This window comes from Oratosquilla oratoria, chromosome 41, assembly GCF_046742065.1.
Source record: "Oratosquilla oratoria isolate Oo_2021 chromosome 41, ASM4674206v1, whole genome shotgun sequence".
Taxonomy (NCBI): domain Eukaryota; kingdom Metazoa; phylum Arthropoda; class Malacostraca; order Stomatopoda; family Squillidae; genus Oratosquilla; species Oratosquilla oratoria.
This window is the reverse complement of record NC_134817.1, coordinates 33,641,581-33,783,690: the sequence shown is the minus strand read 5'-3', so window position 1 is coordinate 33,783,690 and position 142,110 is coordinate 33,641,581. Positions and strand designations below refer to the sequence as shown.

At 40.3% G+C, this 142,110-nt stretch overlaps 2 protein-coding genes across 4 annotated transcripts; both read left to right on the top strand.

Annotated features, from left to right (window-relative positions):
• Positions 1–20,531: 20,531 nt before the first annotated feature.
• On the top strand, positions 20,532–74,161 carry barr (non-SMC condensin I complex subunit H). The gene is made up of 14 exons (XM_076178563.1): positions 20,532–20,842; positions 23,712–23,843; positions 33,341–33,523; positions 36,410–36,502; positions 38,375–38,554; positions 47,201–47,359; positions 49,706–49,811; positions 50,206–50,400; positions 50,918–51,136; positions 58,328–58,538; positions 58,676–58,799; positions 59,854–59,988; positions 60,423–60,541; positions 69,160–74,161. Exons 2-14 carry the CDS (start codon positions 23,727–23,729, stop codon positions 69,404–69,406), a joined length of 2,088 nt encoding a protein of 695 aa, XP_076034678.1. The 5' UTR covers positions 20,532–20,842; positions 23,712–23,726; the 3' UTR covers positions 69,407–74,161.
• Positions 74,162–93,949: 19,788 nt separating this feature from the next.
• LOC143021209 (mitochondrial enolase superfamily member 1-like) lies at positions 93,950–108,388 on the top strand. Of its 3 annotated transcripts, none has more exons than XM_076178561.1 (11): positions 93,950–94,321; positions 97,621–97,812; positions 98,675–98,777; positions 99,523–99,638; positions 101,053–101,207; positions 101,928–102,046; positions 102,993–103,150; positions 103,551–103,685; positions 105,944–106,115; positions 107,060–107,241; positions 108,100–108,388. In XM_076178561.1, exons 2-11 carry the CDS (start codon positions 97,717–97,719, stop codon positions 108,265–108,267), a joined length of 1,404 nt encoding a protein of 467 aa, XP_076034676.1. In that variant the 5' UTR covers positions 93,950–94,321; positions 97,621–97,716; the 3' UTR covers positions 108,268–108,388. The 3 variants fall into 3 exon arrangements, with proteins under 3 accessions (XP_076034676.1, XP_076034675.1, XP_076034677.1); XM_076178560.1 differs by having other exon boundaries at positions 97,617–97,812; XM_076178562.1 differs by having other exon boundaries at positions 97,592–97,812.
• Positions 108,389–142,110: the final 33,722 nt, after the last annotated feature.

The following is a 142,110-nucleotide window of genomic DNA, read 5'->3' as shown; positions in this document are numbered from 1 at the left end:
TTTTCCTTTTTCTTCTTCTTCTTTATCTCCTTATTATTATCATTATTATTACTCTTCCACCTCCTCTTATTATAATTATTGTTTTTAGTATTATCATCATCATCTCTCTTCCTCTTCCTTTCATTTTTTTTCTTCGTCTTCGCCCTTTTCTTCGTTTTCTTTTTCTTCGTATTCTGGTGAGCATAATTTCATGGCCATTTTGAAAAACTTTTTTTTTTTTTTTTTTTTTTTTTTTTTTTTTTGAAAGGAGTTACATTAAGTGATGTCATTCACTTAATGAAACGATTCATTGACGTCAGTTTCCTTTACTGAATAAAATCGGCTGACGTCATTCAAAAACAAAAGATGTAGAATCTGACCCTCCCCCCACTCTCCCTCCACCTCCCAACCCTCAAAAAATAAAATAAAATAAAATAAACTGACCAGATAATCAAAGGGAATTTTACGCTCCTGTCTAATCGTGTTGTTGTTTAATTTAAAGTCTATTTAGATAAGTTTTTTTTCTTCTTCTTTTGTGTTTATCGTGTCCCCATGGTAATTGACAACTCCCCCTCATTTATGTAGATTTTGTTGTACAAAACTCACTCCCCATCTACTCCTATTCCTCCACACACTCCCATACTTTCCTCCTCTTCGACTCCCTCCTTTACTCCACTTTGATGTTATATCCTCTCCTTCTCCTTCTCTTTGTTGTCTTCCTCTCTTACTCCTCCTCCCCTCCTCCTCCTCCTCCTCCTCCTCCTCCTCCTCCTCCTCCTCTCCCTCTTTCTCCTCGTTCTTCTCGTCCTCGTCGTCTTTCTTTTCCTTCTCCTCCTCCTCCTCCTCTCCCTCTTTCTCCTCGTTCTTCTCGTCTTCGTCGTCTTTCTTTTCCTCCTCCTCCTCCTCCTCCTCTTCCTCTTTCTCCTCGTCCTCGTCGTCTTTCTCTTCCTTCTCCTCCTCCTCCCCCTCCTCTTCCTCCTCGTTCTCCTCGTCCTCGTCGTACTCCTTTTCTTCCTCCTCGTCTTCCTCCTCCTTCTCCTCATTCACGTCATCCTCTTCCTCTTCCTCCTTCTCTTCCTCCTCCTCTTCCTTCTCCTCGTTCTCGTCGTCCACTTTCTCCTTCTCTTTTTCTCTTCTTCTTCCTCCTCCTCTTCTTCGTCCTCGTCCTCCTCCTTCTCCTCACCCTCGTCCTTTTCCAAGTCCTCCTCCTCTTCCTCCTCCTCCTCCTCCTCCTCTTCTGTCCCTCCTCACGTTCATTCTCCTCCGCACGTTCTATCATCATTTCCATCCTGTCCATTTCCTCCCTGTCCTCCACCCCTCCCTCCCCTCCCCATCCTCTCCCCCACCCCCTCCCCTTTCCCCCTCCCCTCCACCCCTTTCCCCCTTCCCTCCACCCCTTCCCCCCTCTCTCCAGCTCCTTCACCCCCTCTCCTCCTCCTTCTCTCCCTCCCCTCTTCCTTCTCTTCCACCACCTCCATCCGCTCCACCACCACCACCACTGAAGCACGGGGAAGAGGCAGTACATGCCGCTACCCTATGACACGGATAGTATACTAAAAAGGGATTAGCTGTGTGCATCTGGTCCCTAGGGATGTAACTAAAACCCCTTAAATATTGACTGTATGGCACATGTAGTCAATACGTCTGTATACACACGTGTATGTATTATTTTGTATACATGTGTATATTAATGCGTAATACTCGTATGTACTCTTTGTATAGATCCATGGTCTTGGATCACGTGTTGGACTCGTGATCGACAGCTATTTCCCTCCCGGAAGAGAGCTCAGAGCTCATATATGACCGATCTATGGGTAATACTGTGACCTTACACGCACACACATACCCAACTCCCCGTCCACGGGAGTTGGAGTAACGACCTGCAGCGCAGCGATACTCAAATTATTTACACCTTGGACGGGATTCGAACCCGGACCGCCGTAGTGGCAGTCCGGGTTCGAATCATGTATGTATGTGATACACCTTGGTCTTTGGATCACGTGTTGGACTCGTGATCGACAGCTATTTCCATCCCGGAAGAGAGCTCAGAGCTCGTATGACCGATCTATGGGTAATGCTTTGACCTTACACCCACACACACACACCCGACTCCCCGCCCACGAGAGTTGGAGTAGCGACTCGAAGCGCAGCGATACTGAAATTATTTTCAGGCCTGGGCAGGATTCGAACCCGGACCGCCGTAGTGACAGTTTGGGACTCTACCAACCACGCCACCGAGTCGTGTATGTATGTATGTATGTACTCGTATGTATATATGTATGTATGTATGTGTGTATGTATCTATGATGTGTGCATGACAACACTATGTATGCTAAATCCGAGGCCAGGAATCGAACCTTAGACCATTGGAATGTCAGCTGCAGGTCAGCGAGAGGAAATGGTGAGTCTGAGAGATCAGAAACGACACGTGGGTAGCGGACGTGACATGTCAGTGACAGACATGATGTTGGAGGGGGAGGAAGCCACGTGTAGACCCCTCCCCCCTCTCCCCCCGCCCACCCTCGGGGGAGGGGGAAGGGGGGGATAAGAACACCTGTATCCGGGTCCCTGCAGATGCCCTCAACAGAAGCGTCCAAGCAACAGCGTTGTCTGGGGTATGATAATTAATTAATCGATGGGGATAATTGTTTTATGATTACGATAATGGTGATGGTGGTATTATTGTTGTTGTTGCTATTTTATTATTATTATCATTATTATTATTATTATTATTAATAATATTATTATTATTATCATTATTATAATTATTATTGTTATTATTATCAGGGAAGAATATCGAGACTATAAGAGAAATGGAGAGAGAGGAAAAGAAAGGGAGGAAGAGGAATGAATATGTTAATAAATAAAATTAAAAAGAAAGAAATAATAGCGTGAAAAGCCGAGAGAAATAAGGGCAATAATGAAAGATTAAAGAGAAATCGAAATAGACGGATAATTAATATTTTAAATGGAGGAAGTGATGAAATCAACAAAAACTTGACGTCATGTCGTTTTTGCGTTTTGTGTTCTACCTGTCATAATATCACACATTAAGTCGTTTTTTCTTACATATTTTATTGAATGTATATTTCTTAAACCATCAATACAATGGGGGATTTTTGTGACACCTTTACGGACCAGAGTCACAAATATTCTTTTGTAATTGGAGAGGAATCTACTCAAAGGATAATTTCGTTCGAACTTCTACCTTTCCTCCACCTCTTCGCTGCGATATTATCCCAAAAGACAATAATAATGATAATATATATATATATATATATATATATATATATATATATATGTATATATATATATATACATATATATATATATATATATATATATATATATATATTAGAATAAAGAATAAAAACATAGAAATAGAAATTGATAAGATATAGTGAACCCGTTGAGTAAGCTGCCCCAAGATAGCGCATGCGTATTTGACTTGATGTCACAGCCAATCAGGAAGCTCGATACAAGATACTTTCCTCCCCCACTCCCCCCCCAAGCCAATTAGCTAAGCCTGTTATCTTCTCAATAGCTAACGCGACTCATAAATACTTTTACAGCTTTCTTAATGTTGATTGGGTCGTAACATTACATTTATTTTATTGCTAAACACTTCTTTACAGGTTACATTTGCTCTCCAACTTGTGGCTGGCGATTTTGGAAAAAAAAAAAAAAGGAGAAAATATCTACTTGGGAAAAATATCTTCGGATTTTTTTTTAATAAAGTCAAAACTGACAACAACGCGCACTCTACATCACTACAATATCAAAGTTTATTTGAAAAATTATTGTGTTAGCATTAACATTGTCCTTCTAGAGGATTAAAATATTATCACTAACATATCTAACCAAGTATATAAGAAGCCAGGACAGAAATAACACGACAGAGGGGGTAATTATATCATACCTGAAGTTGAGCATTAATTTCTTAATCGTAATGTTAAACGATTATAGTAATTATACAATATATTTTTTCTTGTTGAGAATATATTTATTTAATTATTTATTTATTTATTTATTTATTCATTTATCTCTATTTTTACCTACAGTGTAGCTTTAGCAATATCACATCTACTATTCAACTTTTAATATTCAATTACACAAAGAACAGCAAAGTTCCTATGGATATAGGATGTCTTTTCGTTTCAAGAATAGGCGTCTTGGAACACGTGCTAGACTCGTGATCAACAGTTCTTACTCTTCCGGGTGAGAGCTTCATAGCTTGTGTGACCCAATCTATGTATAATAATGTGGCCTCACACACACACACACACGCACACATACGCGCACACACACACACACACACACACACACACACAAGCACGCACAGAGGCACACACATGCACGCATGCTATCTTCTTGCCCAAGGGAGACAGTAACGGCCTATAGTATTGTGATATATGAGATTGGATTCACAATGAAAAAGTCAGTTCTGAAATTCTAAATGACAAATAGTCGAGAAATAAATATGTTTAACTGGGATAATCTAAGGATTTTTTTTCACATTCGCGAAAATTGTGTGAAAGTCGGGCAGAAAGGAATAACCGGCGTAAAATTAGTCTATAAATAGATTATTACTTGGGTCCTTTGTACGAAGTAACGTCCTGTGAACTCTGTCATCGACGCGAGACAGTTATGCCGCCCGCGTCGACGACGGCAGATGCCAACAACCTCCATTTGGAAAAACGTCAGGACCAACAAAAACAAATAAACAAATTATAAATAAATAATAATAGGTAAATAGAGTAGATTATAAAATTAGATTGGATCTCATCTTCTAACTTTGCAATGTGAGTATATGAAGGATATCTTTCTGTCAGTAAATTTAATTAATTTTATGTCATTTCTGTTTTGTCGTTTTTGTTTACGCTGTCTACTCTGCGTAGTACCGAATTAGCTGAAAATTGTACATATTTCTAAAATTACTTGCCTCGCTTTCAAAAAAATATATTTATACAGAAAATGTAGTTGTTTTATGACACGAATGGAATATACTGTAGAATTTCTTACATTATAGTTATCTTCTCAAGGATCACATTCATCCTTCACTATACAGAGGTCAAGTCAGAGTGTGAATTTTCCCTCGAAATCCGGTATGCACAGTTCGGCTGAAATTAATCAAGTTTATTCTAAGCACCTAGGCAGTTAACAAAACATATAATAAAAAGCTAGGTCTGTTTACAATTGGGAAATGACTCTACCTAAGATCAATTAGCAAAATCTTTGAAATCACCATACGGTGAAAATAAATTATTTCTAAAATCACCGCACTGTGAAATAACAGACTATTCTATACTGTGAAAAAAATTACTTTCAATAAATGCCAGCACATCCAACTTTCTTCTCACAAACATAGTGCCTATCTATTTCCTTTTACTCTCATCTGTACCACATCCACGCACATTAAAAGATCCAAACCTTATATTAGGGTACTGGATGGAAAACTCTTAGACCCTCTTATGCCTTTACTTTTTTTTTCAGTAATATTTTCCTCCACCACAGGGTTAGGCGGAAAAAAGGAAATTAATAATCATGAAAATTGTACAGGGCAGTAACAAGGGGTGGGAGACAGCACAACGGAGGAGCAGTTAGCAGAAACGGAGAAAAGTGGGAGATAAGCTAGTTGTTGTTTGCTGAGGACACTGGGGAGGGATTGGGGAAGTTAGTGACAGAGTTTGGGAAGGTGTGCGAAAGAAGGAAGTTGAAGATAAATGTGGGTAAAAGTAAGGTGATGAGATGTACAAGGGGTGAAAGTGGCAGCAGACTGGAAGTGAGTATTAAGGGAGAGAGACTGGAGGAAGTGGATAGTTTTAGATACTTGGGTGCGAATATGGCAGGAAAAGGAGGAGTGGAGGTGGAGGTAGAATGTAAATTGAGAGAAGCAAGTAAATGCCTTGGGGGATTAAAAAGTGTAATGAGAAATAGACATTTGGGAATGGATGCTAAGAGGAAATTGTATGACAGCACTGTACGGGGCAGAAACATGGAACATAAGAGAGGAAGAGAGAAGGGGTTTGAATATGTTTGAGATGAGGTACCTGAGAAGTATGATGGGGGTTACTAGGCTGGATAGAGTGAGAAATGAGGAGATGAGGAGGAGAACGGGGATGGAAAGGGAGTTGGAAGATGGGGTTGATGAAAGAATATTGGGATGGTTTGGACACATGGAAAGAATGAGTGAAGAAAGACTAATAAAAGAGGTGTGGAAGGCAGAGGTGGAAGGAGTGAACGTGAGGGGTCGACCTAGGATGAGATGGATGGATGGGGTAAAAAGAGCATTGGGAAAAAAGGGAATGTCTGTTGAGGAAGGACGGGAGAGGACAGAAGATAGGGGTGAATGGAGAATGGTTGTGTATGGATAATGCTGTGATGCATGAGGGAAAGTGGGTGGGGGATTGGGGGTGAAGGAGTATGTGTGAGAAATAAATTGACTCAGCCGGAAGGGAATTCTCCCCGTCTTCTCCTTTTCTGCATGAGGGGACAGAGAAGGGGGGGGGTCACCGATTCGCTGAAGCGGCCTTGCTGTGGATGCGCAATGTCTTGCGACACTGCTTCTGACCCAGGGCAGAGGACAAAATGCAGGGATAACCCGTCATCCAGGAGGAGCCAAGGTAAGAGGGAGAGAAGAGGGTGGAGGCGAGTGGAGTATGTTAAGCGATGGAATGGGTGGGAGTGGTGTTTATGTCCTTTTTTTTCTACCTCCTTTGCAAGGGGGAAAACATTTGGTATATGTATGTACTGTGTAAATAATTTATTGTTCTAAAATCACCGAACAGGAGAAATAACTAATTTAATATTTGTAGTTATTGCTTGTTTTTTCTTCAGCTAAATAAAATCGTTTGGCCGCAGCCAGTAAAACCACACGAATCTGAGTGGAATAAAAGTGGGGGGGGTTAGGAAGTGACGTCATTCCTTCATATTGATTACGTCATTTGCTTGGCCGTGTCGTTGACTTCTGTCGTTATCTTACATCTTAATTAGCTCTTGTGCCGCATTCTTGCGTCTCCTGGCGTCGTCCTTTGTTCTCGTTATCGATCACAAGAGCTGGACGTTATTTTCACGATCGATCACAAGAGTTGGACTTTTTCATGATCGATCACAAGAGTTGGATTTTTCATGATCGATCACAAAAGCTGGATGTTGTTTTCGTGGTCGATCACAAGAGATGGACGCTGTGTTCATGATCGATCACAATAGTTGGACTTTGTTTTCATTATCGATCACAAGAGTTGGAGGCTGTGTTCATGATCGATCACAAGAATTGGATACTGTTTTCATGATCGATTACAGGTGTTGGACGTTGTTTTCATGATCACAAGCGTTGGACGCTGTGTTGATCACAAGAGTTGGATATTGTTTTCATGGTCAATCACAATAGTTAGAAGTTGTTTTCATGATCGATCAAAATAGACTTTTTCATTATCAATCTCAGGATTTGGTAGCTGTGTTCATGATTAATCACAGTATTTGGATGTTGTGTTCATGATTGATCACAATGATTGGATAATGTTTTCATGATCGATCGTATGAGTTGGACGTTGTTTTCATGATCAATCACAAGTGTTGGACGGTGTGTTCATGATCGATCACAAGAGTTGGGTGTTGTTATCAAGATCGATCACAAGAGTTGGATGTTGTTTTCATGGTCGATCACAGGAGTTGGATATTGTTTTAATAATCAATCACAAGAATTGGACGTTGTGTTCATGATCGATCACAAGAGTCGGACGTTGTGTTCATGATCAATCACAAGAATTGGATAATATTTTCATGATCAATCGCAAGAGTTGGACGTTGTTTTCATGATCGATCTCAAGAGTTGGATGCTATTTTCATGATCGATCACAAGAATTGGATAATGTTTTCATGATCAATCGCAAGAGTTGGACGTTGTTTTCATGATCGATCTCAAGAGTTGGATGCTGTTTTGATGATCGATCACAATAGTTAAACGTTGTTTTAATGGCCAATCACTAGAGCTGGATAGTGTTTTGATGATCGATCACACGAGTTGGACGTTGCTTTCATAATCGATCACAATAGTTGGATGTTGCTTTCATGACCGATCGCAGGAGTATGAACACAATGTTCAGTATATTTATATATTTTTCAGTCTTTGTGTGTCTGAAAATGTTTGCCATCGACTCAGAACACAAACAGAAGGGGAGGGGGTGCTTAGACATATTTACTTGTCTTCTAGAAAATAAAATAGATAAAAAAAAAACAGAATTTTGAATATTCACCAACGTCGATCCTCGTGGAACTCCGCGTTTTTGTCAATTTTGTTTGTTGCAACGTAACTGGAAAACGGTTGAACCGATTGGTTTGAAACCTTCAGGGCAGGTAAAGAAGGGTTCCTCTGTGGGTCAGATCAAATTTAGGAGTAATTGGGCCATGGTCAGGGTCAAGGCCACGGAGAATGTGAAAGTATTTCCCACGACTTTCTAGAAAAAAAAAATCCCATATCAGACCAGGACCAAGATGGTCTCTGCCCTCGGTGTCAGACATAACCAACTCACAAAAATGCAAATGTACATTTTGATTTTGAAAGATCAGCTTCAGGTCACATATTTAAGGGGGGTATTAAGTCCAGGAGGGAGATGGTTCCCCCCAACCTCCGTCATTATATATTACATTTTATTTTACTGCTCTTCCCGCCCACTCCCACCCTCCTCAAACAATAAGTCCATTATATTTCATCACACAACTCACACGTACTGTATGTGTAGTTAAGCCTTAATGGTCCACTGCAGGAACGGTCTATCCCCTGACGGGACGATACGGCCTCTGTACCTCTTCACAGTGGCTTAGTCCGGCTTGGTAAGGTTGTATGTGTGTATGGTGAGAAGTGCTGCTGCATGTGAAGTGTTTTTGGTGTGTTAGAATGAAGTCTGAAATCAATATAATCAGCTCGACCATATTGATATATCTACCATAATAAAGTAGTAGCTTCTGTCTGTTTGTTTGTTTGTTTGTTTGTTCACGAACTCCTCCTAGGGTTTTAGAGATAGACCCCATAACCATATATATTCTGATACCCTATCACTCCAGGTACTTGGATAACTATATTTAATTAAAAAATGTATATTATTTTGGCTAGGGTTAAGGGTTAAAGGAGTATGGTGGGGTAATACGCCACAACTGTAGTGTCCCCTCAACACGATTGGCATTTTGTGACAAAAATTACTATGATTAAACAAACCATTGTATGTGTTCATAAATATTATTTATATTTGTGAAATTAATGTTGCCACAAACGATGATAGCCTTCATAAGGAGAAAACATGTAAATGTAAAATGATTGTATAATTTTACCAAATGTTTAAATATTGGTTATTTTCGTGTTACTTTTTCGCGGGCGGTAATTTGCTTGAGTTCAAAGATAATGAAAAGTTGGTTCAGTTCTTCTCTTACGGCCGAATATATTTTATTTCCAAAGGGCGTCTCCCTCCTCAAATTGATTTTTTTTCTTACTTTTTTAACATTTTATTTGTATTACTTTTCCATTGAGTTATATTGATACGTGTAACTTTTCCACAAAATCTATAAAAATTAAAATGATCATCATTTGCCCGCAGCAACGCGGGGGTAATTTGGCTAGTATATGTATATGTGTATATATATATATATAAATATATATATATATATATATATACATACATATATCAAAGGCCTTTTCCCCCTTACACGGGGGGTAGCCAAAATGAAAAAGGCATAGAAACCACTCCCACCCATTCCATTTCCTATATGTTCCACTCCCCTCCACCCTCCTTCTTCCCTCACATCTTGGCACCTCCTGGATGACGGGTCATCCCTGCATCCTGTCCACTGCCCTGGGTCAGGAGCAGTGCCGCAAGACACAGCACATTCACAGCAAGGCCGCTTCATTAGTTCGGCAACCCCCCCCCTCTCCGTCCCCTCATGCAGAAAAGAAGACGGGGAGAAATACCTTTGGGCTACGTCAAATTATTTTTCATACATACTTCCTCACCCCCAATTCCCCACCCACTCCTCATGCATCACAGCATCATCCATACACAACCCTTCTCCATTCATCCCTATCTTCTGTCCTCTCCCGTCCTTCCTCAACAGACATTCCTCTCTTTCGTAATGCCCCTTTTACACCATCCATCCGCCCCCTCATATTCACTCCTTCCACCTCTGTCTTCCACACCTCTTTCACTAGTCTTTCTTCACTCATTCTTTCCATGTGCCCAAACCATCCTAATACTCTTTCATCAACCCTATCTCCCAACTCCCTTTCCACTCCTGTTCTCCTCCTCACTTCCTCATTTCTCACTCAGTATCTACCCCTATCATACTTCTCAGACATTTCATCTCAAACACATTCATACTCCTCTCTTCCTCTCTTATGTTCCATGTTTCTGACCCATACAGTGCGGTTGGCACAATCACTCCTTCATATAATATCTTAGCATTCATTCCCAGATATCTATTTCTCATTACACATTTTAATCCACCTAGGCATTTACTCGCTTCTCTCAATCTACATTCTACCTCCACCCCTACTCCTCCCTTTCCTGCCACATTCGCATCCAAGAATCTAAAACTATCCACTTCCTCCAGTCTCTCTCCCTTAATGCTCACTTCCAGTCTGCTGTCACTCTCTCCTCTTGTACATCTCATTACCTTACTTTTGCCCAAATTTATCTTCAGCTTCCTTCTTTCACACACCTTTTCACACTCTGTCACTAATTTCCTCAATTCCTCCTCTGATCGTGCTACAAGCGCAGTGTCGTCAGCAAACAACAACTGGCTTATTTCCCATTTTTCTCCATTTTCTTTAACCATCTTCAACCCCCTGACCACTGCCCTTACATTCACCTCTCGCACCACCCCATCCATGTATAGATTGAACAGCCAGGGCGACATAACACATCCCTGACGAAGTCCCACCTTTACCTCAGACCATTCACTCTCTCCATTTTTAATCCTAACTACTCTCGTAAAAACTCTTGACTGCTCTTAACAGCTTTCCTCCTATCCCATATATCTGCAATACCTTCCACAGTGCCTTCCTGTCTACCCTGTCATAAGCCTTTTCCAAATCCATAAAAGCCCAAAAAACATCCTTACCTTTTCCTATAGCTTTCTCACATATCTGCCTTACCACAAAGATCTGATCTACACATCCCCTACCTGTCCTAAAACCATACTGTTCCTCACCAATTACTCCCTCTGTTCCTCTCCTAATCCTCTCAATCAAGTCTCTCCCATAAGCCTTCCCAACTACACTCAACAAGCTGATCCCTCTGAAACTACTACACTCACACTTGCCCCCCTTTCCCTTGTAAAGCAGAACTATACAGGCACTCCTCCAGTTCTCCGGCACTCTACCCTCTCTTAAACAAACATTAAATAACCTCACCAGCCAATCCACCTTAACTGTACCTCCTTTCTTCAGACATTCTGCATGGCATCCATCCAACCCAGGTGCCTTACCTGCTCTCATCATCTTAACAGCTGCTTTTCCTTCATCTTTCCCTATTTCTCCTCCATTTTCCTCACTCATCACGGTCATTTTCTTAGCGCTTCCCACTGCAACTACCTTTTCCTCCGTATCCTCCATCACATTTAGCAACTCCCTAAAATACTATGCCCACCTTCCTCTCACTGCCTTCTCTTCCATTATCATCTCTCCATCTGCACCTTTTACCTTTTCTTCTCTACTTGATTTGCCTCCTCTTCCTCTCTTAATTTCTTTCCAAAACATCTTTTTATTACTTTCAAAATGTTCTGTCATACTCTTACCCCATTTCACATCTGCTCTCCTCTTTGCTTCCTTTATCTTATGCTTAACTTCCCTTCTCTTTACTTTGTACCTCTCATACGATTCCCTCATCCTAATTTGTAGTCAATCTATGAATGCTTCTTCTCTTCTACACCCTTCTTTGCTTCTTCATCCCACCATTCACTACCCTTCCTTCTATTTCCTCCCACCCTCCTTGTTCCACACACCATCTTTGCACACCTTATGACTCCCTCTTTGAACCACCCCCATTCCTCCTCCACTCCTAGTTCTACTCTATCTTTCACTCCCTTCCACTCCTCTCTCAGCTTCTTCTTATACTCCTTCTCCTTTTCTTTCTCGTTTAAGCAGTTCACTCTAAGTACTCGTTTAAGCAGTTCACTCTAAGTACCTCCCTACCTTCTCCCCTTTTCCTCTTTCTCTACCTATTCTCCACTCTCAATTTACTTTCCACTCTCTCCCCTTAGAGCATGTACATACTTAACTCTTCCTACCATACTCCTGGTCACCACTATATAGTCTATTAACGCTCTACCACCCTTCCATCCACCACCCTCTCCCATGTGTACTTATGCTTGCCTTTTTCCTAAACACTGTATTTGTTATCATCAACTTTCTTTCAAGACACATCTCCACTATCAATTCTCCAGTACAATTTCTACCTGGAACTCCATGCTTCCCAATCAATCCGTCTATTGGTTTGTTTCCTACTCTAGTATTAAGGTCTCCCAATACAGCCACACTGAACATTTCTCCCTAATCCCTCTATGCACTCATTTAAATCTACCCAAAAATCCTCCCTTTCCTCTACGCTCTTCTCACTACCAGGCCCATGTGTACTTACAAAAAAAAAACCACATCTCCCTTCCCAGCTCCACCTTCATCCACATCAACCTTGAAGAAACCTCCTTCCACTCCACTACACGCTTACCTATCTCTTCACATACTAGTATAGCCACCCCTTCTCTTCCTCATCCCCTCTTCACTCCTGAGAACCTCTCAGCCTCTTATGCCTTTACTTTTTTTTAGGAATGTCCCCTTTTGGGCTACAGGTAACAAGCCTCCTAATCCTATCCCCCGTCCCGTTTTTGTCGCCTCTTACGACTCAAATGGGAAGACTTGGTGGTAGCATTCTTTTCCCCCACCACAGGTGTGTGTGTGTGTGTGCGTGTGTATGTGTGTGTGTGTGTGTGTGTGTGTGTGTGTGTGTGTGTGTGTGTGTGTGTGTGTGTGTGTGTGTGTGTGTGTGTGAGTCTGGCAATTGCAAAGGTCACCTAGAGGAGAGGAGCGCGGGGCCGAGGGCTAGTAACGAGTGAGTGAGTGTGGGTGAGTGATAGACATGATGTGTTAAAGAATGGAAGATAGAACCTAGTTAGGATTAGAAATAGTAGTTAGGTGTAAATAGCAAGAGAGAAACAGTAGAACACTGTTTCCCAACCCTGGGGTCGCGAAGACATCTTGTATGCTAAAATTTTTGTTGCTTCCAAATTCATATTGCTATAGTAAAATTCAGTTATGTTAATTTTGTCTTTCATAACCTTGCATTACCTTTCTTACACATATATTTATTATACTTGTCCCTTGCTTTTTACACTCAACAACTAGTCATATATATGAACACAAATAGATTATCGCGGTCATATCACGAGGATCATGTTAGGGTCGCCTGGAATAAAAAAAAAAAGTTGGGAAACACTGCAATAGAATCTTCAATATGCGACACTGACCTAATGCACCTCTTATGCCCGCCATTGCTGAGAGGGGTTGGAAAGCCATGAAAGTGGTCGTGCTCTTACCGGGACTCGAACCCGGACCTTCAGCGTTCCGAGGCAGGGACGTTACCCACTGCTCCATGCGGGCTCTCCATATCACAATTGATATTGACCTGACATCATCCCCCAAGGATAGAAACGCTGGTGAATTTCGCCAAAGAAGTTCCATTTCATGAACATTCTTGAAAATTTTCAAACTCGCGTCACTTGACAGTAGGATATAGAAATAAGAATGCACACAAAAATAAAAGAACCTGAGCCAGATACTAACTACAAACTGTGACCTGAAATCGGGATATAAGGTAACAGGTTGTGGATGTGCTGTGTCTTGCTGCAGTGCTTATGACCCAGGGCAGTGGGCGAGATGCAGGGACGACCCGTCATCCAGGAAGAGCCACGAAAACAGAGAAGGAGGTGTGAATGTTGTGTATATGTTGGGATGTGTATATGTTGGGATGTGTATATGTTGGGATGTGTATATGTATATGTGTATATGTTGAGATGAAACGAGTGGAAGTAGATTTTTGCCATTGACTTTGGCTACCTCCCTTTTAAGGGGGAAAAGTATATGAATGTATGTATTATTTATTACAAAGGATTACAAAGGCGGAGCATGCCTACAGGAGACCCTTTGGTCCATATCTAGGTCGGATGCAAAAAAAAATCATAATAATAAATTAATAAATAAAAACTATAATAATGTAAATAACAAATAAATACATAAATAAATGCATAGGTATAGTTAGATAATAAACAAACAGGTAAATAGTAAATAATTAATGAAAATCAAAACAGACAAATGTTAACAAAACAAAAACAAATAATATGAAATAAATTATAATCATTACAGCATCTTACAAAGGATTACAAAGGCGGAGCATGCCGACAGGTGACCTTTTGGTCCATATCTAGGTCGGATGCGAAAAAAATCATAATAATAATAAAATAATAAATAAAAACTATAATAATGTAAATAACAAATAAAATACATAAATAAATGCATAGGTATAGTTGAATAATAAACAAACAGGTAAATAGTAAATAATAATAAATTGACATATAACTAATGATAAATGAAAATCAGACAGACAAATGATAACAAAACAAAAACAAATAATATAAGATAAATTACAATCATTACAGCATCTTGCTTAGGTGTTTATCTAACTGATTCTTAAAGCTTCGAACTGAACTACATTGCACTACCTGTGCAGGAAGTTTATTCCATTCATTAACTACACGGTTGGCAAAGTTGTTTCTACCCCTACTTCCAAATTGAATCTATTTCCGGACAGTTTGAGACCATTGTTTCTTGTCTGATTCTCATTCAATGTGAAAATTTTGTCACTTTTGATGTTGTCAATTCCCTTTAAAATCTTAAAGACCTGTATCAAGTCACCTCTGAGTCTACGCTTTTTTAGGGAAAACAGATTCATATGTTTTAGTCGATTTTCGTATGATTTATTTTTGTTATTTGGAATCAGTTTTGTGGCTCGCCGTTGTACTTTTTCCAGTCTGTCAATGTCTTTAATGAGATTCGGTGACCATACGGAAACAGCATATTCCAAATGTGGACGAACTAATGATTTATATAGCTTGTTAATGAGTGATGGACTTTTGAAATCAAAAGATCGCGCAATCAGTCCTAGAGCCTTATTTGCTTTCTCAGAGGCTGAAATACACTGCTTGGATGATTTGAGGTCGTTACTGATAATTACGCCGAGATCTTTTTCACTATCCACTTTTGTTAACGAATTTCCAAATAACTTGTAATCGTACTTACTGTTATTTTTATCTATGTGCATTACCTTGCATTTACTTGTGTTAAATTTCATTAGCCACTTTTCAGACCATTGCTGTAATTTATCTAAATCTTCTTGAATATCTAATTGGTTTGTGTGATCATTTGCCACTCCGCACAGTTTTGTATCATCAGCAAATTTGGAAACAGTAGATTTTAGTCCATGGTCTATATCATTTATATATACTATGAATAGAAGTGGTCCAAGAACGGAACCCTGAGGAACTCCACTTGTAACATTTTTCCATCTAGAAGTTTTTCCATTTAAAACAACTCTCTGTTTTCGACCATTCAACCAATTACTAGTCCAACTTAATAGGTTACCACTTATTCCGTGTAAAGCTAATTTAGTAAGTAGTCTTTCGTGTGGGACGGTATCAAAAGCTTTTGCAAAGTCTAGATATATTAAATCTATATTGTTTCTTTTGTCATAATTCGAGATAACTGTGTTGTAGAATTCAAGTAAGTTAGTCACGCAAGAACGTTTCCGTCTGAAACCATGCTGGCTATCATTTATCAAAAAGTTACTTTCTAAATGATGTTCGATAGCATCTCTGATGATAGTTTCCATTATTTTTCCTACGATTGAAGTCAAACTTATAGGCCTATAGTTATTTGGTTTCTTTTTGTCACCTTTTTTGAATATGGGAGTAACGTTAGCTAGCTTCCATTCTCTTGGGACATCTCCGGATATGATGGATTTCTTGAAAATAATTTCTAATGGAACAGCAATCTCATTTTTCATTTCCTCTAAGATTCTTGGATGCCAACCGTCAGGCCCTGGTGTTTTATTAACTTTGAGTTTCTCTATACACCTCTCATTTTTTTATTTTGTTATATATACCGTGGTGAGTAAGTTTACCCTAGACTTTTCACAGGTTTCAGTTTGGAGTTCACTTTGAGGTGTTTCGTTTACGAATACTGAGCTAAAATAATTGTTTAAAATATTACACATTCCTTCATTTGAATATTCAAGTTGACCGTCAGCAGATAATAGTGGACCAATGTGATTCCGAACAACCTTTTTATCTCTAATGTAACTATAGAATTCTTTGGGATTCTCTTTGGATTTATCAGCGATGTTCATTTCGTATTGTCGTTTTCTTTTTCTTTTTTTTTCTTTTTTAAATCTCTTTGTATTGATACATAACTTTCATAGTCATTAGATGCACCCGAGCACTTATATTTCTTATAAGCCTGTCTCTTTTTAGCAATACTTTTTTTCAGTTTCTTTGTCGAGCCACTTTGGGCGAGCCTGATTTGGGGGACGTCTATCCTTAAAAGGAATGTAAGTATGAATCATGTTAGTGAGCGTATTTTGAAATATTTCCCACATCTGATCTACAGGTCTTTCGCTTAATTTTGCCTCCCAATCTGTAAGCTGAAGCTCCTGACGTAGTCCTATGAACTGAGCTTTACTGAAATCGGGTATTTTAGAAACACAAGTATCTATTCTAATTTTTTTAGGAGTTTGAATCTAAGTTGTGATCGCTATTTGCAACAGTTTCACCGACTTCTACATCAGTTAGCATACTTTCGCGGCTAGTGATCAATAGATCAAGTAAGTTCCCATATCTTGTAGGCTCTTTTACATGCTGAATTAAGTAATTGTCACCAAGAAAATCAATCAAGCGACTACCTATATGGCCATGTTCAAGGGTCATCCAATCAATGTCAGTAAAATTGAAATCACCCATTATCAATAAATCCCGGTTGCAGAAACTAGACAGTTCTTGAAATAACAGTTTGTCGTCTGCTAATGATAATGTCTTTGGCCTATATATTACACCTACATTCATTTTTTTGTCCATTTGTTTGGGTTAACTCAACCCACAAACTATTATATGCATCCTGTTTCACTTTCTCTAAAACACAAGCATGAACATTGTTTTTAACGTACAACAGAACACCCCCACCTTTCTTGTGGTTTCTATCCTGATGAAAGTGTTTAAATCCCGCAATATTAAATTCAGCTTCGAACTCTGTACCACTTAACCATGTCTCGGTTATTCCTATCATATCGAGATTTTCGCTTTTGACATACGCCTATATTTCCTGAAATTTGTTCCTAATTCTACGAGCATTAAAGTACATGGTTTTAAGAAACTCGTAATTATTTCTTTTTTGATACATTTTGAGTTTCAATATCATGTCTTACATTATCATTTTGTTTTTATTTATACCAGTCATCATATTTTATCGTTTGTTTTTTGTTTTGTCTTGTTTATATGTTTCGTTTTCCTATTTGGGTTTGTCGCTGTCTGGTTGTGAAGGGAGAGGGGAGGGGCAGCTGGGAGTAAAGTGACTCAGACGTACCGGAGCTGCTATCAAGGCAACGTGTTCACCCCCCTCCCCATGCACTGTACGTTCGCTCAAACGTATAAGGCCTTAATCCCCCTTACAAGATAAGAATGTGATATATATATATATATATATATATATATATATATATATATATATATATATATGTGTGTGTGTGTGTGTGTGTGTGTGTGTGTGTGTGTGTATTCACCTCGGATCTGCTGCAGCCTCTTTTCGAGACAGCCAGACACCACCCTACGGCAGTGAGCTCAGAGCTCATTATTAGCAGATCTCTGGGTAGGTCTGAGACCACTCACACTCCACACACCGGGAATGCAAGGTCACAACTCCTTGACTAACGTCCCGTACCTACTCGCTGCTAGGTGAACAGGGGCTACACGTGAAAGGAGACAAACCCAACTTGTCTCCGCCCGGCCGGGGAATCGAACCCCAGTTCTCCGGCTTGTGAGGCCAGTGCCTTACCAATCCGCCACCGGGCCGTGTGTGTGTGTGTGTGTGTGTGTGTGTGTGTGTGTGTGTGTGTGTGTGTGTGTGTGTGTGTGTGTGTGTGTGTGTGTATTTACCTAGTTGTATTAGTTGTATCTTGCGGGAGGAGAGCTATGCTTGTAGTGACCCGCTGTTGTATCTTTCCGCATCCTTTTTTTTTTTTAAGTCATGTATAGTTTTAGCACTCACTGTTTCCTCTTTCAGTTTGCTCCAGATATCTATTACTCTGTGTGGAAAGCTATTCTTTTTCAGATCTTTATGTGTGTGTGTGTGTATGTGTGTGTGCGCGCGTGTGTGTCTATCCTTGTTATAGTTTTGTGGACCTAGAAACTGTATCTGTATTCCACTCGTCGACATGTTCTGCTCGACTGGGCTCCCTACCGCTTTGTCATGTTCCACAGTCAAACCAGTACTGTTAGTCATTCGCCGAAAGACTGCAGATATTGTTGTTTTCTGTTTTGGCATATAGACCAGTGGAAATAGGATAAAGGTGGATGAGATACAGTTGTTTGGGATGTGTAATATAAATAATTTTATTCTGAAATGCAGTTAGAATTCAAGAACGTGATATATTATAATGTCGACATTACAATAACCGCATTTAAAGCAATTTGCCAAAATTACACTTAGTGAATGCTTGCCTTAGTCTCAAACTGGTCATATCTGTTTCTAAATATATTTACACTTGTGCTAGTAATCACATTTTCAATGGGGCTGTTCCACTTATATTGACTACACTTGAATTAAAAAAACTATTCCTCTTTACTGTTCGGTGGCGCGGTTTCATAACTAGGCTATGACCTCTCGTTTCTCGGTGGCAGCATCTGATAACCGAGTGTGAATATTCTTCAAGTATTGACCGAGTATTTTATCCAGACCTTTCAAAAATTTGAAAGTTTCTATCGTATCTCTTCGAGTCCTTCGTTCTTCAAATGTGGTGCAGGGCCCTCACATGTGTGTGTGTGGGGGGGGGGGCATATTATGCCCCCCTGGGGTGGCACATTTAGGGGGGCGGCAATTCTAGTCTGGACGTGCCTGCCGCCCACAGGGCTGACAAAATAATTATAATAAAAACAAAGGTCAAAGGAGCCCTGAGTATTTTACCGTAATATACGAATTTTGCGTTAGAAGTAACAGAATATGAAATATTTTTCCATTGCCCTTTCTGCAATAAGGACATTAAATACAATTTTTAAAATCTCTTTAATTATTTCGCAAGCCAATAGCTGAAACAGGCAGTAAGGAATGGTGGAGGTGGTTATGGGGGAAGGAGGGGGGATGCGTCACTGAGATCTAGTCTAGCTTATCTCTCCTCATGTGAAATTATTTTCATGTCCGAGAATAGTTTAGTCGCCCCTCTACCTATTCCAGCTTCTTTATTTCACCTCTCATATATCAATACCATGCTTGTACATAATTCTCAAGAGACGGTCTTACCATTGCCTTGTATAGGGAAATCATCATATCCACATCAAGACATGTCATAGTCGTTTTTGTTAGCCCCAGCACTGAATTAGCCTTTACTGCAGCCTTAGCTACCTGTCTAGCAATGATGATTCCAAGGTCTTTTTCTTCTAGTAATTTCTGTCCTAAATAGTATTCACATCCTAGGTTCTTTCTTCCAATAAGCATAACTTTACATTGTTCTTTAAACTGGAGCAGCCACTTTTGGCTCCATTCCTTCAGTACATTCAAATCTTGAAGGGTAATGCAATCTTCTGCAGGTCTTATCCGATAATAAATTTTTGCATCATCAGACATTATCTAACATGTATGGCCAACTTTTTTGTTTTCAGACATACCAAAAATATTATTAACTAAAAGTTGGAGTAAAGACGAAATATCTTTTATGACAAATTCTCAGCAGTAAAATACAATGAAATTAGATATATACTGTAGGAACAGACGATTTTTATTGACTTGATACCTTCGTAGCGTTATTAGAACTTTTAGATGCCATGTGTGCTCTAAATCGCACAGCCATACGTAAAACGAAAATATTATTTAACCAAACGATGCGCTGTTTCAAGTTGTACTAATGTTCAAAGAAGTAGTTTGAAATAAGTATACTGAATTGAGCCTTACCGGCCATTTTAGATTTTCCGCCTTGTGACGTCACTATTCTCCCATCATGCTCACGATTGCTGAGAGCGCAAGATGATCTCTGTTAAAAAGCGGATATATTCAGTATTATTACAATGTGTATCTCCAAATAACCTCATATAGTTCTCTATTTATCTAAATTATAATTTTTGAGGCCATATTATAAGTTTCTTTGCCTTGAAACTGAATTCATGGTGGTTAATTTGTAGGATGTCCCTAGCTCGATTTAAATTCTTACGCTTCTAAGAAAACAAATGAGTGCTATGTTTATATTTATTCTCCCGCGTAAAACGGACATCGGTGCTGTAGTAAGAGAACAAAATAGAAAATATATAAAGTTGTAGTGAATTTTAATGTTTTATAGTTAAGAGGCAATACCCTTAAAGGGTTTTGTCTCGTTGTGAGAAAGAAAATTTCCACAAATCGTTGCTGCCAAACAAAGGGTTCAAAGTTTTGAAAGTGCATTGACAAAGTCTCGGAACTATGGACTTCATACATCCTAAAGTTATGTTTGACATTTTGAAAGTAACTTTGTTTATGTATTGAAAGCCAAAGATTTACTGTGAGTGGCTAGAAACTACATAACAACAGTTCGAGGTAAGATTTAATTGTGCACTAAATCGATTTTGTTTCTAAGCTTAGAAATTCATTGGTGTGAAAATGTAAAGGATAGACCCGGCATCTGTTGACGAAAGGCATTTTTATTTCAGATTGATAATTAAGCAGAGATTGCGTCCCACATGTGAATATAGTGATATTGTTAGAATATAGATATCCTCTTTAAACTATTGAATAACAACTGTAAAAGTGGGAGGAGCCCTTTCAATTTTATGGGGTTGCCTGTTAATTAAAATTTATATTTTATGGAACTAGATCAGTATTATAAGTAATAATGATAATCAATGCTATCATAATATTGAATTTTATTTATAGTTTTTGCCTGGTATAATAATTTATAAACGTCATGACATACAGTAGATTTATTTTTCTGTGTACAGTATGAGTATCATACTGTACACTGTATCATACTGAGTATGTATGATATTAGACTGAATTATGTGGCAAAAATTGTGCTCTGTTACTATAATGTTACTATAAAATAATAAATTTAATGCTTGACAGGGGCTAGAACATAATACTGTTCATTGCATTGTAATTGTTTATTCTAATTTCTTAGATGAAGACCTGGGATTTTGATTGGTGACCAGATATCATTTTTGCATTTTATTCCAAGAAATTGAATCTGTCACAGAACAGAATAGACATGCATTATTGATACGGGCACCATTATGATTATATACACATGTAATAAAGGCAATAATAAATAATTCATTTTGCAGAAATAAATAATCATAATATAGTAGAATATTATTTTGAACACCATTTTATTTCTACTTAATTCAGAAATGTGTTAATCATACAATGGAAATGTAATGTTCAATTATTTCTATTCTTCCAGTAATATCTGTGATATCTATATGTAATCAAGATAGTCCTACTTACTTACTTGGTTTACTTGGTGTTGTTCTGAGGTTGATCCCTCACAGTCACGGTGATCCGCCGCTGAATCCGGTTCTGGCGTCCCTAGCTAGTAGGTCTACTTGATCCGGGATGGAATTTGAGGCTGCCCGACAGTTCACTGTATAGCCTGGTACCGGTGGTTCATCAGGTAAGGACGATAAGTATCTGTCCAGTCCAGCCTTGAATGTGTCCACCGTGCAGCCTGTTATGTCTCTTATTTGTTTGGGGAGTGCATTGAAGATCCTCGGCCCTTCGTGCCCCAGGCTGGCAGCAAGTAAAGTCTTGATTCGCTCTGGGGCTTTGGTTGGAAGGGTTCTTCTTTTGCACTTTCGCCCTGTTCGTTTGTTGTGTAGTGAGTGCAGTGTGGAAGAGTTTGTGGGGTCTGGTGTATGTTTTTCTAGGATCTTCCACAGGTAGATTGCTCTGTACCGGTCTCTCCTTCTTTGTTGGGAGAATAGATTGAGTTCTTTGAGACGGTCCCAGTAATTCAGTTCCCTCATCCCCTGTATCTGACGGGTGAAGCTTCTTTGAACTGCTTCTAGTCTCTGGATTTCCCCTTTTTTATGGGGCGACCACAATTGACTGCAGTAGTCTAGTGTGGGTTGGACCAGGGCCTTCCATAGGGTTAGCATAACCTGTGGTTCCCTTGATGAGAAGGTACGGAGAACCCAGCTTGCCATTCCCTTGGCTTTCTTTATTGTTACATCAATATGATGATGAAAGCTGGCATCCTCGCTGAGGTGGACTCCCAGGCATTTTACATGCATCTTTGGGGGGATGACTAAGTTCCCCTCGGTGTGCAGATCAGTTTCCTGTTTGATGTCTTGGTATGGGCCACACCTCAGCATTTCAAATTTTCCTTCATTGAACTGCATATTGTTTTCTGCAGCCCAAGTGTACACCTTGTTGAGGTCCTATTCGACAAAATTTATTAGTTATAGTAATAATTATAATAATGAGGACTATTTTTGTTTTTCGAACACCAAGGCAATTTTTGCTGTCAGTCGGCATGTTGAATGGCTGTGCGGGAGGCATACCCAAAGTGGTGACAAGGTTAGTTCAGGTTAGCCTAACTAAACTTAACCATGAGTATTGGTGTCGGGAAAACAGAAATGACCCTTAAAATTATAATTATAATGATTTTGATAATAATGATAATAATAATTATAGCCATAATGAAAATTAGGAAATTATATGAATAACCTTTATTAACTGATAGGAAGAAGATATGGACATGTTGAATGATCTTTCAGAATTTTCTACTTGCTAATTAGCATTGTCAAAATAATTAATGTTCTCTATTTTGGGAATAAGGAGGGAGAGTTGCCATGTAATGCAGTTGCTGGTCCTGCTATGAATGTGCTATGTCTTGCTGCATTGCTTTGGAATGGGCAGGAGACAGGAATGACCCTTCATCCATAAGGATCAAAGATGAAAGGGAAATGTGGGAGTGGGTGCATACCTTGGCTTAAGACCAGTACCACAGTACATACAAACAAAAACACATTCACACTCAGATCACTAAAGAAGCTCTCCAAGACATATCATAACTAGACACTTCTCCAACACCTCCAGACATCAGCCCCACAGAAAAATTCCTCTCAAGAGAGGTAGGCCGAAGAACCAAACTGGCTTGCTTGTGCTCAAGACACCATCCAACATGAAAATACTATTAATCCAGAATCAAACTCCCCAGGATGCAACCACCATGCAGAAGAAACAGAGTTCTTCTTTCTACAGTGCTTCACGTGAACTGTACCTTGGCAACAATACATTATTTCTTCCTTGAGTAACTTGTGGGCTCAAGAGAGACCTGGAGCATTGAATTGACTGATTGACAGATATCCTAAGATGCAGTTGAAATATTTTAAATGTACATTAATTCAGAGTTGCTTAGAGACATAGTTTTCAGAATGTAGATTACTTATGTTAATTCCTCTTCCAGATCTATCAATCCAAAATGGCTGGCCGGAAAAGTTCAATGGGCTTTAACTTGTCGCCCAAGAAACGGCGTAGTGTAGCTCAAGTGGCACAGCTTGACCAGTCTATGGATAATGTATTTATCGATGTACCTGAGGTCAGTTTATTCATATTTTTTTCTATTGTATTTTTCTCAAAGCAATCCAAAACATTGTTGTCGAATCTTCACATATTTCTCAAAAGTAAATTATTTTTTCAGTGTAGTATAGGCCTTGCATTGAGGTTTGTGCTTGTTTCATAACTACACAGACATCAATTCTGTACCTAATTGTTACTTGTGAACTACAGTTTCTGTTGGGCAAAAGTAATCAAGTAATCACATAGCTGCACCTGAAACCTAAATCATTTCCTTCACCTGTGTATTAATATGTATAGTTAAAGATGTGTTGACATGTTATATCTTCCATCCAACAGCAGCACCGTATCCAAGTACTTACCATTCCTTCCTTCAGATCTGTGTATGATAAACATTGTTTCTTACCTATATACATTTTGTTTATTTGTCAAAGTGTAAAGGCTTGACATTCAAACTCCTCTCTTCCTCTCTTATGCTCCATGTTTCTGACCCATACAGTGTTGTTGGCACAATCACTCCTTCATAAATCTCCTCTTAGCATCCATTCCCAAATGTCTATTTCTCATTACACTTTTTAATCCACCAAGGCATTTACTCGCTTCTCTCAATCTACATTCTACCTCCACCTCCACTCCTCCCTTTCCTGGCACATTCCCGCCCAAGTACCTAAAACTATCCACTTCCTCCAGTCTCTCTCCCTTAATACTCACTTCCAGTCTGCTGCCACTTTCACCCTTTATACATCTCATCACCTTACTCTTACTCACATTTATCTTCAACTTCCTTTCACACACCTTCCCAAACTCCTTCACTAACTTCATCAATCCCTCCTCTGATCCTGCTACAAGCACAGTGTCGTCTGCAAACAACAGTTGGCTTATCTCCCACTTTTCTCCATTTTCTTTAACCATCTCCAATCCCTGACCCACCACCCTTGCATTTACCTCTCGCACCACCCCATCCATGTAAAGATTGAACAGCCAGGGCGACATAACACATCCCTGACGAAGTCCCACCTTTACCTCAAACCACTCACTCTTGCCATTTCTAATCCTGACACACGCTCTACTACTCTCGTAAAAACTCCTGACAGCTCCTAGAAGCTTTCCTCCCATCCCATATATCTGCAAAACCTCCCACAGTGCCTTCCTGTCTACCCTGCCATAAGCCTTTTCCAGATCCATAAAAGTCCAAAAAACATCCTTACCTTTCCCTATAGCTTTCTCACATATCTGTCTTGCCACAAAAATCTGATCTACACAACCTCTACATGTCCTAAAACCACACAGTTCCACACCAATTACTCCCTCTGTTCCTCTCCTAATCCTCTCAAGATCCTCCCATAAGCCTTCCCAACTACGCTTAAGATAATTACTCTGAAACTACTACACTCACACTTGTCCCCTTTTCCCTTGTAGAGTGGAACTATACAGGCACTCCTCCAGTCCTCCGGCACTTTACCCTCTCTTAAACAAACATTAAATAACCTCACCACCCAGTCCACCATCACTGTACCTCCTTTTTTTAGACATTCTGCATGGTATCCATCCAGACCAGGTGCCTTACCTGCTTTCATCATCTTAACAACTGCCTTCACTTCATCCTTCCTTATTTCTCCTCCATTTTCCTCACTCATCACAACCATTTTCTTATCACTTCCCACTGCAACTACCTTTCCCTCCCTATCCTCCTTCACATTTAGCAACTCCCTTAAATACTCTACCCATCTTCCTCTTACTGCCTTCTCTTCCATTATCATCTCTCCATCTGCACCTTTTACCTTTTCTTTTCTGCTTGATTTGCCTCCTCTTCCTCTCTTAATTTCTTTCCAAAACATCTTTTTATTACTTTCAAAATTTTCTGTCATACTCTTACCCACTTCACATCTGCTCTCCTCTTTGCCTCTTTTACCTTGTGCTTAAGTTCTCTTTTCTTTTTACCTCTCATATGACTCCCTCTTCCTATTTTGTAACCAATCTGTGAAAGATCGCTTCTCTTCTACAACCTTCTTTGCTTCCTCATCCCACCACTCATTACCCTTCCTTCTATTTCCTCCTGTCCTTCTTGTTCCATACACCATCTTTGCACACTCTATGACTCCCTCCTTGAACCTATTCTTCCTCCACTCCTAGTTCTGCTCTATCCTTCACTCCCTCCCACTCCTTTCTCAGCTTCTTATACTCCTCCTTTTCCTTTTCATTTAAAGAGTTCACTCTAAGCACCTCCCTACCTTTTGTCCTTTTCCTCTTTCTTCATCTATCCTCCACTTTCAACTTACCTTCCACCAAAAAATGGTCTGATATTCCCCCATTCTCTCCCCTTAGAACATGTACATCCTTAACTCTTCCTATCATACTCCTATCTACCAAAACATAGTCCATTAATGCTCTATTTACCACCCTTCCATCCACCATCCTCTCCAATGTGTACTTATGCTTGATTTTTTTTATGCTTGACTTTCTTCCAAAACACTGCATTTGCTATCATCAACTCTAGGCACATCTCCACCATCAACTCTCCACTACGATTCTTTCCTGGAACTCCACATTTCCCAACCACTACGTCATTTGGTTCATTCCCTACTCCATCATTAAGGTCTCCCAATACTACTACATTGACATTCCTCCCTAATCCCTCTATGCACTCATTTAAATCTATCCAAAAAGCCTCCCTTTCTTCTACACTCTTCTCACTACCAGGCCCATATGCACTTACAAAAACCCACATCTTCTTTCCCAGTTTCACCGTTATCCACATTAACCTTGAAGAAACTTCCTTCCACTCCACTACGTGTACCTATCTCTTCACTTACTAGTATAGCCACCCCTTCTCTCCCTCACCCTCTCTTCACTCCTGAAAACCTCCCAACTACACTCCCAAACTCACACTCACCCTTCCCTCTCAACTTAGTTTCACTCAAAGCCAACACATCAATCTTTCTTCTCACAAACCTATCTCTTCCCTTTTACTCTCATCTGTACTACATCCATGCACATTAAAAGACCCAAACCGTAGGGTGCTGGTTGGAAAACTCTTAGACCCTGTTATGCCTTTACTTTTTTTAGGAATGTCACCTGTGGGGCTATGGAGAAGGATGCCTGGTCCCAATCCCCGTCCCATTTTTCTTGCCTCTTACAATCCAAGTGGGAAGCTTGGTCGCAGCATTCTTTTCCCCCACCACAGGGTAGGCGAAACAAGGAAATGAAACAAGGGGTTGGGGGACAGCATAATGGAGGGACAGTAGCAGTAATAAAAGTTTCATCATTTCTCTGTGAGCAGAGTCATCCTCTATCACAGACAAATGATGTGTGACTCTGGTCCATAGGGGCGCCCCATATAGACCCTGAAATATCAACCCTCATGCTACTTTGCCATAACAACATGCAGCCAATACCCCAGACAGGGTAAAATGTATACATACATATACCAAGGCTTTTTCCCCCTTACAAGGGAGGTAGCCAAAGCATTTACTCACTTCTCTCAATCTACATTCAACCTCCACCTTCACTCTACCTTTTCCTGCCACATTTGCACCCAAGTATCTAAAACTATCCACTTCCTCCAGTCGCTCTCCCTTAATGCTCACTTCCAGTCTACTGCCACTTTCACGCCTTGTACATCTCATCACCTTACTTTTACTCACATTTATCTTCAGGTTTCTTCTATCACACACACTCCCAAACTCTGTCACCAACTTCCTCAATCACCTCCTCCGATCCTGCCACAAGCGCAGTGTTGTCCGCAAACAACAGCTGGCTCACCTCCCACTTTTCTCCATTTTCTTTAACCATCTCCAATCCTTGACCCACTACCCTTGCATTTACCTCTTGCACTACCCCATCCATGTATACGTTGAACAGCCGGGGCGACATAATGCATCTTTGACGAAGTCCCACCTTTACCTCGAACCACTGACTCTCTCCATTTCCAATCCTGACACAAGCTCTACTACCCTCATAAAAACTCTTGACAGCTCCTAGGAGCTTTCCTCCTATCCCGTATATCCACAAAACCTCCCACAGTGCCTTTCTGTTTACCCTGTCGTAAACCTTTTCTAGATCCATAAAAGCCCAAAACACATCTTTCCCCTTTCCTATATCTTTCTCACATATTTGTCTTGCCACAAAAATCTGATCTACACAACCTCTACCCATCCTAAATCCACACTGTTCCTCACCAATTACTCCCTCTGTTCCTCTCCTAATCCTCTCAATCAAGATCCTCCCATAAACCTTCCCAACTACGAAGCTAATTACTCTGAAACTACTACACTCACACTTGTCCCGTTTTCCCTTGTAAAGCGGAACTATACAGGCACTCCTCCAGTCCTCCGCCACTCTACTCTCACTTAGACAAACATTAAACAACCTCAGCAGCCATTCCACCATCACTGTACCTCTTTTTTAGACACTCGCATGATATCCATCTAGCCCAGGTGCCTTTCCTGCTCTCATCATCTTAACATCTGCCTTCACTTCATCCTTCCTTATTTCTCCTCCATTTTCCTCACTCATCACGGTCATTTTCTTCGCATTTCCCACTGCAACTATCTTTCCCTCCCTATCCTCCTTCACATTTAGCAACTCCCTAAAATATTCTGCCCATCTTCCCCTTAAGGCCTTCTATTCCATTATCATCTCTCCATCTGCACCTTTTACCTTTGCTTCTCTACTTGATTCGCCTCCTTTTTCTCTCTTAATTTCTTTCCAAAACATCTTTTTATTACTTTCAAAATTTTCTGTCATCACTTACCCCATTTCACATCTGCTCTCCTCTTTGCCTCCTTTACCTTTTGCTTTACTTCTCTTTTCTTTTCTTTGTACCTCTCGTATGACTCCCTCGTCCTATTTTGTAACCAATCTGTGAAAGCTCGCTTCTTCTCTTCTACAACCTTCTTTGTTTCCTCATCCCACCATTCACTACCCTTCCTTCTATTTCCTCCTGTCCTTCTTGTTCCACACACCATCCTTGCACACTTTGTGACTCCCTCCTTGAACCATCCCCATTCCTCCTCCACACCTAGCTCTACTCTATCCTTCACTCCCTCCCACTCCTCCTTCAGCTTCTTCTTGTACTCCTTCTCCTTTTCCTTTTCATTTAAAGGGTTCCCTCTAAGCACCTCCCTACCTTTTGTCCCTTTCCTCTTTCTCCATCTATCCTCCATTCTCAACTTACCTTCCACCAAAAAATTATCTGATATTCCCCCACCCTCTCCCCTTAGCACATGTACAAAATAGATTTATTCCCTTCAAGTCAGTATGGAAGAATAGTAATACTCCCAAATAGATGACGGACAGGCTCAAATATGAGATTGGAATGAAAAGAGGACTTTATTCCAGGATAAAAAAAAATGGGGAAACATACCTTAGATCCAAATATATTGATATGGCAAGACTGGTTAAAAAAAACATGCACGCATTGAAATGTAACTTTGAAATTAAGGTTGCCAGACAAGTGAGATCCAACCCAAAGGGCTTTTATCTCTACAGAACAAAAAAAATAAGGAAAGGGTAGGCCCAATTAATAATTATGAAGATGTCATGATAGAATCAGAGGGAAAAAATGGGTGAGGCATTTAATAGATATTTTCTCTTTGTGTTTACTAAGGAGAGGTTAGATATGGTACCTGACTGATCTGATTTTTCTGTGGAGATGAAGAAAATAGACTAACATAAGCATTACTAAGGTAGAAGTAGTCAAACAGGTTGAAGGACTTAAATCTACAAAATCTCTGGGTCTAGAGAACATTTTTCCAAGAATGCTTAAATAGTGTAAATTTGAAATGTGCGACCAGTTAACAGAAATTTTTATAAGTCGCTAGACACTGGTTTTGTGCCTCTTGCATGGGGGCAGGCAAATGTTCCTGTTTTCCAAAAGGAGATGAATCATCCTTATGTAACTACAGGCCAATCAGTTTGACATCACTTATAGGTAAATTGCTTGAATCAATAATAGCTGATAGAATCAGAGATCACATCAAGAGACATGATTTGATTTGTGACTCACAGCATGGTTTCTCCAAGAGTAATTCATGTGACTAATCTTACATCTTTTTATACTAAAGTATACAAGGCATCAAATAACAATAATAGTTACAATGTTTTACCTTGACTTAAGCAAAGCATTCAACAAGGTCCCCCACCAGAGACAACTAAATAAAGTCAAAGCCCATGGCATAGGAAGGAAAGTGTTTGAATAGATTAGAGCGTGGACTAGTGACAGAAAATAGTAGATCACCATAAATGGTGTAAACTCCAAATAGGGAATTGTTTTTAGTGGAGTTCCCTAGGGCTCTGTTTTGGATACCTTATTATTCATTATGTACATAAACGATTTGGATTGATAGTGATGTTAGTAAGCTTGCTGATGGCACAAAAATAGGATGCCTAATTAGGTCAGAAGACACTGAGACCCTGCAGGAAGATCTAAACAAATTGTTCACGTGGTCAGTGAAATGGCAAATGGACTTCAATATTTCAAAGTGCAGCATGTTAAATGTAGGGCTACACAATCCCAAAAGCAGATATAGCTTAGATAACGCACTTCTAGGGAAAACCGAGTGTGAGAGAGACTTGGCAGTTCTAATAAATCCTGACCTTAAGTCCAGGAAACAGTGTATTAATGCCAGGAATAAAGCTAACAGAGCATTAGGTTTCATTGCTAGAATGGCTACAAATAGAAGTGCAGAGGTAGTTATCAAACTCTACCTAGCATCAGTTAGACACCATCCTAGACTATGCAGTTCAGTTTTGGTCTCTGTCCTATAGAATGGACATCAATTCACTAGAATCAGTACAGAGGAATATGACTAAAATAATACATGGGCTCAGAAATTTACTTTACGAAGAGACGCTCAGGCACCTTAACTTACAATCTCTGGGAAAATGCAGTGTGGGGTGATCTAATAGAGGTGTTTCAATTGGATCAAAGGCTTTAAGAAGGGTGATGCAAACAAGGTCATCATATTAAGACAACAAGGGAGGACTTGCAGTAATGGATTTAAATTAGACAAATTTAGATTCAAGAAGGAAATAGGCAAGAACTGGTTTACTAATAGGGTGGTCAATTAATGGAATAGACTTAGTAAACTTGTAGTGAGCCCTGAAAAACGGTTAGATAACTTTATGGATGGGGATGACAGGTGGTAATGGACATGGGAGCTGCCTAGTGTAGGCCTTATGGTCTCTTGCAGTTTCCTTCATTCTTATGTTCTTATTGCTTTTTTTCCCCCCCAGTTTTTGTCATGATACTTGTTTCTGTTTTTTAATATTTTGATTTTTAAACACGCACACACACACTCTCTCTCTCTCTCTCACTCTCTCTCTCTCTCTCTCTCTCTCTCTCTCTCTCTCTCTCTTTCTCTCTCTCTCTCTCTCTCTCTCTCTCTCTCTCTCTCTCTCTCCTTTTTTCTTCTTCTTCTTTTTCTTCCCTAAAGGCTGTAAGCAAGAGAGACTAGGGGGTACCAGATTGATTGATTCATATCTTTATCTTATTTTCTTATTTGATTTCATAACCTAAGGGAAGAAGGCCTTTGGTATATGTGTACATGTATTATTTCATAACAGTGTTCTTACCTTGCCATCATTACTTTCATTTATGGCCTCATTATTTTTACAGCTTTATTTTATATCCTTATTGTTTCCATTCTTAGCAAGCCTTAATTTTGCCACAGATAGTGCATTCATTTGATACATAAAAACATTAGAATGGGGAAGACTACAAGAGACCATAAGGCCTACACTAGGCAGTTCTTTGTCCCATACCACCTGACATCCCAGTCCATAAAATTATCTACACTTAATGGGTATGGATACTATACCTACCAGAGTATTAATGTCCAGTTTACACCTTTTTTTATTGTGTGTGGATAATGAAAAACAAATCTATTTTCCAATTATTTATTCATACATACATACATATACCAAGGCTTTTTCCCCCTTACAAGGGAGGTAGCCAAAAAGGAAAAGGCATAAAATCATTTCCACCCATTCCATCCCTGAATACACTCCACACCCCTCCACCCTCCCTCATATCTTAGCACCTCCTGGATGACGGGTCATCCCTGCACCTTGTCCACTGCCCTGGGTCAGAAGCAGTGTCGCAAGACACAGCACATCCACAGCAAGGCCGCTTCATTAAATCGGCGATCCCCCCTCTCCGTCCCCCCATTGCATAAAAGGAGAAGACGGGGAGAAATCCCTTAGGGCTGCATCAAATTTTGCTCACACATATTACCTCACCCCATCGCCCATTCCACCTCATGCAATCATAACATCATCCATATACAGCCATTCTCCATTCACTCCTGTCTTCTATCCTCTCCCATCCTTCCTCAACAGACATTCCCCTCTTCCCCAAAGCCCCCTTCACCCCATCCATCCACCTCATCCTAGGAAGTCCCCTCATGTTCACTCCCTCCACATCTACCTTCCATACCTCTTTTACTAGTCTTTCTTCACTCATTCTTTCCATGTGTCCAAACCATCCTAATATTCTTTCATCTACCCTATCTCCCAACTCCCTTTCCACCCCTGTTCTCCTCCTCACCTCCTCATTTCTCACTCTATCCAGCCTAGTAACCCCCATCATACTTCTCAGACACCTCATCTCAAACACATTCATACTCCTTCTCTCTTCTTCTCTTATGTTCCATGTTTCTGCCCCATACAGTGCTGTTGGCACAATCACTCCTTCATACAGTCTCCTCTTCGCATCCATTCCCAAATGTCTATTCCTCATTACACTCTTTAATCCACCAAGGCATTTACTCGCTTCTCTCAATCTACATTCTACCTCCACCTTCACTCCACCTTTTCCTGCCACATTTGCACCCAAGTATCTAAAACTATCCACTTCCTCCAGTCGCTCTCCATTTTATGTGTATAATCATTCCTTTGATAATTTTTTCATGTGAGTTTTTTGTAGTCATTGGAGTGTAAAGAGGTAGTTTAGTATGCTTGTCTTAGATTAGTGGATTAAGTTGTCATAGCCATTTCATAGGATTACTTTTTAGTGTAATTTATGACCCCAAGGTTGCTGGCAGTGGTTCCAAGGTTCTCCCATAGATTTTTCAGATATGTTGCTGTCTTTAATGTATGCAGGTATAGGATGATATATCTTTAGTTGGATGTGAACATGTAGTGCAGCGTTTCTCAACTAGGGTTCCGCAAATGGTTATTGTAATAATGTAATATAGACATCATCCTATCTAACCTATTATTACAATGAAAGATATGGTGTATGTTTTTTTTTTTTTTTTTTTTTTTTTTTCAGAGGTTCCTTGAGACATGCAATTTATTTGAAAGGTTATGCAAGGGTAAAAGGTTGAGAAAAACTGATGTATTGAGCAAGTCAACTGTTACATTGTCCTTGTCAAAGTGTGGCTTCCCTCTCTCTTTCTCTCTCTCTCTCTCTCTCTCTCTCTCTCTCTCTCTCTCAACCAGAATAAAAGGTGATGTTATTATTCATAGGTTCTCTTATTTGTGAATGACATTAAAGTAATAATTTTTCTTATGCAGAACAACGATGAGGCAGAGCGGAGGGAGCGTCAGTTGAATCGTTTGCAGCAGTTGCAGCAGCGCAACTTGTCATCACCCTCCACAGTGAATGACAAGCAAAAGAACATCAGTGGAGTATCGGGCCTGACTAACCAACAGCTCTCAGATCATTATGCAAAATGCATTCAGTTGTCTGCAGAAAATGTAAGTCCTGTCTTCTATGAAAAGTGATCACCAAGTTGTAGTTTATGTATTGATTATTCTGGATTATGGAGTGAGAGTATTAGATAAGAGGTGTGAGAAGATGGTTAAGGGTGTTTCATAGTTGATTGCTTTGGGGAAAGTACCTTGCCGCAGAAATTGTATTGAAATCCCTAAAATATTGACTGCATAAAATTTGTGTAGTCTACTCCATGGATACTGGGGGAGAGGGAAAATATTTATTTTATTTATTTACTTATTTTTATTTATTTTATTCATTTGTGGTAAGGCAGATTTGTAAGAAAGCTTTAGGAAAATGTAAGGATGTTTTTTTTGGGCCTTTATGTATTTGGAAAAGGTTTATGACAAGGTAGACAGGAAGGCAAAGTGGGATGTATTGCAGATACATAGATTGGGTGGTGCAAGATTTAAACGCAATGGTAATGAGCTGGGAATTGGAGATGGTTAAAGAAAATAGAGAAAAGTGGGAGATAAGCCAGTTGTTGTTTGCTGATGACATTTCACTTGTAGCAGGATTAAGGAAGTTAGTGACAGAGTTTTGGAAGGTGTGTGAAAGAAAAAAGTTGAAGATAAATATGAGGAAAAGTAAGATGATGAGATGTACAAGAAGAGAATGTGGCAACAAATTAAGGGAGACTGGAGAAAGTGGATAGTTTTAGATACTTGGGAGCAAATGTGGCAGGAAAGGGAGGAGTGGGGGTGGAGGTAGAATGTAGATTGAGAGAAGCGAGTAAATGCCTTGTGGGATTAAAAAATGTAATGAGAAATAGACATTTGGGAGTGGGTGCTAAGAGGAAATTATATGAAGGAGTGATTGTGCCAATAGCACTGTATGGGGCAGAAACATGGAACATAAGAGAGGAGTTTGAATATGCTTGGAATGAGGTGCATGAGATGTATGATAAGTGTTACTAGGCTGGATAGAACGAGAAACAAGGAGCTGAGGAGGAAAGCAGGGTTGGAAAAGGATTTGGAAGATAGGGTTGATGAAAGAGTATTGAGATGGTTTGGACACATAAATAATGAGTAAAGAAAGATTAGTAAAAGAGGTGTGGAAGGAGTGAACATGAGGATGAGATGGATGGATGGAGTAAAAGGGGCATTGGGAAAGAGGGGAATGTATGTTAAAGAAGGAAGGGAGAAGATAGGAGTGAATGGAGAATGGTTGTGTATGGATGATGTTGTGGTGCATGGAAGGAGTGGAGGAGATGGGGAGAGAGAGTATGAGTAAATGATATTTTGACACAGCCCAAAGGGATTTCTCTGTCTTTTCTTTTTCTGTGAGGGGACAGAGAGGAGGGTCGCCAATTAAATGAAGTGGCCTTGCTGTTGATATGCTGTCTTGCGACACTGCCTCTGACCCAGGGCAGTGGGTGAGATGCAGGGATGACTTCTTATTCAGGGGGAGCCAAGAAAAGAGGAGGGGGTTAGATAGGAGTGGAGTATGTGGGGATGGAATGGGTGGGAATGGATTGCTTGCTTGCCCGTTTTCTACTACTTCCCTTGTAAGGGGGAAATAGCCGTTGGTATATGGATGTACAAGGAATGATGATGGCAGCAGGCAGAATGTGACTGTGAAAGTCGACTATCTTAATCAATGAATGTGGAAGTTGATTATAGTGTAAAGGATGCAGTCAGATGTCTGGTTGGAATAAAAAGTTGACCAAAAATAGATATTTAGGAATGAATGCAGAGAGAATAGTATTGAGTGATTTCATCCATAGTACTATGTGGAACAGAGATTTGGAATGTGAGCAAGAGTCAGTGTTTTTAAGATTAAGTGTTTGGGAAATATGATAGGTATTGGAGGAATGGATAGTGAGAAATATGGAGGTGAAGCAGATAAAGGAGATGCAGAGAACTGTCATGATAGATCAAGAAATACCAAGATGGTTTGGACATACAGAAAGAAAGAATAAGGAAAAAAAAAATGAAAAACAGAAGTGGATGGAGTGGAGTTGAAAGGAAGTTAAAAAATGAAGTGGATTGATAGGGTGAGAGGGGGCTTTGTATGCATGTAGAATGTCTGTAAAGCAGGGGAGATTGAAATGAAGTTATAAATGGATAATAGGATGACGGAGCTCAAAGGAATATTCTCATCTATTTCATAGTTTATTTCAAGTTTATGTGAAGTGGGTTGCCATATATTGAAATGGTGGGGGGGGGTAAACCACCAGGCCTGTTCTGGAAGTGCTGGGCCTTGCTGCATTGCACTTGACGTGAGCAGTGGGACAGGGATGATACTTCATCCCAAAGATTGGAAGGGTTTTAATTGGGTTTTGGTTGTGTGTGTGGTTTAATTCAGCCAACCCCTTTACCTGGGGAAGGGGGCCATTGATATATTAATTTAATTTTCTTTTGTATTTTGTCTTGCTGCATTGCTTCTGACCTGGGCAGTTGACAGGAGACAGGGATGACACCTTCATCTATGAGGAACTAAAACAAGAGGAAACAAGGGTGGTGGATGGGAGTGGGTGCATGCCCTGACTTGGCTACCTCCCTTATAAGGGGGAAAAAAAACCTTGGTATGTAGATAGATATTTATATATATATATGCATATACCAAGGGCTATTTCCCCCTTACAAGGGAGGTAGCCAAAGTCAAAGGCATAAATCCACTCTCACCCATTTCATCCCCACATACTCCACTCCCATTCATCACCCCTCCCTCCCTCTTTTCTTGGCTCCTCCTGGATGACGGGTCATCCCTGCATCTCACCCACTGCCCTGGGTCAGAAGCAGTGTAGCAAGACACAGCACATCCACAGCAAGGCTGCCTCATTTAATCGGCAACCCACCACCTCCATCAACACATGCATAGCTTTGTAATCCAGTTTAAAGCATCACTAATATGTACATATATTTCAGAAAATCAGCATGAAAAATGCTTTCAACCTGCAGCTTATTGACTACATGGCTGAAATGCTCAGTAGAGAAAGTGATGACATGAAGAACTTTCAGGTAAGATTGTGTTTTTATGTGAAGCTAGACTGTGCATTGCATTTTCTTTGTTTATATTCCTTCTCATTTTTTATGAGTGATGTGACTTTGTTAGTCTATTAATCCTTTCAGAATTAGATATTTTTCCCAGATGAATAAGAATTTTCAAATTCAAGCAAAAATGAAATCTTGTATGCAACAGCAATTGTGCTTCTTGAACCTTTCAAGAATTTGGGGTGGCCCTTAATGTAATCATGTGATGATATTCAGAGTAAAGGTCCTTGGTGTTATGACATACCTTGATGAGTTAATCTGACTTTGATAAAACTTTATTTGATGTTTTCAGCATTCCTTACTTGAACAAATTCAGGGAAAATAGTTGGAATTGATGAGTAGTTTGAGTACAAATTTTATTACCCGTAAGAGATATTGTGCTGTTAAGCTGAGTTGTCTAGCATTACCGTATTTTCCGGCGTATAGTGCACGACTTTTTTCCGTTGGAAGGGCCTAAAAATGGGGGGTGTGCGTTATCCGGTGGTGCGCATTATCTGCGGCCTACGATAAAAATTCTGCGGCTGAATGTGTAATTTTTTTCACAACGTGACGATGTTGGCCGTCACAAAGTCGGGAGGCACACTTCTCCGTGACGTTCCGTGAGAACAAGAAGAACAGCCATGGTGACATGAAAGAATACGCCAGCATAGGCTACCGCATATAAATATTTGGTATAGGTAGGTATCTATCAAATCTTATTTTTCATGTTTAAATAGGCCTAAACACCATGAAACATGATCATTATCCATGATATTTGCCCATGTTCACAGCATCTTAGTTTGAATTTTTATGTTGGCTTTGTTGCTTCACTTTAGGTATGGTACAAATTCCGTTGCGGCCGTTCATAAACTCGTGTCAAACACCTGACTACAACACCCTCTTTCGGGAGTTATATTAACTAAATGTCACCTCGATGAGAGACTGTCCTATTTCACCACTGTCATTGCAGGTTCAAAGCTAAAACGAAACGGTCTGTAGTTTGTTTCAGTATTAAATAAAAAATGGTAAAGACGAATTATTTCCTCAAGATATAAAATGAACATTTTCTGTAAAAATCCCAAAAATTTTCTGTATATTTTACTTTCAATAAACTTTTATATATCATATTTCCTACAAACTATTTAAGCTACAAAGTAATAAGGGACCAACGCACAACATGAGTCATATGTACCGTACATGTAGTTCCGACTTTTTCTTAGTTGTGTCCTGATTGATGCCTAAACTGACACTTGATTTAGTGACAAATCAACAGATTTTCCAGCGGTGGCTCTAGCCAATGAAAAATACTTCTCCATTTGACCTCGTTCACATGATACAAATACCGAGGTAAAACTGCGTTACAGACAAATGCGATCGGGCATGCGCGTTATACGTCGGTGCGCGCTATCTGTGTACTGAGATAATGAAGTGCATGGGTGCGCATTATAAGCCGGAAAATACGGTATTCAAAATGAAATGGTGAATACTTCTCGGCAATCGCTTTGCTAACTGTGGCATAATCAGAAGTGTGCTGGTCTCGCATTTGCTTAGTTGTGGGTTCGAATCCTGCACTTCTCTGATTCCCAGCAGTGACTTTTTCCCGCCCTAACAGTCCAAGGATGCAAGGGAAAAGTGACTGCTTTGGCCATAGCTAGGTGCCTCCTTGCGTAGGTTCCTCACCTTCCGCTGGAGGGGTACAAACCAGCTTCATGAAATTGTATTGTGTTAACCTGGATAAAACACAAGTGTCCCCTGGTATAGAAGGGATTAAAGTAGTTCTGTTTTATAATGTGATAGTTTAAACTATTATACAAGGTTAATATTTTTGGGCCCCTTTTTATGATGACATGTCTGTTCCAGGTGGCCAGCTGCACTTTGGATGCCAGTACCAAAATCTACGCATATCGTGTCGACTCTGTGCACACAGACACATTAAAAGTTGCTGGTGGTTTGGGGCGAACTAAGAAGGAGATGGCTATGGAGGGAAGTGAAGGCGCAGAAGGAGAGATTGTTGTGGAAGGTGGAAAGAGGAGAAAAAGGGTGAGTTGGTTTGTTTATAGAAATGCAGTACAGTCAACGCACCATTCGACGTAAGAAAGACTTTCCCACAGACTCAGACTATACACCCTTCATAGACAGTCAGACAAAACTCATAATGCATAGTCTCAAGCACTCATCTGCCTGTGGCCCTGATAACATAAGCAACATCCACCTAAAACACATTGGACCACAAGGTATACACGCACTCACAAACATTGCAAACTACAGCTATTCACACAACACTATACCCGACATCTGGAAGCATGGTAAAATAATCACCATTCCAAAACCGAACAAAGACCCAACAATCCCAACATCGCACCGCCCAATCACACTTCTCTGCACCCCCTCTAAAGTCATTGAACGCCTAATACTTAAACTTGTCACACCATATATTCCCCTTGCTGACTCACAACACGGTTTTAGGCCACTACACTCCACAAACACTCTTCTGACAAACCTCACACAAAGAATTTTAGATGGCATCAATTCAGATAGGCCCCACCACAGAACACTTCTTATAACATTGGACATTAGTAAAGCTTTTGATGCTATCCCCCGCCACAACCTAACAAATAAAATATATAACACAGACATGCACAATAACACCAAAAGATGGCTGGCCAATTATCTGGCAGGCAGGAATGCTCATGTGTCATATAATGGCCAATCATCGCACATCAGAAACATTAAGAACGGAGTACCACAGGGCTCAGTTCTATCCCCCACATTATTTAATCTATACATGCATGACTTACCCACGCCAGACACCTCAGAAATACAAATCTCTTCCTACGCAGACGACATAACTATCACATGCACACATCGTAACACAGACAAAGCTGCAGAAATAATCCAGCCTTACCTTAACACACTCAACACATGGTTCATCACAAACAGACTCAAAATAGCTCCAACCAAATCTACAGCAACACTTCTCACCAACTGGACAAAAGAACACAAATACATACCTCATCTCTACATCAACAACACTCTAATACCACACACAAACACACCGAAAATTCTTGGTGTAACATACGATACATCCATGTCTTTCAAACAACACCTCACAAACATAAAAAACAAATGCACACCTAGACTTAACGCACTCAAGTCAATCACTGGAACAACATTTGGACAAAACAAAGAAACTAATATAACAATATACAAACAATGCATACGCTCAGTGATGAATTATGCGAGTCCTGCATGGGCTCCTAATCTCAGTGAGACACACCACAACACCCTTCAAATCATACAAAACAAAGCCCTAAAAACAATTACAGGCTGCACAAATACATCACCTACAGACCATTTACACCATGAAACAAAAGTCCTCAAAGTCAAGGACCACCTCGACATGAGAGGCACACAAACACTTGCTGCAGCCACCACAAACACATCACACCCGCTACACTACATAGCAGAACACCCACACACTCCAAGAAACATTAAAACTACACCCATAGACCTTTATTACACACAGATACTCTCTTCTCTTCCTCCACAACCACCAAATACCAGCCTCCGGAAACATATTCATAATCATATCACTCACCGCTCCATTAACACACTGAAAGACAACACACTGCTACATGCCAGACCCCCTGATATCCACCCTTCTGAATCCTCTCTCCCACGTAAGGACAGAGTCCACTTGGCCAGACTGCGATGCGGTCACCACCCAGCACTTCTAAGCTACCAGAAGAGGCTGGACGACCGTGTTGTGAACAGCTGCCCAGGATGTAACACTTCACCCCATACCATACAACACATAATGGAAGACTGCATTATACACAATCATGCACGCAAACAACACAACATACACTCTATAAAGGATTTGTGGGAAAACCCAGTTTCGGCTGTGGCCTTCCTTGGGGAGACGGGACTGCTCGGACAGACAGTCTAGGGAACGACAACAACAACAACCCTCAATTTTATTTTATTTTTTATTTATTTATTTATTTTTTCTTTCTTTCTCTCTTTTGGGGGGGGGGGGTCGATATTCTAAGGGTGAGTTGGTTTATTTATGGAAATCCAGTACAGTCAACCCTCAATTTTATTTTCTTCTTCCTCTTCCTCTTCTTCATCTTGTGGGAGCCCATATTCTAAGGGATTTTATATTCAAAAGTCAGCGACATGAAAATCAACTTATTGAATATAGAATACTGTACCTTAATACATGGAGTCTGTTAGATCCAAAATACCGTAAATCATTGTTCATCAAATTAAGGGCTATCAGCTATGGGTTAGTACATACATATACCAAGGCTTTTTTCCCCCTTCCAAGGGAGGTAGCCAAAAAGGGAAAGGCATAAAAACACTCCCACCCATTTCATCCCTAAATAAACTCCACACCCCTCCACCCTCCCTCTCATCTGAGCACCTCCTGGATGATGGGTCATCCCTGCACCCTGCCCACTGCCCTGGGTCAGAAGCAGTGTCGCAAGACACAGTACATCCACAGCAAGGCCGCTTCATTTAATCGGCGACCCCCCCTCTCCATCCCCCTTTGCATATAAGGCGAGGACGGGGAGAAATCCCTTCGGGCTGCGTCAAAATTTACTCACACATACTACCCCACCCCCCCGCCCATTCCTCCTCATGCAGTCACAACATCATCCATATACAACCATTCTCCACTCACCTCTGTCTTCCGTCCTCTCCCTTCCTTCCTCAACAGACATTCCCCTCTTCCCCAAAGCCCCCTTCACCCCATCCATCCACCTCATCCTAGGACGTCCCCTCATGTTCACTCCCTCCACATCTGCCTTCCATACCTCTTTTACTAGTCTTTCTTCACTCATTCTTTCCATGTGTCCAAACCATCCTAATATTCTTTCATCAACCCTATCTCCCAAATCCTTTTTCACCCCTGTTCTCCTCACCTCCTCATTTCTCACTCTATCCAGCCTAGTAACCCCCACCATACTTCTCAGACACCTCATCTCAAACACATTCAAACTCCTTCTCTCTTCTCTTATGTTCCACGTTTCTGCCCCATACAGTGCTGTTGGCACAATCACTCCTTCATACAGTCTCCTCTTCGCATCCATTCCCAAATGTCTATTCCTCATTACACTCTTTAAACCACCAAGGCATTTACTCGCTTCTCTCAATCTACATTCTACCTCCACCTTCACTCCACCTTTTCCTGCTACACTTGCACCCAAGTATCTAAAACTATCCACTTCCTCCAGTCGCTCTCCCTTAATGCTCACTTCCAGTCTACTGCCACTTTCACCCCTTGTACATCTCATCACCTTAATTTTACCCACATTTATCTTTAGCTTTCTTCTATCACATACTCTCCCAAACTCTGCCACCAGCTTCCTCAATCCCTCCTCTGACCCTGCCACAAGCGCAGTGTCGTCCGCAAACAACAGGTGGCTCACCTCCCACTTTTCTCCATTTTCTTTAACCATCTCCAATCCCTGACCCACTACCCTAGCATTCACCTCTCGCACCATCCCATCCATGTATAAGTTGAACAGCCAGGGCGACATAACGCATCCTTGAGGAAGTCCCACCTTTACTTCAAACCACTCACTCTCTCCATTTCTAATCCTGACACATGCTCTACTACTCTCATAAAAACTCTTGACAGCTCCCAAAAGCTTTCCTCCTATCCCATAAATCTGCATAACCTCCCACAGTGCCTTTCTGTCTACCCTATCATAAGCCTTTTCCAGATCCATAAAAGCCCATGGGTTAGTGCCTTTGATGAAAAAATTCAAGAGTGATCATAAAAATTATTACTGCTGATGATTTTATTGAGCAGAAACCTTAACCACTTTGGGTCAATGATGCCTATGTAGGTGTCATGAGGTGAGTGGGTTCACAAGGATGCTGGCATTGGTGTTTATATATATATATATACCGTCTGGGGTATTGGCTGCATGTTATTGTGGCAAAGTAGCATGCAGTTGATACTTTAGGGTCTGTATGGGGTGCCCCTACAGACCAGAGCCACACATAGTTTTGTCTGTGATAGAGAAAAACTCTGTAGAGAAATGATGACACTTTTATACTATGACTGTCCCTCCGTTATGCTTTCCCCTGTACCATTTCTGTGAATATTAATTTTTCTTTTTTTGCCTATCATATGGTGGGGGGAAAAGAATGCTACTGCCAAGTCTTTCCATTTGAGTCGTGAGAGGTGACAAAAAAACGGGACAGGGGATAGGATTAGGAGTCCAGCTACCTGTAGCCCCAAAGGGGACATTCCTAAAAAAAGTAAAGGCATAAGAGGGTCTAGGAGTTTTCCAACCAGTACCCTAAGGTTTGGGTCTTTTAATGTGCATGGATGTGGTACAGATGAGAGTAAATGGGAAGAGATAAGCAGTATGTTTGTAAGAAGAAAGATGGATGTGCTGGCTCTAAGTGAAATTAAAATGAAAGGGAGGGGTGAGTGTGAGTTTGGGAGTGTAACTGGGAGGTTCTCAGGAGTGAAGAGGGGATGAGGGAGAGAAGGGGTGGCTATACTAGTAAGTGAAGAGATAGGTAAGGTTGTAGTGGAGTGGAAGGTTTCTTCACGATTGATGTGGATGAAGGTGAAGCTGGGAAGGGAGATGTATTTACCTAGTTGTATTTACCTAGTTGTATTTTACGGGAAGGGGAGCTATGCTCGTGGGGTCCCGTCTTCATATCTCATTTTATCTAAACTATTTTTAAATTCATGTATTGTTTTTGCACACACCACTTTCTCATCTAACTTGTTCCAACTGTCTATTACTCTGTGAGGAAAGCTGTTCTTTTTCAAATCTCTTCTATAGCTGTCTTTTTTTATTTTCTTTCCGTGTCCTCTTGTATTTCTGTCATCCCATTTTATCAGATTCTCTCTATCAGTAATTTCTATGCCTTTCATGATTCTGTAAATAGCTATCAAATCTCCTCTCTCTCTTCTTTGCTCTAGTGTCTGTAGTTTAAGTTTTTGTAGTCTCTCTTCATATGATAGTTTTGAGAGTGTTGGTGCCAGTTTTGTGATTGCTCTTTGTATTCTTTCTAGTTTTTTTATAAATTTTTTTGTACTTGGTGACCATATCGTTGCTGCATATTCCAATCTTGGTCTTATCAGGGTGATTAGGATTTTCCTCACCATTTCTTCATCCAGGTATGTAAATGCCACTTTGATTGTTCTTATTAAATTATAAGTTTCTCCAAAAATCTTATTTATATGTTTCTCAGGTGATATATTATTCATAACAATGACTCCCAGGTCCTTCTCATTTTCTACTTTTTTTATTCCTTCTTCTCCCAAATTATATGATCCTGTTATTCTGTTTTTGCTTTTTCCAAATTCCATTATACTACACTTTTTTGTATTGAACTCCATCTCCCACTTCCTACTCCATTCTTGTACTTTATTTAGATCTCTCTGTAGTGATTCACAATCTTCTTCAGTTTTCACTCTTTTCAGTAGTTTTGCATCATCTGCAAAGAAGCTCATATAACTTTCAATTCCTTCATCCATATCATTAATATATATAGCAAACATTATTGGGGCCAGAACTGTTCCCTGCGGGACACCGCTTATTACTTCATTCCATTTTGAGTGCTGATCTCTTATCACTACTCTCATTTTTCTTTCTTGCAAAAAGTCTTCCATCCAATTTAGTAATTTACCTTGTATTCCTCCTTCATATTCTAATTTCTTAAGCAACTTCTTATGTGGTACTTTGTCAAAAGCTTTTTTTAGGTCTAGAAATGTAAAGATGGTGTGTGGAACAAGGAGGGTGGGAGGAAATAAAAGGAAGGGTAGTGAGTGGTGGGATGAAGAAGCAAAGAATGGTGTAGAAGAGAAGAAGCAGGCTTTTATAGATTGGCTACAAATTAGGATGAGGGAATCGTATGAGAGGTACAAAATAAAGAGAAGGTAAGTTAAGCATAAGATAAAGGAAGCAAAGAGGAGAGCAGATGTGAAATGGGGTAAGAGTATGACAGAAATTTTTTAAAGTAATAAAAAGATGTTTTGGAAAGAAATTAAGAGAGGAAGAGGAGGCGAATCAAGTAGAGAAGAAAGGTAAAAGATGCAGATGGAGAGATGATAATGGAAGAGAAGACAGTGAGAGGAAGGTGGTCAGAGTATTTTAGGGAGTTGCTAAATGTGAAGGAGGATAGGGAAAGGTAGTTGAAGTGGGAAATGCTAAGAAAATGAGAGTGATGAGTGAGGAAAATGGAGGAGAAATAGGGAAAGATAAAGTGAAAGCAGCTGTTAAGATGATGAGAGCAGTTAAGGCACCTTGGTTGGATTGATGCCATGCAGAATGTCTGAAGAAGGGAGGTACAGTTATGGTGGACTGGTTGGTGAGGTTATTTGATGTTTGTTTAAGAGAGGGTAAAGTGCCGGAGGACTGGAGGAGTGCCTGTATAGTTCTGCTTTACAAGGGAAAGGGGAACAAGTGTTAGTGTAGTAGTTTCAGAGGGATCAGCTTGTTGAGTGTAGTTGGGAAGGCTTATTGGAGGGTCTTGATTGAGAGGTTTAGGAGAGGAACAGAGGGAGTAATTGGTGAGGAACAGTGTGGTTTTAAGACAGGTAGAGGTTGTGTAGATCAGATTTTTGTGGTAAGACAGATATGTGAGTAAGCTATAGGAGAAGGTAAGGATTTTTTTTTTTTTTTTTTTTTTTTTTTTTTTTTTTTTTTAAGGGCTTCCGACAGGGTAGACAGGAAGGCACTGTGGGAGGTCTTGCAGATATATGGGATAGGAGGAAAGCTGTTAAGAGCAGTCAAGAGTTTTTATGAGAGTAGTAGAGCTTGTGCTAGGATTAGAAATGGAGAGAGTGAAAGGTTTGAGGTAAAGGTGGGACTTCGTCAAGGATGTGTTATGATGCCCTGGCTGTTGAATTTATATATGAATGGGGTGGTGCGAGAAGTGAATGCAAGGGTAGTGGGTCAGGGGTTGGAAATGGTTAAAGAAAATGGAGAAAAGTAGGAAATAAGGTGTTTGAATATTTGAGATGAAATGTCTGAGAAGTGTGATAGGGCTAGGCTAGATAGAGTGAGAAATGAGGAGGTGAGGATGAGAACGGGTGGAAAGGGAGCTGGGAGAATGGGTTGATGAAAGAGTATTAGGATGGTTGAGACACATGGAAAGAATGAGTGAAGAAAGATGTGTAAAAAAGGTGTGGACGGCAGAGGTGGAAGGAGTGAATATGATGGGGCATCCTAGGGTGAGATGGATGGATGGGGTAAAATGGGCATTATGAAAGAGAGGAATGTCTGTTGAGGAAGGATGGGAGAGGACAGAAGATAGGGGTGAATGGAGAAGAGTTGTGTATGGATGGTTATGTGATGCATGAGGGGGTGGGGGATGGGGTGTGAGGGAGTATGTATGAGAAATAAATGACGCAGCCCAAAGGGATTTCATCACGTCTTCTCCTTTTCTGCATGAGGGGATGGAGAGGGGGTCACTGAATTGATGAAGCAGCCTCCTGTGACACTGCTTCTGACCCAGGGTAGTGGACAGGATGTAGGGATGACCCATCATCCAGGAGGTGCCAAGATAAGAGGGAGGGGAGTGGAGTATGTATGGGATGGAATGGGTGGGAGTGGTTTCTATGCCTTTTTTGTTTTGGGTACCTCCCATGTAAGGTGGAAAAATTACTTTGGTATATGTATGTATGTGTGTGTGTGTATATATATATATATATATATATATATATATATTTATATATATTATTTTTAGTTGCCCCTGGGTTTAGTGAACTGGTTTGATCGTGTTTATTATTACTCAGAGTAAAAGAGGACAAGTAATATAGCAGTGAATTTATATTTTATAATGCAAGTAGTGTTATGGAAATTATATATGGCAACCAGTGCTGTGTGTGAGAATTTGAGTTGCACTGAAGTGGTTGAATGAAACCTCAAGCCGCAAAATCCTTATATTTGCTTAGAAAACTTCCCCTGAAGAAGTTTTTATCTGGTATGTAGTGTTGTATTAGTGTGAGTCTATTTCAATGGCATTTGTTTGAGATAGAATGTTTAAGAGGTATGGTGGGGTTACAAGGATGGATAGAATGAGAAACATGGTGAGAAGGAGGACTGGATAGAAAGTGCTGACAGAGTTGATCAGAGAATACTGGAGTGGTTTAGGCATATGGAAAGAATGAGTGAGAAAGTGGTTGATTTAATTCATGTCAATCAAAGAGATTTGTTCTTGTCTGCTCTGTATATTTCTTGAGTGGATAAGAAAGAGTGGTTGCCATGTAATGAAGATGTGGGGGTAAACCAGCTCTGACAGTCAGGCCCTGCTGTTACGGCAGGTGCTTTGTTTTGCTGCATTTCTTCTGACATTTAACAGTGTGGTGATGGACAGGGATAACCCTTCATCCACAAGGAGATATGATGGGATGGACAGTGGATAGATATAGGTTGGATGTATATTTGGCCAGCTCACATTTAAAGGAGAAAAGGCTTGGTATATGTACATGCATATAGGTAGCCAAGAGCCTTTTAATGTTCAATGATTTTATGAAAAAAAATTCTATTTTTTTGGAATTTGAGCCAATTGTCCACTTAATGTTTTTGATAATTAATTGTTCTGAAATTTTTATTGAGTTGGGTTTATCTTAACCTCAACATTGGTGTAAAAGATAATGAAATTAATAGGTTATTTAATTACTCACTTAACCCCTTGGACTTGCAGATTAAGCGTGGTGCCACTGTAGCAACCAATGAACAGTCCCTGAATGTCGCCAACTATGATCTCGAGTTTGAAACCGACCTCCTCTTCAAGAAGAGGGCAACACAGTTTGATGAGGGTCGATCTGGAGGAGGGCAGTTTCTTTCCAGCCTTCCCATTCTAGTAAGTGTTTTGTGAATGTATTTGAATATTACAACATGTGTTATGCCCTTGATTATTCTCATTCCGATCCAGCAGCAAGGGAAAGTTATTGTAAACATCTAAGTCACTTAAGCATAAAAAAATTAGACATTGTAATTATTGCTTGCAGGAGGTGCTAAGATAAGAGGGAGGGTGGAGGGGTGTGGAGTGTATTCAGGGATGGAATGGGTGGATAATGAATTTATGCCTTTTTCTTTTTGGCTACCCCCCTTGTAAGGGGGAAAAAGCCTTGGTATATGTATATGTAATTATTGCTTGGATGGTTAGGGGATGCTTGGCATCTCCTGCTCTCACTCCTAGACTTAGGAGCAGTCCTTGTGAAGCAAATGAAGAAATTGTACCGATAATTACATTTTTATTATGTACATTACTGTTGTGGATGCGCTGTGTCCTGCTGCATTGCTTCTGACCCAGGCAATGGGGAGAAGACAGGGATGAATGTTCATCCACAAGAAGCAAAGATAGGAGGGAAACAAAGTGGTGGATGGAAGTGGAATGGGTGGGAGTGGGTGTGTGCCTTTGTCTTGGCTACCTCCATTATAAAGGGGAAGAAGTCCTTGGTATATTGGTAGATAGACAGACTTAGTCTTTAGTAGTCACCAGGATGGAAAAAATGGTCTTTGTGGACATTGTGAAGAACATAAAGGGTAATCCCACTTTCATGTTGGCTACACTGGGGGTGGCTTGGTAGTGCTGATGGGGAAGTAATGTGGTGCCGTGTTCTCATAGTTTGATCAGAAACAGTGGAAATGGAAGGGTTGAAGATGTTTATTTCCAGTGTCTAGTTTACTTTGGGCTTTGATGAGAAATGGGATATAGAGTAGAAGTTGAAAAAAAACAAAATTAATGACTGCCATATTTTAAGGGTTTGGTAGCATGTATGATTGAGATAGTCTGGCTCTATTCAAGTACTCTATAGTATAGCCTTTTCATCTATTATTCATTTGGTCGGTTATTTATTTTTCAATTATTATGATAGCTTTAGATACTTGGGGTGAATGTGAAGAGAAAGGGAGGAGTGGAGGTGGAATCTAGATTGAGAGAACCAAGTCAATGCCCTAGGGTAATAAAAAGTGTAATGAGAAATAGACATTTGGGAATGGATGCCAAGAAGAGATTGTATGAAGGGGTGATTGTGCCGACAATACTGTATGGGGCAGAAACATGGAGCACAAGAGAGGAAGAGAGAAAGAGTTTAAATGTGTTTGAGATGAAATATCTGAGAAGTATGGTAGGGTTTACTAGGCTGGATAGAGTGAGAAATGAGGAGAGCAGGGGTGGAAAGGGAGTTGGGAGATAGGGTTGATGAAAGAGTATTGGGATGGTTTGGACACATGGAAAGAATGAGTGAAGAAAGATTAGTAAAAGAGGTGTAGAAGGCAGAGGTGGAAGGAGTGAACATGAGGGGGTGACCTAGGATGAGATGGATGGGTAGGGGTAAAGGGGGCTTTGGGAAAGAGGGGAATGTCTGTTGAGGAAGGATGGGAAAGGACAGAAGATAGGGGTGAATGGGGAATGGTTGTGTATGGATGATGCTGTCATGCATGAAAGGGAGTGGGTGGGGGGTGAGGGAATATGTATAAAAAAATCATTTGACACAGCCCGAAGGAATTTCTCCCTGTCTTCGCTTTTTCTGCATGAGGGGACAGAGACGGTGGGTCACTGATTAAATGAAGTGATCTTGCTATGGATGTGCTATGTCTTGCAACACTGTTTCTGACCCAGGGCAGTGGGTGAGATGCAGGGATGACCCATCATCCAGGAGGAGCCAAGATAAGAGGGTGAATGGGAATGGAATATATGGGGATAGAATGGATGGGAGTGAATTTTATGCCTTTGATTTTTGGTTATCTTCCTTTTTAGGAGGAAAGAGCCTTTGGTATGTGTATGTATGTATATAGTAGAGCCTGTGTTAGACTCAGAAATGGATAGAGTGAGTGGTTTGAGGTAAAGGTGGGACTTTGCCAGGGATGTGTTATGTCGCCTTGGCTGTTCAATTTATACATTGATGGGGTGGTGCAAGTGGTAGACACAAGGGGTCAGGGATTGGAGATGGTTAAAAAAAATGGAGAAAAGTGGGAGATAAGCCAGTTGTTGTTTGCTGATGACAATGTGCTTGTGGTAGGATCAGAGGAGGATTTGAGGAAGTTAGGGACATATTTTAGGAAAGTGTGTGAAAGGAGGAAGTTGAAGATAAATAAGGGTAAAAAGCCTTTGGTAAATGTATGTATGTATATATTTATTTTTCAGATATGTGGTGGATTGATTGATTCACTCCTTATTTTATTTTATTTCATTTCTTTACAGGATGATTCTGGTCACATAATCCTCGATAGTGACACAGTGCTGTGCATGGAAGCCTTGGGGTCAAAGGAAACCAACACAGCCAAAGTTGTGTTTCCTGTGTGTCCAGGTACAGTACCACTTTGGAAGTTCTTTCAAGTGTGATTGACTTTTCAAAGTGCTTGGATGATTGTGAGTGAATTTTAAAGCGGAGATGAAGTAAGGAGTGTAAGGTGATGAACAGTGTCATCCCCCCCAAATACTCTTGCATTGCTGTGTTGAACACTTGTTCAGAGTTGAGCTTACTTTGTAAAGATGGACAAAAAAAACCTTGAACATTGAGTAATGGAGATGATACATTCTAGCAAATGCAAGAATGAAATTTTTGTTCATTGTGGTGCCATTGCTTTTACTGTGATATACACTCGTCAAGGTATATCATTGATAAATAAAAGAATAATAAGTTGAAGTGATGGAGCTTCTTTGAGTGTGCCATTACTATTACAGTTTATTTTCTGTTCCAGAGTTGAGTGAGAAGCTAGTGTGCCCAACATTTGCACCATTTGAGTTTACCACCTGGAAAATTGAGGACGAAGACACCTTCTTAGATATCGACAAGGATGAGGCAAAAGAACAACAGAATGACTATGCGTTTAATGTCGACACTGCAGCAAACCACATGGATGATGAGCCTTACTTTGAGGCTGAGGATGGTTTTGGTAAGGCAGAAAGGAATCTACAGTTGTGATTTTGCATTGAGATAAAAATAAAAAGTTCAGACATAGATATAGAGGAGAAAAGTCTCCTGAGATGCCAGAATGATGCTTTTGAATTTAGCATTTTGCACACGAGGAGACAAAGAGGGAAGGTTGTCGTGTAAATGAAGCGACCCTGCTGCGGATGTACTCTGTCTCGCTGCATTGCTCTTAACCAGGGCAGTTGGTGGAAGACGGGTGATCCATCATCTACAAGGAGCTAAAATGAGGGGGAAACAAGGATGGTGGATGGAAGTCAGTGTATGCCTTGACTGGCTACCTCCCTGATAAGGGGAAGAACCTCTTGACATAGATACATTTGATTATGATATATGGTGTAATGTTTCTCTTGGTCAGGGTAGGAAGGAGTGAAAAGAAAAATTTGAGATAAAAAAGGTGTTCAGGTTTAAGAAAAAAATCAGGTGATCATGACTGAAGCCTTGCAGAGAAGAAAGAGTAACTGACTGTATTTCCATTTCAGGTCTAGAAGATGTTGCTGGGGATGACGAAAATGGAACAGTAGTCACCGTAGGACAAGAAGGTTGTCATAAGGAGGCAAAGGCACCACCACCCAAAATGGAAACAGTGTACCTCAAGGAGCACCTGGCCAACGTGCCCTTAGAGTACTCGTACTTTGATACTAGGGTCATGTCGGCTTGGGCTGGCCCTGGACACTGGAGACTCAAAGCGATAACCAAAGGTACGTTTGTCTGTCTCTATTGCCTTCTTCATATTTATTTTATTTATTTATGAAGCGGCCTTGCTGTGGATGTGCTGTGTCTTCCGACACTGCTTCTGACCCAGGGCAGTGGACAAGGTGCAGGGATGACCCGTCATCCAGGAGGTGCTAAGATAAGAGGGAGGGTGGAGGGGAGTGGAGTGTATTCAGGGATGGAATGGATGGGAATGATTTTATGCCTTTTTCTTTTTGGCTACCTCCCTTGTAAGGGGGAAAAAGCCTTGGTATATGTATTTATTTAATTTTTTTGCTGGCTGAGCGGGTTAGGGTGTTGTTACTTCTGGCAAAGGTTGAAGGGATGGCAGTTAGAATCCTGCCACTGGCAAAGGTGAACCAATGGTTTGGTTCATTAAATTCCATGCTACTCTGTGAGGGGCACCATCTTAGCCTTCCAATAGGGGAAAGCTTGTGACATTAAACCATATCATCATTTATTTATGTATTATATTTATTTATTTGGTTCAAGGAGGGAGTCACACGGTATGCAGAGATGGTGTGTGGAACAAGGAGGATGGGAGGAAATAGAAGGAAGGGTAGTGAGTGGTGGGATGAGGAAGCAAAGAAGGTTGTAGAAGAGAAGAAGCGAGCTTTCACAGATTGGTTACAAAATAGGACAAGGGAATCTAATGAGAGGTATAAAGAAAAGAGAAGTAAAGCATAAGATAAAGGAGGCAAAGAGGAGAGCAGATGTGAAATGGGGTAAGAGTATGACAGAAAGTTTTGTAAGTAATTAAAAGATGTTTTGGAAAGAAATTAAGAGAGGAAGAGGAGGCGAATCAAGTAGAGAAGAAAAGGTAAAAGGTGCAGATGGAGAGATGATAATGGAAGAGAAGGCAGTAAGAGAAAGATGGGCAAAGTATTTTAGGGAGTTGCTAAATGTGAAGGAGGATAGGGAGGGAAAGGTAGTTGCAATGGGAAGTGCTAAGAAAAGGACTGTGATGAGTGAGGAAAATGGAGGAGAAAAGGGGAAGGATGAAGTGAAGGCAGTAAGATGATGAGAGCAGGTAAGGCACCTGGTCTGGATGGATGTCATGCAGAATGTATGATAAAGGGAGGTACAGTGATGGTGGACTTGCTGGTGAGTTTATTTAATGTTTGCTGAAGAGAGGGTAGAGTGCCGGAGGACTGGAGGAGTGCCTGTATAGTTCCACTTTACAAGGGAAAGGGGGACAAGTGTGAGTGTAGTAGTTTCAGAGGGATTAGCTTGTTAAGTGTAGTTTGGAAGGCTAATGGGAGGCTCTTGATTGAGAGGATTAGGAGAGGAACAGAGGGAGTAATTGGTGAGGAACAGTGTGGCTTTAGGACAGGTAGGGGTTGCGTAGATCAGATTTTTGTGGTAAGAAAGCTATAGGAAAAGGTAAGGATGTTTTTTGGGCTTTTATGGATCTGGAAAAGGCTTATGACAGGGTAGACAGGAAGGCACTGTGGGAGGTATTGTAGATATATGGGATACAAGGAAAGCTTGTAGGACCTGTCAAGAGTTTTTACAAGAGTAGCAGAGCTTATGTTAGGATTAGAAATGGAGAGAGTGGTTTGAGGTAAAGGTGAGAATTCGTCAGGGATGTGTTATGTCGCTCTGACTGTTCAATTTATAAATGGATGGGGTGGTGCAAGAGGTAAATGCAAGGGTGGAGGGTTGTCAGAGATTGGAGATGGTTAAAGAAAATGGAGAAAAGTGGGAAATAAGCCAGCTGTAGTTTGTGGACGACACTGCACTTGTAGCAGGATCAGAGGAGAGTTTGAGGAAGTTAGTGACAGAGTTTGGGAAAGTGTGTGAAAGAAGGAAGTTGAAGATAAATATGGGTAAAAGTAAGATGATGAAATGTACAAAGGGTGAAAGTGGCAGCAGACTGGAAGTGAGCATTAAGGGAGAGCAATTGGAGGAAGTGGATAGTTTTAGGTACTTTGGTATGAATGTGGCAGGAAAGGGTGGAGTGAAGGTGGAGGTAGAATGTAGATTGAGAGAAGCGAGTAAATGCCTTGGTGGATTAAAAATTGTAATGAGGAATAGACATTTGGGAATGGATGCTAAGAGGAGATTGTATGAAGGAGTGATTGTGCTGACAGCACTGTATGGGGCAGAAACATGGAACATAAGAAGGGAAGAGAGGAGTTTGAATGTGTTTGAGATGAGGTGTCTGAGAAGTATGATAGGGGTTACTAGGCTAGATAGAGTGAGAAATGAGGAGAATAGGGGTGGAAAGAGAGTTGGGAGATGGGGTGGATGAAAGATTATTATGATGGTTTGGACACATGAAAAGAGTGAGCGAAGAAAGACTAATAAAAGAGGTGTGGAAGGAGTGAATATGAGGGGGCGTCCTAGGATGAGATGGATGGATGGGGTAAAAGGGGCTTCGGGAAAGAGGGAAATGTCTGTTGAGGAAGTGCGGAGAGAGGGGGGTCGCCAATTTAATGAAGCAGTCTTGCTGTGGATGTGCTGTGTCTTTGCTACACTGCTTCTGACCCAGAGCAGTGGACAAGATGAGGGATGACCCGTCATCCAGGAGGTGCCAAGATAAGAGGGTGGTGGGGAGTGGAGTGTGATAGGGATGGAATGGGTGGGAGTGGTTTTTATGCCTTTGTTTTTTGGCTACCTCCTATGTAATGGAGGAAAAATGCCTTTGGTGTGTGTATGTATGTATTTTAAGTGGGTGATAATTTGGGCCCTGGGAGATAGGGTTGATGAAAGAATATTAGGATGGTTTGGACACATGGAAAGAATGAGTGAAGAAAGACTAGTAAAAGAGGTATGGAAGGCAGATGTGGAGGGAGTGAACATGAGGGGACGTCCTAGGATGAGGTGGATGGATGGGGTGAAGGGGGCTTTGGGGAAGAGGGGAATGTCTGTTGAGGAAGGAAGGGAGAGGACGGAAGACAGAGGTGAGTGGAGAATGGTTGTATATGGATGATGTTGTGATTGCATGAGGAGGAATGGGTAGGGGGTTGGGGGGTGAGGTAGTATGTGTGAGCAAATTTTGACACAGCCCGAAGGGATTTCTCCCCGTCCTCTCCTTATATGCAAGGGGGGACGGAGAGGGGGGGTAGCCGATTAAATGAAGCGGCCTTGCTGTGGATGTGCTGTGTCTTGCAACACTGCTTCTGACCCAGGGCGGTGGACAAGGTGCAGGGATGACCCGTCATCCAGGAGGTGCTCAGATGAGAGGGAGGGTGGGAGGGGTGTGGAGTGTATTTAGGGATGAAATGGGTGGGAGTGTTTTTATGCCTTTCCCTTTTTGGCTACCTCCCTTGAAAGGGGGAAAAAGCCTTGGTATATGTATGTATGTATGTATGATAATTTGGGCAAGGGGATTGTTATGTAATGAAGTGTTTGGGATAAACTCATTCCTGCTGTGGAGAAACTATCTCAATACATTCCCTTTGACTCAAGAAATGTGTTGGAAGGGTGTAAAATGGGTGTGGGATGGGCATGAGCTTTGACTAAAGGTCCTATTCCCTTCATAAGGAGAGTCAAAACACACATCACTATACAAAGACCCATTCAACCATCACATCCATAGTAGCACATTTGGGGTGACTTCACCTCCCTTACATACAAAGGCTGGTGCACGCTGCTCTGTAAGAATAAGTATGCCTTCAACCTTACCCTTACATTCATCTTCAAATACCCATTTCTCATAATGCTTTTCATTACACTTGACATTTACTAGCTTCCTTTATTTTATAATTCACTTCCACATTCTGGATGGAAGGGTGGTAGATAGAGCATTAATGGACTATGTGGTGGTAGATAGGAGTATAATAGGAAGAGTTAAGGATGTACATGTGCTAAGAGGAGAGAGTGGGGGAATATCAGATCATTTTTTGGTGGAAGGTAAGTTGAGAGTGGAGGATAGATGGAGAAAGAGGAAAAAGACAAAAGGTGGGGAGGTGCTAAGAGTGAACTCTTTAAAAGAAAAGGAGAAGGAGTACAAGAAGAAGCTGAGAGAGGAGTGGGAGGGAGTGAAGGATAGAGTAGAGCTAGGAGTGGAGGAGGAATGGGGATGGTTCAAGGAGGGAGTCACAAAGTGTACAAAGATGGTGTGTGGAACAAGAAAGACAGGAAGAAATAGAAGGAAGGGTAGTGAATGGTGGGATGAGTAAACAAAGAAGGTTGTAGAAGAGAAGAAGCGAGCTTTCACAGATTGGTTACAAAATAGGACGAGGGAGTCATATGAGAGGTGCAAAGAAAAGAGAAGTAAAGCAAAAGGTAAAGGAGGCAAAGAGGAGCGCAGATGTGAAGTGGGGTAAGATTACGACAGAAAATTTTGAAAGTAATAAAAAGATGTTTTGGAAAGAAATTAAGAGAGGAAGAGGAGGCGAATCAAATAGAGAAGAAAAGGTAAAAGGTGCAGATGGAGAGATGATAATGGAAGAGAAGGCAGTAAGAGGAAGATGGGCAGTGTATTTTAGGGAGTTGCTAAATGTGAAGGAGGATAGGGAGGGAAAGATAGTTGCAGTGGGAAATGCTAAGAAAATGACCGTGATGTGTGAGGAAAATGGAGGAGAAATAAGGAAGGATGAAGTGAAGGCAGTTGTCAAGATGATGAAAGCAGGTAAGACACCTTGGTTGGATGGATGCCATGCAGAATGCCTAAAAAAAGGAGGTACAGTGATGGTGGACTGGTTGGTGAGGTTATTTAATGTTTGTTGGAGAGAGGGTAGAGTGCTGGAAGACTGGAGTATAGCCTGTATAGTTCCACTTGACAAATGTGAGTGTAGTAGTTTCAGAGGGATTAGCTTGTTAAGTGTAGTTAGGAAGGCTTATGGGAGGCTCTTGATTGAGAGGATTAAGTGAGGAACAGAGGGAGTAATTGGTGAGGAACGGTGTGGATTTAGGACAGGTAGAGGTTGTTTAGATCAGATTTTTGTGGTAAGACAGATATGTGAGAAAGCTGTAGGAAAGGGGAAGGATCTTTTTTGGGCTTTTATGGATCTGGAAAAGGCTTACGACAGGGTAGACAGGAAGGCACTGTGGGAGGTTTTGTGGATATACGGGATAGGAGAAAAGCTTCTAGGAGCTGTCAAGAGTTTTTACGAGAGTAGTAGTATGTGCCAGGATTAGAAATGAAGAGAGTGAGTTGTTCGAGGTAAAGGTGGGACTTCGTCAAGGATGCATTATGTCGCCCTGGCTCTTCAACTTGTACATGGATGGGGTAGTGCGAGAGGTAAATGCAAGGGTGGTGGGTCAGGGATTGGAGATGGTTAAAGAAAATGGAGAAAAGTGGGAGGTGAGCCAGCTGTAGTTTGCGGACGACACTGCGCTTGTGGCAGGATCGGAGGAGGGATTGAGGAAGTTGGCGACAGAGTTTGGGAGAGTGTGTGAAAGAAGAAAGCTAAAGATAAATGTGGGTAAAAGTAAGGGAGATGTACAAGGGGTGAAAGTGGCAGCAGACTGGAAGTGAGCATTAAGGGAGAGCAACTGGAGGAAGTGGATAGTTTTAGATACTTGGGTGCAAATGTGGCAGGAAAAGGTGGAGTGGAGGTGGAGGTAGAATGTAGATTGAGAGAAGCAAGTAAATGCCTTGGTGGGTTAAAAATTGTAATGAGGAATAGACATTTGGGAATGGATGCAAAGAGGAGACTGTATGAAGGAGTGGTTGTGCCAACAGCACTGTATGGGGCAGAAACATGGAACATAAGAGAGGAAGAGAGAAGAAGTTTGAATGTTTTTTTAGATGAGGTGTCTGAGAAGTATGATGGGGTTTACTAGGATGAGATGAATGGATGGGGTGAAAGGGGCTTTGTGGAAGAGGGGAATGTCTGTTGAGGAAGGACAGGAGAGGACAGAAGACAGGGGTGAATGGAGAATGGTTGTATATGGATGATGTTGTGATGCATGAGGTGGAATGGGCGGGGGGATGAGGGGTGAGGTAGTATGTGTGAGAAAAATGTGATGCAGCCCAAAGGGATTTCTCCCTGTCTTCCTTGTTTTATGCATGGGGGGATGCAGAGGGGGGGGTCGCCAATTTAATTAAGTGGCCTTGCTTTGGATGTGCTGTGACTTGCAACATTGCCTCTGACCCAGGGCAGTGGACAAGGTGCAGGGATGACCCGTCATCCAGGAGGTGCTAAGATAAGAGGGAGGGTGGAGGGGTGTGGAGTGTATTTAGGGATGGAATGGGTGGGAATGATTTTATGCCTTTTTCTTTTTGGCTACCTCTCTTGAATGGGGGGAAAGGCCTTTGTATATGTATTTTTTTTTTTTTTCCATCTTTCATTTATTTTATTATTATTATTATTTATTTTTTTTTTTTTATATTTATTTTTTTTTATTTTTTTTTTTTTTTTTTTTTTTTTTTTTTTTTTTTGACATTTGGGAATGGATGGTAAGAGGAGACTGTATGAAGGAGTTATTGTGCCAACAGCACTGTATGGGGCAGAAACATGGAACATAAGAGAAGGAGTTTGAATGTGTTTGAGATGAGGTGTCTGAGAAGTATGATGGGGGTTACTAGGCTAGATAGAGTGAGAAATGAGGAGGTGAGGAGGACAACAGGGGTGGAAAAGGAGCTGGGAGGTAGGGTTGATGAAAGAATATTAGGATGGTTTGGACACATGGAAAGAATGAGTGAAGAAAGACTAGTAAAAGAGGTGTGGAAGGCAGATGTGGAGGGAGTGAACATGAGGGGACGTCCTAGGATGAGGTGGATGGATGGGGTGAAGGGGGCTTTGGGGAAGAGGGGAATGTCTGTTGAGGAAGGACGGGAGAGGACAGAAGACAGAGGTGAGTGGAGAATGGTTGAATATGGATGATGTTGTGATAGCATGAGGTGGAATGGGGGGTAAGGTAGTATGTGTGAGCAAAATTTGACGCAGCCCGAAGGGATTTCTTCCCGTCCTCTCATTTTATGCAATGGGGGGACGGAGGGGGGGGGAGGTCACCGATTTAATGAAGCGGCCTTGCTGTGGATGTGCTGTGTCTTGCGACACTGCCTCTAACCCAGGGCAGTGGACAAGGTGCAGGGATGACCCGTCATTCAAGAGGTGCTAAGATAAGAGGGAGGGGTGTGGAGTGTATTCAGGGATGGAATGGGTGGGAATGATTTTATGCCTTTTTCTTTTTGGCTACCCCCCTTGTAAGGGTGAAGCCTTGGTATATGTATGTATGTATGTTTTTTTGCTTATCTGAATAATCCATATTTGTTACCACAGATAAGAACAAAGATGCAGAAGCAGATGGGAAGAAAGAGAAGAAGAAGAAGGATGATCTTCAGATGAATTTTGAAGTTGATCCAGAAATAGAGAAGTACTTTGCAATTACTCGAAAAGCCACAAAGATTACGAGGTTAACCTTGAAGAAGTGGACCAAGGAACGCACTACCCTACCTGCAGATCTCCACTATGATGCTACAGAACTGAAAAAGTAAACATCTTCTCCTATCAATTTTGTAGCTAAAATATCTTTTGTCCTTTAATAATATGTAGAAAATGTCATATATATATTTAGACTTAAACTACTGTTTTGACACTTTTTTTTCTCTCCCTCTCCCTCTTTCCCAGACTCTATGTTCGACCATCTATAGTGATTCGTCGACAGGTTAAGGAACCTCCTACAGTAGATGACAGTATCAGAGGATATGATTACGATAATAACAATGATACAGAAAATTATTGTCCAGATATGGTAAGTCATTGATGTAATGTTTACTCCATGTTTCCCGATTGTTTTATGTTTAATTTTATCGGAATTCTTTCATTCTTGGTACCAACATCAGGTACTCGCTAGTGGTGGTCCAGCAAGATGGATGCAAGAGGGAATTGTCTCCCAGCTGCTCATCTTGATAATTTGTCAACATACCTTCATCTGACATCTTCAGAATTTGACATCTTCAGCTTTGTTTCCATCATCTTTTCACAAAAATATATTTGACAGCCTGCAACTGCTCCCATTCTTGTACTTCTGCAAACTGATTGCTTGAAAATAGTCCTACTCTAATGCAACACAGACAGAACTACAATATATCGTAGAGAGCTCTTTGGGAGGGTCCAGGGATCATTGCCAGTCCGTCGGGCTGTGGGTTTCCAGTCATTGAAACTCAGGCAACAGTCATTATTATTGTTATTGTGTCAGGGTTGTGTGATGTTGAATTGGTTCTTCAGTGTGTACATGGATGGAGTGGTATGAAAGGTAAACACAATTGCTTGACAGAAGTCTGGAATTAGTGGATGAGATTGGAAGGACAATGAGAAAGCATGAACCAGTTGTCATTCGCAGATGACATGGTACTTGAGACTGACTAAGATGAAACTGAAGCACTTGGTGACTGGGTTTGTGAGGATGAAAGTTAAGAGTTAATGTGAGCTAAAGGTAATGATTTGTTCAAAGAATGATGATGATGGCTTATTGAGTGTGAGTGGGAAGAGAAAGAGGCTGGGAGAAATGGAGAATTTGAGCTGTTTGGGGTTACACATGGCATTGAATGTGTAAGTGGAATGAATATTGTTTGAGAAAAGGTTACTTGGGGATGAATACAAAGAGAAGGTTGTATAAAGGAATGATTGTACCCACAACATTCTATGAATAAGAAACTTAATTGAAGAGAGACAGAGATGAAGAAACTCAATGTTTTTGATATAAAGTGTGTAGAAAATATGATGGCTGATTCAAAGCTACTGTGTGATCAAGTTAGCATGCAAAAGATGTGGAAGATAGAATTATATTATGAATTTATTTACAGGATGATGATAATGATAATACATGTGGCTATGACATGACAGACATATTTAGTCAAACTGTTCGGGGACCCTTGCAAGAAATTGGTAAACCCGGAGAAGACTTCCTGGGAGACAATTTGGTTGCAGCACCAAACAAGGTCAGTACCCAGTATGATTTCAGCTTGTATAACCCTCATAATGGAATGATAGTTCTTATATGTTTTTATGTACACATATCTTTGTGTGCATATATTTACAAAGCAAATTGGTACTGGAATCACTCAAGCATTATCTGTCTGTTTGCCGAAATTCAAACTCCAAATGCTATCTATTTGTAGACTAAGGGCCTCTTTCCCCATATAAGGGAGGTAGCCGGTACCCATTCCCATTCCTCTTTCATCCATCACCTATTGTTTCCTTCTCATCTTGGCTCCTCTTGGATGAAGGGTCATCTCTCTCCTGCCCACTGCATGGAGGACCTTTCATCCAAATGCTGATAATAAAACAAACTCCTGTACTTATTTGTATTTGTGCAAGTATATTTGTGCTTTTATGGAATGTACTAGAAAATGTTTATTTTGTTCATTCACAGGTGGCCAAGTTAAACATAGGATATGCACGGACAGCCAAAAAGATAGACATGAAAAGGCTCAAGATGTCCATTTGGTCTCTCCTAACAGACTCGAGCACAAACAAGGAGAATGAAAACAGGTTTGTGATTTGTAAACTGTACGTTGTTCTGTACTAAAACGATGGTTTTTCTCACCTCACCATCAGTTGGAGTCAACTCACTCACAAGCCATTTCAAAAATATGGATTTGCCAACTCCATTTGGACCTACAATTGTAACTCTACTCTCCATATCAATTTATACTTTATTTTGTGTTGTATCTATCTGTACACCAAAGGCCTTTGAAAGGGAGGTAGCCAATCAAGGGACAGATCCACTCTCACCCATTCTACTTGTATCCACCACCCTTCTTTCCCTCTCATCTTGTATTAGGGTGGCTTGAATGAAACAATGGGTTATATGATAAAGTAAATATTTCACAACACAAAAGTAAATATTTCACTACATGAAATAGCGTGCGTACACTTAGGAGGCAAGACCAAGACTACCCCACGCCAACCCTTGAGTTGGCGCGAAAAACATACATGAATCGCATTTGCGATTACAAAAAAAGAAGAATTAAAATGCTCACAGATAAATACAATAATAAATATATAGCAATAAATAAACAACATTGCAAACATGTATATACAACACACAAGAAGTATGTCACCAATACAATGCTCGGCCACCACCCTCAGTGACCCCACTGAGCAAATGAGAAAAACAATTGACCACAGCAAGACAAAATGGACAACATATACATCTGACTCCACACACACCACAGGGGAATGACAAAAGCGTGGAAAGAAATTGGCTCATCAGCACACCCTATACATAACATAACACATATACACATACATAAAGGAATACATAAACAACATATACAAACACAATCAATTATACATACACATGAAATATATATATATATGAACTGGCGCCAGTAAAAAAAAAATACATAGGACAATTGCCGGACGTCCGGGACATGAAACAATACAAAATACACAATATACAAAATACACATGAAATAGACAAGAGACATAGGACAATGGGAAGAACAAAACACCATTGGCAGAAAAATAACAGTTGTAAACATAACAAAGATTACATCCCCTACCACAGATACGCCAAACCCAAATGAGTCTGCGCCCAAGAAAATACACAATTTACAATAGTAAGGGCTAGGGGGGTACAAAACTTCACAATCCAATTACATACAAATACATACAAGAGGCTCACTCGATCATCAAGGCCTAGCACCTCGTGAACGTAGATGATACGAGTGGCCCACAATGGGTGATACAATGGGAACATTGAGTGTTGGGGGAGGTTGGGTGAATGCAGGTATGGGCACCTGTGTCTTTTTAAGCCTGTCAGAATGGCAAATCTCACTAAGACCCATAGATGGGTCAAAAACCCTGAAATTGTTGGGATGGAGCTGTTCTGTTACTAAAAAGGGACCTGTGAATTTACAATTAGTTTGGACTGGCGGTCCGACATGCTCCTAAAGACATGATCCCCAACAATGATGTTCACAGGCTTAGCATGACCATGTTGGTGTTTTAACATGTCAGCCTTGGAAATAACAAGTTTGTCCCTAACAGACGCATAAATATCATGCAGCACATGACTCTGAAGTTTACTATAGTCATCCACATTGTAGAGGGGACGAGCAGGACTGTCAAGCATGTCATAAGGGAGTCGTTTCTCTGATCCAGAGACAACACAATGGGGCGTTTTTCCCGTGGAAGCGTTTATGGTGCTGTTAATACAAGCACTAACATGGAGAAGCCAATCCTCCCAAGACTCATGAAAATGACTAGCAAGGTGACGTAAGATCTCCAAAATTTTCCTGTTTGTCCTCTCTACAAGACCATTGGACGCCGGATGATAAGCAGTAACAAAAGTTTGTTTAATGCCGTAACGTGCACAAATGCCTGCCAAAATCTCGTTCTTAAATTCAGCCCCATTATCACTAAGGAGCACCGAAGGAGTGATGTATGGACACAACACATGGGAAACTAAAGCATGTGCTACAACTGGTGCAGATTTGTTACGTAAGGGAGCTAGGACCACAAAACGACTAAAATGATCCACACATACAAGGACATACACAGAGCCAAGTGTGCTACGAGCCAGTATCAAAAGGTATATAGCTACAGTCAGAAAACGTATAGAAGGAATAGGGTACTCAAAAAACTTAGCAGAGCTCCTAGAACCTTTGTTCTGTGCAAAAGAACTACACCGGGCCACATGAGAGGCAATGTCTAGTCGCATTTTAGGCCAATAATACTTCTTCCGTGCCATAGCCAGAGTTTTGTCACGACCTGGGTGACCAGCCTGATGGGCATCATGAGCAAGGGACAAAACAATGGGAACTAGAGACTCTGGGATCACTAGCTGCGCCACATCCTGCTCAAACACTTCCACATTGCGAATGAGAACTTCGTCCTGCAGGGAAAATTGGTACAGAGGTACTGGTAAAGCTGGTAAGGTGGAATCATCACCAGACTCCAAAGCATAAATGACAGCAGACCAGACAGGGTCTTCACGCTGAGCTTTTACCAGATCCTGCAGGGAAAAGTTATCAATCACGGTAACAGCAGCAACAGGGATATTCCGTGAAAGTGCATCAGCAACATGATTAGCACGCCCGGGCAAATGCTTTAGGGTTGGATTGAATTCCTCAATCGTGAGGAACCATCTGGCTAGGCGACCTGACAGATTCTTTCCTTGAAAAAGCTGAGTGACAGCAGTGTGGTCCGTGTAGACTGTAATAGGATATCCAAAAATGATATCACGGAAGTGCTTTAAAGCCCACACCACAGCCAGGGCCTCTAAATGAGTAACAGAGTAACGGGACTCAGGTTTGTTTAGAATGCGACTAGCATATGCAATAACATGAGGTCTACATCCATCTACTTGTTGCATAAGTACAGCTCCAATACCTGTACCAGAAGCATCTGTACAAATAGTAAAGGGGATACTATAATCAGGGAAAGCCAATACAGGTGCTTCAGTAAGAGCAAGCTTCAAAGAATCAAAACTTGTTTGATGGACATCACGCCACTGGAAGGAAGAGTCCTTCTTGAGAAGGCGAGTGAGAGGGGAAGCAATTGAAGCAAAGTCTTTAATGAATGCACGATAGTAACCTGCAAGTCCAAGGAAGGACCGTACATTTTCAACCGACTTCGGTACAGGGAAGTCTCTGACTGCCTTGATCTTTTCACCAGTGGTATGGATACCATGTTTGTCTACAACATGACCTAGAAACTGGATACTAGCCTTGAAAAAGGAACACTTGGGTAAGTTGAGTTTCAACCCAGCTTCAGCAAACCGTTGCAAGACCATGGACAACTTAGAAAAGTGGCTCTCCACATCTTTGGAAACAAGAATCAAATCATCCAGGTAAACAAAAAGTCCATTCCCAATTAAGCCATGAAATATAGAGTTAACTAGACGCTGGCAAGTCAAAGGAGCATTCCGCAAACCCATGGGGCAACGAAGCCATTCATAGTGCCCATTGGGAGTCGAGAAGGCCGTGATCTTATGAGACTTCTCCTCCAGGGGTATCTGCCAAAAACCTGCTTTTAAATCTAAAGTGGTGAACACTGTATTACCATTGCCAATGGACTGAAGAAGCTCGCTTAAGATAGGCAGAGGATAATGATCAGGAAGAGTGACCTCATTGACTTTCCTATAATCAACCACAGGACGAAAAGATCCATCCTTCTTAGGCACCAGGAGAAGAGGCGAATTCCACTCGGAGTGGGACTCCTGTACAACACCTTCACTCAACAAATCGTCAACCAAGGACTGGGCTATAAGCCGACGAGAGTGAGGCAACCTGTAAGAAGGGACGTAAACAGGACGAGTGCCTGGCTGAAGGTCAATTCTATGAACCACACGATCCGTAACCCCTAACGGATCACCTGGTAAAGCCAAAGCCTGACGGTAGGTAACTAGCAGGTCAAGGAGACAAGGCGTCTCTTTAGGAAAATCAGTTTCGCCTACAAATGTGGCAAGTTCAGAAGCTACGCGAGCAGGGTCACGTGTTGGAAGAGACTGTAGAACAGAAGCTGCTATAATAGGCGAATCCTGGAAAGCAGCAACGTGTACCACCTCAAAGGAGCCTAAGTGACTGCCAGGAGAGAGAGAAATAGGAGCACCCGTAACATTGGTTACCATCGCTGTGGTAACGTGATCCTCACGAATAGTGGAGAGAGTTCCTTCTAGGGCAAGCCGACAAATACGAATAGAATCAGGCAAAGAGAGAACGTCAGACCCAATTGGGGCACCTGAGACGCGCACTGGAACTCGAACAGAACTTGAAGGTTCAATAAGATGCTCTCCTACAACAACAGCAGCACAATGAGCAACAGGGGCAGAGCTCTGAGAAATTGGGACAGGCACATGTGCGGACTGATCAAGCACAAAAGAATCACAAACAGAAACTGGCCTATCCGAAGCAGAGATATCAACTTTGCAGAAAGTCACCACACGGTGACTAGGAGAAATATCTATGCTATGAGCTGTAAGAGCATCAATACCCAGGAGGCAATCACACTTAAGGGCAATGCCAGAGACAACAGCAAAAGTGACATTGAATACTGTAGCATGCGAGGAAATATGTAAAGGAAGACAAACTGATCCAAGAACAAGCAAGGGAGAGCCTTGCACAGAATGCAAATTACTACAAAAGGGAGATAAAGGAAGATTATACAATTCTCGCAAGGCAAAGTAAGCCTTTCTACTTAACAGACTACATTCTGCACCAGTATCTACAGTGACTGACAGAGGCGTATCCCTAGTAAAAAATTGAAAGGTAAGTAATTGAGAAGATTCAACAGCCACAAAAGGAATTATTTGAGACCGAACATTGCTGGTCAACTCTTGGGGTTGGGAAACATGCGCTGGGGAAAATGGGATTGACGAGGCTGGTGAGACGTCTCATCCCTAAGTTTCAAAACCTTGAAACATTGATCAGTCGAATGTTTACACTGACCATGAATATGGCAATAACTGAGTCTACCTGGAGGCTCTACTCTGGAAAGGTCATGCGAATGATTAGAAGAAACAGTAGGTACACTCCTACCAACAGGGGACAGTTTTGACTTGTGTACCTGGCGCCTACGGCGGAAACAAAAATCGCTGGAATGACCAGACCTGTTACAAAAAGTACACAACAGGGGAGGGGGTGTAACTGTAGATTGAGGGGAACTAGGAGTAGAAACTGTAGACTGAGAGAGTTGAGGAGAACAAGGGACATGACCCTGTTGATGAGCATTGCTAATACACAAAGAGCTAGATGGGACTTCTCCCAGTTTACGAGAAAGTTGTGATGCAAAGGACAATAGAGTGTCATCAGGCTTATACTTGAGAGAAGATGCTGCTCGTCTCTCAGAAGGCACCAAAAAAAGAATATATAGAAGAAACTCTATAATAAGACAAAATCTATTTACAGAAATGTTACCATTCTCTACCCAGTCTGACTGGGACAATGCCTCAAAAGCTTCAACAGCAAGGATACTGGCCTGAGCTTGCACCCGACGATAATCCAGAGTACCCAGTCGGGATACGAGAGTATCAGCCAATTTGAAGCACCAATGGAACGCACCACCACCAAGAGTATCTGCGAAAATTTTAAGAAAATTAGCCCTAAAGGTGTCATAATCATAGTTCAGAAGTTTAGGATCTAAACATGAAGCCGAGAGGAGCTCTGCAGCAAAAGAATGTGGCACAATCTGGGACCTCACAAAGGAGATCTTCTCAGGCCCCGTCGAAACATTCGACTGTACGATTGCGTCCTCACATTGACGGATAAATACAGCAGCCCTATAATTAGGGTCTATCCCAGAAAAAGGGACCACAGTTGGATTCTGATGCAGTAATGTTACCCTATTTCCCATTGGCTCAGATGAGCATGTCGGGCTGAGAAACGAAGGCCTCGATTTAGACATGGTGGGAGATGATAACTTTGTCCCACTTCTTAGAAGCATAAGAAAACACTATCACCAAACTAATACAACACTCTGACGCAAATATGAAATGTAAAAAAATAATATAGTGGATCACACAGACAATGACATATAATTTCCAGAAACACAAGCATTGACACTACCAATGCCATACATAGACCACTAGGAAGAAAATTATATTACGACCGAAATGAAACACACGTCGCAGGCGACGAAGGTTGTCCGGAGTAACATTAAGGGACGCGAACGACGTCACCACAAAAATTTATATAATTCATACAAACATAAATTGTGTAATGCATACAAACATAAGCATTGGAAAACAGAACCAATGCAATACATAAATCAATAATGTAATAATACATAAGTACATATACATAAATAAACATGCGTCGCCAAGCGTCGACAGTTCAACATTCAAAGTGAAGCCACGCCAATGACGTCACGGTTTCGAGCAGGGAAGCGTCACCTAACCGGTCTTCACAGATTTAACTTTGGCTTCTCCTGGAGCAAATAAACTGTCTAATTCACCATCCAGGCGCAATTTCCGCTGAGGGAACCACAGGAACACAAGGATAATCCGGGCAGGCGACGATGATTTCCAAGAACCGTAGGGAAGAAAAAATCACCTGCCGGCAAACGGCCTGCGCCGAAATGCAACTGAAAACACAGTGTCCAGAGCACTATAATGTATATTAATAAAGTCACTGAAAACACCTAGCTGGAACGAAAAAAATGGGGAGAAAACACAGCACAAGAACACAAAATGTTAATGTGTAAGCCGGCAAATCAAAGTCACTAATTTTTCGTCTTTGTAATACTTTGAGTCACTAAACGTTTACGCTGCCACCAAAATGTATTAGGGTGGCTTAAATGAAACAATGGGTTATATGATAAAGTAAATATTTCACAACACAAAAGTAAATATTTCACCACACGAAATAGCGTGCATACACTTAGGAGGCGAGACCAAGACTACCCCACGCCAACCCTTGAGTTGGACCGAAAAACATACATGAATCGCATTTGCGATTACAAAAGAAGAAGAAAAAAAATGCTCACAGATATATACAATAATAAATATATAGCAATAAATAAACAACATTGCAAACATGTATATACAACACACAATAAGTATGTCACCAATACAATCTTAGCTTCTTATAGATTAAGAGTCATCCCAGCCCACCACCCAGGTTAGAAGCAATGCAGCAAGGCATAGTACATCCACAACTGGGCTGCTTCACTTACGCAGTGACCCCTCTTTGTGCCCTCATTTGGGACTCTGTTTTGTCAGTATTATAAATAAACATTAATAGCATCACAGACCAACAGTACTGCAACATTTCTCCTCCTTATCCACTCAATATAAATTATAAAATGGATTATATTATCCCTTTTGGATATGTTATCCTGTCATCCTTTCACAGTCTCCCTCTATTCATACATATGCCAACAGCTTTTTCCCCCTTACAAGGGAGGTAGCAAAAAAACAAAGGCATAAAATCCACTCCCATTCTATCCCCACATACTCCACTCCCATTCACTACCCCTCCCTCCCTCTTATCTTGGCTCCTCCTGGATGACAGGTCATCCCTGCATCTTGCCCACTGCCCTGGGTCAGAAGCAGTGCAGCAAGACAGAGCACATCCACAGCAATGCCATTTCATTTATTTGGAGACCTCCCCTTCTCTGTTCCCTTGTGCAGAAAAAGGGAAGACAGGGAGAAAGCTCTTTGGAATGTGTCAAAATATCATTCACACATACCTGTACTCTCTCAACCTCCACCCATTCCCTTCCATCCATGCATCATAGCATAATCCATACACAACCATTCACTACTCACCCCTGTCTTCTCTCCTCTCCCTTCCTCAACAGATATTCCCCTCATTCCCAGTGCCCCTTTTACTCCATCTGTTCATCTCATCCTTGGTCGCCCCCTCCTGTTCACTCCTTCCACCTTTGCCTTCCACACCTCTTTTACTAATCTTTCTTCACTCATTCTTTACATGTGTCCAAACCATACCAATATTCTTTTATCAACCTTATCTCCCAACTCCCTTTCCAACCCTGCTGTCATCCTCACCTCGTTTCTCACACTATCCAGCCTATTACACTCTACTGTACTTCTCAGACATTTCATCTCAAATACATTCATATTCCTCCAATCTTCTTCTCTTATATTCCATATTTCTGCCCTATACAGTGCTGTTGGCACAATCACTCCTTCATACAATCTCTTCTAAGCAAAAATTCCCATATGTCCATTTCTCATTACACTTTTTAATCCCTCAAGGTATTTTACTTGCTTCTCTCAATCTACATTCTACCTCCACCCCCACTCCCACCTTTCCCACCACATTCGCATCCAAGTATCTGAAGCCATCCACTTCCTCCAGTCTCTCTCCCTTAATACTCACTTCCAGTCTGCAGCCACTTCCTCCCCTTGTACATTTCATCTCACTCCCATCTTCTGTCCCCTGGTCCCGGCTCAGCAGATATTCCGCTTGCATCCAGAGCCCCCTTCACTTCATATCCCGTCCATCCATCTCATTCTTGGTCTTCATTCGAAACTCATTCCATCCACTTCTGCTTTCCACATTCTTTGCGGAGTTACTACACAAGATAAATGAAATCACATACATATATATATATATACCAAAGGCTTTTTCCCCCTTACTTGGGGGGGTAGCCAAATGAAATCACACCATTTGATAATTTTTATTTGGTTTTCTTTTCAGTGCTGAAAACAAGGTTCAACCCCAGTCGACTGCAGACATGTTCCAATTAAAAGAAAAGATGGATGACAATATGGAACTCAATTTCTCAAAAATCTATAAGGACCTGCCTTCTAAACTATCTTCCAAAATGTCCGAGAATTTGTCAGTCCCTCTTGCATTCATTGCCCTCCTTCACCTTACAAATGAACGAAGCCTCAAATTAATGTCCTCTCCAGATCTTACTGACTTCCGGATAGGACAGGACTGATGTTTAGCATTGTAGGGAAGACAATTCTTGGTTGTCTGTGAGGTGTTTTGTTGTGTTGCACCATTATATGGGACAGTTTCTTTGTTCATGGTGGTGCATCTCTCTCCCCACCGACTTACAAATATTCCCTGCCGCAATTTGTTAGAATTGAGTTGCCATAATGAAATGCAGATCAGTAATATTAGTACTCAAAAATTGATTGAAAGAAAAAAAAGGGGGGTCGAAGCATATCAGCATACAAAAATAAAGAAGTGCCTTGCCTATCTATATGCCTTCCATGATATAAAGTGATACTTTATTTATGTATTTTTGCAAAGGATAGCTGCTGGAGAAAGGATAATCCACACTTAAAGTTTTAAAGGAAAGTGTACTCTTAGCGAAGTGTACCAATTTTAAAATCTTATGTATTCTGGTTTCATATTGTGGGGTAAAGGATATTGGTTCCAGTAAGGTTACGAGCTTTGTATATTATGTACATAGATTTTAAGTGTTCATATGGGAATTTCTTAGTATTGGTGTAGAGGTTATTTGCTTTCAGTTGTACGCTTTCGTGACAGAAGTGGGATGATCTGTATTTTGTGGGAGTATCAGGTAGTGTTATTGAAAAACAGTGGGTTAGATTTGAAGTGAATTCAGATAATTTAATACTGACAATTTTCAAAAAAGAACTGGGAAATTTGCAATAAAAATTTTGAAGTTGTCTGTGTAAGAAGCCTGGAGGTTTTGTCGGTATAACTTGTCTTCAGTTTGGTAAGGTGAAATGAGAAAAGCATTAATGGACCAAGATAAGAGTTCAAAATAATGGTAATTAAGCACATTCACCCTTTAATTCAGATGTTGGTGGTTAACTCCCATGGTAATGGATATGAATACTGTTCCCCTAAGGCCTCAACTCCGATCCCACTTGCAATTAAAATTGGGAAGCCATCGGAATAGGGCGTACTCAAAGTTCCCGTTATTTAGCTGCTGCTCAGTGCAGCCAGATCAAGTCTCAAGAACCAGGGTTCTGGGTGCCTCTGACCACTTAAGAGATAGTTCAGTTACACAGCAGAACATGTAGAAATACAAGGGAAATGTTGACGTAGTTGTAGTAAAATACACATGACTGCATGGATTTATGTGCAGATACGTAGTTGTATACATGTTCCTAGAACATGACTCTAAAACTTGGGGATGAATTTGAAACCTTATTGGGTTGTGCATGCCTGCAATACATAGGATATAGGGTATTTTATGTTTATATAGGTTGAATTGTGCTTATGTATGGTGATTGGTGAGCACTGGTACACTAGTGTGTACTTTTTTTTTTTTTTCAATATATATTTTCTTTCTTTTGACAGGCTCTTGCATTCAGTGCTCCTTTGACCCCATACATTCACCTTATTCTTGGTCTTCCTCTGAAGTTTCCTCCATCCACTTTAAACATCCCAGTACTCTTCGATCCACTCTTATCTGCCAGTTTTCTATCCACCTCCACTTTTCCACCTCATTTACACTTTTCTTAACATAACTTTCCTATATGACTGCCATCTACTTGCATCTAAAGTCATCATGATTTCATCCAACCACCTCATTCTCAGTCTTCTCAAACTCACATCATCCACTTCTGGTTCCACACTTTTTGCTAGTTTGTCCGTGTACATTCTTTTCATACCACCTCAGTATATTAATCTTTTCTGTCTTGTAGCTTCCCTCATACCCCAGTTATCTGCCTTGCCTCCACATTTTACACTATCCATTCTTGTCATATCTATTATACTCTTCTGAAAGCATAGTCATCCCCAAACCCTCTTTTGGCATTCCTCCTCGGGCGTCTATTTCTCATAATGATTCATTCCATCTAGACATTCTTTTAGTCTGTAGCCTCAAGTGTCATGCATCATCATATTACTGAAAAAAATAGGAGACTATGTATATGCCTACACTGTTCTTTGTATATTCAGGTGTATTGGTCTGCAAATTCATTAAAGATTATATGGTATCCAGTATGATTTTGGGTGTAGTGTGGATGAACTGCACACACCATGAATTTTGGAAATAGTTCTGGTAATAGAGGTCTTGAATACACAGTCCAGTCTTGTGGTAGGTTGGGTTACTATACATCTAAATCAGTAGGTGCTGCATCACAGTGTATATATGGAAGTGTGTGTATTATGTATACACACAAATGCATATATATGTGTTTAATGCAGGAACATGGATTAAGATGAGACTCACCTGTAGGTTGATGGATGTGGTGAGAATGAAAAGTTTTAAGAAGTGCTCACTTAGTTTTGATGTGGGAAATGTTTATCTAGAGAATAAGAAGAAAGGAATGGCCCACATAGTCACGGAATGTCATAACCTCAGTATTAGACATTGCACAAACCTGGGTTGAGGAACAAATATCTTTGTTTTGAAGGCCCATTTGATTTGTGTCCTGCATAGGTGTAAAACTTCCTTCGGCCATAAGTATCATCAGATCATAGGAGACCACAGTAGTAACTCTTTATCAGTTCATGGCAACTTAGACACTGATCTCTTTGGCAGTTGTCCAGCAAATATTAACCCTACTCATCATCTCAGAAGAGACAAGAAGAATGGATGTATACGTGGGGAAGGGGAAATAGCTGCTTGATATTATATTATGTCTGTCTACAGACGCGATATTGTTTGTTTATGATAGAGGGTTGCCCAAGGATGGGAGAAGGGTACATGCAATTGTCTTTTAAAGCCATGTATAGATAGCAGAAACTGAACTCTTTAACTCTTACAAGTTACATCCTGAGTGGAAACTTGAATTCATGTCACCATATTTGGACTAAATCTTACCCTGAATATATTGAACTCCACAATCATCCTATAAGGCATCCTCTATCAGCATAGAGGATTTCCCAAATTATTTCACTGTTCTCTCCACCACTCCATCCAAAGGCAAGTTGGGAATTCATTTATTACCTCCTCAATGAAGATGACCTCAGAAAAAAAAAAATAATAATAATTGACTTGATAAAGAATTTACATCTTCAGCAGTCCATCAGCACAAAGAAAGAAAAAAGAAAACAAATTGCTGACATGGGAATGTTGGAGTTTTGTCAACATCAACAAGTGCTCTTATTGTTGACGTTACCGTACTAGAGGTAATTGTAGAAGTGATAGAGAAGAGATTTAAGATGGGTTGTGGAAAGGAGGGATAGTAGAAATTAAAACTGGTCACTATTCATTTTTTGAGTAGAGAATAGACACCAGTCATAGAAATGTAATGTGACTGGTCAATTGGGGTGTCACTAAGTTTCCCAGACATATGGTGTATGCAGTCACTGCCCACCCTGAACGGGGCTGATAGAAGGTGATGTCAAGTTAACACAAGCACTTCAATGTTTATCCAAATTATGAACCAGTTCATGGGGGAAGAGTAGTTAGATTAGCCATGTTTTTCACAGCCTTACTATCCCAGGGAAATGCAGTTAACCCGTCCTACCTGAAGATGCCTTGAGGACAAAGAAAGTACAGTAACTTGACAGTAGACGTTAAAGAAATGGTAACTACCCTTTGGTATGATCATATGAAGGGATTAAACTTTTTTCTTCTTTCTTTTCTTTATCTGCAACTACAGACCTGTGAACAAAAAGGATAGTACCAATTTCCGTTTTTGTAATTTAATTCGGCCCATGCTCCTGGATCGAAAAAATTGACATAATTTAAAAGTCGCCGTACCTGATGTGGGATGAACAGCCTTTCCTGAGTGGTGTTGGGAAAGTCGGTAATATATCCATATCTTTTTTATATTGTACATAAGATCAGATTAATGTATAGCTAAATGTAAGTTCTTTCTTATATTTTGTCTAAATTTTGGTAAGATGAATTCGGTCAGTCTTTAGCTTCAGATCTTGCTATCAGGAGACCTGGTGCTAAGATAAAGGGTATTTGAAATTGTTGGTGTATTAGAGCCCCATTTGAGGTGAATGGTTTGTGATTGGAATGTAAACATTATAAGAAAGGTAGTGTTCATTTGATTCTAGTAATTTTTTGTTTTAGATGTTTGCATCACTGCATGTTGGTTATCAAAAAGACAGCCCAGAGTCACAGGTGGTCCAACTTCTGAAGTATCTTCCTTATTCACAATTGTTATGTGGATCTACCTGGCCTCCAATTGTTGGATAGAAAGTTTCATGTGTGTCACATAAAAATTGTGATTGATTCCATGTCCTGTCTTGGTTTATGGAATGGTCATCTCTTTGATAGGCCTTGTAAACCTATGCAGATGCTGGTACATATAGCTTGTACAGTCATTAGAACAGATTGGTGCATACATATACTAAAAGGCCCGTTTCCCCATATAAGGATGTAGTAGAACCTATATAAGGCTTTCATCCCCTTAATGAGGAAGATGGCCTGCCAAGGTATGCACTCACCCTTCACCCATCGTATACCTATTCAACAACCATTTGTTGTAGCATAATACCACTGAAAAACAGTGGTAGTACACAAACGTAATTACCCTGTGAAAATTATGCCAACAGACCATTTTTGTATGGGTCCTGCTGTATACGTAATACTGTACTAGTTATAGATACCGGTTGCTGTACTTGTCAAGGTTGAAATACATTTTTGTCTGTATATATCCAATATTTGTACAAGAAACACCTGCCTTCCGTCTGCCTTTCGTAAAACACATTGTACATACATAGTGTTATGATATGCTGGATCTCGATATCACAAATTCAGCATTTCATCTTACCTGTATAAGTGCAACAAACTATTTAACAAACATCAGCAACAGCCTTTCATTTCTTTTACCATATATATTTTTTAAGCTCAGCACTGCTCTTATGAATATTATCAAAGAAAAATGGAATTATGTACTGATAACTAGCTGCATTTTAGTAGCATGTCTTGTGGTTTGTTTTGAATAAAATACCAAAGCAAAATTTGAGTTGTGCTACTGCACTGAAGGGGTGGGGACCAATGGTTAGTAGCTGCTTATAGTAATCTTGCAAAGTGGGCACCAAAGAGAATTCATCTCGCTGGTGTCCCTTTCCAAAACCCATCAACCCCGTCACTTCCAACTGGAAGGGATGACACGCAATCTCTGGTCTTCGGGCCCAAGATTTCTATAAACATCAGCAGATGAAAAGTCAAAGTGAAAATTAAATAAGAATGTGTGTCTGGAGAGATGATAGGATAAGTAACTTAGTTTGAAGGAGTCTAAATGAAAATAAAATGGATAGCAAATTCCGACTGTCACCTCCAAGTGGTGCCCCCTGGGTAATGCAAACGGCAGCGGTGGACTGCGACAGGCCTAGCAAGCCGGCAGTTATCAAATAAATTCTCGCGAACCTCATACGATGCCTCGGAACGGATGGAATCACACAATCACGACGACGACCCCGGACGTTAATGGATTGAGTACACGGAAAACACTACGAGTCGGAACAATAAATGCAGGTACATTAAATAACAAGACCATAGAGATAATATTAATGATGAAAAGACAAAAAATAGACATACTTGGAGTGGCAGAGACAAGATTGAAAGGAGAAGGAGAAAGAATTATATATGACAATTATAAATTAATATACAAAGGAAGAGAGGATTCAAAATATGGCGTGGGAATTATTGTCAAACCAGAGCTAGCAAGTAGAGTAGAAGAAACCATCTTGATTAATGAAAGGATTATGGGAATCAGAGTGAAATTGGAAAATGGAGAATCATTAACTATAGTTCAAGTCTATTCCCCTCAAACAGGCAAACCAGAAGTTGAAAAAGTAGAGTTCTATAATGATTTTCAGGCATTACTTGACAGAATGGGAAGAGCTAGTGTGTCTCTAATAATTGGAGATTTAAATGCACACATTGGAAGAGAGAGAACAGGTTATGAAGGTATTATTGGTAAATTTGGAGTGGGAAACAGAAATAGAGAGGGAACAGGTCTATTAGATTTTTGCCTCAGAAATGGGCTTGGAATCATAAACACATATTTTATGCAAACACACACATGTGGACATGGTATGCCTGGAACAGTCAGGAAGCAAGATATACAAACATGACTGAGATTGATTTTGTTCTTGCAAACGATAAAAGAAAGGTACTCGATGTGAAAAGCATTCCTTCAGAATCAATGGATGCAGATCACAGACTAGTGGTTGCCAAAGTTAGATTTGAAACTCCAAGACCCCAAAGGACACCGAAGAAGAAGAGAATTAAGATAGAAAATCTAAAGCTGGAAGAGAAGAGAAAAGATTACCAGAACAAAATCACTGAACGAATACAGACTAATCAAGAGCTAACACTGGAAGGAAAATGGGACAACTTAAAAACACAAATACTGAAAACTGCTGAGGAGGTGCTGGGGGTTAGCTATATTGGGAGACAGAAGAAGTGAAGAATGCAGTAAAGACAAAAATGAAGAAGTTCAGAACATGGATGAAGTTGAGAACCCCAGAATCAAGACTAGAATATGTTATGGCCAGAAACGAGGCTGAAGCAATCAAAAGAAGAGCCAAATCTGAGTTTTGGGAGTCTTTTGGACAAGAATTGGAAAATGATTTTGAACAAGGAAAGAAACTGATATATAAGATAGCAAAAAACTATAGGAAAGGAAACAATGAGCAGAACAGTAGTATAAATAATAGCGACGGTGAACTGCTTTTAGATCCAAATGAAATCAGAGATCGCTGGACGAACTACTTTACCGAATTGTTGAATAAGGAAGTGATACCAAATGAAAATGGAAATGAGCTGAATTATATGAATGTGGAGGAGGAAGATGAATTTGAAGAAATTACGACAGAAGAACTAGTATATGCATTAAAGAAGATGAAAAATAACAAGTCTCCAGGATGTGATGAGTTAGCAGTTGAACTGCTAAAGCAGGGAGGCCAGGAGATTAAAATGTACCTGAAAAATATTTTTAATCATGCATGGAATGAAGGTGCTATACCAGAAGAATGGAATAATGCCCTTATCTGCCCAATATTCAAAAAAGGCAACAAACGTGAGTGTAGAAATTACAGAGGTATTTCTTTACTCACACATATAGGAAAAGTGTATGAAAGAGTCTTGGAGAGGAGGTTGAGAAATCTGGTTGAAGATAGACTTAGTGAATGGCAATGTGGGTTCCGTCCGAACAGAGGAACAATAGATCTAATTTTTTGCATGAGAATGCTCCTGGAAAAATCATGGGAATGGAATCTAACGCAGAGGCTGGTATTCTTGGATCTGGAAAAGGCTTTTGAAAGTGCCAAGAGAGAAAATGTGGAGAGTACTGGCGAAGTATGAAATACCAGGAAAACTACTAAGAGCAGTAAAAAGCATCTACAAGGATTGCAAAAGTGCAGTGAAATGTGGAAAGGAAGAGTATAAGTGGTTTGGAATTGAAACTGGGGTCAGACAAGGAGGAGTACTGTCTCCCTTACTTTTTGCACTATATATGGACTGTATATTGAAGAATGTAAACAGGGTTGAAGACAGAGTGGTCACACTGGCATATGCCGATGATGTGGCACTGGCAAGTCAAAATCTGGAAGAGCTACAAGAATCACTAAATAGATGGAATAATGCGTTGAATGAATATGGACTAAGACTGAATATTGAGAAATGTGAAGTCATGACCGTATCAAGAGAAGAGAGTGAGAGTGTGCTAAGAGTAGGAAATGATGTACTGAGAGAGACTGAAGAGTTTAAATACTTAGGTGTAAATTTCAATGGTACGGAACTTATGGAACGTGAAATTAATAGTAGAATTGGAAAGATGAGCGCACAAGTATACCTACTGTACCCACTGCTGAAGGAAAGAACAATTCAAAGAAGAGTAAAAACACTTATGTACACTACCATTTTACGACCAATACTGACGTACGGAGCCGAAACATGGAAACTAACAACAAAGACTGAGAGCAGAATAGGGGCAGCAGAAATGAGGGTTTTGAGGATTATATATGGCGTGACAAGAAGGGACAGAATTAGAAACGAAATGATACGAGCAGAACTTGGAGAGGAATCCGTGCTGGAATTTGTACAGCGAGGCCAGCTTAGATGGTAAGGACATATGAGGTGCATGGATGAAAACAGATTGCCAAAACAACTGTATGAATGGCAACCAGAAGGACGAAGACCGGTGGGGAGGCCAAGAATGAGGTGGATCAAGAATGTGGACAAAGCTTTGCAGAGTAGAGGAACATCGATTGAAGAAGTCGAAGAGAGTGAAATTTATAACGACATACAGCAATGGAGAAGAATGGTGCATCGTAACTGACAGGTCTTGGACCTACCAGGAGGATGGTACGAAGGTACGAAGCAGAAAAAAGATACACCCATTCTTGACTGCAGTACAGTTTTGGTCTCCATCTTATAGAATGGACATCAATTCACCAGAATCAGTACAGAGGAGAATGACCACAATGATACATGGGCTCAGAAATTTACCTTACGAGAACAAGTTTAGGTATCTTAACTTACACAAGAATGATGCAGGGTGATCTAATGGAGGTATTCAAGTGGAACAAAGGCTTTAACAAGGGTGATGCAGTTAAGGTAACATAATAAGACAACAGGGCAGGACTCTGTAATGGATTTGGATTGGACAAGATTAGATTTATGAAGGAAATGGGCAAGAACTTCTTTACCAATAGAGTGGTCAACCACGTATTTACCTAGTATTTTACAGGAAGGGGAGCTATGCTCGTGGTGCCCCGTCTTTATATCTCGTTTTATCTAGACTTTTTAAATTCGTGTATTGCTTTTGCACACACCAATTACTCATCTAACTTGTTCCAAACGTCTATTACCCTGTGGGGAAAGCTGTTCTTTTTCAGGTCTCTTCTATAACTGTCTTTCTACAGCGAGTGCTGAAACTATTGCCTGTTTTGATGAAAATATATGGATGAGAATGAGAGGTAATGGTCATGGAACTGCATAGTGTAGGCCATATGGTCCCTTGCAGTCTCCTTCATTCTTATGTATATTATGGTAAAAAAAAATCTGGACCTCGTGGTTTGTTAATGGCCAAAACTTGTCCCCATTTTCATTAATATTTCCACCAAAAGAAGAGGGAGGGAAGTATGTGTGAGGCACGTGTGAAAGATGGAAATCAGGATTGATGATGTCCATCAGGACAATATCGTACCATGATCCAAACCATGAGCAACAGTATTTTGTTGGTGATAAATGGTGCTTCCATTCTTGGGGCCAATGCCAAAGAGGTTAAAGGAGAACAGTGGAAACGAGGAATAGTAAATATAAGTGTGAAAAGAAAGATAATGGAGATGTCGACGTTCTGATACACAACATGAATGAGATGCGAGAAAGAATGAGAGGTAAGCGGGGAAGAGCCAGGAAGGAAAGAATATGGTCAAATATAAAATTTTCTCTGAATTTGTCATTTTTGAGAGGGGAAAGGGGCTAGTTTCATACTCCTTTAGCCATTGGTTTTGTAGGGATGATAAAAACACGCCATTGTGTGACCTATATGAGAGGAAATTTGCCATAGATATATTAACATAATTAAGTTGCCTTGAGTTTCGCTAACTTGAAACCCGCAGCGCCATTGCAGCCGGCAACTATCTTCGGTCCCTTGCATAGAGCTCTGAAAAAGACATTAACTTTTTTATCTGTTGTGTATGTGTGGGGCTTTCTATGTCGTTGGCTGATAGAAGAAAGGAGAGCAATTGTTATCTGCCCTGCAAAAAAAATTAGTAAATAATTATAAATTGGATAAGAATAAACAAATAAATTAATGTGTAAAATGGTTCCAAATATATTTTCACCACTTACTATGAATTGCATTTACGGGACTGCGTCTCGTCTCGGTGAGAGTTGACCCGCCAGCTCGAATGCATTGCATGCTAATGCAAGCGGCATGTGACGTTGCCGATTCATCTCACGTAATTGCACTGTACGTATCACGGTTGCATGCACACGTACATACACATGTGCATTGTGTATGTACATTCGTACATGTATCATCAAGACGAAATTTTATACTGTTTTGTATCATGTATTTTGGTATACATACCGGTATGATATACGAGTGTCAATGCGACAGATGGATTAAGAAGCTACACCGCTGGGATTCGAACACTTGCATATCAAATCCCAACTGAAACTGATGGCTGTTCCTTTCCTCGTACTAAAATCAACTGGTGACAAACTCCCCTACACTAATTCAACACAGACAGCAGTTCAATATTTCTTTTCAGTAAGATTTGTGGGAGGGCCCGAAAAGTATTGACAGCCGATGAATGGCTTTGGGTTTCAGGTCAATGAAACCAGATACAAAAATTATATATATATATATATATATATATATAATACACACAAATTATTTCTCTGTGCACGGTACTCAATAAAGTGGTATTCATGAAGATGCATGAAAAAGCAGCGTGTCAGCCAATAAAGGAAGAGTTGTACCTAGTACAGAAGGGGCTCATTTCACAGTGCTGCCAACTGCATCACCCTCCTTTCACTTTTGTGCCTCCTCCCAAAGTGTGTCCCTGTCGCCCACGTCCTACAGACCCACACTCTCTCACCGCTTCATCTCCCGTGAATGCCTTCATTGTTCCATTCTCTCAGAATTGCGGGATAATTTGGATTCCTTCTGCATAAGGCTTGATGATGGTAATAGATAATAATGACAAGTATGCTGACTGATAGCAGGTGATATTTTTATATTTTTATTGAGACAAATAATGAATTACAGTGATAATAATAATAATGATAATACGATGATGGTAATAATATAATGTTTAGTGAACTGTGAAGTCTTCATGATAATGTCAATTATTTCCAGTGTGGACAACATGTCGACATTTTCTTGTCGTATGGATAGGCAGTATATTGGCGTTGGTCACATTCTTCTTGTGTTGGTAGGGGTACTTTGAACCCAGTAGAGGTAGTTCATTGATGTCTGCCAAGGGTGCATATGTTTGCTTTATGTGTGTATAAGCTTTAATAGGGAAGGAAAGTTCGATATTTACTGAATATGCTGCCAGTCTTGGTAACTCTTACATGGAAACAGGTTCTGTGAAGTAGGACTATTTGAGATGAAGAGAGTTGTAAGACCTCGAAATGAAATTCATGATAGATACAAAATACTTTTGCATCGTTTTTCAAGTGTTTACATCACGTGCATGCGTACGTCGTTATGCGTGCACATCAAAGTGCTTGCCTGATATAACAATAAACCACTTAAAATGTGAGGAGACCCACTTGAATCATTCACATAAATCATTGAGGACAGAATATTAAAAAAAAAAAAAAAGCCAAGGACACACATGACAACAAATTCCCTCACGCACACACGTGCTCAATCTTATATCACGTGTTGGACTAGTGATCGACAGCTATCACCCTCCCGAATGAGAGCTAAAAATTCCTGTATGGCCTGTGTGTGTGATTCACCACGGCCTTGGATCACAAACTGGACGTATGATAAACAGTTATTTCCCTACCGGACGAGAGCTCATAGATCATATATGACTTGATCTAAGGGTAATGCTGACATTGGACACACACACACACACACACACATGCACTTTCTTGCCCACCAAAGTTGAAGTACCGGCTAGTAATGCAGCGATACATTTTTTTTCTGTCTTGGGTGGGACTCGAAATCGGATCACTGAGTGAGCGGTTGAGGGCGGCACCACTACACTGTCGAGTCGCGTGTATGTGGGCACACATGTTTGCGTGTTCACACACATTAATCAGTGTCCAGACAAAACAATTCAGGCATCAAGCATACCCAGGACAAAGAAAATGTTTAGTGTTTGTATGTTTGTCCGAATTTATGCACACACACGCACACACACACACACACACACACACACACACACACACACACACACACACGCACACACACACACACACACAGATCCATGAGGACATAGAAAGAAAATCAAGAAAGTTATAGAAGAGACTTAAAAAAAGAACAGCTTTCCCCACAGGGTAATAGATGTTTGAAACAAGTTAGATGAGAAAGTGGTGTGTGCAAAAACAATACACGAATTTAAAAACAGTAGATAAAACGAGATATGAAGACGGGACACCACGAGCATAGCTCCCCTTCCCGTAAAACACAACTAGGTAAATACACACACACATACATAAAGTACTTCAAACGACAGTTTGTTTAACAGTGGGAATAGTCATAGCACACGAACTGCGAAAATGACCATTTTACAGCTTGACAAAAAAAAAAAAAAAAAAAAAAAAACGCCCACCCTCGACCACCCCAGCCTCCCTCCGAGAGACCACTCGTCCTCCTCCTCAGTCACCGTCAGCGAGTCCTCGTCCTCGCCGAGGCCGCGTTGGTGGGAGAACTTCCAGAGCCACCTGTAGGTACGAACCTGCCGGCGGAGGCGACAACGAACTCTTCTCCGCGACGGAGGACAGCGGTGGGGGTACTCGAACCGCCGTCGTCTTCCTTCTCCCTCCTCCCGTTGGAAGAGGGTTCCTCTCCTCCCCTGACGAAGGCAAGAAAGCCGAGCGGGAGACTTCGCCGAAGAAGGACGTCCTGATCCTCCGGTCTGCGAAGTCGTCGTGGGACCGCCCACTATCAAAAATCTTCGGTTTAAGTTCTTCAAAATTTCAGCGAAAAGATAGACGAAAAGGCCGTGACCGTTAGTAACGGCCCGTTACCATTACCGTTACCGTTGCAGCGGCGTTCATATGATGCTCGTGGGTCTCCTTGCCTCGGCTGAAAAAAATCGTCCAGAAAAGGATTGCCAGAGTAACGAGTAAATGCGGCCAAGAGAGTCTATCTGTTCAGAGTGGGTCTATCAGTCAGTGGCCCAATCAATCCCAAGTCCTCCCACTTCCCAGCCCCGCTCTCTCATCCACAGTTGAATTAAGTCGTCTCGCATTAAACCTATGCAAATATAGATCCATTAAACGGTCAAACACGATTTATCAAACAAGTGTTTAAAATGATGTTTGACCGTGTGAATGGGGTATTTGGTTGTCTAACACGCTTATCAAACATGTTTGACAAACGTGTTTGACAACCAAATACTCCATTCACACGGTCAGACATCACTTCAAACACTTCTTTGACAAACCGTTTCACCGTGTACATCAGGGGTTCCCAAACTTTTCAGCTCATCGACCCCCTAGTAAAGTTTAAGATTTTCAATTATGTCAGTTTATTATTATTATTGGTGTTGTTATTGTTATTAATGCTAATAATATTATTATTATAATTGTTATTATCCTTATTATTATTGTTATTATTACTATTATTATTTTTGTTATTGTTATTATTATAGTTCTAGTTATCAATAGTGTTATCATCATTTTGATCTGTTATAAAAGGGCTGAATGACAATATTCATCAAGGCGACGGCGTTCCAATAATGATACAGACACTTTCACATATACATAAACATAAGTGTTTTAGAACAACTATTTATGTTATATATTCTTTATTATATTACTATAAGTAATATTCAAACCAATAATATTACACAAGCTCGTCATCTTGATGTTCATTCACGATGTGGTTGTGTGTATGTGAGATTCTCCCTACATGCACAGAATGGGGAGGATTTTCGACTCAGAGTGAACTGACATGGTTTTTCTTTAAGTTTAGATATTGGTTGGTTGATTATATTCTCACTCTTTCAGTACGAGAAGAGAACAGGATCATTTCATGCTAACCATTTAATTTTAAAGACTGCCTTTCGACCCCATAGCAATCTACTGACCCCCTTTCAACCCCTTGGATGGTTTCATCAACCCCTGGAGGTCGATATCGACCCCCTAGCAATCTACTGACCCCCTTTCGACCCCTTGGCTATTTGTCGACCACTTTGGGAACCCCTGGTGTAAATGGCCCTTAATACCTTCAGGCCCGATCAGACTTTGCATCAAATAGATAGAAACATTCTGTAAAGAAAACGGGTTGAATCCTCGGGAAGAATAGGTGGACATGACATTTCCACAGATTCTGTGAGGTCAAAAAAGTGAGCCGAAAGAAAACGGCGCTAACGCGGTAACCCGTTTTCGATGGATTTTGTTCTCTTTCGTTTTCCGTTTTTATTTCAGAATTGAATCCCACAAATATGTCCACTGTGCGTTTTATTTAATTTCATTCTATTGTATTTTGTGTTATATTATTTTGTTTTATATGTTCATTTGGCTTGTCTTTTATCTATTCACTTTTGTTGTTATATATTATTACAGACAATGCAAAAAATATATAGAATTATGGAGATGTCGCCTTCTATGTATATTACTGTCATCTGCGTAAATTCGACTAATGCGCGCGCGCGCACACACACACACACACACACATACACACACACACATACACACACACACACACACACACACACACACACACCTGACTTATTGTTGTGATAGTTAACGTCAAGTGTTATCTCTCTACAGACGAGATCATCCCGCAAGATTACAAACAGTTACTAACCCCTTTGAGCAAGGGGATGGGTATGTATATGAGCTCTGAGGTCTCATGCCGGAGGATGATAGCTTTCGATCACGAGTCCTGTATGTGATCCAAAACAATTGAGAATCACACACACATACACACATACACACACACACCAAAACTGACAGGTGCATGGTGCAAGTAAAACCAAATATATTTGCATACATACATACATATATACATACACATACATACAGTAAATACATACATACGTATATATACATACATATATATACATACATATATACATACCCATATATACATATACATATATATATATATATATACATACATATACACATACATACATATACATACATATTTATATATACATACTCATATATACATACACACATGCATACATATATATATACATACATACATACATACTACATGCAAACATACCCATACAGAAATACATACATACACATATATGAATACATACATATATACCTATATATACATGCATACATACATACATATCCATACATAAATACGTACACATACATATATACATACATACATACATACATACATGCATACATACATACATGCATGCATACATTCATACACACATACGTTGAATTAGGTGTAAGAAGACACGGGTCTAGTTCAGAGAATATGCCTGACCGGTTTCATCCAGAGCTTCCTCAGAGGAATGCGTTTGAACATACACACATACACACACACACACACACACACATACATACATATACACACACCTACACACATACATACAAATACATACATACATAGCCTACATACATACACATACACACACACACACACACACACACACACACACATACATGTGGAGATACAACTTCCAAATAACATGAAGTGTACCCAGAGCATTGAGGGAATTCAAAACAAGAATAAGAAAAAGTAGATAAGAAATAAAGTGGATAGGATATTCCAAAGTTGTCTTGACCCTGTACCACTTCACTTAGCAACAGATAACGCCAGGCGATTTAATTTTTTAGATAGTCAAGGACGAGCGTGTTGGCGATGCAATTTCATTTGTTTCACAACAGCGAGACCAACATACGAACCCTATCAAGTGGTAATTTTTTTCCACTTAGTATATAGATCGGTCTAAGTGGATGAGAGTATGAAAATAACGCCCAAGTATACACAGGTGTTTGTGCAGGTGTTTGTGCAGGTGTTTGATGTTCATGTTCCCTTTAGCACCTGTTTTTCATGAGTCAAAATACGTCGAAAAATACAAAAGTTGTCTTTATTTGGCGAAAAATAAGATGTCGGAGTGACCAGAGCGACATGACGTCACTTCATACGTCACGTCTCCCGCGGCGATAATTTCCTGTTGAAAATCCAATATATCCTTACCTGTCCCATTTTAACCACAAATATCCATTTCGTAAACCAAACTTCATTACTCTATGAACAAGGAAATATATACTCGAGTAGTTTTGATATACGATGGATTACATTAGGATGCTCCGAAATGCCAAGTAGGTTTAGTGTACTGAATCCAGCGTGCAATCGCTCACGTACGCTCAGTCCACGTGGACTGCGCCTTAGTTTGGTGCAACATGAGAAGAAACGATGCAAAGAGAAAAATATATTTCTTTTCTTCTCGTTTTCCAGAATGCAAAACCATATACATATGTGCATTCATACATGTAACTAATATTATTAATGATAGATCAATTTGAGTTAACAGTGATACAATGCACAATTTCAGCTATATTTAGGAGTATATTAAATTGAATTAATAATGTGGATTCTGGATGGAATGGCGCTGTTCTTGTCAGACCTCGGCCCTCTGATAGGCACAAATTTGTTGTTGTGCCTGGTAGCGTGGCGTGATAGGGGAGCATCGGGTGGGAAGTGTGAGCATTCACTTTGGTCTTTGGATCACGTGCTGGGCTCGTGAACGACAGCTATTTCCCTCCCGGAAGAGAGCTCAGAGCTCGTATGACCGATCCATGTATAATGCTGTGACCTTACACACACACACACACACACACAATTCCCCGCCCTCGATAGTTGTAGTAACGACTCGAAGCGCAGCGATATTGAAATTATTTCAGTCCTGGGCAGGATTCGAACCCGGACCGCCGTAGTGACAGTCGGGGACTCTATCAACCGCGCCACCGAGTCGTGTATATGTCTGTGTGTGTGTGTGTGTGTGTGTGTGTGTGTGTGTGTGTGTGTGTGTGTGTGTGTGTGTGTGTGTGTGTGTGTGTGTGTGTGTGTGTGTGCAATTAAAAGTAACAGTTCTCTCAGTCTGACCCAATGAGTTGCCTAAAGACCAGGACGGGATTTTGAAATCAATGCAAGAGGGAACTAATTACGAAGGACCAGGAAGAGAATATCTCTCTCTCTCTCTCTCTCTCACACACACTCTCTCTCTCTCTGCTGTCTGATACAGGAAATAAATGAGTTATTACTCCTCTACCCAGGCTCCTCGTAAGAATAAATAAAACGAATAGACAAATAAGAGAAGCCATGTTTGACATCCACTTAAAACATCAAAAAGAGCAATTAACTCACTCTCATTCATAACCAACCCACAAGGATAGAAACGCTGGTCAACCACAACAAAAACAACAACAACAAAGGCCTTGGCTACAGTCGGCAGAGGGAGAACAAGGAAGCAGCCACAAGCACACGTGCTTGCGCACAAAAGAAAAAAAGAAAAAAGAAAAAAAAAAGTTGTTTGACCTTCTGCCCCTCCTAGCGTCCCAGACAGAGCCTCACAAGTCACGTGATCACTCGCGCTGCATATACATACACACAAACATGTATATATATATATATATATATATATATATATATATATATATATATATGTGTGTGTGTGTGTGTGTGTGTGTGCGCATTTCAGTGTCAATCTATGATTTATGAATTCGTCCAGTAGACATTTTATAATCAGAAGGTAAATTGAACACAATATTACCGAGATCCACGGCATTATGCAAATAAAATGCTTCGGTTGATATATACAAATAAATTTCAAGGAAGTGATACACATATGAAAAAAAGGTTGGTTTCTATGCTTTTTTTTCGAGGGGAAGGCTGTACAACGGGAATGTATACCTGTGGGTAAGGAATTGTTTGAGTGTGACGTGTTTATCGTTTAGTAATTAATAATTACCAAATGTACCGGTTTGTATGGTATGGTAGTAATTTGTGCGTGTTATGATACGTAATTTTTTCAAGTGTTTTCTAATTATTGTTGTTGCAGTGTTTGTGCATTTCTATATAATCAACTCGATCTTGGCTGTTTAGGGACACTGGTTTCATGAGCGTGGACACTTATATTTTTACAATAAACTCGGTGTTTTTCAGGTTTGAGGTCTTTGTCTCGGTGTGATGAGCTACGAATTTTGACACAACACCGACCAATCAAGACAAATAAACGAAACTTAAAAGATTATCATCACACTGAACGCCTCATCCACAAACTCAGGAAAAACAATTTATTTGTCGTTAGTTATCAGAAAAACCGCAAAGACTCTAACCTATCCATGAGATACAACCTTCCCAGAAATCACAAACTCCTGAAACAGACGGATGTGGTATTCTAAGACACCTTCCACGAAGAAGGTTGTAAATGTCTTTAGAAACACGACCTACATCAGTGAAAGCGTGTATATATATATATATATATATATATATATATATTTCTGATTACGATGAGCAGCTTATATTTTCACTAAATACGGACTATATGTATATATCCCGGGTAGCTATGCCCATTAATCATCCAAGTTAATTGTTATTTTTCTTTTCAAGTGGAGAAAGAAAACGATATATTTGGCCAGATGCATTAGAGGCTCTGAGTTCTAAGTGTTGGTGGCCTACCTAACCCGGCAGTGGAAGAGAAGGCGAGATAGAGACTTGTGGAGATAGTAACAACTAGATAAGATACTAGGATACAGTGTCTGAGCGCACGTGTATACACTTGTGGATACACACACACACACACACACACACACACACACACACACACACACACACACACACACACACACACACACACACACACACACACACACACACACACACACACACACACACAAGAACTACTCTAGGTATTATGTACTAAACAGAGACCAAAACTATGTTTATATGATTTATCATTTACAGTCAATTCATCATTTTATTTATTCTGTTGATCACCAATATGACAATAATGAAAAAGGCCCGATTTGTCCTTGAGTGACGAAGGCCAAATCAAGGCCACAGGGTTCTAGATGGCCTTAACTCGAAAAAAGGGTCTTAGACTAAAAGATGTTTATTTTAGGGCCTCGCATGGCCTTTGGTCTAAGTAGCGTTCCCCTCTGAAGATTCCGGGCGAGGTTTCTTATGCATGGCATCAATTGGCTCTCTTGTTTTCATCTGAGCACGGAAGTCTCAGGTCTATTTCGTATCTCGGCCTTCCTCGACCCAATTCAGACCAGATACCTCGATATCCGAAGACAATGGTCTACTGTAAAAGTAAATAGATAGATAAGTAAATTAATTGATATTGCATACATACATATATCAAGGCTTTTTCCCCCTTACTAGGGAGGTAGCCAAAAAGGAAAAGGCATAAAATCATTCCCACCCATTCCATCCCCGAAAACACTCCACACCCCTCCACCCTTGATATTGATAGATGAATAAATAAGAAATAAATAGATAAGTAAATGAGCTGACAGATAAATAGATAAGAAATAAAAAGATAAGTATATGAATTGATAGATAAATAAATACATGAATAAATGAAGAAGTAAACAAATACATAAATTAACGAATGAATAAATAAGTAAACAAATAAAAATAGATAGATAAAGAAACATGGTGAGATGGACAAGAAATATTGGTGCACCGTTTCAAAATAAAAATTACTTTGGTGACATTTCCAAGATGTTGGCTTCGAGGTTACGTAGCCTCTTTCTTGGGGCATATTGTGGCGCCAGCCAGACGGTTTCCGTCGCCAATGACCAATGAACACTGAGTCCTCCCCCCCCCTCCCCCTCCTCCACATACCCCTACTCCCCCCCCCCCACACACACACACTCCATTTCCCGACTCTCAGCCTTTTTCAGATGAACTATTTGTCATTTTATGCTTATAAATGTGTGTTTATGTTTTTGTATATGTATGTCATTGGTATCCAGTGGTATTAGACAAAGATAGCGCCACCCTGGTCCCCCTGTATGTCGTAAAAGATTTACGTAGAGTCATGGGAAAATCTGTTTGGACAAGGCTACCCCTCATATAAGGGGGATCAAGGGTCAGCGGCCTTTGGTGACTAGTCGTGGATTCCCTAGCGCACAAGGCAAAGGTGACGGCCTAAATTGTGGCTAAGCGTCTTCCTACGTGCGAGTGTGTGTGTGTGTGTGTGTGTGTGTGTGTGTGTGTGTGTGTGTGTGTGTGTGTGTGTGTGTGTGTGTGTGTGTGTGTGCACGCGCATCTACACATATTCTTTCGCCCAGAGCAAAGACGTAGTCGGTCTTCCTCTTAATGAATGGAAGGAAGGAAGGAACAGGTAAGAAACTGACAGCTGCACTTCGACTGCTGTCTGGCAGCTTCCTTGATTTACGTAAGCAGCTTGACATCGAGCAAGACCAGAGCAGCTGCTGCTACAGCTTCTAGTGTTAGATATTCTGTGGTCTGAATTCAGTTAGGATTTCAGAGCTATTTCAGCTTTTCTCTCTCTCTCTCTCTCTCTCTGTCTTTTCTTTTTTCTTTCTTTCGTATTATGCTTTCCATCTACTTCGTCTTATTTTTTCTTGTCTCTCCTCCATCATCTTCTTCTACTTCTTCTTCTTTTCCTTTTTCTTCTTCTCCTTTTTCTTCTTCTTTTCCTTTTTCTTCTTCTTCTCCTTTTTCTTCTTTTTCTTTTTTCTTCTTCTTCTTCTAACTTTACAATCTTTTCTTCCTCCTTCTTCCTCCCTTTCATTTTCTTAACTATCCCCTTCTTCCTCCTCTTTATCCTGTTCTTCATCGTCCTCTTCTTCCTCAACCTCTTCCTCCTTCCTCTCCATTTTCTCCTCTTCTAATACCTCTTGGAGAAAAACAATATTAATAAAGATTCAGAACATGGTTTCCGTAATCAGCGCTCGTGTCTGACAAACCTCGACTTCTTGTATGATATTTACGGAATGTACGAAGAAGGGAGGACAGTTGACGCTATATATCTCGACTTCCAAAAAGCTTTCGATAAAGTCTCTCATAGGAAATTACTAAGTCAACTAGAATCCCATGGTATAGTAGATCATATTTACCGACGCATATCTGAATGGCTGTCTCATTGCAAGCAACGTGTTGTTATGAATGAAAAAAGGTCAGACTGGGATTGTGTATCAAGTGGAGTGCCCCAGGGCTTAGTGCTAGGTCCTGTACTCTTTCTTAAATACAAATGACCTAGATGAAAATATAAAGTGTAAATTATACAAATTCGCAGATGATACCAAAATTGCAAATAAGATGATATATATAACACAACAACAACAATTACAAAATTATTTGAACACTTTATGTGAATGGGCTGAAAATTCCCAGATGTTTTTCAATATAGATAAATGTAAAGTACTTCATATTGGTTATAGTAACACCCAGGTCAACTGCACGATGAATAGTGTACAACTGGCAACTGTAGAAAGACCTTGAAAGACCTTGATGTCGTGATCTCAAATGATCTCAAACCAAGAAACCAGTGATCAGAGGTCATTAAAATTGCAAATAAATTAATTGGATTTATGAGAAGAGTTTTTGATTTTAGACCAGTATTCCAGGTTAGTCATACCTAACCTGGAATACTGTGAACAGTGCTGGTCTCCATATTACAAGAAGGATATGCAGAAGTTAGAGTGCATCGTAGAGTAACAAAGCTCATTCCTAGGTTGCGGAACAAGCCGTACGAAGAGCGCTCAAGGGAACTAAATTTGTTTAGTCTCTCGAAACGGAGAATGAGAGGAGATCTAATCGAGGTCTTTAAAACTGCCCAAGGAATTGAAAACATGGATGTGAAAAAGTATTTCAGAAATGACACCTTCAACGAAACTAGGATTAATGGATGCAAGATTATAGCATAACCATTTCAAACAGACATGGCAAAATATTCTTTCTTCACTCTTGTACTTAATATATGGAATGGACTACCATTCAACGTCATTGATTGTTCCACTGTATTGGTATTCGAAAAACGTCTCGACATGTACTTGGCGACAAATCTCCGACTAGACTTATTTACTTCTAGATAAAAAGAAGTGAAAACAAAATAATGATGATAACAGTAATGATGATAATGGTGATAATAACGATAGTGGTAGTGATTATTATATTAACAATAGGGTAGAAATCAAAACAGACATTTAAGGACCAATAGATCTGTTGTTCGTTTGTCCATCTAACTCCACGTAACTCCTCTTCTTCCCCTACTCCTCCATGACCATCTCCTACTCCTCCTCCACCACCTAGTCCTCCTCCTCCTCCACCACCACCTACTCATCCTCCTTTCCCATCACCTAACCCTCCTCCTCCTCCTCCTCCAGTTCACTTCTCCATTGTTGCTCCAACTCTCTCCTTATTTGGCTCAAGGTTCACCTTGTTGGTCACTGCCCCTCCCCCTCCCCCCCCTCCAGTGATATTGTCTATCTCCAGCATCGATCTCCCTTCCTTCCCTCATTCTTCCACCACCACTCTCCCTCCCTCTTTATTCCCCTTCTCCCTCTTCCCTCCTTCATTTTCTTAATTTCTCTACTCCTACTCCATCTCCCTCGTCTCTCATCCAGTTCCCTCTCCTCCTCCTTATCCTTCCATCTCTATTTTCTTGTGCTGACCTCTTCCCTGTTTTCTCTCTACCTCACCGTCCCTCCCACTTCTCTACCTCACCGTTCCTCCGCCTCCTCCTCCTCCTCCTCCCAATGCTTGCGCAATATTCTCGGATTGTCTTTTATCTTCAGGTAGTCAACAGTACTTGTTTTTGTCATTCGCGAATTCATGTAATCATAATGTATGCTGGTATATTGAATTTATTTCATGACATTTTCTTGTTTATCTATGTACCTCCTTATTTATATGTTTATTCATTCGTCTCACTACTTATTTATCTATGCATATATTAATTTCTATATTACCTTTTGCTTTTATCTTTACAGCTCATATATCCATAGTGTATTCATTAATTTATCATTTCTGTTTTATGCACCTGTTCATATTCTTATCAGTTAATGACTTTGCTTATTAATGAATCTATCTATCAATTACTTTAGTATTCATTTACTAATTTATCTTTATCTATGTGGTCGCGGGTATGCACCTCCTGACGGAAAAATCTCACCTGTCGTGTGATTCAAATAAATTGTCCAACTGTGTTGTCTCCTTCGTTAGCTTATTTTTCATCACGGTCAGCCAGATTATTTTACTACATTCATCATTCTCGATTTAACAATCTATAATGTAGCACCTTACACCAAAGAATATTTCTAAATTGTACTAAGTCTCAAAATATGTTTAATGTTTTTTGTTTGGTTCAATTATATTGATTTGTAAGTCAGCTGGGAATGTATTATATCCTCACAATTCTCAAATATGTTATATTCTCATATTTCATTGGACCGACAAACTATTTCTACCATCTCCATTTCAACTGCCTCTCTCATTTGTGTGAGAATATGTCTCATCGTGTGCGAGTATTGACCCCAGGGTGACAGCTTATCTGTTAACATTGTCAGTCAATATTCTATCTCGTTTTTTCTAATTAACGTCATCTTGTTAGATAAGGAGAGATAAGGAGAATTATATATATATATATATATATATATATATATATATATATATATATATATATATATATATATATACATACATATATATACATATATATATATATATATATATATATATATATATATATATATTGACAAACTTACGTGAAATATCGAAAGTTTGAAATTTAAAGAAAGAAAAAATTCATCAATTGTCGTCTACCCTAATCAATGTCAATATCTTGAACAAGGACTGAGAAACTTTCATTATTATCATTTTATATTAGGATATTATCTGAACTGCCTTTATCTCAATGGCAGTTTGAATGTTACTTCAATAGAATGAAATTCACGGATATCGTTGTTATTGGCTTTTACTACCTGTGGGAGCTCATTCGCATTTTGACAACATATTTTACAACATGAATTGTCAATCGAATTAAGATAAGATATATACTGATTTACTAAGTCATATACTGTGATTTTACTCAATGTGTCGCTGATATTATTGGCCTTGACTTCATATATTATTTGCATCCACTGTGTTCTAATAGCAGATGCACAGTTGCGCAAATTTATCAAATGCTCCAGTCTCATCCATGATCTTCACAATTGTTGCTTCTACCATGGTTAGTTTGCTAATTTCAGCTTTACGAATCGCACCTGGCTCCCCCGGATTCGATTTCAACAACCACTGGCTATCATACGCTCTGGTAGTATACACAAGGACAAAAGACGACGGTTACTCCCTTGGCCAGGCAGTACGTGGCGTGAGCATATGCTTATCCATTCCAAAGTTCTTGTCAACATTTGATGTTGTTTCAATCGCTCAGTATTTCTAGTGTCAGGGTCTGTGATACCATACTAATTCAGTTAATGTCATGAATGGTACCTAAACATTACACAGCTACGATAACATTGTAATAGTATACTTCTTTTATGAAATTATAGTATATTGATGAATCGACGCCTGGGTATTGCACAAAAAAAACTCCCAACACGTAACAGACACAGACGTCATAAAATTGTATTTCTGACTGAACTCGGGCTGTCTGTTGCAGTCGTCGTCTTTGCACACGCTTAACAGAAACAGGCAGTGAACTTTTCCTGGTGCCGTCCTTCACATGACCTATGAACAGATGCAAACAGAAAACAATAATAACTAGATGTGAGAACTGGTACGACTTACAATGTTCTGACTGCCGAATTATTATTATTTTTTTTTTTTTGTAAATGGAGGGTCAATAAAACAGAAAGCCATAAAACTGGGTGTTAATCTTGCAATATTATTGCATGGAAACTATACCAGGTCTGGGTTTGGCAGCAGTAAAGTGAAACCGGTGTATGAACTGGTATCGTACGTCAGGCAACAAGGTGTCTGGGTTAAAGTAAGCGACAAACCTCACTCTGTCAGAAAGCTGGAGCCCACGTACTTTCCTGTTGTGAATACGTAGTTAGACATTGATTATCGTTGACATCTCTTGAAACAAACTGATAAAGTGTTAAACTTTACTTTTCCAAGCAAGCAATTTATTTCCCCAGAATGCTGGGGAACTTTTATGACGTTTTCTTAAAAAACTTTTGAAGTGAGACGAAGTTTGTGTTTACATTTACAAGGCAAAATAGTGTCGTACCGTAGTAAAGGGTATATTCCTTTTCTTATTCTCAATTGATTAATGGTTGGGCAGACTTCAGCTGCAGGGCTGAATTGCTCTATACTACACACTCTTTTGCATTTGCATTTGAAGCTGACAAGATAAGGTAAGAGTGATTTGTCTGCGTGACTAGCCTCGCGTCAAGGCTACTATGGGGTTTGATGGATGCAACGCTCTTGTCGTAGGGGCACGATCTCATCTCGCGAGTTTTAATTATTATAAGCCTAACGGCTTTTTAGTCATTGTCGTGCGTGCATTTTAGCATGAACATCTTCTTTTCAGAATTATTGTTATATCAAATAATTAATTTCCTGTAAAATTTAAAATGTAATGAATATTAGAAATTGTGTCAGGTACAATGGATTACATATTGATTTTGATATGTTCATATATCATTCTTTCAGTGAACTTCGGTTCTGCAAACGTGATATAAATTTCATTTGTTCTTTTTCTCGCGAATAAAAACTATTGTGACGGAGTTGCGTATTACCTAAACAAGTCTTCCTAATAGAAAAAGAGAGGCACTGCAGAATGAAAACTTGTGTTAGCCATGACATATTTAGGGGGAAGCCAATGTCGTATTATGTTAGATGACACTTTGGAATTTAATTCGCCTTTATGGCAACTTGCTAGTGAAAAGGTTTGTATTTTATTAATTCATCATGGCTACCACAAGGCTAATTTTCAACAAGACGGAAATTCTAAAATTAAGAAAGTCGTTTGTTTTGAGCCAGAATAAAGTTTACAAACGGAAAGAGAGAACATGTTACTAATGCAACTGTTATTTTTGTCATAATTGAGATGATTATCTTATAATGGCAAACATAGGATGCTAAAATATCGTATTAGTTGTAATAATGTTAGTAAATTTTGATAATAATGATAATAGTAATACCAGTAGTTGTTATAATAACATTATTTGGAGTGCTGTGGATAGCTACAATAATGATGATGATAGTAATAATGTCTATGTAATTATGATTATAATATAACAACATAAAGAATGGCAATCATCACCATCACTACTACTGCTACTACTACTACTACTACTATTACCACTACTATTACCCACTATCATCACCACTCTTACTGTCATCACCATCATCAAATGCTACTATTACCACTAACACCCCCAAAAGGCACTCCTACCACTACCTCCGCCACTCCACGTCAGTAATTGTCATGTTTGTTAAATTTGATGTGCCGGGAAATTATTAGTGTATTACATTGCAGTAATCCACAGCCATTTTATTTATTTCTTTATGTATCTATTTGTTTGGTTATTTATTTATTTGTTTATTTATTAATCTTATTTCATTTTTACATCCTGTGACTGTTTAGTGGGACCATGTTAGTGACAGGGTGTTTAGGACAGTGCGGTCCAATTAGTGAATATAGTGGCACGTTTTATTGAGCCTGGGAACAAGGGAAAGTGGGAGGAGCGCGCTAAACACAGGTCCCATCGCAACTTCCCCGAGTCGAAGTGGGTATCCTTGATTTGTTCGGTGGCGCTACGGTACCTACCGCCTTCCGGGATATTGCATTGTTATTTGTGCATAAGTGTATTATATATATATATATGTATATATATATGTATATATATATGTATATATATGTATATATATACAGTATATGTATATATATATATGTATATATATATATGTATATATATGTATATATATGTATATATATATGTATATATATATGTATATATATATATATATATATATATATGTAGTTACAGGGTTTATTTTTATTATTATTATTATTATCATTATTATTATTATTATATAGAATAAAGAAATATATTGAATGTTGGAATGAAAATCTTGGCAAAATGCTTACCCAGAAAATAAACACATAGAAATCTGTAAATCATTGATATCTGAGAATATTTTACTTTTAACTTTATTTTGTTGACCAATTTCTATTTGTAATATTTTGACACTTAAAGTAATCATTTTATCTCCTAACCTGACCTAATCTAACCGAACCTACAAATGGTGATGATGGTAATGATTTGGTAATAATAATAATGAATGGTGATAATTGTTAGTGATAATGATGGTATTTATAATGATAGTCATACTAACAATAGTGAAAATAGTGTACTAATGATAGTGACAGCCATAGCGAAAGGTCAAGTTAGGCCAGATTGACCGCACGAGGTTTCTGTATCAGGTCAACCGTTAGCCAGACCGGCCGTGCAGGTCGTAGGTGACCTAATCTCAGGTCAGTCACTCCCTTACAATTGATCTCGTAACTCGAGAACATGGTACTATGTGGCGGTGTTCTTTTCAAGTGGACTTGAAATCTTGTGAGGTTCGTCTTCACGTGGGTAGGATAGAAGCACTGGTAAGCTTCGTTGGGTAACGACCCTGTGAATTTGGTATCAGCTAATGCTAATGACCTCGTAATCCCATGGATGCTGTGTGAGACTTCATGTATTTTGTTATGACTAATGTCAAACTGTTACTTTAAAGTCGCAGTAGCAGACCAGCGGCCTGAAAGTTGTCCTTGTCGATCGAGACCCCTGTTGAAGATAAGGTCCACCATTATCATCATTGTTATATTATCATTAGTATTGTCGTTGTTATCATTATCTCCGTAAAGGTATGGAAAGAGCGTGAATTGAGGTGAAGCAGAGTGCGGGTTTGATCAAAGTCTACTGGGATGGTTTGGGCACATGAAAGGAATGAGTAATGAAAGACGAGCCAACAGTGTGTGGAAGGCAAAGGTGGACGGAGTGAACTTGAGGGAAGACCCAGGATGAGATGGATGGATGGGGTAAAAGGGGCATTGGGAAAAAAGGGAATGTCTGTCGAGCAATGAAGGGAGAGGGTACGAGTGGAGAATGTGTGAGTGGGCGAGTAGAAAGAGGTGGCCGGATTGTCATATAATGAAGCTGTGGGGGTAAACAAGTTTCAGCTGTCTGGCCCTGCTGTAGAGGTGCTTTGTCATGCATTGTTTTTGAACTAGATAGTGGGTGGGGGGGGGCAGGATTTTTTTTTCTTCCAAATTCGGGAGTGAAGTATCACTCCCACGGGGGGGGGGGGGGGAACAGGGATGGTCCTTCATTAATATGGGGCTAAGATAAATGAGGAAAACAAATGGGAGTTGGATAGGGCGAGTGCGTGCCTTGTCTGACCACCTCCTTTATAAAGGGGAAAAGGACCTTTTGGTATACGTATTTTTATTATTGTTATTGCTGTCACTGTTGTTATTAATGTTATTATTATTATTGATATTTTTGTATTGTTGCTACTACTACATTACTTATTTAACTGCTGTATGACGGGTAGAAAATCCTAGTATACAGTGCTCCTAAGAACAGTATATAACTTTTGTTCCATGCATGTATAAATATCAAACGTAGTGTACCGTTTTCTCTGCCCACTTAGGAAGGAAGGAAGGAAGCCCCTTACACAGCTCGGCCGCAGCACGACGGTCTTTCCCTGGCCTTCTTGAGCGTCAGTGCCACCCACAGGGACGAGTGCCACGATGATGTCAGCACAGAGTGCCACCAGGATCCGTGGACTGTCTGTCCGGGACATAAGGTTCCCAACGTCCATGGACCTCCTCGGGTCCGACTCCATCGTAAGTTCAGGCTTCTTACCCTGGTCACAGGAATGTCTCTGTCTTGGGTCATGGGAGGGGAGGAGTAGGCGTTGGTTAAGCTTATGAAGCTGAAGGTGTATGTCGGTCATCATTATGAAACATTTTGGTGTTTCTTTTCTTCCTTCTTCTTCTTCTTCCTTGTCTTCGTCTTCTTCTTTAACTATCTTTATTGTGGTTCCAAATTCTTATCTCAGAAGATTCTACTTCTTCTTCTGCCTTAACTATTTTTTATTGTGGTCCCAGATTCTTATCTCAGAAGATTCTGTAGTCACAGATTCTTGTGCTCAATATTGTGGGGTTTAGTCACTTTTATTGTGGAGTATAATGTGAACTTTACTATCGGTACATTTTGGTTGCCTAAGAGCAGAAAGGGATTTTCGAAAATAAAACCCCAACGGAGCAAAAAGAAAAACGAATAGATAAGTAAGCGAATAGATAAAATAAAAATCAAATCAAATCAAAGGATGATATAATAGATACTAGTTCAAATGGCAGAACTTGCATCTCCCATTTACCGGAACCCTCTTTCACCGCACACCTCATTTACCGGAACCCTCGTTTACCGGGAACATTACTTACCGGAACCCCTCATTTACTGGAACTTTCGTTCACCGCGCACCTCATTTACCGGGACCCTCGTTTACCGGGAACATTATTTACCGTAACCCCTCATTTACCAGAACCCTCGTTTACCGGGAACATTATTTACTGTAACCCCTCATTTACCGGAACCATCCCTCGACCTCTCACCTCATTTACCGGACTCCTCGTTGACCTCTCACCTCATTTACCGGACTCGTTGACCTCTCACCTCATTTACCTGACCCCTCGTTTACCGCAGCACCCGGATCCGGACTACTCGTGTGCCTACGTCATCATATACACGGACACGATGCTCAAAGGCCACGGACTCTCCTTCACCATCGGCCGGGGCAACGATCTGGGTGAGTACCAGAGGAATCATGATCATCATGAACGACAATTCTCATTTAAATTGTAAAATGTCGACAATATCTGTTGATTAATTATAATGAAAATGCTGTTACTTACCCACTTTCCCCTCCGTTCCTTTCCTCCAATCTACTCTACCCTAACCTAACTTAACCTAACCTAACCTAATCTATCGTACCCTTCCTTACCGTACCGAACCCCACCCCACTCCTATCCCCCATCCCTACTCACCCAACCCTACCGCCTATTCCTACCCTATGCAACCCTACCCTCCCCACCCCTACCCTACCCTATCTAACCCTACCCTTCCCATCTCTCCCCTCCTCATTCGTACCCTCCCCAACTCTACCGTCCTCTACCCTATCTATCCCAACCCTACTGTCTTCTCCCTTCCCTACCCAACCTGACTTTCTTCTCCCCTACTCTCTCCTCTCCTCTCCCATCCCCTCCCCTCTCCTACCCTCCTTTCTTCATCCCTTTCTTCATCCCGTCCCCTCCCCTTCCATTCCCACCCCTTCCCATCCCATGCCCTCCCCCTTCCCCCCTTGGGATCCCTACTCTACCCTACGGTGTGACCTTGGGTCGTGCCCTGTGACCTTGGGTCGTGCCCTGTGACCTTGGGTCGTGCCCTGTGACCTTGGGTCGTGCCCTGTGACCTTGGGTCGTGCCCTGTGACCTTGGGTCGTGCCCTGTGACCTTGGGTCGTGCCCTGTGACCTTGGGTCATCCTGGTGAGCAGTGGTGATGGCGGTCAAATCGCTGGCTCACGTCGTGGTGGGCCGTGAGATCCGGGCCCTCTTCAGCGACTTCGGCTCCTTCTGGAGGGAACTCACGTCAGAGTCGCAACTTCGATGGGTGAGTCCTCAGAAGACACACACACACACACACACACACACACACACACACACACACACACACACACACACACACACACACACACGGCTCGGTGGCGCGGTTGATAGAGTACTGGACTGTCAGTACGGAGGCGCGGCAGTACCTGGTTCGAATCCTGCCCTGGGCCGAAATTATTTCGGTATCACTGCGCTTCGGGTCGTTACTCCGACTCTCGTGGGCGGGGAGTTGGGTGTGTGTGTGTGTGTAAGGTCATAGCATTACCCATAGATCGGTCATACGATCTCTGAACTCTCTTCCGGGAGGGAAATAGCCATCGATCACGAGTCCAACACGCGATCCAAAAAGACCAAGGTGAATACACACACACACACACACACACACACACACACACACACACACACACACACACACATACACATGCATACACACACACATGCATACGCACACACATACATGCATACACAACACACACACACATGCATATACACAGAGACAAACGCACATACAGTGGCTGACGTTATCAGACTGATAAGAACTTATCTCGATGTCTTGATATTCCGGTGGCGTTGTCATGTCTCGTTTTTTTTTTTTTTTGTTATCTTGTTTTCTTTTATTCTTGATTCAGATTCTGCAGACTCTCATGAATGTTTTTTTCTTCCCCCCCCCATTTGCTTTCACCGACATCTCATCCCTCTCCTCGTCCTCCACTCGGACCTTTCCTCCTTCCACTTCTCCCTTCCACCTTTCCTTCTCCACCATTCCACTACCATTTTTCTTCTTGTCCACCCACTCCGTCTCCATCTGTCCTCCTCTTCTTGATTCAACTGCTTCCTCCTCCTTCTCTTCTCCTCCTCCTCTTCTCTCCTCCTCTTTCCTCCTCCATCTCCCCTTTGCTTGTCCTCCTCATTTCCAATCGTTTTCTCCTTTTCGTTTTCCTTCTCTCCCTCCTCACCTCCTTTTCTTCACCCCCTTGCTCCTCCTTCTCCTCTTCCTTTTTCATCCCCCTATTTTCCTCCTTCTCTTCCTCTTTTCCTCCTCCTCATTTTTCATCTCCTTGTTTCCATCCTCTTCCTCTTTTCCTTCTCCTCCTCGTCTTTCGTCATTTGATCCTCTTTCTCCACATATGTTCATACTACTCTTCCTCTTCCAACTCCTTCATCACCTGATCCTCTTTCTCCCCATGTTCATCCTCCTCCTCCTCCCCCTCCTCCTCCTCCCCCTCCCCCTCCCCCTCCTCCCCCTCTTCCTTCATCATCTGATCCTCTTTCTCCCTATGTTCATCCTCCTCTTCCTCCTCCTCCTCCAACTCCTCCTCCTCTTCCTCCTCCTCCTCTTCCTCCTCCTCCTCCAACTCCTCCTCTTCCTCCTCCTCCAACTCCTCCTCCTCCTCCTCTTCCTCCTCTTCCCCGCACAGGTGGGTCCTGAGAAGGGCGTGATCCACCTGGCGGTGGCGGCCATCACCAACGCCCTGTTCGACCTGTGGGCGCGCATCGAGACGAAGCCCCTCTGGAAGCTCCTGGTCGACCTCGAGCCGGAGGTCCTCGTCTCGACCATAGACTTCAGATACATGTGAGCTTCTCACTCACTCACTCAAGTACTCACTCAAAAAATGCCCCCAACTCACTCACTCACTCACTCAAAAGATGCCCCTTTGTCATTAAAAAAAAAGACACTCAAAAAGGATTCCTTATTAATTTTTTTTTAATCTGAAAGAATCTTCCCATTAAAAAAGTGCCCATTATAGAAATATTCTTACTCTGAAAAAAGAACCTATTTATAAAAAAAAGACCCAATTAACTAAACTAACCACTGAGAAATTAATTAATTAAAAAAGAAAAGTTTGGAAGTTTAGGATGTGTGTGTGTGTTTGTGTGTGTGTGTTTGGGGTGGTCGGGAGGTATTTGGGGGAGAGTCTTGGAAGACCTTTTGGAAGAGTAAATTAAATTTCACATTCGTTATGATTCGTGCCAACGATGACAAATGGACGTGGGTACCAACTGTCCTGGCACCGGGCACGTGGCAGCCCTGTGTCTTCGTACACGTGCGAACGAATCCGAACCGTACTTTACATATTTCATTCTGGATTAGGAATTTTATCAAAACCTTCATGATAATATATTTTATTATATTTTTATTACAAATGTTTTTATTCAACATGGGAAGCCTCTTAGATCAAAGGGAACACATGTATGAATAAGTTGGCACCCCTGCGTGTTCGTCTTCGTTCACAGCAACCCGAAAGGACTGTGAAACCGCCCTCCTAAGGGCCTGATCCTTTGTCTTTTGCAGCGGGGATGTCCTGACGAAGGAGGAAGCGATCGCCCTCCTACGGGAGAGGCGTGAGGGCGCCGCCAAGCGGGAGGTGGAGATGCTACAAAATGGTTACCCTGCCTACACCACCGCCTGCGGTGAGTCACTCACATTGACTATACCACTGACTCACAGTATGACCGGGCTGACTCGTGACCTTTCGTTGACTCGACGAAGGCTGACTCCTGACGTAGTTGACTCATACTCTCTCTCCTGGCCAAGGTGAGTCACTGACCTGTGTTGATGACTCTACTGCTGACTCAGTATGGGACCATTGGCCTTGTTGGCTCGAGGAACGACCCCTGGCGAGTCTCCAGTGCTGTCTCGGGCGTGACCAAGGTGACTCGTGACTCATTCAGGTGTGCTGATTCCCTGAGTAGGATGACTCTTGCTAAGTACTGTAATTACTGACTCGTGTGTGTGTGTGTGTGTGTGTGTGTGTGTATATATATATTATATATATATATATATATATGTATGTATGTATATACATATATGTATATACATATATATATATACATATATATATATATATATATATATTTTTTTTTTTTTTCACAGATTTAGATTTAAGAAGGAAATATGCAAGACCTGGTTTAGCAACAGTGGTTAGCGAATGGAATAGATTTAGTAACCAAGTAGTCAGCGCTGAAACAATTGGGTGTTTGAAGAGAAAGTTAGATACTGTATGGATGGGAACGATATGTGGTAATGGGCATGGAACTGCCTAGTGTAGGCCTTATGATCACTTGCAGTCTCCTTCATTCTTATGTTCTTATATATTGGTCTAGTCACTCGGCACTGGTAACGTTCTCGCCGCATAGGTTCGAGTCCTCGGGCGTACCACGTTACAATTTCTGCATGCGCCTAGATGGCTTAGAATTAAAGTACATTGTGGTCGATAAAAATGTATCTCTAATCACTGGGACCCATTCAGTGTTGTACATTATATATATATATATATATATATAATATATATATATATATATATATATGTATATATATGTAGTCACGTATCTCACATTTCGTCCACAACTCCCTCAGGTTGGTTGGGCTACTCCGACGAGAAGATCACGAGGCTAGTGCAGGACTTCCTGACGCAGGGCTGGCGGCACTTCAAGGTCAAGGTCGGCCAGGACCTCGAGGACGACATCCGACGCTGCAGACTCATCAGGAAACTCATCGGAAACGATAACGTTCTCGTAAGGAACTTCGTTGTCACGGGTTTCCCTTTCGTGCTCATCTGCGCCCTCACCTCCTTCTTGGCTTCTTCCTCGTCCTCCTGTATTGTTTTGAATATGTGTATTTTATCGTCATTTTATCATTATTATTATTATTATTATTATTATTATTATTATAATCATCATTATTATACCTTTACTTTTTTTGGGAGGGAGGAGGGTGGAGGTGAGTGGAATATATAGGAAATGGAATGGGTGGGAGTGGTTTCTATGCCTTTTTCTTTTTGGCTACCCCCCCCCCCCGTGTAAGGGGAAATTTCCTTTGGTATATGTATGTATATCATTATCATCATCATCATCATTATTATTATATTTTATTATTACTAGAAATGCTGTATTACTTACATGATTTGGCTCCCAGATGGTTGACGCCAACCAGAAGTGGGACGTGGACCAGGCGGTGGAGTGGATGCGCCACTTGGCGCCCTTCCGGCCCCTGTGGATCGAGGAACCCACCAGCCCTGACGACGTCCTCGGCCACGCCACCGTCGCCAAGGTGAGAGCCACTCCCCCCCACCTCCACCGGGAGGGGGTGGGGGGTGGATGTCTGATTGTCGCCAGGCGACACTGCATTTCTCTCTGGTGCCACCGTCGGTCGTACTCCTCATCGTCCTCCTCCTCCTCCTCCTCCTCCTCCTCCTCCTCCTCCTCCTCCTCCTCCTCCTCCTCCTCCTCCTCCTTCTCCTCGTCCTTCTCCGCCTCCTCCTCCTTCTCGTCCTTCCCCGCCTCCTCTTCCCTCTCGTCCTCCTCTTCCTCATCGTCCTCCTCTTCTTCTTCCTCCTCGTTGCCCTCCTCCTCCTCCTCATCGTCCTCTTCCTCCTCTTCCTTCTCCTCCTCCTCTTCCTTCTCGTCCTCCTGCTCGTCCTCTTCTTCCTCGTCGACCTTCTCCTCCTCTTCCTCCTCTTCCTCCTCGACCTTCTCCGCCTCCTCTTCCTTCTCCTCCTCCTCTTCCTGCTCGTTCTCCTTCTCGTCCTCCTGCTCGTCCTCCTGTTCGTCCTCTTCGTGTCCCCCTCCTCGTCCTCCTCTTCTTCCTCCTCTTCGTTTTCCTCTTCCTCATTGTCCCCCTTTTCCTCTTCCTCCTCGTTCTCCTCCTCTTCCTCATCGTCTTCCTCTTCCTCCCTCCTCGACCTTCTCCGCCCCCCTCTTCCTTATCCTCCTCCTTTTCCTTCTCCTCCTCCTCTTCCTCATCGTCTTCCTCTTCCTCCCTCCTCGACCTTCTCCGCCCCCTCTTCCTTCTCCTCCTCCTTTTCCTTCTCGTCCTCCTGCTCATCCTCCTTTTCCTCCTCGTCCTCCTGCTCATCCTCCTTTTCCTCCACGACCTTCTCCGCCTCCTCTTCCTTCTCCTCCTCCTTTTCCTTCTTGCCCTGCTGCTCGTCCTCCTCTTCCTCCTCGACCTTCTCCACCTCCTCTTCCTCCTCGACCTTCTCCTCCTCCTCTTCCTCCTCGTCGACCTCTTCCTCATCGTCCTCTTCCTCCTCGACCTTCTCCGCCTCCTCTTCCTACTCGTCCTCCTCGTACTCCTGCTCGTCCTCTTCCTCTCCCCCTCCTCGTCCTCTTCCTCTCCCCCTCCTCTTCTTTCTCTCCCCCTCCTCGTCCTCCTCTTCTTTCTCTCCCCCTCCTCGTCCTCCTCTCCTTCCTCTCCCCATCCTCGTCCTCCTCTTCTACCTCTCCCCCTCCTCGTCCTCCTCTTCTTCCTCTCCCCATCCTCGTCCTCCTCTTCTTCCTCTCGTCCTCCTCTTCTTCCTCTCCCCCTCCTCGTCCTCCTCTTCTTCCTCTTTTTCGTTATCCTCTTCCTCATCGTCCTTATTTTCCTCTTCCTCATCGTCCTCATTTTCCTCTTCTTAATTTTCCTCTTCCTCATTGTCCTCATTTTCCTCTCCCTCCTCCTCCTTTTCTTCGTCCTCCTCCTCCTCCTCCTCCTCCTCTTCGTCCTTCTCGTCCTCCTGCTCGTCCCTTTTGTCTCCCCCTCTTCGTCCTCCTCTTCTTCCTCCTCTTCGTTCTCCTCTTCCTCATCGTCCTCCTTTTTCTCTTCCTCCTCCTCCTCTTCTTCCTCCTCCTCCTCCTCCTCTTCTTCATCCTCCTCCTGCAAGAGACCTGGAAGAATGGATTGATTGACCCTTCCCTTGTATGTGCCCCACGATGCTTCTCTGTAGTGGTTGCCTTGGGACACATACACATAGTAGTCCCCCTAAACCCATTTTAACGATTCCCATTTTTTTCGTTTTTTATTCAGTTATTATTTATTATTATTATTATTACATTGTTATTATCATTATTATTATTATTATTATTATTATTATTGTTGTTGTTGTTGTTATTGCTATTACTATGTATTGTTTGTTTAGTGGTCTTAGGAATCTTCGACATTATCTAGGATTCGTTCAGTTGAACCCCAGACAATTTCATTCAATTGAGGAAGAGCCTCCCCCCCACCTCCCCTACCTCCTCTGTATCTTTGTCCAACTCTCTATATTTGATACTACTTGTAGATATACTTGGCAACTCTAACAATGGTGAGACTCGCCCGAGACCCGCGCCCGGGTAGTCTGTAAGCTGCGCGGCTCCAAAGCGGAGTCGTCATAGATAAGAAAGTGTATGTAATAGATTAATTGTGGATTACTAAGGGTTTCGTTACCCTGATTACTCCTCTGCCCAGAACCCCTTTCCTTCTCTCCCCAGAACCCCCTTCTCCCCCCAGAACTCCCTGAGATTCATATATCTTTTCTCCCCCCCCCCCTTCCCCTGCCGGTGCAGGCGCTGCGACCTTTGGGCATCGGCGTGGCGACGGGCGAGATGGCGCAGAACCGGGTGATCTTCAAGCAGCTCCTGCAGGCGGACGCCATCGACTTCTGCCAGATCGACGCCTGCCGGATGGGCGGCGTTCCCGAGGTCTTGGCCGTCTACCTGATGGCCGCCAAGTTCGGAGGTGAGTTCGGGGACGAAGGGCTCGTCTCAATGGTGGGGTTCCTCGCAAGGGCTTCCTCACGTTCCTGCATCACCACCCAGCATCACTCATACCATCACAATTCACCGGAGCACTGTCGTTGTCGGTCAACGACGGACCGCCTCAAGCTACAGAACTTTTCTTCTTCTGTTTTACCTCCTTGACTCCACCTCTTCAGCGCGATGTCTGTCACCCAATTATAGAAGCGCTGGTTACCAAGGTTGTAAAACAAATAGACATTCATCGGGGCCTTGTTCTTTTGATCTCCGTAGATAGATGCTGACATTTTTATTTAATATTTTTTACTGTTTATGTATATATATTTTTTACAGTTTCCCTTAAATATCTCCTTTGCTATATCTAAATCCATCCCTTCAGCGCAATGTTGTACCGGAGTATAGAAGCGCTGGTTATGCAGGCATGTGAAATTTCCGCGATTCCGTGAAATTACGCGTATTTAAGAACGCTTTCTCGCGATTTGGCAGTTTCCACGCTTTTTTTTCCAAACTGTAAAAACTATAACACATAATTGTTCTTAACTGTTACTCGTAATAATTTTGTGCCGTTCTGGATTGATATTTACTAGATTATGCACCAGATTTTTTTTTTATAAGAAGCTAAAAACGCCAAAGTTCCATACTTTGGTAGGGGGACGGACCCCCCCCCCCCCTCTACAGGTCGTTTCGCTCCTTCGCATTTTCTTTTTCAGACCCCATTCATATATGTGTTATTGAATAGGAGGTACTACTATTCTTTTCTCTCTGTAGCCAAACCCTTTCCCTCCATCCCCTTTCCTCCCTTCCTTTCTCAGGTTGTTTAGCCATTAGAAAGATTAAATAGCAATTGAGTTCCATGGCAAAAAAAAAAAAAAAAAAAAAAAAAAAGTTCATGTGGGTTCTCTGTTGATGGAACTGTTTCCGTTGCAGTGCCGGTGTGCCCACACGCCGGCGGGGTCGGGCTGTGCGAGATGGTGCAGCACCTGCAGCTGTGGGACTACATCTGCCTCTCCGGCTCGACAGACAAACGCCTCATCGAGTACGTCGGGTCCTTGGGCCACCACTTTAGATTTGGGGTCAATATAAAGAACTGCTCCTACATGCCCCCGAAAGTAAGTATTACGCTATTTTCTACAACACTTATGCTCGACAACAACAACACATAGACTCCTTAAAGCAGTGGTTCCCAAACTTTTTTTCTGTCATTTCCCCCCTGCACCCAGTTCAACTATCCAGATCCCTTCATGTGTATGAGGGGAAAGAGTAGTTAAAACACACTGTGACTATTTACTAATTTATTTTTCAAATGTACATATATACTGATAAACAGGCATTCTCTCTCTCTCTCAGACATGAGAAAATTCATCTGAGATTTTTTTTAGTTCGTAGGTAGTATAATTATTTCCCCCCCTGGTAGCTTCAAATTTCCCCCCCAGGGGGAAATTTCCCCCAGTTTGGGAACCCCTGCCTTAAAGGATTTAGGGGAAATCTCCCTTCCAGCCATAGCGTTCCGCAGGGACTGCTCGGCCAGACAGGCTAGGAAACAACAACATTAGCAACAACACATAGGAAAAGTGTAACTGGGGAATAATCTTGGGCTAAAAAAAAAAAAAGTGAATATATGGATAAATATAAAGACAAAATCATTTCTGTCGGCCTCCCAACCTTTTATTTATTTATTTTTGTCATATTTTCTTTTCTTTTTCTTCAAAGTCTAAACTCGCCTTCTCTTTCTTCAGTCCTCAATCCATTTTCGTTCTGTCTTAACTACATCCAATTTCCCCGAATCCTACGCTTCATTGATTAAAAAAAAAAAAAAAAAAAAAAAAAAAAAAAAAAAAAAAAAAAAAAAAAAAAAAAAAAAAAAAAAAATCTTACTAAAAAAAAAAAAAAAAAAATCTTAATTTAAAAAAAAGAAAAGAAAAGAAAAAAAAGTACTTGATCAATGACTTCGTTCTCCCCTCCTGCAGTTCCCCGGATACAGCACAGAGATGAAGCGGGAGACGCTAAAGGACCACGAATACCCTTACGGAGCCGTCTGGCGAGACCTCTTCGCCCAAGGACTCTTCCGGGACCCTAAGGCCGCGCCGCCATCTTGGATTGAACACAAGGAAGACGAGCCAGTCACGCATCGTTAATGGCGGCCACGAGTGATGAGGGGAGGGGGAGGGGGGAGTATGTTTGCTTTGTGCTTGTGAAGGCTGGAAAATGACATTAATCCATACATTGGGAATCTGGAAGATGTCTTACACTGGGTTGTACCTCTGGAAATCTGGAATGTGGAGGATGTCTTGCATTGGGTTGTACCTCTGGAGACCTGGAAATTACCTGGAATATAGATATCTTGTACTGGGTTGTACCTCTGGAAACCTGGAATGTAGAAGATATCTTGTATTGGGTTGTACCTCTGGAGACCTGGAAATTACCTGGAATGTAGATATCTTGTACTGGGTTGTACCTCTGGAAATCTGGAATGTAGAAGATGTCTTGCATTGGGTTGTACCTCTGGAGACCTGGAAATTACCTGGAATGTAGATATCTTGTACTGGGTTGTACCTCTGGAAATCTGGAATGTAGAAGATGTCTTGCATTGGGTTGTACCTCTGGAGACCTGGAAATTACCTGGAATGTAGATATCTTGTACTGGGTTGTACCTCTGGAAATCTGGAATGTAGATGTCTTGTAGTTGGTTGTACCTCTGGAAACCTGGAAATGACCTGGAACTTGTGTGTGTGTGTCTGTGTCTGGAGGACTTTAAAATTGTCTGGAAAATATGTTTAATTTGGGTGGTTCATTTGCTCAGAAAAAAAAAAAAAATATGTCCATGCCTGGAGAATTTGTGAATTGACTGGAATTTTATTTGGTGCCTCGAAAGGCGGAATGTAGAAATTCTTTCCTTATTCTTGGAAAATCTGGAAAACAGTTTGGAATTGTCTGAATGCCCATGAGAATATGGGAAGGTGCCTGGAGTGACGTTGAAGACTGTGAGGAACTGGAAAATGCCTGGAATTTAACCCATTCAACTCCGATGACAAGATGTCTTGTCATTTGGTCAAATAAAACAAAAAATCATAAAACACCAAAATGTTTGATCAAACACCAGAAAAATATGACGTCAGTCCTCGCTTCGCTGCGAGCGAAGCGAGGATTGACGTCATATTTTTCTGGTGTTTGATCAAACATTTTGGTGTTTTATGATTTTTTGTTTTATTTGACCAAATGACAAGACATCTTGTCATCGGAGTTGAATGGGTTAATGTTTTTGGAAAATTTCTTGATTTCTTTAGTGTTACATGTGTATATATATATATATATATATATATATATACAATGTTATAGACAAAATCGTTGTCATTTGGTGATTTTTATTAGGTTATTGGTCAGGTTAAAATATGACATAACGCCAAACTTTGGCTTGGGTTTACAAAATACCGCCATACTGATGGCGATCTCAATTGAAAATGGTGTATTATTTACGATATTGTCATCATAAGCGGCCATACTCTTGTCTTAATTAACCCAAATTAATTCTAAGTATGGTGTTTCGAGTTCATAAGGAAATAATGTTGAAAAAATACATATATGTAGGAATGGGTCTGTTACCAAATTATTTATACAATAGTCGACAAAATTATATAAAAAAAAAAAAAATTGGGATTTTATATGTTATTTGTATTGCACCGTGGTTATAGGAAAGCCTTAGTTAATTAGATACTAATCCAAGTTTAGGAATTCAATTATGAAAGACGATTTTACAAAATGTGGAGTTGAGAGTTGTTTAACAAGTGATCAACCAATTCAATCAATCAGAGGATAGAAATTGAATCTAAGACAACTACATTCCTTGCCAGCTACAAAGTGTGTCAATCATGTGTTGTTATTGCCGTATATTTCGGTTAATTGTTTTCCCAGTCTGTCTAGGGGTGGTGTCTGAAGTAAGGGATCAGTTGTATAAAAAATTGTGCACATCGGTTGGCACATAATGTGCTATAATGTACAGTTTAAGAAAAAAGTAATGTATGCGAGATGATTTATTACAAATTGGTTTTATGTAGTGAATGCATGTAAGCATTGATACCAATTGTCGTTAGGGATCATAAAAGTAGAGGACTTGTTTCGGCCAAAAAATAATTTAATCTTAAGCATTTGAAAAGTCGGTAAATTAAGAAAGATTTAGCTGTTCGTGTAGCTATTATGTTCTAAGGGACCAAATAAACAGAAAAAAAAAATTGTGTCGAGTGAGGCTAAGAATCATTTATGTAAAGTTCTTATTAAGGGAAAAAAATCGAAGAGACGTGAGGGACCAAGCATATAAAACCGAGCACGAATATTCATATACAGTTAAGATTACCAATCGTCTGGAAATGTACATTTTACCAGGAAATAGTTTTATAATAGGTAATGCTACTGTTTTACCAGCTTTGAGAGAAATATTGGTACCCCTGATATGGAGATGTTGGTGCCCCTGTGTTTCGTAGCCATTCGACCCAATCCCAAATAGTGACTGAAAATAACCAAAGGATCTTCATAATAAAACAACAATAAAGGGCTGACAGGATTTGCTTGTGTCTTGTCGAAGCTAAGAGAAGCTTGTAGCTTCTGGTTATTACTCTGTGATGTCAGAACAGCATTTTAACTTTTATTCTGGTAAGCTCCAGACAATTTCATTCAGCTCAGCGTGCAAGGTGCTGAAGGCAGGTTAATGTCAACACAGTTAATTGTAAGAATGTATAAGACACTGGACACTTGACCTGCACCTATCTTTTTTGTATGTCAGTTTTGTTTTATACTTAATTTTTTTTGTGTTGCATGTACTTTTTTACATGCGTGTATAAAGTATGGTACAGGCAAAGAACTGTATTATTTCTTACCTCCAGTTTGGGGGCAGTAAGATTCTTTGCTGGACTTCTTGAAGAATCTTTGAGTCACAATTTTGATTTTGACTTAAGAGTCGAATTTTGCTTATGGAAGAGCCCAGTACAGTACCGTTCTAGCCTTAGACCCCCACGTCTTCTTTATATATATTAATGAAATCGATTGACGAGAGTCAAAATTTAGACAAAAAGCGAGGACACAGAAGTCTTGGAAGTGTGGTACATAACAGTCGCTTGTAATCCCTGTCTTGCTGTACGGCTGTGAGACATAGACACTGACTGCAGACGTGAAGAGACGTCTGGACGTCTTTGGTACCAATTGCCTTCAGAAGTGACTATGCACCCAACCGGCGACTGGTCCCTGAGACTCAGTCAAGGCCTGTTACGAGACAAGCCTCGTTGGAGGAGACAAAAAAGGGGACGCCCACGGTAACTCATGGCAGGAACAAGTCGACTGGTCCAGCCGAGAGCTGGAATGGCAAAGGCGATTCCATCGGAAATTGTTCAGAGGGCTCAGGCTTACCTTAACTAACCCTTCCACTATTAATGACTTGTAGCTTTGTTGTAGCATTCGTTAGGTAATCTTATTCTTCTTTCTTTGCTGAAATCCGCAGAGGGCCGCTCACATATATAGACTTGAGGTCGCTGAGTGGGGTAATTAAAACTTTGGGACAGGATTTGGACTTGGAATGGGGTTAGGGTAAGGGTGGAATCAGGATTAAGGTCAGGATTGGGATTAGGATTGAGGAGAGGGAAGTAATGATGGGTAATCCTATTTCTTAAAGTATCAAGAGTAGTGCAATCACGTGAAATGGGAGATGAATACAATTTGGATGCTGCGGGAGGGAAATGAATAGGCCTACATGAATACATATATCTATACATCCATATACAGTATGTATACATGCATACACTAATGCATACGTACATGTATACATGCATACATATATATACGTGCATACATGCATATATTCATACATGCATACTTGCATACATGCACATATGTTTACATGCGTATATGTACATTCATTTATACATGCATGTGTTCATGTATACTTGAATAAATGCATGCATGTATGTTAATACACATACATGCAGAAATGCCTACTTGCACACATGTACTCATGCATACATGTATACATGCACATGCCCACGTATACACACGCACATACATATATATATATAGATCTTCATGCACACTTATATATACGTATGTACATATGTGCCTTCATATATCCACTTACATGCATCCATACACATGCACACATGCAAACATGCATGCAGACATGCCTAAACGCACACATGCAAATATCTATATATGCATACCTACAATGATACATATGTGCATATATATACATATAGATATAGATACATACATATATACTGTACAATACGTACACACAATACATACATACATACATACGCATATACATACATATATACATCTTTTTCAACCTCATAACTTTTCACTTTAATTCCATGTCATCACGATCGAGACTGACAATGAGCTCGACGGAGATATATACGGAAACTTATACGTTGTGAAGCCAAAGATTCGAACTCAGCTCAGACGTACCACGTGAACAGTGACTCTAACCACTTCGCCATCAGGAGAGATATAAGTTGAGCACAGTATACATAGATGTATGTATCAAGAGTAGTGCAATGCGGACATGCATATATGTTATCATGCACACATATATACATGCGTGCATACATGCATACGTATGTGCATAGTTACATACACATGTGAATGCCTACATACATTCATACCTACATACATACATGTACACGTACACGCTTATACACATGCATACATACAAAGATATATGCACACTTTTATATATTCACTTATACGTGTACATATATATGCATAATTATACAAACGTATGCCTGTGTTTATGTATAAACATAAGACATACAAACATATATGCATATACACACATGCGTATGCCTATATAGCATACATTCATAATTGCATGTATACATACATGCTTAAATACGTGCATATATGTATACGTATATAAATACACGCATGCATACAATCATACATTCTTATATGCACGTATACTTACACACATATGTCCATAGTTACACATACTCATGCCTACATACGTACATATATACATACATGCGCACACATATACGCATATACATACACGCGTACATACATACGTATATGCATACATGCATACATACATACGTATATGCATACATGCGTATATACATACATGCATACACACACGCAAGCGTGTGTGTAAATATCTTTCATCCGAGACGTCTGTTTTCTAGTCGTGGACTCGTCGTCTTCCCGAAGAACCTCGAAGACTTTTGGGGGACTTCGGCGACAATAAAACGGACAATATTTTGGCCCCTCGGCGAGACTCAACGGAAAGGACAGCGGCAGCCAGCGGAGCGGACAACGAACCGGATTAAAAAATATATATATATAAAAAAAATAGAAGAACGGCAGATGAATGCGCCGACTAAAGACTATGGAGCCAAGGATGGAATGCAGGACATGAAAAGGAGATTTTGGTTATAACGGTCGAAGGACACACCGGTGCCGCCGTCCTACTCCTGGAGGAAGGAGCGAGAGCTTCTTTCCGGGAAGAACGTCATGTCAGCTCCTCCTCGTGGAACTAGATACAAGGTGCATTTTTTTTTTTTTTTTTTTTTTTTTTTTTATTATTATTATTTTTTTTGCGGTGGAGGGCGGGAAAATGGTCGACCTTGCTGGGCGGGCCGACTATCTATCTTCTATATTCATAAAACAAAATGTATATATGTCTGCATGTGCGTCCGCTTTTCTTTTTTAACTTTGGAACCAATGCACCTACCTGGACATTGCTCCCAAGGAACCCGGCTCCTAAGGAACCCCGGCTCCTAAGTTAGTTTTGCAATGTCTATCAACAAAACTCAAGCCCAATCAATGAAATTAGTTGAAGTACACCTTCTACAACCCTGCTTTTCTCATTGTCAGCTCTATTTTCAAAGATCCAGGGTTAGACATCAAAAGAAACTTCACCTCCTTACTCCCAACAATGACAAAAATAAATAAATAAATAAATAAATAAATGAATAAATAAGTAAAAAAAATGTATCCTGCTACACCGCAGTAACTATCTAGTACACTTCTTTTTGGAAGAGATTGAATTAAACGTGTTACTTATTCTATTCTTTTCAGATTATCATGTATGGCCGAAAGCTCCTTTGATCTACCAAGGAGCTCTCCATAAAGCCGCCTGAAAGGTGGCTTTATGGCCAGTTGGTAATAAATTGGTAAGGAAATTATTATCATTATCATTACCTATTTATTCATTTACTATTATAATTATTATTATCATTATCATCATTAATATTTCACATTCAGTGGAGGGTGGGAAAAGTGACTTTGGTGGGCAGGGCGACTATTGGAAATAGTAATAATATTAATAATCATAATTGTGATAATAATAATAATAATAATAATTCTAGTACAAATTGATTTCCAATGTGAACACGTATACGTGAATATATGTATCCTTGTATGTATGTATGCATTTTTATAAGCGTGTACGTATACATGTATATATGCAAGTGTGAATGTATGTAGGCATTCATGTGTATGTATGCATTTATGTAACTATGCATACATGTATGCATGTATGCACACATGTATATATGTGTGCATGATAACATATATGCACGTCTGCAAGTCTTCATGTATGCATATATGTATGTATACATGCATGTATGTTTGCACGTATATGCGAATGTATGTATAAACGTATGTATGTACGTATATATGTATGTATGTATATGTATATATGCATGTACGTATCCGTGTAGGTATGCATATATGGATGTTTGCATGTATACATGTAGGCATGTCTACATACATGTTTGCATGTACGCATGTAAGCATGTAAGTATGCATATATGAATGTACCTATGTATATACATATAACTGTGCATAAGGATATATATACATGATATTCACCATTGTCTTTAGATTACGTGTTGGACTCGTGATCGACAGCTATTTCCCTCCCGAAAGAGAACTCAGAGCTCGCATATGACCGATCTATGGGTAATGATGTGACCTTACACGCATACACACCCCCAACTCCCCGCCCACGAGTGTTCCAGTAACAACCCGCAGCGCAGCGATACTAAAATTATTTCAGCCCTAGGCGGGATTTGTACCCGGACCACCGTAGTGGCAGCAGAGAACTCTACCAACTGCGCCACAAGTTGTGTGTTCGCATATACACGTGGGCATGTGCATGTATACATGTATGCATGAGTACATGTGTGCAAGTAGGCATTTATGCATGTATATTTATTAGCATACATGTATGCATTTAATCAATTATACATGAATGGCTGCATGTATAAATGAATGTATACATACATGTACGCATGTAAATATAAGCACATGTGTGCATTTATGCAAGTATGCACATATGAATATATGCATGTATACATGTACGTATGCATTGATGTGTGCGTATATAGTTATACATACTGTATATGGGTGTATGGATATATGTATGCATGTATAAATTCATGGTTGAATATACTATCGCCTCAACTTATAACTGGTACTTTGTCGCGTTTCCAGACTCGTCGGGTCGTCGAGGTAATGTCCTTCTTGCCTTGAAAGGTGGCCTAAACTAGGCAGTAGGCTAAACGAGGTAATTGACGATGGCGGTGTTTGTAGTGCAGAATTATAGTCCAACTTGTTCAATGTGTGAAGATGCACATTCAATATTACCCCTGCAGTTGCTGTAATGCAAAATTCAACTCTATTATTTCATGCTATATCAAATTCATTCAATTGAATACGTCCAGATTTTTTTCCGATGGCCTCTCACAACAACCGACGGTGCCCGTTTCGCTTCGAGCATTGTGATTGGCTTAAAGACGACAGATGATTGACTGACAGCCAATCATGTTTGTTTTTACATCGCACGTCTGTAGGTGCGATCAGCTTGTCACCAACGGCGCATATTTCAAAAACTAAGACGAGTGAGGAAGAAGGCAACAGTGGAAGTTCCCTTTGCCTCGACATATTTGCTCGATTATATATTTATTCATATTCTAAACTCGTTAAAGTTTTTATGAACTATTTGAGTGTGTGTTTACGAATAGTTGTGTCCGTATTGTGAGTGATTCGTGAGCTTTGCTACGGATAGCTAGTGTTAGCGTGTTTTATGAGTGTTTATTGTGTTGGATACGTAGAAGAAAACGGATGAAGTCGTGTGAATGACTACGCAGTGGAATCTCTCTGGAGCAACTCGCCGATGTTTTGGTAAGTACAGAGAACAGCAGCGCGAAGCTCCACACAGACGAACACAAAATACCCAGGCATACTTGACTAATTTTGTTCTGGGGGCGTCGATGGGGAGTCAAGGTTTCAGAGGTGGGCGTGGGTGGATGTGGGGGTTGGGGAGTGATGAGGGGTAACGTGTGACTCAACAACATTTAACCCCTGGTCAAACTAGTGCTTTGAACTGCTCGGAAACCTCGAACGTACCGCATAGTTAAGGGAAAAAATGTGCGGTTGTGTGTGAACGGCTCCACTGATATGCACTGTACTTGAACCGCCGCGGTTGAAACCGCTAGTTTGAACAGGGCCTTAATTTAGAGTACATCGTTCAGCTGAAGTGAACCGCATGTCCTTCACCAGAGCCGAGTATGCCAAAATGTCCAAAGAGAACACACACACTTCATGCTGCAGAGCCTGATAACTGGTCTACACATGATCAACGATGACTGTGCAGATTGGCGTTGTACTCCATTCATTAGGCCCTGCAAAGGGCTGATAACTATTAGTAACTCTAAAGAGGACTGCGCTCGCCAGAGTCCTTCATAACCCAACCTGTTCCTAACTTTAACCATAAGCAGTGGCGGATCCAGGAAGGAGGGGGGGGGAGTTCTGAGGGGGCTAAAGCTAACCCCCCCACCCCCCATTTGTTCTGCCATTACCTCATTGCAGAGGTCGAGAAACCTGCCTCGTATATATTTCGCTTATAATAATTGGAGGGATATTCAATGCATTATCAAGAACATAATAATGAAGGAGACTGCAAGAGACCATGAGGCCTACATTAAGTAGCTCCATGTCCATTACCAACTGTCATCCCAATCCCGAAAGTTGTCTAACCGTTTCTTAAAACAGCCGATAGTTTCAGCGTTCACTACGTAGTTACTGGGTCTATTCGATTCGTTTATCACATTTTTAGTAAACCAGTTCTTGCCTATTTCCTTCTTGAACCTAAATTTGTCCAATTTAAACCCGTTACTGTGAGTTCTGCCCTGTTGTCTCAATATGATGACCTTGTTTGCGTATCACTTTCGCCCAATATTTTCAAAGAATCAAAATCAAATGAGAACATATTCTTCAATTTATATTAAAAAAAAAATCGTGCTACAGGGTAGCGTCGTCTATATTTACAAATTTCAGGTCAGCAATCTCCCATCCCCCTAAATTTTGGTCCTGGATCCGCCACTGACCATAACTGTACCCAATCAAGCGTTAATATGTGACTGAGCATAGTAAATGTTTAGGAATAACTTCCATAATTGATAAAGATGCGCAGTCACATTGGTCGTGTGTGAGTCCAGATACACTTTCAGGTATGCATCGTGGGAGCACCACTCACGCGCAGGATGAGGTGATGTACTGATTTCTTTGCGTGTTTTACTAACTCCGTCGAGCTGTTGGCTAACTCCTTTAAAGGCAAATTATTGAAGGCAAAATTTCGGGCTCCTCTTAGGTAGAAAGTCTTCGTAGGCAATAAAAACCGTGACGTATATCGACATACAAAAATGAATAGATAAATAAGCAAAATTAAATTGTATAAAATAAAATAAAGAAAAAACAACTGCGAAAGGAACGAGACAATCGTATCAGAATTTCACTGGTTGAACATCCTTGATTTCTTTTTTTATAAAATTCGAGAAAACTCACTCTTTTATTGTAGTTTATGATTGGCATTCGCCATGGTTTGAAAAAAATAATAGTAACTAACCCAGTGAGTGATTTTGTTTCGATTGTCGCATTACCCTATCATTAGCAGTAAAATAACGAATGTTCTAGACTATGCTTGGGCGAAAGAATTTCCCTCGGAGATAATATTTCGTTGTTCTAGCCTATTTCCTGATTGGTCATTCTCATGTTTCAGCACACTAACACAGCATTTCTTAACCTGGGTTCCTGAAACCAATTTCAGGGGATTCTGCCTAGAAGTGCTGAATACATGACGTAATTCACATCACTTTCCTTTACTTTTCTAGTAAACAGGTGGTAAACAGTTATGAGAGTGCTTGACAGCCTAGATCTGACTCCAGGTTCCTTAGGGCCGGAAAAGGTCGGGAAACTTCTATTTTACGCACCGGAAAATTAATTCCATTGTAAGGCATATTGAAGAACAAGATCATCTCCCTGACTGGAATAATGCGGTAGTTCTTAATAAAGGTTATACAAAAAGGTTGAGAAAAACAATTGAAGCTGCTTATATAAACATCAATGAAAACATAAATGATAGAATTGAATTGAATTAAAATTTTTATTGATAATTTACATCAAAAGGATGTAGACTACTGTTCTTCACCCTCAACTACAGTTTTCGTTTTATACATGTTGCTCAAAGAGCATTACAATCGTGGTGCAATTTTTTTATAGCATTTAAGAATCTTCTTTACTACATCATTATTCAACATCCAACATCCTTGTTCTTTAACATATATTAAAGAGTTGTTTATATAAGGTCGTATAAGTTCACATTCCAAAATACAGTGTTCTAGTGTGTGTGCATTTCTCTCCTGACATAGCTGACAGCTCTCCCCATTCATTCCAGTATCTGCCAGTAATATTTATAACCCAGTCTCATCCTCATTATGACTATATCTACATATGATAAAAAAAATTCCCATAAGTCACTTTACTATTTTGTAATACATATAGGTAATGCTGCAAGCTTTCACTATGTACAATAACCTCATTCAATTTTATTTGTACCCATCGCTCTCCTATCTTTCTCATTTTACTCTTTATCATACTTATGCTGGTAATACTCTCTATATCTACATGTGGTTGTTTCGTTGCATTTCTAGCCAATTCGTCAGCCATTTCATTCAAGTGGATTCCCACATGTCAGGGTATCCATATAAATCGTACATGACAATTAATTTCTTGTAATCCTATAACAGTTTGTTTACATGCGTTTATCACATGGTTGTCATTTTGTTTACTTCGAAGAGCTTCCAAGGAGCTTCTACTATCTACAAGTACATATATGTCTTTAACCATCATTTTTACAAATTCCAATCCTTCATGGATGGCATGTAACTCGGCCTGCGTGGATGATATATTGTCACCAAGTCTTCTGCTAATTGTTTCATCAATATAACTGCCATTAAAAGAGTAGTCTCTGATAAATACTTCACATCCTGCTCGCCCATTATTCAAGATAGTATATGTGTATAGAATTCTTTTTAGGGAGTTCATCAATCTTCTCTAAAAAGATCTGCTTTAGATATTCCGGATGCCAATCGTCTTTTTTTCTTCCGATTTGTACAATATCTACTGTGATGCAGCTTTCCTGCCAGGGTTTAAACCTTTTATTTGTTTGTGGATGTTTGCAATATGATAGAACCCTGTATTCCAACATTACTAAATATAGTGTTCTTGCAAATTTAGATGCATTTATTTTTCCTACACTAAGGTATTGTAATGCAATAATTAGTGCAGAGTTAGGCTGTCTCCGAACATGTCTAAGAGCAGCAGCTATAGTCAGTTCTTTGATTCTATACTCAATACTGGGTAGATTCAGCTCCATTCTCATAATATCAATTCTAACGTTTCTTTGGCAACCCAATATAATCCTCATTGCTTCGTTTTGAATGACTTCAAGCTTATGTATTTGTTTTTTACTGTACATTAGTAGAACTGGTGCCGCATAGTCAATCGGTGAACGAATTATGCTAATGTATACCGCTCTTAGGACAGGGATTCCTGCTCCGTTACCCTTCCATATTGCTCCTATATAACGCGCCTGACTCGTCACCCAATGATAGTCGAGCTGGTTCTCGGCTCGGCCAATCAGAGCTTTTCCGGATCCTGCCTCCGCCGCTCGGGCTCAAAGCTGCCTTGTTATCTATAATTGTAAGAATTTAAAAGTAATTCCAATTCAATGTTTCATTGAAACAATAGATTTCTACAGAGCTTAGGATTTAAATTCCAATGTATGAAAGATCTCAATTCTACAATATTCCTAAAGGAACGGAAAACTGTCCCGTAACTCGGGCTAATACAAATTAGCTTGGTAAGCTGGGTAAAAGACTAACTAGCATCTCTTGAGTTGATGATGCGCTCGGGCTCAGAGCTTACCGGCCCAAGTTGTTATCTATAATTGTAAGAATTAAAAGTAATTCAAATTCAATGTTTCCTTGAAACAATAGATTTCTACAGAGCTTAGGATTTAAATTCTAATGTAAGAAAGATTTAAATTATACAATATTCTTAAAGGAACGGAAAACTGTCCAGTAACTCGGGCTAATACGTATTAGCTTGGTAGAGGTAAAAGTCTTCGGTGTTCATTACCTCTCTTACCTTCATTTTTGCTTGTGTCTTAGGCGATATCTGTGATGAGCCCGAGTGACGTTGATGACCTTGAGTCGCCTCTTATATATATATATATATATATATATATATATATGTATGTATGTATATATATATATGGAAATAAGCTCCACTGAAAAGACTCGAACCTTTGCCTTAGCAACTGCTTGTTATGAAGCAAAGACGATAACTTTGAGCCAGCCATAATAATAAGCAGTCACTATGGCAAACGTTCGAGTCCTTGCGGTGGAGCTTATTTCCACTTGCCAGGACGACACACACACACACACACACACACACACACACACACACACACACACATATATATATTTATATATATATATATATGTATATATATATGTATATAATATGTATATATATATGTATATATATATGTATATATATGAATATATATATGTATATGAATATATATATGTATATATATATGTATATATATATGTATATATATATATGTATATATATATATGTGTATATATGTATATATATGTATATATATATATGTATATATATATATATATATGTGTGTGTATATATATATGTATATATATATGTATATATATATGTATATATATATGTATATATATATATGTATATATATATATGTATATATATATGTATATATATATATATATATATATATATATATATATATATATATATATATATATATATAACCAGTCGACCCGCACACTTAGGATGACCACCTTTCCAAGTAGCTCAAAGTCCGCCCGTGGCGAGCATCTTCGTAGTTCAAATGGGTCTTTGGTCTTGATAATCTGAAAAGATAATCTGAAAAGAATAGAATAAGTAACACTTCTAATCTAATCTCGTCTAAAAGAATTGTACTAGATCGGTACTGCAATGCAGCATGATACACGTTTTAATTTATTTTATTTTTCTGGAAGGGGGCAGTAAGATTGTAACTATTTTTTTTTTTTAACCCTAGAGCATTCAAAGTAGAACTTTGAAAAAGCAGTCTTAGGAAGTCCCTTATGAGCCGGGGTTCCTTAGGAGTCGGGGTTCCTTGGGAGCATTGTCCAGGTAGGTGCACTGGTTGCAACGTTCAAAAACCAGACGCACATGCAGACATTTTGTCCATCCCATTACTGCAGCGGCGAGACTATAAGCCAAAATATCGCGTAGAAGCACATGTGGGGGACTATGGACAAAGAATGTGTAGAAATAGCTGGCCTTCGGCCTTGTGTAGGTTAAGTTCATATTACGCCTGTACTACAGGCATTTGTATCCTCATGAAAGCACAACCTAGGCCCTGCCGAGCCATGTTTCGGTCAGGATGGGTCGTTTGCTACTTTTGCGTACGCTAAGTGCGTATATGAGGATACCAGGTTTTGGTGTCCAGCGCAGGATAGATAGATAGACCCGGTTCGTACGTGTACGCTTAAGAAGAGAAGAGAGAAGATAGAAGAAGAAGAATCTCCAAGCGACGCATAGAAGCCTTCAAGAATAGAGAAAGATAATAAGAATTAAGCCTTCACCCGAGATAAGGCATCTCTCCTGCCTCTCGCTCTGTTGGCGTATGCCCTTATAACCCCCCTCTCAACCAGGCATAGCCCTTGCTGGTCTTAAAACTTGCTTGGTTGAGTGGTGGGGAAGGGAAAACCTTCTTCCGGTCTCCCGCTCCTACAGCGGTCCCGGCATAGGAATCGTAGGTCTCGGCAGCCGAGAGAAAAAACCGTTAGAGCTGCAGTTAGGCAGTAGGGTACCAGTATTCACGTTAACTTTCCCTTGACCTCCGCCAGATATAACACTATCACATACATCCCAGACCGTTATTCATTTCTCTTCATCCTTCTTGCTTTCCTTCTTTCTTAAGTAATTAGTAAATAAAAAAAAATCCTTCATAGATACTAATGGAACTTTTACATCTTCCGACATAACCTAAATACATGAATCATCACCATGGGGAAAATTAGAATCAAAGACCCTTACAATCCAAATAAGACTGAAGATCAAAGAAGACAATACCTGTGGGGAGCCATTCGTAATACTGGATTACAAGCATATAAAGTATTTAGAGCAGGAAATGGATTCAATGTCATTACTTCCGATGAACAGATGGAGAAATTCACAGAACAACAAGTAAAAACGAAATTCCTAAAACTCAACTTTGAAATTATAGATCCCCCAGAACTTAATGCAAGCAGAACTTTAGTTATTACAAACGTTGACAAGTACATCGCCTCCTTCTCTGATGACGAAATCCAAGAAGACATCGAACAAACCTATGAAGACACTTTGATCAAAGAGATAATAAGAATCCCCAGAAACACACACATACTAAAGATTAAAATGGAACACTCGAGCATGGTCACCAAATTCATCAATAATGGCATATTAATCCTAAGTCAGTCTTTCCCCTCACATTCACTTTCCAAAGACATCTACATACACATTCCACAATGTAACAAATGCTACAGCTACGAGCACACACGAACACACTGTACCCTTCCAGACAACTACATAATTTGTAACAAGTGCACATCCACACAACACAGAGGAACTCAATGCAACACCAAAACCTTCAAATGCATTGCATGCGAAGGAGACCATCCAACGTACGTAGCAAGCTGCCCTAAACGGAAGGCTCTCCATAAACAACTACTAAAAGACGCAAGAAACCAATCAAACAATACATATGCACAGGCAACACGCACCAACAACACATCTCCAATCGCACAAAACAACACACATAACACATGGAAAGCACCACCTTTGGAACAAACAGTTACTATCAACACAGCCTTAATTTACGCAAACATGAGTGAAGCAGTTTCTCCAGGCACCTTTCAGAACACACTAGACAAAATCTACAAAGCAAACGGTCTCCCAACAGTTATCATTCCAGAGGAAATCAGAAACACACACGCAATACAAAACATGCTCAACAAACTCACTCTCCAAACAACAACAACAAATACAGAGGAAGTCACACAAACAAGTAACAATGATTATCAAGAACAAGAAGAAGATGAAGAACCTCAAGCTTCTACCTCCTCATACACAAAACACACACCAAATAACTACAGATCTTTTTCCAGTAACAACTACACAGAATCCCAAGATCACCCAAACACAGAAAACACTCAGAATAACTCCCAAGAAGACCAAACTAACAAACGAAACAAAAGAAATACACATTCACAACAAAAACAATCAAAAACTAATAAAAGATCATAAAAACACACATGTTAGAACAAGTAACCATAATACAACATACATACATACATATACCAAGGCTTTTTCCCCCTTACAAGGGAGGTAGCCAAAAAGGGAAAGGCATAAAAACACTCCCACCCATTTCATCCCTACATACACTCCACACCCCTCCCACCCTCCCTCTCATCTGAGCACCTCCTGGATGACGGGTCATCCCTGCACCCTGCCCACCGCCCTGGGTCAGAAGTAGTGTCGCAAGACACAGCACATCCACAGCAAGGCCGCTTCATTTAATCGGCGACCCCCCCCCCTCTCCGTCCCCCCTTGCATATAAGGAGAGGACGGGGAGAAAATCCCTTCGGGCTGCGTCAAAATTTACTCATACATACTACCCCACCCCCCACCCCCTACCCATTCCTCCTCATGCAATCAAAACATCATCCATATACAACCATTCTCCACTCACCTCTGTCTTCCGTCCTCTCCCTTCCTTCCTCAACAGACATTCTCCTCTTCCCCAAAGCCCCCTTCACCCCATCCATCCACCTCATCCTAGGACGTCCCCTCATGTTCACTCCCTCCACATCTGCCTTCCATACCTCTTTTACTAGTCTTTCTTCACTCATTCTTTCCATGTGTCCAAACCATCCTAATATTCTTTCATCAACCCTATCTCCCAAATCCTTTTTCACCCCTGTTCTCCTCCTCACCTCCTCATTTCTCACTCTATCCAGCCTAGTAACCCCCACCATACTTCTCAGACACCTCATCTCAAACACATTCAAACTCCTTCTCTCTTCTTCTCTTATGTTCCACGTTTCTGCCCCATACAGTGCTGTTGGCACAATCACTCCTTCATACAGTCTCCTCTTCGCAAATATAATACAACATAACGTACTAAAATGGACACTTCACAGAAGAAACGAGCTGAGCAACTATTACCTGAAGATATCTCCAGAAGTAATATTACTCAACTCCACAGGCAAACAAAACATAAAGATTTGGAACTATAACACACACTCACTAAACACATACAATGAAGACAACGCCGGCATAGCAATAGCAATAAGAAAAGGAATATCATACAAACTACTAGACTCATTTCAGGAGGAAGTTCTAGCAATAGAACTTCAAACTCAAAAAGGACCAATAATCATTGCCACCACATACTTACCCCCTCGCAGACCACATTTCCCGACACAAGACATACTCAGTCTCATGCGCAAACAAATTCCAGTCTACCTAATAGGAGACTTAAACGCACATCACATTTCACTAGGACACAGTTACAACGACACTCTAGGCATAACTATTTACAAATACATCCAACAAAACCACATGACTTATCTTGGCCCTGATTTCCACACTTACATTTCACATCAACGAGTAGGAAAACCTGACATCATTCTCGCAAACAGACACCACCACCTAATACATAGTATAAGACAAGGCGACCTAACGTCCTCAGACCATTTACCAATAGAAATTAAACTCTCCACCAAACCCATCCTCATACCAACAACACCGAAACACAATTTCTCTAAAGTAAACTGGAAAGACTTCAAGACCACATTAGAAAACACCATCAATACACATAACATACATAGACAAACCCACACATTATCCCACACAACAAAAGACACAAAATACATAGACGGAAAACTAAACATATTCTACAATTGGATACAGACAGCCATCCACCTACATATAACAATCTCCACTTACAGTAAACTTCCTTCACCTAAAACAACAAATAAAATCAAACTATTACAATGGAAATATCAAACAATATTAACAAACACAAGAAATGGAATTTGGAATCCAAACACAAATCAGACAAATCCAACAAGACCTAATAGAAAAAAGCAAAAAACTATACAATGAAACATGGAACACTATAATGTAAAAAATAAACATAAACACCAAAAACCCAAAACTTTTCTGGAATGACATAAAAAGACTAACAGGTTCCATCACAATTAACATACCATGAATAATAGAAAACAACACAAAATACCATAATGACAAAGAAAAAGAAACAGCATTCCGCAAACACTGGGAGAACACATTCAAAATCACTCCGGAAGAAAACATACAATTTGACCAAACACACGAACAAATAATACTAGCTCACTTACAACAACATTCACAAGATCTCACCCCACATGACATAGTAGATCTAAATAGACTAGACCCAGAAAACACAATAACACAGCCAATAATAACACATGACATCAAAACCACAATAAAAAACATGAAAAATAAAACACCAGGACAATCAGGAATAAACAAAATAATTTTAAAACACGTACCAGACAACACGCTTGATTACTTAACAACAACACTAAACGAAACATTAAGCCTAGGATACTTCCCAAACATATTCAAACACTCCACATTCATATTCATCCCAAAGCAGAACAAACAGACAACAAACGTAGGGAACTACAGACCAATTTCTCTTCTAGAAGTACCAGCCAAAATATTCGAAAGAATCATAACAAACAGACTATACACTCACTTAGTAAACAACAACCAAATCAACCCAAACCAACACGGATTCACTCCAGGAAGAGGCACACACACAGCACTAGCAACACTTTACGAACACATCGCCAACAGCCAAAAACAAAAACAAGGATGCAACATAGTTTCAAGAGACATTTCAAAAGCTTTTGATAAAGTTTGGCACGAAGGACTCAAATATAAGATACAACAGATAAACTTACCAGACCCCATAAACAAACTTATATGCAATTACTTAGACAACAGAACATCAAACATAAAAATAAACACATATACAGGACCAACATTGAAACTACACAGTGGAGTACCACAAGGAAGCATCATATCACCATCATTATTCAACCTTTACACAAGAGACATACCAAAACCCTCACCACACTGCTTCCAAATACAATACGCAGACGACCTTACACAAATTATCACCTACCCCAAACACAAAAGTAGAAATATGTTAGCCAAAAAGACAGAAACAGAAATACAAACAATAGACACATTCGAAAAGAAATGGAAAATAGCCACAAATAAAACAAAATTCCAAATACTCTCCATTTCCGCACGCAAACAACCAAAACCAATCACAATAGAAGGAAATAACATACCATTCAAAAAACAAATAATCACACTAGGAGCACGCATAGGAACACAAGGCATAAGACCACACATAAACACACGTATAAAGTTAGCTAACAACACAAATAAAAAACTAAAAAGGTTTAAAAAACTAAACACAAAAATCCAATTAAAACTATATAAGACACTAATAAGACCACAATTAGAATACCCTCCAATACTCAACACCACATTAAACAACAGTACATACAAACAACTACAAGCTACACAAAACAAGATCATAAGAAAAGCACACAAACACACACCTCCTTACAACACTACAATGGAACAACTACACAAACAAGATAAAATAGAACCTCTTAACACAAGATGCCACAGACTAGGAAAGAAAACATGGAATAGCCTTACAACCGTCAATCAAGACCTTATAACTCAGAGTAACAAACTAGACACAGGCAACATTCCTGACCACCACTGGTGGCCAAGAATTTCCCCTAGAATAAACACCAATCCACCCACACCATATTACAGCTAATTCTAATCTACACACACAGCCAATAAACAAATCATATTTAAACTAAATCTTAAATATATTTAATTTGTCAATGTCACTATGTGTAGTGAGGTAACGTGTTAACCACACGTGTCGTCACTTAAATAATATGTACCACAAATCTTGCTTCAATAAATTCATCTTTGACTCTTTTGCTTTACATAAATTCTTAACTTGCTTCAATTCAGTTAACTAGTGTAGTTAAGATAAACATTAATCATAGTCTAATTAAGACAAATTGCCGTGCATATTATTCCCATGTTTTACAATTAAGTATATGTGCATACATATGTGTGAAAGTGTTTACACTGTATTCACATGTATGTATGCAAAAAAAAATAATAATACGTGCGATATACTGAAATCAAATTTACCATCAAATAATAAATATAAAAGGAGAACGCCAAAGAACAACTAAATAACTAAAGAGATAAATAAAAGAATTAATAAATAACATCACAAACTCCCTGAGGAGCCGGTTTAAAAATCGCACTTGTTATCAAAACATATGCATGTACATACTGTGTAAATTCCGACCCTCCCCTTGCTAGTGGGCACCATTAATACCCAAACAACTAATACCCCTTAAATTCAACAACCTATATAAAGGCAAATTAAAACATGCATATACAAAAAAAAAAAAAAAAAAAAAAAAAATCCGTACGCACCCCCTGGTCAACCTCATACGCCCTTCTAACAAAATGGCCAACACGTCCGTCCAACCATATAGAAACCATGCAAGTGGGTCTGCCCCACTCTGTTATACTTAACTTCCTTCATTTTCAATACTGTCGTCTTCTACTAACACCCCAACCCTCCTCCTTAAACCCAGCTTCAAACTATCTATCCCCCCCCCCTTTTGTATTGTATTGTCCAGCGCAGTTCTTTTCTGTACTCGTTACAAGCAGTGCGCGACTCAGGTCACTCTGCGGTCACTTTTGTGTTTAGGAGCCCTGCCCGCCTACCCAGCCTAGGTCGACACTTGCGCTAACCACAATAAAGCCACCAAACTCACTCGAGTCTCCTTAACTCCCTCGGCACCAAAGCACAAGTAACATTCACGTAATGTTACAAAGTTCCACGAGGAGGAGCTCACAGGACGTTTTTCCCGGAAGGAGGCTCTCGTTCCTTCCTCCAGGAGCAGGACGGAGGCGGCGTCGTTGTGTCCTTCGACCGTTATCACCAAAGTCGCCTTTTTATGTCCTGCTCTCCGTCCTTGGCTCCATAGTTTCTAGTCGGCGCATTCAGCTGCCGTTCTTCTTTTTTATTTTATTATATTTTTTTTATTCGGCTTGTAGTGCTTGCTGGTTGCCTCTGGCCTTTTCCGTTGAGTCTCGTTGAGGGGCCAAAATACCTATTGTCCGTTTTGTCGTCGCCGAAGTCCCCCAAAAGTCCTCGAGGTTCTTCGGAAAGACGACGAGTCCACGACTGGCAAACAGACGTCCCGGATGAAGGATATTTGGGTACACGCTTACGTGTGTGTATGCATGTATGTATATACGTACGTATGTACGCATATATGTATATACGTATGTGTGTGCGCATGTATGTATATACGTATGTACGTAAGCATATATGTATATACGTATGTGTATGCGCATGTATGTATATTTGTACTCGTGTAGACATGCGTATATGTGTGTGAGCATACGTGCATATAGGAATGTATGCACGTATGCTTGTATGTATGCGTGTATTTATATACGTATACGTGTATGCATATGTTTAAGCATGTATGCACGTATGCTTGTATGTATGCGTGTATTTATATACGTATACGTGTATGCATATGTTTAAGCATGTATACATATATGCAAGAATGAATGTATACTATATAGGCATACGCATGTGTGTATATGCATACATGTTTGTATGTATATTTATAGGTAGACACAGTTCTATCATACTGCGAACATCCACAAGCAAATAAAAGGTTTAAACCGTGGCAGGAAAGCTGCATCACAGTAGATATTGGCATCCGGAATATCTTAAGCCGATTTTTTAAAGAAGATTGATGAACTCCCTAAAAATAATTCTGTACACAAATAATATAAACTGCGATGGTTATATCTTGAATAATGGGCGAGAAGGATGTGGAGTATTTTTCAGAGACTACTCTTGTAATGTCAATTATATTGATGAAACAATTAGCAGAAGACTTGGTGACAATATATCATCCACACAGGCTGAGTTACATGCCATCCATGAAGGATTAGAATTTGTAAAAACGATGGTTAAAGACATATATGTACTTGTAGATAGTAGAAGTTCTTTGGAAGCTCTTCGAAGTAAACAAAATGATAATCATGTAATAAACTCATGTAAACAGATTGTTATAGGATTACAATAAATTGTCATGTGCGATTTATATGGATACCTTCACATGTGGGAATCCACTTGAATGAAATGGCTGACGAATTGGCTAGAAATGCAACGAAACAACCACATGTAGACATAGAAAGTATTACCAGCATAAAAATGATAAAGAGTGAGATGAGAAAGAAGAGAGAGCAATGGGTACAAATAAAACTGAATGAGGTTATTGTACATAGTGAAAGCTTGCAGCATTACCTATATGTATTACAAAATAGTAAAGTGACTTATGGGAAAAAAAATTGATCATGTGTAGATACAGTCATAATGAGGATGAGACTGGGGTATAAATATTGCTGGCAGATAACTGGAAGGAATGGGGAGAGCTGTCTGGTATGTCAGGAGAGAAATGCGCACACATTAGAAATTATATTTTAGAATGTGAATTTATACGACCTTATAGAAAGGATTGTCGGTAAATTATTTTGACGTTTTTTCGTACGGGAGGGGTGAGGGGAGCAAACAATGTGCCCAGATGGGACACACGCGCTCGTTCGCTCGCTCGCGCACGCACGCACGCACACGCACGCACGCACACGCACACACACACACACACACACACACACACACACACACACACACACACACACACACACACACACAGGTCTAAAACCACACTGTGATTCATCAAACTTTTTTTCTACTTTTCTTCCTATCAGTCTCTTTTCTAATATTCTTTCATAAAGTTCTGCCATGGGTGGTATAGAATATATTCCTCCATATTTTTGTTTTTGCAGTCCGTATTGTCTCCTTTATTTCTATATATAGGGCATACTGTATATATTCCAATCCTCAGGTACTTTTCCTACATCCCAGTATTTCCTCAAGATGTCTTTTAGCCATGGAATCCCTTCTTGTTGTATGCTCTTCCTCCTGTACCAAGTCCATTTGTGACTTTCTTGATGTTCATAAAAACTATTCATGACACTCATGCACACAAAAATCGAGGAACCATTCCCATTGATGTGTTCTTTCCGCTGTGTGCTCCTATGACGTGTTCTGTTCCTTGGGGATCTTTTCCAACGTGTCCAATCAGGTCGCCCATGATGACTACATCGTCGTCGTATGTTAAGTCATTCTTAACACTCTGGAGGTCTTCATAGAACACTTCTCTCTCTTCTGCCGGTCTTTCTTGCTAGGGTGAGTAGATTTGTATAAAATTTAAATTCATTTCATTTGCCAAAAAAAAATCCTCTTTTTTCTGCTTCTCCACGATATATTAATTGATAGTGACCATGCAAGACCCTAGTGCCTCTTCCTGCAAGTCTTGTTTCACATAATCCAAATGTGTCAACTTTCCTTTCCTTCATAAGTAAAATCAGCTCCTCCTCCTTTCCTCTAACCGTTCCTACATTTAATGCAGCCATTCACAAAATTGTCAATGGGAAGCTCTTACTATTATTCCATAGGCAGGGTCCATTTCCTTGTGGTCGTTGATCAAGATTGACGTCAGGGTCCCGAGGCAAAACGTGGGTTTCTTGAGCACTATCACACATTCCCCGCCTTGCTAGGCCTGTCTGTCGCAGACCTTTCGAGACTGCGAATCGGTACCACTTGTCGTCAACTCCCTTCCGGTCACAGGTCTCTTTGCACCAAACCCAAGTAAAAGACGCCACTGGGAACGAGCCTTCGCAGCACTTGGTCAAAATAAATCTTTCTCTCTTGTCCAAGTGAGTGGAAATCCTTAGACAGCGACGGGTATGCATCCTCTGCACTCTGCAGACCGCAACTGATGATCCTTCAGCTCCGGGTCGAGGTGGTCCTTCGAGCTCTCCGAAGCCTCTTGACTTTGAGGCCGAGTCGACTGTGAAGAACCTCTATGGTTTATCTGTCCAGTAATATTATTCATTTTTACTTTTATTTCTATTCTATTTTAACTAGGATATTACCCATGCTTAAGCTTTGAATAAATATTTTTTTAATATTTCATTGATCGAAAGAATATGCTAAATAGGTGAATAAGATCGTCTTTCTTTAGCCATAATAAAACTACTTCGAATCCTCTGCAACGTGACGTCATGTCGGACGCGCTGAAACTTGACGTCACCTCTCTTGGCCATAAGTTGTCACTGTTGTCGTGACGTCACCACTCTCGCTTAGGTGGCAGCCAATCAGTCGTCTCCGTTTGCATGACGTCACTGTTCTCAACCAATCGGTCGTTTCGGTTGCCGTGACGTTGTGACACCTCGGTTCGCTCAAAGCCAATCAGTCGTCAGTAATTTTGGAATGCTTCGGACAGACAGCTCTCTTATTATATATATTCCTTTTTTTCATTTTATTTAATTTCATTTCATTTTATTTTATTTCATTTTGTTTAACTTTCAAACGATGGCCTTGTGCTTGAGTTGGGGTCCTTCTGGGTCTCTGGGCTCTGGGTCTCTGAGCTGGAGAAGATCCTTCTGAGAGGTTCTTCTTCTTCTTCTTCTTATTATTTTTTTTTTTGGAGGTAGAGATCTCCTGGATTCGAACCGGGACCGCCGTAGTCGCCGACGGGAACTCATTGCGCCATCGAATCGGATTGTGTGTGTGTGTGTGTGTGTGTGTGTTTCTTTTTCTAGGTCCATAGTGGTTTCTTGTTGTCCATACCAGCCGTTCTTCCTCTTTATTGTTCATTTGTTTTCTCCCTCTTTCACAACCGGATGGCTCTTTTTCTAGATCCATAGTCGTTTCTTGTGTTTCTTGCCAGCCGGGCTTCCTTTTTCTTGTTCATTTTCCCCCCTCCCTCGTTCCCTACCGGCTGGCTTTTTTTTTTTCTAGGTCCCTAGTCGTTTCTTGATTCCTTGCCAGCCGGTCTTCCATTATGTTGTTCAGTTATTGCCCTCCCTCGTTCCCAACCGGCTGGCGCTTTTTTCAGGTCCCTCGTCGTTTCTCGTTGTTCCTTCCAGCCGGTCGTCCTTTTTCTTGTTTATTTTTCCCTCCCTCGTTCCCAACCGGCTGGCTCTTTCTCTAGGTCCTTTGTTGTTTCTTGTTGTCCTTGCCAGCCGGTCTTCATTTTTGTTGTTCAATTTTATTCCTCCCTCGTTCCCAACCGGCTGGCTGTTTCTGTATGTCTTATTCCTTTCTTGTTGACCTTGCCAGCCGGTCTTCCTTTTTGATGTTCATTTTTTCCCACCCTCTTTGGCAACCGGCTGGCTCTTTTGCTAGGTACCTAGTGGTTTGTTGTTGTCCTTGCCAGCCGGTCTTCCATTTTGTTATTCAGTTATCGCCCTCCCTCGTTCCCAGCCGGCTGGCTTTTCTTCCAGGTCCCTATTCCTTTCGTCCTCGCGTGTGTCAGAAATCCCCCAAACTTTAAGTGGCTAGGAGACCCAGGGACACTTGCCACCACATCGAGGAGGATATTCGAGATTAACCCTCAGAGGTCCTCCATCGAAAGGACCATGTAAGTGTAATAAAACCGAATGAATAAAACCGCTTGGCGTCGGCAAGAATAAGAAAATTAATACATAATATATATAATATATATATATATATATATATATATATATATATATATATAATATATATATATTGTGTGTGTGCGCGCGCGTGTGTGTATGTATATATACATATATATATATATATATATATATATATTGTGTGTATACATACATACTGTATATACTGTACATACTGTATATATATATATATATAATATATATAATATATATATATATATATATATATAATATATGTATATTGTGTGTGTGTGCGCGCGTGTGTGTATGTATATATACATATATATATATATATATATATATATTGTGTGTATACATACATACTGTATATATATATATATATATATATATATATATATATATATATATATATATATATATTCTGCTGAATAATACAGCATACTCGACGTTAATGGTCTTATTAATACTTTCAGTCCTTTTTGCTATCTTTCTATCTCTAGGGGGAAGGGAGAGCACTACGTTACCAAATGAATCCATGGGGTGAATTTGTGGTACGCGCACAGATTTCAAGAGTATTCATGATATGTATAAATTGGCAACTTCTCCATCAAGAATTGAATGGAGTCAGGCAAAATTTAACAAATAAGGGCGTTCCAATGAGAGAAATTGAAAAAGAAATTAAAGATAAAATGGAGAAATTCCACACTTTTCAGGGTAATAAGGAAACTTGGAAGAATTGCAATGACATTGTTATCAAAATATAATGTCATTCACTTATAAAAAGTATGAGAAAATACTGAAAGGATTTGTACATAAGAACTGCGAACTGAAAAAAACAAAAGGATACCTTGAAATTAATCATATAATATCGCAACCACAGAACTTTATCTGTTGTAATGAAAAACAACTTAGCAGGAGTCAAAGAGAATTTCAAACATAATAATGTCGTGTACAAATACTAGTGTGAATTTGACAAAGACAGTTCACTTTGTAATGAAGAGTGTATTAGCCACACGACCCAAACTTGATCACAAAGACTCACATCCCTAAGGCAAAACGGGACAATAAAATCCCACATCACAAAAGTACATAAAACTGTCATTTCGCTGGTGGACCTCAATGAAAAGATAACAATACTGGCAAAAGACAGCAATAAAAGAAAACTAAAATGTATGGAAGCAGTATTGATAAGATATCATCAGCCATAAATAAATATCCAACAGAACATGTGTGGGTGGAACCTTGGAGGTATACTATGGGGCACCCCACGGCGCGCCAAGGAGAAACTAAAGAGCACCTCTCCCAATTGATTCATGCTGTGTCATATACAATTCATATTTTGTAGCTTCTGAAAACTAAATTACAAGAAGAAGTTATGGATTTTTTCCCCAAATTGACCATGGACTCGTTTGGTAATGTAGTGTTCTCCCTTCCCACTCCAGTTAGAAAGATATCGAGAAGGATTGACAGTCTTGATAAGATCATTAACGCCGAATATGATGTATTATTCAAAAGAAAATGTTTTCAAGAAAACCTGCTCCCTAATTTTAGTAATATACACGCGCGCACGCACACACACACACACACACACACACACACACACACACACACACACACACACACACACACACACACACACACACACACACACACACACACACACACACACACACATATATACACACACACACGCATATATATATTTGTGTGTGTGTGTGTGTATGTGTGTGTGTGTAAGAGAAAGAGAGAGAGAGCGCCTTCATCGAGAGAAGTTAATTATTTCGGGTCCAGAGGATCGTGTGAGCATAATAGTAACGTATGAATAAAATCACTTGGCGGTACCCAGATTAATACATAATTATATATATATATATATATAATATATATATATAATATATATATATATATATACTGTATATATATATATATATATATATACATATATACTGTATATATATATACATATATACTGTATGTATATATATATATATATATATATATATATATATATATATACATGTATGTATATATATATATATATATACATATATATATATATATATATATATATATATGTATATATATGTACATGCTTGAAGACCCTAGGGAGGTTGAAGCTTCAACCTAACTATGCTTGTATGTTCATATATCTATATATATGTAATGATCTCTATGTTCATTTATACTTACCTGAAGGTGGTTGTGCGAGTCTACTAAACGTTTGTACTTTATATTTTTGTGTTATGTTCTTCTATCGAACAACAAAATGGAACTCTGAAGCCATGTGTTTAACCTTCCACGGAGTTATAAACAATCCATTCGGAAAATCGATAAAATCACAGTGAAGATAGTGTATATTGAATGAGCTCTGGTCATTATTCAAACGTGTCTACTTGAGATCTTACTGCCTATATATACCAATATATATATATATATATATATATATATATATATATATATATATATATATATATATATATATATATATTGAGACATTTTGCTATATGTGGTACCTAAGGTATTTCTTTATAGATGTTGTAGTCTGTCTTGTCTTCTTAATTTGCACATTGTGCATACTATAGATTTATTCCAGTCCTCAGGTATTTGCCCAAGATGTGTTTTATCCATAGAATCCCTTCTTCCCCAATATTCTCTAATATCTTGGACGGAATCATGTCTTCTCCTGCTGCTTTGATTTTTTTAATGGCATTTCTATTTTATCATGCGTAATTTGTCCTTCGTCTGATTCTTGAATTTTATTTACGTTGCTCTCTGGCTCAGTTGCTTCCTCGTTATTTTGGTTTGGCAATTTCTAGTGCAACCACAACCAGCCTGTTGTCTGAATCGCATTTCTGAAAATTCTTTTGTTCTCTGTTGACATAAGGTCAACTACGAACTTGTCGGTGTATTCTTGCTGTATGCTATTCCACCTGTACCAAGTACATTTGTGACTTTGTTGGTGATCATGGAAACTATTCATGACACTCATGCACACAAAAATCGAGGAAGCGTTCCCATTGATGTTTTCTTTTTTCTGTGTACTCCCATGACGTATTCTGTTCCCTGGTGGTCTTTTCCAACGTGTCCATTCAGATCGCCCATGATGACTACATCGTCGTCGTATGGTAAGTCATTCTTAATGCTGGAGGTCTTCATAGAACTCTTCTCTCTCTTCTGCCGGTCTATCTTGCTGTGGTGATTTGACTTGTATAGAATTTAAATCAATTTCATTAGAGAAAATCCTCTCGTTCTTCTCCTCCACTCTGCTGATTCTTGTGCCGGTTCATCATGACCATCAGCTGGGGGCATACGCCAGGGAGCGCGTCGATTCACTCACGCGCCGGCGACAGTGCCCGCTAGCTCCGTCATGTAATGATTCCCCCACTCCATGTTTGGTATCTTCTTCTCCACTATACGTATATCAGTTGACAGTTTTAATGCAAGACCATAAAGCCTCTTCCTGCAAGTCTTGTTTCACATAAACCAAACAACGTGTCAACTTTCCTTTCCTTCATCAGTAAAAGCAGCTCATCCTTCTTTCCTCTAAGTATGCCTACGAGTACTTCATAGGCAGGGGGGTCCATTTCCGCGCAGTCGTTGGTCAACTTCGCTCCGAGGTGGTCCTTGGAGCTCTTGGCCTCTCGACTTTGAGGCAGAGTCGATCGCGAAGAACCTTGGACTTATCTACTCAATTAAATTATTTTGTTTTATTATTTTTATTTAATTTTGTATTTTCTTTTTCCATTTTTTGTTATTTTAATTTCATTTTGCTTCGTTTTAATTAATTTCTTTTCGTTCCGTTTCGTTTTTGTTTGTTTTTTTCGTTTCATTTCATTTTCGTTTTATTTCGTTTTCCAAAAAATGGGCCTGTGCTCAAGTTTTTTCTTCATGAGACCATTTTGGGCCTCTGTGTTGAAGAAGAACCTCTCCAAAGGTTTTTCCTCTTTTCCATTTTCCTGTTTTTTACTTTTTATCTGTAGACTTCATGGGCCTTGGCCTTCGTAGCCAGCCGCCACTGCCACGGTAAGTGTCGGTCAACAAAATCCTTCGTAGCGATGATGACACTCGCTCGGCTCGTCGACACTGGTCCTTGAGGTCGTCTCTCTCGCCAAACTGCCCGAGGTAGGAGGACGCTCTCGTTCCTTCCTCCAGGAGCAGGACGGCGTCGCCGGTGTGTCCTTCGACCGTTATCAACAAAATCGCCTTTTCTTTTTGTCCTGCTCTCCGCCCTTGGCTCCATAGTATTTAGTCGGCGCATTCAGCTGCCGTTCTTCTAATTTTTTTTTTCCGGTTCGTTGGGCTTGCTGGCTGCCGCTGTTCTGCTCCGTCGAGTCTCGCCGAGGGGCCAAAATATTGTCCGTTATGTCGTCGCCGAAGTCCCCCAAAAGTCCTCGAGGTTCTTCGGGAAGACGACGAGTCACGACTGGAAAACAGACGTCTCGGATGAAGGATATTTGGGTACACGCTTGCGTGTGTGTATGGATGTTTGTATATACGCATGTACGTATATACGTATGTATGTATATACGTATGTGTTTGCGCATATATGTATATACGTATGTGTGTGCGCATATATGTATATAGGTATGTGTGTGCGCATGTATGTATATTTGTACGCATGTAGACATGCGTAAATGGATATATGTGTGTGAGAATACGTACATATTAGAATGTATGCTTGTATGTATGCGTGTATTTATATACGTACACGTGTATGCACATATTTAAACATGTATGTATATATGCAAGTATGAATGTAGACTATATAGGCATACGCATGTGTGTATATACATGGTTGTATGTATGTATGTTTATAGGTGGACACAGGCATACATATGTGTATGTATGCATGTATAACTATGCACATATGTGAACACGTATATGTGAATATATAAATGTATGCATATATCCCTGTATGTATGAATGCATGTGTATAAGCGTGTACGTATACATGTATGTATGCAACTGAATGCATGTAGGCCTTCACGTGTTTGTATATATGTAACTTAGGACATATGTATGCATGTATGCACGCATGTATATATGCGTGCATGATAATATATATGCATGTATGCATGTCTTCATGCATGCACACATGTATGTATACATGCATGGTTGTATACACATATACGAATGTATGTATATACATATGTATGTATGTCTATATGTATATATGCATGTATGTATCCATGTAGGTATACATATATGGATGTTTACATGTATCCATGTACGGGTATACATTTATGCATAGAAATGGATGCATGTATGTAGGCCTACTTGAAGATTTGGTGTTCGTTTGTTATGTGTAATCTTTTAGGTTGTGATTGCCTTTAGTTATTCGTGTAAGTTTGTTTATGTCGACTGAATTGTGCTTTAGTACATCACTTCAGCCGAAAGAAGCCACCTACGTAGTAAAAGGAATTTAAGGTTGTTGATAGATGATTTTGTTCAATTATGGATGTCTGTCCTTTGCCACATTGAGACTTTTTAGAAGTTTTATTTATATTAACGCCATACGATCATTTAACCCCCAGATTAAAACAAATCATAATAATGAAAATCAGTTGCTTTTGTTGGAGCAAAATTATTTATTCATTTGTAAACGTATTCAAAGGAAAAACTTCCAAAGCTAACGTCTTTACAAAAATTGAACATAGAAAACGAAAATATGTGAGAGAACGAACATTGCAAAGGGGGTAACTATACTAATGGTGTTATCGGTTCCGTACATTTGACCCCAGCCTGGTATCTGTTCTCGGCTGAATGAATTCGTTTGGCATGAATAAAAATAAGACCAGTAATGAGCCCCCAGATTATATTTGTTTTAAAGAGTTATTGGTTTCAACGAATATGGTAAGAATATCATCATTTATGCGCCGCTATTGAAAATATACTTCACATTATAGTCTTACACCAAAATATATTTTTACTTTTTTTTCAAATAACAGAGGTAGGTAGAAGATGCACCTGACGTCCATCTTCAACCTACGTCTGCTAATGTATTCATATGTCTATATTTATATACTGATCTCTACGTTCTTTTGCTCTCACCTGAATATGGTTGTACGAGTCAACCGAACGTTAGTGTTTTATATTTGTATTACATAAGAACATAAGAATAAAGGAGACTGCAAGAGACCATAAGGCCTACACTAGACAGCTCCGTATCCATCACCACCTGTCATCCCCATCCATAAAGTTGTCTAATCGTTTTTTTAAAACAACTGATAGTTGCAGCGCTTACTACATGGTTACCAAGTTTATTCCATTCATCGACCACCCTATTAGTAAACCAATTCTTGTCTATTTCCTTCTTAAATCTAAATTTGTCCAGTTTATTACTGCGAGTCCTGCCCTGTTGTTTTAATATGATGACCTTGTTTGCATCACCCTTGTTATAACCTTTGATCCACTTGAACACTTCTATTAGATCACCCCGCACTCTGCGTCTTTCCAGAGAGTGTAAGTTTAGTTGCCTAAGCCTCTCTTCATAAGACAAAATTCTGAGTCCATGTATTATTTTGGTCCTCCTTCTCTGTACTGATTCTAGTGAATTGATGTCCATTCTGTAGGACGGAGACCAAAACTGTACCGCATAGTCAAGGATGGGTCTAACTATCGCAAGATAGAGTTTAATAATTACCTCCGCACTTCTATTCGTTACCGTCGTAGCAATGAAACCTAAAGCACTGTTATCTTTATTTCTGGCGCTAATACACTGCTTCCTGGTTTTAAGGCCCGGACTCACCAGAACTCCCAAGTCCGGACTCACCAGAACTCCCAAGTCCGGAGTGGAGCTCGGAAGTCTTGTGTTTACCTCCCTCAGAGTTATGAAATATCTATTCGGAAAATCGATGTAATGACTATAAAGATAGTGTATATAGAATTAGCTCTGGTCATCATTCAAATATATCTACATGAGAACTTACTGCTTATCTATACCAGTATATATATATTGAGGCATTCTACTATATGTGGTACCAAAACTATTCCTCTATACATTTTGTAGTCTGTCTTGTCTCATTCATTTTGCAAGTTGGGCATACTATAGATTTATTCCAATCCTCAGGTACTTTTCCCACATCTCAGCATTTGCCACAGAATCCCTTCTTCCCAATATTCTCTAATATCTGAGATGGAATCATGTCTTTTCATTTCTATTTCATCATGTGTGATTGATCCTTCGTCTGATTCTAGAATTTCATTTAAATTGCTTTCTGGTTCATTTGCTTCCTCGTTATTTTATATATTCAACAGGTTTTTGAAGTAATTATTTTCATCTGTTAATTTCCTTGGTGACTGAACAGTTGTTCTTTAGCAGCATATGACGGCGGTGCTGATACCCTTCTAAAGGTTTTAGCTATTTTGTGAATTAGCTTTCTAGTTGCTTTTAAATCTTGTTCCAGATCTCTCCCTATTTTCTCTAACGATTTATCTTTTTCATTGTTTTTCAATCTCTCTGCCTCTCTTCTAGCTTCAACATACTCCTCTTGATCTTTTATTCTCCTCTTTCACCATCCTTTTCGGAAATATTTTTTTTTAATGATGTCTACAAGTCTTATGATCGTCAAATGGAAGGCGTTTCATCCCTCTTCTAAATCTTCTTTTCCAACATCGACGGCTCTATTTTTTATTCAATCTGCATTGGAAGGCAGTTTTCATTGATCAGATTCTCTATTTTCCTCGCTATGCTTTTCAGATGTTTTGGTGTGGCAATTTCTAGTGTATCCACAACCAGCCTGTTGTCTGAATCGCATCACTGAAAGTTATTTTGTTTTTTTTTGTTAACATCAGATCAATCACGAACTTGTCTGTGTATTATTGCTGTATTCACCTGTACCAAGTCCATCTGTGACTTTCTCGATAATCATGAAAACTATTCATGAAACTCATGCACACAAAAGTCGAGGAACCGTTCCCCTGATGTGTTCTTTTTTCTGTGAGCTCTTGTGACGTGTTCTGTTCCTTGGCCGTCTTTTCCAACGTGTCCATTGAGATCGTCGTCGTATGGTAAGTCATTCTTAACGCTCTGGAAGTCTTCATAGAACACTTCTCTCTCTTCTGCCGGTCTTTCTTGCTGAGGTGCGTAGACTTGTATAGAATTTAAATTCATTTCATTTGCCAAAATCCTCTCGTTTTTCTCCTCGATTCTGCTGATTCTTTGTGTTGGTTCATCATCACCATCAGCTGGGGGCATACGCCAGGGAGCGCGTCGCTTCACTCACGCGCCGGCGCCAGTCCCCGCTAGTTCCGTCATGTAATGATTCTCCCACTCCATGTTTGCTGTCTTCTCCTCCACGATTCGTATATCAGTTGATACTTATCCTGCCAGACCTTAAGGCCTCTTCCTGCAAGTCTTGTTTCATATAAGCCAAACGTGTCAACTTTGCTTCATCAGTAAAATCAGCTCCCCTCCTTTCCTGTATGTGCTCCTCCATTTAATGTAGCTATTAAAAAAAAAAAAACTGGAGAAGTTTCTAGAAGTACTCCAGAGGGAGGGTCCATTTCTTTAGCAGCATATGACGTTGATCAGCTTGGCTCCGAGGTGGTCCTTGGAGCTCTTGGCTCTTGGCCTCTCGACTTTGAGGCAGAGTCGATCGCGAAGAGCCTTGGACTTATCTACTCAATTAGATTACTTTGTTCTATTATTTTTATTTTATTTTTTTATTTTATTTTCCATTCTCATTTTATATTTTTTGTTTCATTTTGTTTCGTTTCATTTCTTTTCGTTTCGTTTCGTTAATTTCGTTTAATTTCATTTTCGTTTTCTTTTGTTTTCCAAAAATGGGCCTGTGCTTAAGATTTTTTTTTTCCTGAGACCCTTTTGGGTCTCAGCGCTGGAGAAGAACCTCTCCAAAGGTTCTTCTTCTTTTTTTATTTTT

Coding starts and splice junctions, on each gene's coding strand:
- barr (XM_076178563.1), top strand. CDS start 23,727: ATGGCTGGCCGGAAAAGTTCAATGGGCTTTAACTTGTCGCCCAAGAAA. Junction 23,844..33,340: donor TATTTATCGATGTACCTGAG/GTCAGTTTATTC, acceptor TTTCTTATGCAG/AACAACGATGAGGCAGAGCG. Junction 47,360..49,705: donor TTTCCAGCCTTCCCATTCTA/GTAAGTGTTTTG, acceptor ATTTCTTTACAG/GATGATTCTGGTCACATAAT.
- LOC143021209 (XM_076178561.1), top strand. CDS start 97,717: ATGATGTCAGCACAGAGTGCCACCAGGATCCGTGGACTGTCTGTCCGG. Junction 103,686..105,943: donor GCCACGCCACCGTCGCCAAG/GTGAGAGCCACT, acceptor CTGCCGGTGCAG/GCGCTGCGACCTTTGGGCAT. Junction 106,116..107,059: donor GATGGCCGCCAAGTTCGGAG/GTGAGTTCGGGG, acceptor TTTCCGTTGCAG/TGCCGGTGTGCCCACACGCC.